The following is a 138146-nucleotide window of genomic DNA, read 5'->3' on the forward strand; positions in this document are numbered from 1 at the left end:
AAGGAGCGCAGTGAAGGCGGACAGTGAAGGAGCTCTTTGAAGGAGCACAGTGAAGGAGCGCAGTGAAGGTGCGTAGAGTAGGAGCACAGTGAAGGAGCACAATGAAGGAGCTCAGTGAAGGAGCACAGTGAAGGTCCTTGTGTAGGAGCACTGTGTAGGAGCATTGTAAAGGAGCAGAGAGAAGGAGTGCAGTGAATGAGTGCTGTGAAGAAGCACAGTGAAGTAGCGCAGTGAAGGAGTGCAATGAAGGAGAGCAGTGAATGAGTGCTGTGAAGAAGCACAGTGAAGTAGCGCAGTGAAGGAGTGCAATGAAGGAGCACAGTGATGGAGCACAGAGAAGGTGCGTTGTATCGGATCGCTGTGTAGGAGCACTGTGTAGGAGAGCTGTATAGGAGTGCAGTGTAGGAGCGCTGTGAAGGAACACAGTGAAGGAGTGCAGTGAAGGAGCGCAGTGAAGGAGCACAGTGAAGAATCACAGTGAAGGAGCACTGTGAAGGAGCACTGTGAAGGAGCACAGTGAAGGAGTGCAATGAAGAAACAGAGTGACGGACCACAGTGAAGGAGCACTGTGAAGAAGCACAGTGAAGGAAAACTGTGAAAGAGTGCAGTGAAGGAGCACTGTGAAGGAGCACTGTGAAGGAGAGCAGTGTAGGAGCACTGTGAAGGAGCACAGTGAAGGAGAGCAGTGAATGAGTGCTGTGAGGAAGCACAGTGAAGTAGCGCAGTGAAGGAGTGCAATGAAGAAGCACAGTGATGGACCACAGTGAAAGAGCGTTGTATAGGAGCGCTGTGTAGGAGCACTGTGTAGGAGCGCTGTATAGGAGTGCAGTGTAGGAGCGCTGTGAAGGAACACAGTGATGGAGTGCAGTGAAGGAGTGCAGTGTAGGAGCAACGTGAAGGAGCACTGTGAAGGAGTGCAGTGAAGGAGCGCAGTGAAGGAGCACAGTGAAGGAGCACTATGAAGAAGCGCAGTGAAGGAGCGCTGTGAAGGAGCGCAGTGAAGGAGCACTGTGAAGAATCACAGTGAAGGAGCACTGTGAAGGAGCACTGTGAAGGAGGACAGTGAAGGAGTGCAATGAAGAAGCAGAGTGACGGATCACAGTGAAGGAGTACTGTGAAGGGGCACAGTGAAGGAACACTGTCAATGAGTGCAGTGAAGGAGCACTGTGAAGGAGCACTGTGAAGGAGCAATGTGAAGGAGTGCAGTGTAGGAGCACTGTGAAGGAGCACTGTGAAGGAGCGAAGTGAAGGAACACTGTGAAGGAGCGCAGGGAAGGAGTGCATTGAAGGAGCAGAATGAAGGAGCACAGTGAAGGAGTTCTTTGGAGGAATGCTGTGAAGGAGGGCATTGTAGGAGCACTGTGAAGGAGCACTGTGAAGGAGCGCAGGGAAGTTGCGCAGTGAAGGAGCACAGTTAAGGAGCACAGTGAAGGAGCAATGTGAAGGAGTGCAGTGAAGGAGCACAGTAAAGGAGCATTGTGAAGGAGCACAGTGAAGGAGCGCAGTGAAGGAGCACAGTGAAGGAACACTGTGAATGAGTGCAGTGAAGGAGCACTGTGAAGGAGCACTGTGAAGGAGCACAGTGTAGGAGCACTGTGAAGGAGCACAGTGAAGGAACACTGTTAATGAGTGCAGTGAAGGAGCACTGTGAAGGAGCACTGTGAAGGAGCACTGTGAAGGAGGACAGTGAAGGAGTGCAATGAAGAAGCAGAGTGACAGACCACAGTGAAGGAGCACTGTGAAGGGGCACAGTGAAGGAACACTTTGAATGAGTGCAGTGAAGGAGCACTGTGAAGGAGCACTGTGAAGCAGCGCAGTGAAGGAGCACTGTGAAGGAGAGCAGTGATTGAGTGCTGTGAAGAAGCACAGTGAAGGAGCACTGTGAAGGAGTGCAGTGAAGGAGCACTGTGAAGAATCACAGTGAAGGAGCACTGTGAAGGAGCACTGTGAAGGAGGACAGTGAAGGAGTGCAATGAAGGAGCAGAGTGAAGGACCACAGTGAAGGAGCACTGTGAAGGGGCACAGTGAAGGAACACTGTGAATGAGTGCAGTGAAGGAGCACTGTGAAAGAGCACTGTGAAGGAGCGCAGTGTAGGAGCACTGTGAAGGAGCACTGTGAAGGAGCGAAGTGAAGGAACACTGTGAAGGAGCGCAGGGAAGGAGTGCATTGAAGGAGCAGAGTGAAGGAGCACAGTGAAGGTGTTCTTTGGAGGAATGCTGTGAAGGAGGGCATTGTAGGAGCACTGTGAAGGAGCACTGTGAAGGAGCGCAGTGAAGGAGCGCAGTGAAGGAGCGCAGTGAAGGAGCGCAGTGAAGGAGCGCAGTGAAGGAGCGCAGTGAAGGAGCACAGTGAAGGAGCATTGTGAAGGAGCACAGTGAAGGAGCGCAGTGAAGGAGCGCAGTGAAGGAGCGCAGTGAAGGAGCACAGTAAAGTAGCGCAGTGAATGAGTGCAGTGAAGAAGCACGGAGAAGTAGTGCAGTGAAGGATTGCAGTGAGGGAGCACTGTGATGGAGCACAGAGAAGGAGCGTTGTCTAGGAGCGCTGTGTAGCAGCACTGTGTAGGAGCGCTGCATAGGAGTGCAGTGTAGGAGCACTGTGAAGGAGCACTGTGAAGGAGTGAAGTGAAGGAGTGCAGTGAAGGAGCACAGTGAAGGAGCACTGTGAAGGAGCCCTTTGAAGGAGCGCAGTGAAGGAGTGCAGTGAAGGAGCACAGTGAAGGAGCACAATGAAGGAGCACTGTGATGGAGCACAGTGAAGGAGTGAAGTGAAGGAGTGCATTGAAGGAGCACAGTGAAGGAGCACTGTGAAGGAGCCCTTTGAAGGAGCGCAGTGAATGAGTGCAGTGAAGGTGCGCTGTGAAGGAGAGCATTGTAGGAGCATTGTGAAGGAGCACAGTGAAGGAGCGCAGTGAAGGAGAGCAGTGTAGGAGCTCTGTTAAGGAGCGCAGTGAAGGAGCACTGTGTAGGAGCGCAGTGAAGGAGATCAGTGAAGGAGTGCAGTGAAGTTGCACAGTGAAGGATCACAGTGAAGGATCACAGTGAAGGACCGCTGTGTAGGAGCACTGTGTAGGAGCAATGTAAAGGAGCACTGTGAATGAGTGCAGTGAAGGAGCACAGTGAAGGTCCATTGTGTAGGAGCACTGTGTAGGAGAATTGTAAAGGAGCAGAGAGAAGGAGTGCAGTGAAGTAGCGCAGTGAAGGAGTTCAGTGAAGGAGCACAGTGATGGAGCACAGAGAAGGAGCGTTGTGTAGGAGCGCTGTGTAGGAGCACTGTGTAGGAGCGCTGTATAGGAGTGCAGTGTAGGAGCGCTGTGACGGAACACAGTGAAGGAGTGCAGTGAAGGAGTGCAGTGTAGGAGCACCATGAAGGAGCACTGTGAACGATTGCAGTGAAGGAGCACAGTGAAGGAGTGCAGTGATGTAGCACAGTGAAGGAGTGCAGTGAAGGAGTGCAGTGAAGGAGCACAGTGAAGGACCGCTGTGTAGGAGCACTGTGTAGGAGCACTGTAAAGGATTATAGTGAAGGAGAGCAGTGAAGGAGCGCAGTGAAGGAGCGCAGTGTAGGAGCACCATGAAGGAACACAGTGAAGGAACGCAGTGAAGGAGAGCAGTGTTGGAGCACAGTGAAGGAGCACTGTGAAGGAGTGCAGGGAAGGACTGCAGTGAAGGAGCACATGAAGGAGCACAGTGAAGGAGCACAGTGAAGGAGCGCAGTGAAGGAGCACTGTGAAGAACACTGTGAAGGATCGCAGTGAAGGAGCACTGTGAAGGAGCACTTTGCAGGAGCACAGTGAAGGAATGCAATGAAGGAGAAGAGTGAAGGACCACAGTGAAGAAGCACTGTGAAGGAGCGCAGTGAAGGAGTGCAGTGAAGGAGCACAGTGAAGGAGCACAGTGAAGGAGCACTGTGATGGAGCGCAGTGAAGGAACACTGTGAAGGAGTGCTGTGAAGGAGGGCATTGTAGGCGCACTGTGAAGGAGCACTGTGAAGGAGCGCTGTGAAGGAGTCCAGAGAAGGAGCACAATGAAGGAGCACAGTGAAAGAGTGCAGTGAAGGAGCACTGTGTAGGAGCATTGTGAATTAGCACTGTGCAAGAGCACTGAGAAGGAGCATTGTGAAGGAGTCCTGTGTTGGAGTGATGTGAAGAATTAATGTGCAGAAGTACTGAGAAGGAGCACTGAGAAGTAGCACTGTGTAGGAGCGCAGTTTTGGAGCACTGAGAAGGAGTACTGTGAAGGATAACTGAGAAGAAGTGCTGAGAAGGATAACTAAGAAGGTGCACTGAGAATGAGCTCTGTGTAGGAGCGCAGTGAAGGAACACTTGAAGGAGCACAGTGAAGGAGTACAGTGAAGGAGCACTGTGAAGGAGCGCAGTGAAGGAGCAAAGTGAAGGAGCGCAGTGAAGGAGCGCAGTGAAGGAGCACAGTGAAGGAGCACAGTGAAAGAACACAGTGAAGGAACGCAGTGAAGGAGCACTGTGAAGAACACTTGAAGGATCGCAGTGAAGGAGCACTGTGAAGGAGCACTTTGAAGGAGCACAGTGAAGGAATGCAATGAAGGAGCAGAGTGAAGGACCACAGTGAAGGAGCACAGTGAAGGAGCACAATGAAGGAGCACAGTGAAAGAGTGCAGTGAAGGAGCACTGTGTAGGAGCATTGTGAATGAGCACTGTGTAAGAGCACTGAGAAGGAGGATTGTGAAGGAGTCCTGTGTAGGTTTGATTTGAAGAATTAATGTGCAGAAGTACTGAGAAGGAGCACTGAGAAGGAGCACTGAGAAGGAGCACCTTGTAGGAGCACAGTTTAGGAGCACTGAGAAGGAACACTGTGAAGGATAACTGAGAAGGAGTGCTGAGAAGGATAACTAAGAAGGAGCACTGAGAATGAGCGCTGTGCAGGAGCGCAGTGAAGGAACACTTGAAGGAGCACAGTGAAGGAGTCCTGTGTAGGAGTGATGTTAAGAATTAATGTGCAGAAGTACTGAAAAGGAGCACTGAGAAGGAGCACTGTGTAGGAGCGCAGTTTAGGAGCACTGAGAAGGAGCACTGTGAAGGATAACTGAGAAGGAGTGCTGAGAAGGATAAATAAGAAGGAGCAGTGAGAATGAGCTCTGTGTAGGAGCGCAGTGAAGGAACACTTGAAGGAGCACAGTGAAGGAGTACAGTGAAGGAGCACTGTGAAGGAGCACAGTGAAGGAGCAAAAAGAAGGAGCGCAGTGAAGGAGCACAGTGAAGGAGCACAGTGAAGTAGTGCAGTTTTATAGCAGGGTGAAGGAGCACAAGAATGCGGTAATGAGGGAGTGCAGTGAAGGAGCACTGTGTCGGATAGCTGTGAAGGAGCACACTGAAGGAGTGCAGTGAAGGAGAGCAGTGAACGAGTGCAGTGTAGGAGCATTGTGAAGGGGAACAGTGAAGGAGCGCAGTGAAGGAGGACAGTGAAGGAGCGCATTGAAGGAGCACAGGGAAGGAGCGCAGTGAAGGGGCGTAGAGTAGGAGCACAGTGAAGGAGCACAATGAAGGAGCAAAGTGAAGGAGCACAGTGAAGGTCCTTGTGTAGGAGCACTGTGTAGGAGCATTTTAAAGGAGCAGAGAGAAGGAGTGCAGTGAAGTAGCGCAGTGAAGGAGCACAGTGAAGGAGAGCAGTGAATGAGTGCTGTGAAGAAGCACAGTGAAGTAGTGCAGTGAAGGAGTGCAATGAAGGAGCACAGTGATGGAGCACAGAGAAGGAGAGTTGTATAGGAGCGCTGTGTAGGAGCGCTGTATAGGAGTGCAGTGTAGGAGCAGTGAAGGAGCGCTGTGAAGGAACACAGTGAAGGAGTGCAGTGAAGGAGTGCAGTGTAGGAGCACCATGAAGGAGCACTGTGAACGAGTGCAGTGAAGGAGCGCAGTGAAGGAGCACAGTGAAGGAGCACTGTGAAGAAGCGCAGTGAAGGAGCACAGTGAAGGAGCACTGAGAAGAATCACAGTGAAGGAGCACTGTGAAGGAGGACAGTGAAGGAGTGCAATGAAGAAGCAGAGTGACGGACCACAGTGAAGGAGCACTTGAAGGAGCACAGTGAAGGAACACTGTGAATGAGTGCAGTGAAGGAGCACTGTGAAGGAGCACTGTGAAGGAGCATTTTGAAGGAGCGCATTGAAGGATTGCAGTGAAGGAGCACAGTGAAGGAGCACAGTGAATGATCACTGTGAAGGAGCGAAGTGAAGGAACACTGTGAAGGAGCGCAGGGAAGGAGTGCATTGATCGAGCAGAGTGAAGGAGCACAGTGAAGGAGTTCTTTGAAGGAATGCTGTGAAGGAGGGCAATGTAGGAGCACTGTGAAGGAGCACTGTGAAGGAGCGCAGTGAAGGAGAGCAGTGAAGGAGCACAGTGAAGGAGCACAGTGAAGGAGCACTGTGAAGGAGTGCAGTGAAGGAGCACAGTGAAGGAGCATTGTGACGGAGCACAGAGAAGGAGCGCAGTGAAGGAGCGCAGTGAATGAGTGCAGTGAAGAAGCATGGAGAAGTAGCGCAGTGAAGGAGCGCAGGGAGGGAGCACAGTGATGGAGCACAGAGAAGGAGCGTTGTGTAGGAGCGCTGTGTAGCAGCACTGTGTAGGAACGCTGTATAAGAGTGCTGCGTAGGAGCACTGTGAAGGATCGCAGTGAAGGAGTGCAGTGTAGGAGCACTGTGAAGGAGCGCTGTGAAGGAGTGAAGGGAAGGAGTGCAGTGAAGGAGCACAGTGAAGGAGCACTGTGAAGGAGCGCAGTGAAGGAGCGCTGTGAAGAACACTGTGAAGGATCGCAGTGAAGGAGCACTGTGAAGGAGCACATTGAAGGAGCGCAGTGAAGGAGTGCAGTGAAGGAGCTCAGTCAAGGAGGCCAATGAAGGAGCACTCTGATGGAGCGCAGTGAAGGAACACAGTGAAGGAGCGCTGTGAAGGAGGGCATTGTAGGAGCACTGTGAAGGAGCACAGTGAAGGAGCGCAGTGAAGTAGCACGGTGAAGGAGCACAGTGAAGGATCACAGTGAAGGTCCGCTGTGTAGGAGCACTGTGTAGGAGCAATGTAAAGGAGCACTGCGAATGAGTGCAGTGAAGGAGCACAGTGAAGGTCCATTGTGTAGGAGCACTGTGTAGGAGCATTGTAAAGGTTCAGAGAGAAGGAGTGCATTGAAGTAGTGCAGTGAAGGAGCACAGTAAATGAGAGCAGTGAATGAGTATGTGAAGAAGCAAAGTGAAGTAGCGCAGTGAAGAAGTTCAGTGAAGGAGCACAGTGATGGAGCACAGAGAAGGAGCGTTGTGTAGTAGCGCTGTGTGGGAACACTGTGTAGGAGCGCTGTATAGGAGTGCAGTGTAGGAGCGCTGTGACGGAACACAGTGAAGGAGTGCAGTGAAGGAGTGCAGTGTAGGAGCACTGTGAAGGAGCACAGTGAAGGAGTGCAGTGAAGGAGCGTAGTGAAGGAGCGCAGTGATGTAGCACAGTGAAGGAGTGCAGTGAAGGAGCACAGTGAAGGAGCACAGTGAAGGACCGCTGTGTAAGAGCACTGTGCAGGAGCACTGTAAAGGATTACAGTGAAGGAGTGCAGTGAAGGAGCGCAGTGAAGGAGCGTAGTGAAGGAGCGTAGTGTAGGAGCGCAGTGAAGGAGCACAGTGAAGGAGCGCAGTGAATGAGCCCTGTGAAGGAACACAGTGAAGGAACGCAGTGAAGGAGTGCAGGGTAGGAGCACTGTGAAGGAGCACTGTGAAGGAGTGCAGTGAAGGACTGCAGTGAAGGAGCACAGTGAAGGAGCACAGTGAAGGAGCGCAGTGAAGGAGCACTGTGAAGAACACTGTGAAGGATCGCAGTGAAGGATCACTGTGAAGGAGCACTTTGCAGGAGCACAGTGAAGGAATGCAATGAAGGAGAAGAGTGAAGGACCACAGTGAAGGAGCACTGTGAAGGAGCTCTGTGAAGGAGCGCAGTGAAGGAACACTGTGAAGGAGCGCTGTGAAGGAGGGCATTGTAGGAGCACTGTGAAGGAGGACTGTGAAGGAGCGCAGTGAAGGAGTGCAGTGAAGGAGCACAGTGAAGGAGCACAGTGAAGGAGCACAATGAAGGAGCACAGTGAAAGAGTGCAGTGTAGGAGCACTTTGTAGGAGCATTGTGAATGAGCACTGTGTAAGAGCACTGAGAAGGAGCATTGTGAAGGAGTCCTGTGTAGGAGTGATGTGAAGAATTAATGTGCAGAAGTACTGAGAAGGAGCACTGAGAAGGAAGCACTGTGTAGGAGCGCAGTTTAGGAGCACTGAGAAGGAGCACTGTGAAGGATAACTGAGAAGGAGTGCTGAGAAGGATAACTAAGAAGGAGCAGTGAGAATGAGCTCTGTGTAGGAGCGCAGTGAAGGAACACTTGAAGGAGCACAGTGAAGGAGTACAGTGAAGGAGCACTGTGAAGGAGCGCCGTTAAGGAGCGCAGTGAAGGAGCGCAGTGAAGGAGCGCAGTGAAGGAGCGCAGTGAAGTAGTGCAGTTTTATAGCAGGGTGAAGGAGCACAAGAAAGCGGGCAATGAGGGAGCGCAGTGAAGGAGCACTGTGTCGGATAGCTGTGATGGAGCACAGTGAAGGAGTGCAGTGAAGGAGAGCAGTGAACAAGTGCAGTGTAGGAGCATTGTGAAGGAGCACAGTGAAGGAGCGCAGTGAAGGAGCACCGTGAAGGAGCACATTGAAGGAGCACAGGGAAGGAGCGCAGTGAAGGGGCGCAGAGTAGGAGCGCAGTGAAGGAGCACTGTGTAGCAGCATTGTGAAGGAGCACAGTGAAGGAGCACAGTGAAGCAGCGCAGTGAAGTAACACAGTGAAGGAGTACAGTGAAGGATCAAAGTGAAGGACCGCTGTGTAGCAGCACTGTGTAGGAGCAATGTAAAGGAGCAGAGAAGAGGAGTGCAGTGAAGTAGCGCAGTGAAGCAGCACAGTGAAGGAGAGCAGTGAATGAGTGCAGTGAAGGAGCACAGTGATGGAGCACAGTGAAGGACCGCTGTGTAGCAGCACTGTGTAGGAGCAATGTAAAGGAGCAGAGAAGAGGAGTGCAGTGAAGTAGCGCAGTGAAGTAGCGCAGTGAAGGAGTGCAGTGAAGTAGCACAGTGATGGAGCACAGAGAAGGAGCGTTGTGTAGGAGCACTGTGCAGGAGCACTGTGTAGGAGTTCTGTATAGGAGTGCAGTGTAGGAGCGCTGTGAAGTAACACAGTGAAGGAGTACAGTGAAGGATCAAAGTGAAGGACCGCTGTGTAGGAGCACTGTGTAGGAGCAATGTAAAGGAGCAGAGAAGAGGAGTGCAGTGAAGTAGCGCAGTGAAGCAGCACAGTGAAGTAGCGCAGTGAAGGAGTGCAGAGAAAGAGCACAGTGATGGAGCACAGAGAAGGAGCGTTGTGTAGGAGCGCTGTGCAGGAGCACTGTGTAGGAGTTCTGTATAGGAGTGCAGTGTAGGAGCGCTGTGAAGGAACACAGTGAAGGAGTGCAGTGAAGGAGTGCAGTGTAGGAGCACTGTGAAGGAGCACTGTGAAGGAGTGCAGTGAAGGAGCGCAGTGAAGGAGCACAGTGAAGGAGCACTAGGAAGAAGCGCAGTGAAGGAGCTCTGTGAAGGAGCACAGTGAAGGAGCGCAGTGAAGTAACACAGTGAAGGAGTACAGTGAAGGATCACAGAGAAGGACCGCTGTGTAGAAGCACTGTGTAGGAGCAATGTAAAGGAGCAGAGAAGAGGAGTGCAGTGAGGTAGCGCAGTGAAGGAGCACATGAAGGAGCACAGTGAAGGAGCACTGTGAAGGAGCGCAGTGAAGGAGCACTGTGAAGAACACTGTGAAGGATCGCAGTGAAGGAGCACTGTGCAGGAGCACTTTGCAGGAGCACAGTGAAGGAATGAAATGAAGGAGAAGAGTGAAGGACCACAGTGAAGGAGCACTGTGAAGGAGCGCAGTGAAGGAGTGCAGTGAAGGAGCACAGTGAAGGAAAACAGTGAAGTAGCACTGTGTTGGAGCGCAGTGAAGGAGCACAGTGAAGGAGCACCATGAAGGAGCACAGTGAAAGAGTGCAGTGAAGGAGCACTTTGTAGGAGCATTGTGAATGAGCACTGTGTAAGAGCACTGAGAAGGAGCTTTGTGAAGGAGTCCTGTGTAGGAGTGATGTGAAGAATTAATGTGCAGAAGTACTGAGAAGGAGCACTGAGAAGGAGCACTGCGTAGGAGCGCAGTTTAGGAGCACTGAGAAGGAGCACTGTGAAGGATAACTGAGAAGGAGTGCTGAGAAGGATAACTAAGAAGGAGAACTGAGAATGAGCTCTGTGTAGGAGCGCAGTGAAGGAACACTTGAAGGAGCACAGTGAAGGAGTACAGTGAAGGAGCAAAGTGAAGGAGCGCAGTGAAGGAGCAAAGTGAAGGAGCGCAGTGATGGAGCGCAGTGAAGGAGCACAGTGAAGTAGTGCAGTGTAAGAGCACTGTGAACGACCACCAGAAGGCGGGCAATGAGGGAGCGCAGTGAAGGAGCACTGTGTCGGATAGCTGTGAAGGAGCACAGTGAAGGAGTGCAGTGAAGGAGAGCAGTGAACAAGTGCAGTGTAGGAGCATTGTGAAGGAGCACAGTGAAGGAGCACAGTGAAGGAACACAGTGAAGGAGCACATTGAAGGAGCACAGGGAAGTAACACAGTGAAGGAGTACAGTGAAGGATCACAGTGAAGGACCGCTGTGTAGAGGCACTGTGCAGGAGCAATGTAAAGGAGCAGAGAAGAAGAGTGCAGTGAAGAAGCGCAGTGAAGGAGCACAGTGAAGGAGTGCAGTGAAGGGGCACAGTGATGGAGCACAGAGAAGGAGCGTTGTGTAGGAGCGCTGTGCAGGAGCACTGTGTAGGAGTTCTGTATAGGAGTGCAGTCTAGGAGCGCTGCGAAGGAACACAGTGAAGGACCGCTGTGTAGCAGCACTGTGTAGGAGCAATGTAAAGGAGCAGAGAAGAGGAGTGCAGTGAAGTAGCGCAGTGAGGTAGCGCAGTGAAGGAGTGCAGTGAAGTAGCCAGTGATGGAGCACAGAGAAGGAGCGTTGTGTAGGAGCGCTGTGCAGGAGCACTGTGTAGGAGTTCTGTATAGGAGTGCAGTGTAGGAGCGCTGTGAAGGAACACAGTGAAGGAGTGCAGTGAAGGAGTGCAGTGTAGGAGCACTGTGAAGGAGCACTGTGAAGGAGTGCAGTGAAGGAGCTCAGTGAAGGAGCACAGTGAAGGAGCACGAGGAAGAAGCGCAGTGAAGGAGCTCTGTGAAGGAGCACAGTGAGGGAGCGCAGTGAAGTAACACAGTGAAGGAGTACAGTGAAGGATCACAGTGAAGGACCGCAGTGTAGCAGCACTCTGTAGGAGCAATGTAAAGGAGCAGAGAAGAGGAGTCCAGTGTAGTAGCGCAGTGAAGGAGCACAGTGAAGGAGAGCAGTGAATGAGTGCTGTGAAGAAGCACAGTGAAGTAGCGCAGTGAAGGAGTGCAGTGAAGGAGCACAGTGATGGAGCACAGAGAAGGAGTCTTGTGTAGGAGCGCTGTGCAAGAGCACTGTGTAGGAGTACTGTATAGGAGTGCAGTGTAGGAGCACTGTGAAGGAACACAGTGAAGGAGTGCAGTGAAGGAGTGCAGTGTAGGAGTAATGTGAAGGAGCACTGTGAAGGAGTGCAGTGAAGGAGCGCAGTGAAGGAGCACAGTGAAGGAGTGCAGTGAAGGAGCAGAGTGAAGGAGCGCAGTGAAGTAACACAGTGAAGGATCTCAGTGAAGGACCGCTGTGTAGCAGCACTCTGTAGGAGCAATGTAAAGGAGCAGAGAAGAGGAGTGCAGCGAATTAGCGCAGTGAAGGAGCACATGAAGCAGAGCAGTGAATGAGTGCTGTGAAGAAGCACAGTGAAGTAGCGCAGTGAAGGAGTGCAGTGAAGGAGCACAGTGATGGAGCACAGAGAAGGAGCGTTGTGTAGGAGCGCTGTGCAGGAGCACTGTGTAGGAGTTCTGTATAGGAGTGAAGTGTAGGAGCGCTGTGAAGGAACACAGTGAAGGACCGCTGTGTAGCAGCACTGTGTAGGAGCAATGTAAAGGAGCAGAGAAGAGGAGTGCAGTGAAGTAGCGCAGTGAAGTAGCGCAGTGAAGGAGTGCAGTGAAGGAGCACAGTGATGGAGCACAGAGAAGGAGCATTGTGTAGGAGCGCTGTGCAGGAGCACTGTGTAGGAGTTCTGTATAGGAGTGCAGTGTAGGAGCGCTGTGAAGGAACACAGTGAAGGAGTGCAGTGAAGGAGTGCAGTGTAGGAGCACTGTGAAGGAGCACTGTGAAGGAGTGCAGTGAAGTAACACAGTGAAGGAGTACAGTGAAGGATCTCAGTGAAGGACCGCTGTGTAGCAGCACTCTGTAGGAGCAATGTAAAGGAGCAGAGAAGAGGAGTGCAGTGAAGTCGCGCAGTGAAGGAGCACAGTGAAGGAGAGCATTGAATGAGTGCTGTGAAGAAGCACAGTGAAGTAGCGCAGTGAAGGAGTGCAGTGAAGGAGCACAGTGATGGAGCACAGAGAAGGAGCGTTGTGTAGGAGTGCAGTGTAGGAGTAATGTGAAGGAGCACTGTGAAGGAGTGCAGTGAAGGAGCGCAGTGAAGGAGCACAGTGAAGGAGTGCAGTGAAGGAGCAGAGTGAAGGAGTGCAGTGAAGTAACACAGTGAAGGATCTCAGTGAAGGACCGCTGTGTAGCAGCACTCTGTAGGAGCAATGTAAAGGAGCAGAGAAGAGGAGTGCAGCGAATTAGCGCAGTGAAGGAGCACATGAAGCAGAGCAGTGAATGAGTGCTGTGAAGAAGCACAGTGAAGTAGCGCAGTGAAGGAGTGCAGTGAAGGAGCACAGTGATGGAGCACAGAGAAGGAGCGTTGTGCAGGAGCACTGTGTAGGAGTTCTGTATAGGAGTGAAGTGTAGGAGCGCTGTGAAGGAACACAGTGAAGGACCGCTGTGTAGCAGCACTGTGTAGGAGCAATGTAAAGGAGCAGAGAAGAGGAGTGCAGTGAAGTAGCGCAGTGAAGTAGCGCAGTGAAGGAGTGCAGTGAAGGAGCACAGTGATGGAGCACAGAGAAGGAGCGTTGTTTAGGAGCGCTGTGCAGGAGCACTGTGTAGGAGTTCTGTATAGGAGTGCAGTGTAGGAGCACTGTGAAGGAACACAGTTAAGGAGTGCAGTGAAGGAGTGCAGTGTAGGAGCACTGTGAAGGAGCACTAGGAAGAAGCGCAGTGAAGGAGCTCTGTGAAGGAGCACAGTGAAGGAGCGCAGTGAAGTAACACAGTGAAGGAGTACAGTGAAGGATCACAGTGAAGGACCGCTGTGTAGAAGCGCTCTGTAGGAGCAATGTAAAGGAGCAGAGAAGAGGAGTGCAGTGAAGTAGCGCAGTGAAGGAGCACAGTGAAGGAGAGCAGTGAATGAGTGCTGTGAAGAAGCACAGTGAAGTAGCGCAGTGAAGGAGTGCAGTGAAGGAGCACAGTGATGGAGCACAGAGAAGGAGCGTTGTGTAGGAGCGCTGTGCAGGAGCACTGTGTAGGAGTTCTGTATAGGAGTGCAGTGTAGGAGCACTGTGAAGGAACACAGTGAAGGAGTGCAGTGAAGGAGTGCAGTGTAGGAGCACTGTGAAGGAGCACTGTGAAGGAGTGCAGTGAAGGAGCGCAGTGAAGGAGCACAGTGAAGGAGCACTGTGAAGAAGCGCAGTGAAGGAGCTCTGTGAAGGAGCACAGTGAAGAAGCACTGTGAAGGATCACAGTGAAAGGGCATTGTGAAGTAGCACTGTGAAGGAGAACAGTGAAGGAGTGCAATGAAGGAGCAGAGTGACGGACCATAATGAAGGAGCACTGTGAAGGAGCACAGTGAAGGAACACTGTGAATGAGTGCAGTGAAGGAGCACTGTGAAGGAGCACTCTGAAGGAGCGCAGTGAAGGAGCACAGTGAAAGAGCACAGTGAAGGAGCACAGCGAATGAGCACTGTGAAGGAGCGATGTGAAGCAACACTGTGAAGGAGCGCAGTGAAGGAGTGCATTGAAGGAGCAGAGTGAAGGAGCACAGTGAAGGAGCGCTGTGAAGGAGCACAGTGAAGGAGCACATTGAAGGAGCACAGGGAAGGAGCACAGTGAAGGGGCGCAGAGTAGGAGCACTGTGAAGGAGCACTGTGTAGGAGCATTGTGAAGGAGCTCAGTGAAGGTGCGCTGTGAAGGAGCACAGTGAAGGAGCACAGTGAAGGAGTGCAGTGAAGTAACACAGTGAAGGAGTACAGTGAAGGATCACAGTGAAGGACCGCTGTGTAGCAGCACTCTGTAGGAGCAATGTAAAGGAGCAGAGAAGAGGAGTGCAGTGAAGTAGCGCAGTGAAGGAGCACAGTGAAGGAGAGCAGTGAATGAGTGCTGTGAAGAAGCACAGTGAAGTAGCGCAGTGAAGGAGTGCAGTGAAGGAGCACAGTGATGGAGCACAGAGAAGGAGAGTTGTGTAGGAGCGCTGTGCAGGAGCACTGTGTAGGAGTTCTGTATAGGAGTGCAGTGTAGGAGCGCTGTGAAGGAACACAGTGAAGGAGTGCAGTGAAGGAGTGCAGTGTAGGAGCACTGTGAAGGAGCACTGTGAAGGAGTGCAGTGAAGGAGCGCAGTGAAGGAGCACAGTGAAGGAGCACTAGGAAGAAGCGCAGTGAAGGAGCTCTGTGAAGGAGCACAGTGAAGGAGCGCAGTGAAGTAACACAGTGAAGGAGTACAGTGAAGGATCACAGTGAAGGACCGCTGTGTAGCAGCACTCTGTAGGAGCAATGTAAAGGAGCAGAGAAGAGTAGTGCGGTGAAGTAGCGCAGTGAAGGAGCACAGTGAAGGAGTGCAGTGAAGGAGCACAGTGATGGAGCACAGAGAAGGAGCGTTGTGTAGGAGCGCTGTGCAGGAGCACTGTGTAGGAGTTCTGTATAGGAGTGCAGTGTAGGAGCACTGTGAAGGAACACAGTTAAGGAGTGCAGTGAAGGAGTGCAGTGTAGGAGCACTGTGAAGGAGCACTGTGAAGGAGTGCAGTGAAGGAGCGCAGTGAAGGAGCACAGTGAAGGAGTGCAGTGAAGGAGCACAGTGAAGGAGCGCAGTGAAGTAACACAGTGAAGGAGTACAGTGAAGGATCTCAGTGAAGGACCGCTGTGTAGCAGCACTCTGTAGGAGCAATGTAAAGGAGCAGAGAAGAGGAGTGCAGTGAAGTAGCGCAGTGAAGGAGCACAGTGAAGGAGAGCATTGAATGAGTGCTGTGAAGAAGCACAGTGAAGTAGCGCAGTGAAGGAGTGCAGTGAAGGAGCACAGTGATGGAGCACAGAGAAGGAGCGCTGTGTAGGAGCGCTGTGCAGGAGCACTGTGTAGGAGTTCTGTATAGGAGTGCAGTGTAGGAGCGCTGTGAAGGAACACAGTGAAGGAGTGCAGTGAAGGAGTGCAGTGTAGGAGCACTGTGAAGGAGCACTCTGAAGGAGCGCAGTGAAGGAGCACAGTGAAGGAGCACAGTGAAGGAGCACATTGAATGAGCTCTGTGAAGGAGCGATGTGAAGCAACACTGTGAAGGAGCGCAGTGAAGGAGTTCATTGAAGGAGCAGAGTGAAGGAGCACAGTGAAGGAGCGCTGTGAAGAGCGCAGTGTAGGAGCACTGTGAAGGAGAGCAGTGAAGGAGTTCTTTGAAGGATTGCTGTGAAGGAGGGCATTGTAGGAGCACTGTGAAGGAGCACTTTGAAGGAGCGCAGTGAAGTAGCGCAGTTAAGGAGCACAATGAAGGAGCACAGTGAAGGAGGACTGTGAAGGAGCGCAGTGAAGGAGCACAGTGAAAGAGCATTGTGAAGGAGCACAGTGAAGGAGCGCCGTGAGGGAGAGTAGTGAAGGAGCACAGTGAAGTAGTGCAGTGTAAGAGCACTGTGAAGGAGCACTGAGATGGAGCGCAGTGAAGGAGCGCAGTGAAGGAGCGCAATAAAAGAGCACACTGAAGGAGCGCAGTAAAGGAGCACAGAGTAGGAGCGCAGTGAAAGAGCACAATGAAGGAGCACAGTGAAGGAGCAATTTGAAGCAACGCAGTGATGTAGCACAGTGAAGGAGTGCAGTGAAGGAGGACCGTGAAGGAGCACAATGAAGGACCGCTGTGTAGGAGCACTGTGTAGGAGCACTGTAAATGATTATAGTGAAGGAGTGCAGTGAAGGAGCGCAGTCAAGGAGCGTAGTGTAGGAGTGCAGCGAAGGAGCACAATGAAGGAGCGCAGTGAATGAGTGCTTTGAAGAAGCACAGTGAAGTAGTGCAGTGAAGGAGCGCAGTGAGGGAGCACAGTGATGGAGCACAGAGAAGGCGCGTTGTGTAGCAGCGCTGTGTAGCAGCACTGTGTAGGAGCGCAGTATTGGAGTGCAGTGTAGGAACGCTGTGAAGGATCGCAGTGAAGGAGTGCAGTGTAGGAGCACTGTGAAGGAGCACTGTGAAGGAGTGAAGTGAAGGAGTGCAGTGAAGGAGCACAGTGAAGGAGCACAGTGAAGGAGCACTGTGAAGGAGCACTGTGAAGGAGCGCAGTGAAGGAGCGCTGTGAAGAACACTGTGAAGGATCGCAGTGTAGGAGCACTGTGAAGGAGCACAATGAAGGAGCACTGTGATGGAGCACAGTGAAGGAACTCTGTGAAGGAGCGCTGTGAATGAGGGCATTGTAGGAGCACTGTGAAGGAGCACTCTGAAGGAGCGCAGTGAAGGAGTGCAGTGAAGGAGCACAGTGAAGGAGCACAGTGAAGGAGCACATTGAAGGAGCAGAGTGAAGGAGCACAGTGAAGGATCGCTGTGAAGAGTGCAGTGTAGGAGCACTGTGAAGGAGAGCAGTGAAGGAGTTCTTTGAAGGAATGCTGTGAAGGAGGGCATTGTAGGAGCACTGTGAAGGAGCACTGTGAAGGAGCGCAGTGAAGGAGGGCAGTGAAGGAGCACAGTGAAAGAGTATTGTGAAGGAGCACCGTGAAGGAGCAAAGTGAAGGAGCGCAGTGATGGAGAGTAGTGAAGGAGCACAGTGAAGTAGTGCAGTTTAAGTGCACTGTGAAGGAGCACTGAGATGGAGCGCAGTGAAGGAGCGCAGCAAAAGAGCACAGTGAAGGAGCACTAGGAAGAAGCGCAGTGAAGGAGCTCTGTGAAGGAGCACAGTGAAGGAGCGCAGTGAAGTAACACAGTGAAGGAGAACAGTGAAGGATCACAGTGAAGGACCGCTGTGTAGAAGCACTGTGTAGGAGCAATGTAAAGGACCAGAGAAGAGGAGTGCAGTGAAGGAGCACTGTGCAGGAGCACAGTGATGGAACACTGTGAATGAGTGCAGTGAAGGAGCACTGTGAAGGAGCACTCTGAAGGAGCGCAGTGAAGGAGCACAGTGAAAGAGCATAGTGAAGGAGCACATTGAATGAGCTTTGTGAAGGAGCGATGTGAAGCAACACTGTGAAGGAGCGCAGTGAAGGAGTGCATTGAAGGAGCAGAGTGAAGGAGCACAGTGAAGGAGCGCTGTGAAGAGGGCAGTGTAGGAGCACTGTGAAGGAGAGCAGTGAAGGAGTTCTTTGAAGGATTGCTGTGAAGGAGGGCATTGTAGGAGCACTGTGAACGAGCACTTTGAAGGAGCGCAGTGAAGGAGTGCAGTTAAGGAGCACAATGAAGGAGCACAGTGAAGGAGCACTGTGAAGGAGCGCAGTGAATGAGCACAGTGAAAGAGCATTGTGAAGGAGCACAGTGAAGGAGCGCAGTGAGGGAGAGTAGTGAAGGAGCACAGTGAAGTAGTGCAGTGTAAGAGCACTGTGAAGGAGCACTGAGATGGAGCGCAGTGAAGGAGCGCAGTGAAGGAGCGCAGTAAAGGAGCACACAGTAGGAGCGCAGTGAAAGAGCACAATGAAGGAGCACAGTGAAGGAGCAATTTGAAGGAGCGCAGTGATGTAGCACAGTGAAGGAGTGCAGTGAAGGAGGACCGTGAAGGAGCACAATGAAGGACCGCTGTGTAGGAGCACTGTGTAGGAGCACTGTAAAGGATTATAGTGAAGGAGTGCAGTGAAGGAGCGCAGTGAAGGAGTGTAGTGTAGGAGCACTGTGAAGGAGCGCAGTGAAGGAGTGCAGTGAAGGAGCACAGTGAAGGAGTGCAGTGAAGGAGCACAGTGAAGGAGCGCAGTGAAGTAACACAGTGAAGGATCTCAGTGAAGGACCGCTGTGTAGCAGCACTGTGTAGGAGCAATGTAAAGGAGCAGAGAAGAGGAGTGCAGCGAAGTAGCGCTGTGAAGGAACACAGTGAAGGACCGCTGTGTAGCAGCACTGTGTAGGAGCAATGTAAAGGAGCAGAGAAGAGGAGTGCAGTGAAGTAGCGCAGTGAAGTAGCGCAGTGAAGGAGTGCAGTGAAGGAGCACAGTGATGGAGCACAGAGAAGGAGCATTGTGTAGGAGCGCTGTGCAGGAGCACTGTGTAGGAGTTCTGTATAGGAGTGCAGTGTAGGAGCGCTGTGAAGGAACACAGTGAAGGAGTGCAGTGAAGGAGTGCAGTGTAGGAGCACTGTGAAGGAGCACTGTGAAGGAGTGCAGTGAAGTAACACAGTGAAGGAGTACAGTGAAGGATCTCAGTGAAGGACCGCTGTGTAGCAGCACTCTGTAGGAGCAATGTAAAGGAGCAGAGAAGAGGAGTGCAGTGAAGTCGCGCAGTGAAGGGGCACAGTGAAGGAGAGCATTGAATGAGTGCTGTGAAGAAGCACAGTGAAGTAGCGCAGTGAAGGAGTGCAGTGAAGGAGCACAGTGATGGAGCACAGAGAAGGAGCGTTGTGTAGGAGCGCTGTGCAGGAGCACTGTGTAGGAGTTCTGTATAGGAGTGCAGTGTAGGAGCGCTGTGAAGGAACACAGTGAAGGACCGCTGTGTAGCAGCACTGTGTAGGAGCAATGTAAAGGAGCAAAGAAGAGGAGTGCAGTGAAGTAGCGCAGTGAAGTAGCGCAGTGAAGGAGTGCAGTGAAGGAGCACAGTGATGGAGCACAGAGAAGGAGCGTTGTGTAGGAGCGCTGTGCAGGAGCACTGTGTAGGAGTTCTGTATAGGAGTGCAGTGTAGGAGCACTGTGAAGGAACACAGTTAAGGTGTGCAGTGAAGGAGTGCAGTGTAGGAGCACTGTGAAGGAGCACTGTGAAGGAGTGCAGTGAAGGAGCGCAGTGAGGAGCACAGTGAAGGAGCACTAGGAAGAAGCGCAGTGAAGGAGCTCTGTGAAGGAGCACAGTGAGGGAGCGCAGTGAAGTAACACAGTGAAGGAGTACAGTGAAGGATCACAGTGAAGGACCGCTGTGTAGAAGCACTGTGTAGGAGCAATGTAAAGGAGCAGAGAAGAGGAGTGCAGTGAAGTAGCGCAGTGAAGGAGCACAGTGAAGGAGAGCAGTGAATGAGTGCTGTGAAGAAGCACAGTGAAGTAGCGCAGTGAAGGAGTGCAGTGAAGGAGCACAGTGATGCAGAACAGAGAAGGAGCGTTGTGTAGGAGCGCTGTGCAGGAGCACTGTGTAGGAGTTCTGTATAGGAGTGCAGTGTAGGAGCACTGTGAAGGAACACAGTGAAGGAGTGCAGTGAAGGAGTGCAGTGTAAAAGCACTGTGAAGGAGCACTGTGAAGGAGCACAGTGAAGGAGCACTGTGAAGAAGCGCAGTGAAGGAGCTCTGTGAAGGAGCACAGTGAAGAAGCACTGTGAAGGATCACAGTGAAAGGGCATTGTGAAGTAGCATTTTGAAGGAGAACAGTGAAGGAGTGCAATGAAGGAGCAGAGTGACGGACCATAATGAAGGAGCACTGTGAAGGAGCACAGTGAAGGAACACTGTGAATGAGTGCAGTGAAGGAGCACTGTGAAAGAGCACTCTGAAGGAGCGCAGTGAAGGAGCACAGTGAAAGAGCACAGTGAAGGAGCACAGCGAATGAGCACTGTGAAGGAGCGATGTGAAGCAACACTGTGAAGGAGCACAGTGAAGGAGTGCTGTGAAGAGCGCAGTGTAGGAGCACATTGAAGAGCACATTGAAGGAGCACAGGGAAGGAGCGCAGTGAAGGACCGCAGTGATGGAGCGCAGTGAAGGAGCACAGTGAAGTAGTGCAGTGTAAGAGCACTGTGAACGACCACCAGAAGGCGGGCAATGAGGGATCGCAGTGAAGGAGCTCTGTGTCGGATAGCTGTGAAGGAGCACAGTGAAGGAGTGCAGTGAAGGAGAGCAGTGAACAAGTGCAGTGTAGGAGCATTGTGAAGGCGCACAGTGAAGGAGCGCAGTGAAGGAGCACAGTGAAGGAGCACATTGAAGGAGCACAGGGAAGGAGCACAGTGAAGGGGCACAGAGTAGGAGCACTGTGAAGGAGCACTGTGTAGGAGCATTGTGAAGGAGCTCAGTGAAGGTGCGCTGTGAAGGAGCACAGTGAAGGAGCACAGTGAAGGAGTGCAGTGAAGTAACACAGTGAAGGAGTACAGTGAAGGATCACAGTGAAGGACCGCTGTGTAGCAGCACTCTGTAGGAGCAATGTAAAGGAGCAGAGAAGAGGAGTGCAGTGAAGTAGCGCAGTGAAGGAGCACAGTGAAGGAGAGCAGTGAATGAGTGCTGTGAAGAAGCACAGTGAAGTAGCGCAGTGAAGGAGTGCAGTGAAGTAGCACAGTGATGGAGCACAGAGAAGGAGCGTTGTGTAGGAGCGCTGTGCAGGAGCACTGTGTAGGAATTCTGTATAGGAGTGCAGTGTAGGAGCACTGTGAAGGAGCACTGTGAAGGAGTGCAGTGAAGGAGCGCAGTGAAGGAGCACAGTGAAGGAGCACTAGGAAGAAGCGCAGTGAAGGAGCTCTGTGAAGGAGCACAGTGAAGGAGCGCAGTGAAGTAACACAGTGAAGGAGTACAGTGAAGGATCACAGTGAAGGACCGCTGTGTAGAAGCACTGTGTAGGAGCAATGTAAAGGAGCAGAGAAGAGGAGTGCAGTGAAGTAGCGCAGTGAAGGAGCACAGTGAAGGAGAGCAGTGAATGAGTGCTGTGAAGAAGCACAGTGAAGTAGCGCAGTGAAGGAGTGCAGTGAAGGAGCACAGTGATGGAGAACAGAGAAGGAGCGTTGTGTAGGAGCGCTGTGCAGGAGCACTGTGTAGGAGTTCTGTATAGGAGTGCAGTTTAGGAGCACTGTGAAGGAACACAGTGAAGGAGTGCAGTGAAGGAGTGCAGTGTAAAAGCACTGTGAAGGAGCACTGTGAAGGAGTGCAGTGAAGGAGCGCAGTGAAGGAGCACAGTGAAGGAGCACTGTGAAGAAGCGCAGTGAAGGAGCTCTGTGAAGGAGCACAGTGAAGAAGCACTGTGCAGGATCACAGTGAAAGGGCATTGTGAAGTAGCACTGTGAAGGAGAACAGTGAAGGAGTGCAATGAAGGAGCAGAGTGACGGACCATAATGAAGGAGCACTGTGAAGGAGCACAGTGAAGGAACACTGTGAATGAGTGCAGTGAAGGAGCACTGTGAAGGAGCACTCTGAAGGAGCGCAGTGAAGGAGCACAGTGAAAGAGCACAGTGAAGGAGCACAGCGAATGAGCACTGTGAAGGAGCGATGTGAAGCAACACTGTGAAGGAGCGCAGTGAAGGAGTGCATTGAAGGAGCAGAGTGAAGGAGCACAGTGAAGGAGCGCTGTGAAGAGCGCAGTGTAGGAGCACATTGAAGGAGCACATTGAAGGAGCACAGGGAAGGAGCGCAGTGAAGGACCGCAGTGATGGAGCACAGTGAAGGAGCACAGTGAAGTAGTGCAGTGTAAGAGCACTGTGAACGACCACCAGAAGGCGGGCAATGAGGGAGCGCAGTGAAGGAGCACTGTGTCGGATAGCTGTGAAGGAGCACAGTGAAGGAGTGCAGTGAAGGAGAGCAGTGAACAAGTGCAGTGTGGAGCATTGTGAAGGAGCACAGTGAAGGAGCGCAGTGAAGGAGCACAGTGAAGGAGCACATTGAAGGAGCACAGGGAAGGAGCACAGTGAAGGGGCGCAGAGTAGGAGCACTGTGAAGGAGCACTGTGTAGGAGCATTGTGAAGGAGCTCAGTGAAGGTGCGCTGTGAAGGAGCACAGTGAAGGAGCACAGTGAAGGAGTGCAGTGAAGTAACACAGTGAAGGAGTACAGTGAAGGATCACAGTGAAGGACCGCTGTGTAGCAGCACTCTGTAGGAGCAATGTAAAGGAGCAGAGAAGAGGAGTGCAGTGAAGTAGCGCAGTGAAGGAGCACAGTGAAGGAGAGCAGTGAATGAGTGCTGTGAAGAAGCACAGTGAAGTAGCGCAGTGAAGGAGTGCAGTGAAGTAGCACAGTGATGGAGCACAGAGAAGGAGCGTTGTGTAGGAGCGCTGTGCAGGAGCACTGTGTAGGAGTTCTGTATAGGAGTGCAGTGTAGGAGCGCTGTGAAGGAACACAGTGAAGGAGTGCAGTGAAGGAGTGCAGTGTAGGAGCACTGTGAAGGAGCACTGTGAAGGAGTGCAGTGAAGGAGCGCAGTGAAGGAGCACAGTGAAGGAGCACTAGGAAGAAGCGCAGGGAAGGAGCTCTGTGAAGGAGCACAGTGAAGGAGCGCAGTGAAGTAACACAGTGAAGGAGTACAGTGAAGGATCACAGTGAAGGACCGCTGTGTAGCAGCACTCTGTAGGAGCAATGTAAAGGAGCAGAGAAGAGGAGTGCGGTGAAGTAGCGCAGTGAAGGAGCACAGTGAAGGAGAGCAGTGAATGAGTGCTGTGAAGAAGCACAGTGAAGTAGCGCAGTGAAGGAGTGCAGTGAAGGAGCACAGTGATGGAGCACAGAGAAGGAGCGTTGTGTAGGAGCGCTGTGCAGGAGCACTGTGTAGGAGTTCTGTATAGGAGTGCAGTGTAGGAGCACTGTGAAGGAACACAGTTAAGGAGTGCAGTGAAGGAGTGCAGTGTAGGAGCACTGTGAAGGAGCACTGTGAAGGAGTGCAGTGAAGGAGCGCAGTGAGGAGCACAGTGAAGGAGTGCAGTGAAGGAGCACAGTGAAGGAGCGCAGTGAAGTAACACAGTGAAGTAGTACAGTGAAGGATCTCAGTGAAGGTCCGCTGTGTAGCAGCACTCTGTAGGAGCAATGTAAAGGAGCAGAGAAGAGGAGTGCAGTGAAGTAGCACAGTGAAGGAGCACAGTGAAGGAGAGCATTGAATGAGTGCTGTGAAGAAGCACAGTGAAGTAGCGCAGTGAAGGAGTGCAGTGAAGGAGCACAGTGATGGAGCACAGAGAAGGAGCGTTGTGTAGGAGCGCTGTGCAGGAGCACTGTGTAGGAGTTCTGTATAGGAGTGCAGTGTAGGAGCGCTGTGAAGGAACACAGTGAAGGAGTGCAGTGAAGGAGTGCAGTGTAGGAGCACTGTGAAGGAGCACAGTGAAGGAACACTGTGAATGAGTGCAGTGAAGGATCACTGTGAAGGAGCACTCTGAAGGAGCGCAGTGAAGGAGCACAGTGAAAGAGCACAGTGAAGGAGCACATTGAATGAGCTCTGTGAAGGAGCGATGTGAAGCAACACTGTGAAGGAGCGCAGTGAAGGAGTGCATTGAAGGAGCAGAGTGAAGGAGCACAGTGAAGGAGCGCTGTGAAGAGCGCAGTGTAGGAGCACTGTGAAGGAGAGCAGTGAAGGAGTTCTTTGAAGGATTGCTGTGAAGGAGGGCATTGTAGGAGCACTGTGAAGGAGCACTTTGAAGGAGCGCAGTGAAGGAGCGCAGTTAAGGAGCACAATGAAGGAGCACAGTGAAGGAGCACTGTGAAGGAGCGCAGTGAAGGAGCACAGTGAAAGAGCATTGTGAAGGAGCACAGTGAAGGAGCGCAGTGAGGGAGAGTAGTGAAGGAGCACAGTGAAGTAGTGCAGTGTAAGAGCACTGTAAAGGAGCACTGAGATGGAGCGCAGTGAAGGAGCGCAGTGAAGGAGCGCAGTAAAAGAGCACACTGAAGGAGCGTAGTAAAGGAGCACAGAGTAGGAGCGCAGTGAAAGAGCACAATGAAGGAGCACAGAGAAGGAGCAATTTGAAGGAGCGCAGTGATGTAGCACAGTGAAGGAGTGCAGTGAAGGAGGACCGTGAAGGAGCACAATGAAGGACCACTGTGTAGGAGCACTGTGTAGGAGCACTGTAAAGGATTATAGTGAAGGAGTGCAGTGAAGTAGCGCAGTCAAGGAGCGTAGTGTAGGAGTGCAGCGAAGGAGCACAATGAAGGAGCGCAGTGAATGAGTGCTGTGAAGAAGCACAGTGAAGTAGTGCAGTGAAGGAGCGCAGTGAAGGAGCACAGTGATGGAGCACAGAGAAGGCGCGTTGTGTAGCAGCGCTGTGTAGCAGCACTGTGTAGGAGCGCTGTATTGGAGTGCAGTGTAGGAACGCTGTGAAGGATCGCAGTGAAGGAGTGCAGTGTAGGAGCACTGTGAAGGAGCACTGTGAAGGAGTGAAGTGAAGGAGTGCAGTGAAGGAGCACAGTGAAGGAGCACAGTGAAGGAGCACTGTGAAGGAGCACTGTGAAGGAGCGCAGTGAAGGAGCGCTGTGAAGAACACTGTGAAGGATCGCAGTGAAGGAGCACTGTGAAGGAGCACTTTGAAGGAGCACAGTGAAGGAATGCAGTGAAGGGGCAGAGTGAAGGACCACAGTGAAGGAGCACTGTGAAGGAGCGCAGTGAAGGAGTGCAGTGAAGGAGCACAGTGAAGGAGCACAATTAAGGAGCGCTGTGATGGAGCACAGTGAAGGAACACTGTGAAGGAGCGCTGTGAATGAGGGCATTGTAGGAGCACTGTGAAGGAGCACTCTGAAGGAGCGCAGTGAAGGAGTGCAGTGAAGGAGCACAGTGAAGGAGCACAGTGAAGGAGCACATTGAAGGAGCACTGTGAAGGAGCACTGTGAAGGAGCACAGTGAAGGAGCGCTGTGAAGAGTGCAGTGTCGGAGCACTGTGAAGGAGAGCAGTGAAGGAGTTCTTTGAAGGAATGCTGTGAAGGAGGGCATTGTAGGAGCACTGTGAAGGAGCACTGTGAAGGAGCGCAGTGAAGGAGGGCAGTGAAGGAGCACAGTGAAAGAGTATTGTGAAGGAGCACAGTGAAGGAGCAAAGTGAAGGAGCGCAGTGATGGAGAGTAGTGAAGGAGCACAGTGAAGTAGTGCAGTGTAAGTGCACTGTGAAGGAGCACTGAGATGGAGCGCAGTGAAGGAGCGCAGCAAAAGAGCACAGTGAAGGAGCACTAGGAAGAAGCGCAGTGAAGGAGCTCTGTGAAGGAGCACAGTGAAGGAGCGCAGTGAAGTAACACAGTGACGGAGAACAGTGAAGGATCACAGTGAAGGACCGCTGTGTAGAAGCACTGTGTAGGAGCAATGTAAAGGAGCAGAGAAGAGGAGTGCATTGAAGGAGCACTGTGAAGGAGCACAGTGATGGAACACTGTGAATGAGTGCAGTGAAGGAGCACTGTGAAGGAGCACTCTGAAGGAGCGCAGTGAAGGAGCACAGTGAAAGAGCATAGTGAAGGAGCACAGTGAATGAGCTTTGTGAAGGAGCGATGTGAAGCAACACTGTGAAGGAGCGCAGTGAAGGAGTGCATTGAAGGAGCAGAGTGAAGGAGCACAGTGAAGGAGCGCTGTGAAGAGGGCAGTGTAGGAGCACTGTGAAGGAGAGCAGTGAAGGAGTTCTTTGAAGGATTGCTGTGAAGGAGGGCATTGTAGGAGCACTGTGAAGGAGCACTTTGAAGGAGCGTAGTGAAGGAGCGCAGTTAAGGAGCACAATGAAGGAGCACAGTGAAGGAGCATTGTGAAGGAGCGCAGTGAAGGAGCACAGTGAAAGAGCATTGTGAAGGAGCACAGTGAAGGAGCGCAGTGAGGGAGAGTAATGAAGGAGCACAGTGAAGTAGTGCAGTGTAAGAGCACTGTGAAGGAGCACTGAGATGGAGCGCAGTGAAGGAGCGCAGTGAAGGAGCGCAGTAAAAGAGCACACTGAAGGAACGCAGTAAAGGAGCACAGAGTAGGAGCGCAGTGAAAGAGCACAATGAAGGAGCACAGTGAAGGAGCAATTTGAAGGAGCGCAGTGATGTAGCATAGTGAAGGAGTGCAGTGAAGGAGGACCGTGAAGGAGCACAATGAAAGACCGCTGTGTAGGAGCACTGTGTAGGAGCACTGTAAAGGATTATAGTGAAGGAGTGCAGTGAAGAAGCGCAGTCAAGGAGCGTAGTGTAGGAGTGCAGCGAAGGAGCACAGTGAAGGAGCGCAGTGAATGAGTGCTTTGAAGAAGCACAGTGAAGTAGTGCAGTGAAGGAGCGCAGTGAAGGAGCACAGTGATTGAGCACAGAGAAGGCGCGTTGTATAGCAGCGCTGTGTAGCAGCACTGTGTAGGAGCGCTGTATTGGAGTGCAGTGTAGGAACGCTGTGAAGGACCGCAGTGAAGGAGTGCAGTGTAGGAGCACTGTGAAGGAGCACTGTGAAGGAGTGAAGTGAAGGAGTGCAGTGAAGGAGCACAGTGAAGGAGCACTGTGAAGGAGCACTGTGAAGGAGAACAGTGAAGGAGCGCTGTGAAGAACACTGTGAAGGATCGCAGTGAAGGAGCACTGTGAAGGAGCACTTTGAATGAGCACAGTGAAGGAGTGCAGTGAAGGAGCACAGTGAAGGAGCACAATGAAGGAGCACTGTGAAGGAGCGCTGTGAAGGAGTGCAGTGAAGGAGCACAGTGAAGGAGCACAGTGAAGGAGCACATTGAAGGAGCACTGTGAAGGAGTGCAGTGAAGGAGTGCAATGAAGGAGCAGAGTGAAGGAGCACAGTGAAGGAGCGCTGTGAAGGAGAGCAGTGAAGGAGTTCTTTGAAGGAATCCTGTGAAGGAGGGCATTGTAGGAGCACTGTGAAGGAGCACTGTGAAGGAGCGCAGTGAAGGAGGGCAGTGAAGGAGCACAGTGAAGGAGCACAGTGAAGGAGCACAGTGAAGGAGCACAGTGAAGGAGCACTGTGAAGGAGCGGAGTGAAGGAGCACAGTGAAAGAGCATTGTGAAGGAGCACAGTGCAGCAGCAAAGTGAAGGAGCGCAGTGAAGGAGAGTAGTGAAGGAGCACAGTGAAGTAGTGCAGTGTAAGAGCACTGTGAAGGAGCACTGAGATGGAGCGCAGTGAAGGAGCGCAGTAAAAGAGCACACTGAAGGAGCGCAGTAAAGGAACGCAGAGTAAGAGCGCAGTGAAAGAGCACAATGATGGAGCACAGTGAAGGAGCACTGTGAAGGAACGCAGTGATGTAGCACAGGGAAGGAGTGCAGTGAAGGAGCGCCGTGAAGGATCACAATGAAGGACCGCTGTGTAGGAGCACTGTGTAGGAGCACTGTAAAGGATTATATTGAAGGAGCGCAGAGAAGGAGCGTAGTGTAGGAGTGCAGTGAAGGAGCACAGTGAAGGAGCGCTGTGATGGAGCGCAGTGAAGGAACACTGTGTAGGAGCGCTGTGCAGAAGGGCATTGTAAGAGCACTGTGTAGGAGCACTGTGAATGAGCACTGTGTAAGAGCACTGAGAAGGAGGATTGTGAAGGAGTTCTGTGTAGGAGTGATGTGAAGCATTAATGTGCAGAAGTAGTGAGAAGGAGCACTGAGAAGGAGCACTGTGTAGGAGCGCAGTTTAGGAGCACTGAGAAGGAGCACTGTGAAGGATAACTGAGAAGGAGTGCTGAGAAGGATAACTAAGAAGGAGCACTGAGAAAGAGCGCTGTGCAGGAGCGCAGTGAAGGAACACTGTGAAGGAGCACAGTGAATGAGTACAGTGAAGGAGCACTGTGAAGGAGCGCAGTGAAAGAGCAAAGTGAAAGTGCGCAGTGAAGGAGCGCAGTGAAGGATCACAGTGAAGTAGTGCAGTGTAAGAGCACTGTGAAGTAGCACTGAGAAGGAGCGCAATGAAGGAGCGCAGTGAAGGAGCACTGTGTCGGATCGCTTTGAAGGAGCGCAGTGAAGGAATGCAGTGAAAGAGAGCAGTGAACGAAGGCAGTGTAGGAGCATTGTGAAGGAGCGCAGTGAAGGAGCACAGTGAAGGAGCACAGTGAAGGAGGGCAGTGAAGGAGCGCAGAGTAGGAGCAAAGTGAATGAGCACAATGAAGGAGCGCAGTGAAGGAGCACTGTGCAGGAGCGCAGTGAAGGTGCCTATTGAAGGATCGCAGTGAAGTAGCACAGTGAAGGAGAGCAGTGAGGGAGCGCAGTGAAAGATCACAGTGAAGGACCGCTGTGTAGGAGCACTGTGTAGGAGCAATGTAAGGGAGCACTGTGAATGAGTGCAGTGAAGGAGCACAGTGAAGGTCCATTGTGTAGTAGCACTGTGTAGGAGCACTGTGTAGGAGCATTGTAAAGGAGCATAGTGAATGAGTGCAGTGAAGTAGCGCAGTGAAGGAGCACAGTGAAGGAGCGAAGTGATGTAGCACAGTGAAGGAGTGCAGTGAAGGAGCACTGTGAAGGAGCACAGTTCTGGACCGCTGTGTAGGAGCACTGTGTAGGAGCACTGTAAAGGATTATAGTGAAGGAGTGCAGTGAATGAGCGCTGTGAAGAAGCACAGTGAAGTAGCGCAGTGAAGGATCGCAGTGAGGGAGCACAGTGATGGAGCACAGAGAACGAGCGTTGTGTAGGAGCGCTGTGTAGCAGCACTGTGTAGGAGTGCTGTATAGGAGTGCAGCGTAGGTGCGCTGTGAAGGATCGCAGTGAAGGAATGCAGTTTAGGAGCACTGTGAAGGAGCACTGTGAAGGAGTGAAGTTAAGGAGTGCAGTGAAGGTGCACAGTGTAGGAGCACTGTGAAGGAGCACTGTGAAGGAGCGCAGTGAAGGAGCAAAGTGAAGGAGCGCAGTGAAGGATCGCAGTGAAGGAGCACAGTGAAGTAGTGCAGTGAAGGAGAGCAGTGAACGAGTGCAGTGTAGGAGCATTGTGAAGGAGCACAGTGAAGGCGCACAGAGAAGGAGCATTGTGTAGGAGCGCTGTGTAGCAGCACTGTTTAGGAGCACTGTATAGGAGTGCAGTGAAGTAGCGCAGTGAAGGAGCACATTGATGGAGCGCAGTGATGTAACACACTGAAGGAGTGCAGTGAATGAGCACTGTGAAGGAGCACAGTCAAGGACCACTGTGTAGGAGCATTGTGTAGGAGCACTGTTAAGGATTATAGTGAAGGGGTGCAGTGAAGGAGCGCTGTGCAGGAGCATAGTGTAGGAGCACAGTGAAGGAGCCTTGTGTAAGAGCGCTGTGTTTCAGCACTGTGTAGGAGCGCTGTATAGGAGTGCAGTGTAGGTGCGCTGTGAAGGATCGCAGTGAAGGAGTGCAGTGTAGGAGCACAGTGAAGGAGCACTGTGAAGGAGTGAAGTGAAGGAGTGCAGTGAAGGAGCACAGTGTAGGAGCACTGTGAAGGAGCACTGTGTAAGAGCACTGAGAAGGAGGATTGTGAAGTAGTTCTGTGTAGGAGTGATGTGAAGAATTAATGTGCAGAAGTAGTGAGAAGGAGCACTGAGAAGGAGCACTGTGTAGGAGCGCAGTTTAGGAGCACTGAGAAGGAGCACTGTGAAGGATAACTGAGAAGGAGTGCTGAGAAGGATAACTAAGAAGGAGCACTGAGAATGAGCGCTGTGCAGGAGCGCAGTGAAGGAACACTGTGAAGGAGCACAGTGAATGAGTACAGTGAAGGAGCACTGTGAAGGAGCGCAGTGAAGGAGCAAAGTGAAAGTGCGCAGTGAAGGAGCGCAGTGAAGGATCACAGTGAAGTAGTGCAGTGGAAGAGAACTGTGAAGTAGCTCTGAGAAGGAGCGCAATGAGGGAGCGCAGTGAAGGAGCACTGTGTCAGATCGCTTTGAAGGAGCGCAGTGAAGGAATGCAGTGAAAGAGAGCAGTGAACGATAGCAGTGTAGGAGCATTGTGAAGGAGCACAGTGAAGGAGCGCAGTGAAGGAGCACAGTGAAGGAGCACAGTGAAGGAGGGCAGTGAAGGAGCACAGAGTAGGAGCACAGAGAGCACAATGAAGGAGCGCAGTGAAGGAGCACTGTGTAGGAGCGCAGTGAAGGTGCCTAGTGAAGGAGCGCAGTGAAGTAGCACAGTGAAGGAGAGCAGTGAAGGAGCACAGTGAAAGATCACAGTGAAGGACCGCTGTGTAGGAGCACTGTGTAGGAGCAATATAAAGGAGCACTGTGAATGAGTGCAGTGAAGGAGCACCGTGAAGGTCCATTGTGTAGTAGCACTGTGTAGGAGCACTGTGTAGGAGCATTGTAAAGGAGCATAGTGAAGGAGTGCAGTGAAGTAGTGCAGTGAAGGAGCACAGTGAAGGAGCGCAGTGATGTAGCACAGTGAAGGAGTGCAGTGAAGGATCACTGTGAAGGAGCACAGTTCTGGACCGCTGTGTTAGGAGCACTGTGTAGGAGCACTGTAAAGGATTATAGTGAAGGAGTGCAGTGAATGAGCGCTGTGAAGAAGCACAGTGAAGTAGCGCAGTGAAGGATCGCAGTGAGGGAGCACAGTGATGGAGCACAGAGAACGAGCGTTGTGTAGGAGCGCTGTGTAGCAGCACTGTGTAGGAAAGCTGTATATGAATGCAGCGTAGGAGCGCTGTGAAGGATCGCAGTGAAGGAATGCAGTGTAGGAGCACTGTGAAGGAGCACTGTGAAGGTGAGAAGTGAAGGAGTGCAGTGAAGGTGCACAGTGTAGGAGCACTGTGAAGGAGCACTGTGAAGGAGCGCAGTGAAGGAGCAAAGTGAAGGAGCGCAGTGAAGGAGCGCAGTGAAGGAGCACAGTGAAGTAGTGCAGTGTAAGAGCACTGTTAAGGAGCACAAGAAGGCGGGCAATGAGGGAGCGCAGTGAAGCAGCACTGTGTCGGATATCTGTGAAGGAGTGCAGTGAAGGAGTGCAGTGAAGGAGAGCAGTGAACGAGTGCAGTGTAGGAGCATTGTGAAGGAGCACAGTGAAGGAGCACAGAGAAGGAGCATTGTGTAGGAGTGCTGTTTAGCAGCACTGTTTAGGAGCGCTGTATAGGAGTGCAGTGAAGTAGCGCAGTGAAGGAGCACATTGTAGGAGCGCAGTGATGTAGCACACTGAAGGAGTGCAGTGAAGGAACACTGTGAAAGAGCACAGTCAAGGACCGCTGTGTAGGAGCACTGTGTAGGAGCACTGTTAAGCATTATAGTGAAGGAGTGCAGTGAAGGAGCACAGTGAAGGAGCACAGTGTAGGAGCACAGTGAAGGAGCGCAGTGAATGAGCGCTGTGAAGAAGCACAGTGAAGAAGCACAGTGAAGAAGCACAGTGAAGTAGCGCAGTGAAGGATTGCAGTGAGGGAGCACAGTGATGGAGCACAGAGAACGAGCTGTGAAGGAGCGCAGTGAAGGAGTGCAGTGAAGGAGAGCAGTGAATGAGTGCAGTGTAGGAGCATTGTGAACGAGCACAGTGAAGGAGCACAGAGAAGGAGCGTTGTGTAGGAGCGCTGTGCAGCAGCACTGTTTAGGAGCGCTGTATAGGAGTGCAGTGTAGGAGAGCTGTGAAGGAACACAGTGAAGGAGCGCAGTGAAGAACTGCAGTGTAGGAGCACTGTGAAGGAGCACTCTGAAGGAGTGCAGTGAAGACTGCAGTGAAGACTGCAGTGAAGGAGCACAGTGAAGGAGCACAGTGAAGGAGCACTGTGAAGGAGCGCCGTGAAGGAGCGCAGTGAAGGAACACTGTGAAGGAGCACTTTGAAGGAGCACAGTGAAAGAGTGCAGTGAAGGAGCACTGTGTAGGAGCATTGTGAATGAGCACTGTGTAAGAGCAAAAAGAAGGAGCATTGTGAAGGAGTCCTGTGTAGGAGTGATGTGAAGAATTAATGTGCAGAAGTACTGAGAAGGAGCACTGAGAAGGAGCACTGTGTAGGAGCGCAGTTTAGGAGCACTGAGAAGGAGCACTGTGAAGGAGCACTGTGAAAGAGAACAATGAAGGAGCAGTGAAGGAGCAATTTGAAGGAGCGCAGTGATGGAGCACATTGAAGGAGTGCATTGAAGGAGCGCCGTGAAGGAGCACAATGAAGGACCGCTGTGTAGGAGCACTGTGTAGGTGCACAGTAAGGGAGCGCAGTGAAGTAGCACAGTGAAGGAGAGCAGTGAAGGAGCACAGTGAAAGATCAGAGTGAAGGACCGCTGTGTAGGAGCACTGTGTAGGAGCAATGTAAAGGAGCACTGTGAATGAGTGCAGTGAAGGAGCACAGTGAAGGTCCATTGTGTAGTAGCACTGTGTAGGAGCACTGTGTAGGAGCATTGTAAAGAAGCATAGTGAAGGAGTGCAGTGAAGTAGCACAGTGAAGGAGCGCAGTGATGTAGCACAGTGAAGGAGCACTGTGTAGGAGCACTGTAAAGGATTATAGTGAAGGAGTGCAGTGAAGGAGCGCAGTGAAGGAGCTGAGTGTAGGAGCACAGAGAAGGAGCACAGTGAAGGAGCGCAGTGAATGAGCGCTGTGAAGATGCACAGTGAAGTAGCGCAGTGAAGGATCGCAGTGAGGGAGCACAGTGATGGAGCAAAGAGAACGAGCGTTGTGTAGGAGCGCTGTGTAGCAGCACTTTGTAGGAGCGCTGTATAGGAGTGCAGTGTAGGACCACCGTGAAGGATCGCAGTGAAGGAGTGCAGTGTAGGAGCACTGTGAAGGACCATTGTGAAGGAGTGAAGTGAAGGAGTGCAGTGAAGGAGCACAGTGTAGGAGCACCGTGAAGGAGCACTGTGAAGGAGTGCAGTGAAGGAGCAAAGTGAAGGAGCGCAGTGAAGGAGCGCAGTGAAGGAGCACAGTGAAGTAGTGCAGTGTAAGAGCACTGTGAAGGAGCACAAGAAGGCGGGTAATGAGGGAGTGCAGTGAAGGAGCACTGTGTCGGATAGCTGTGAAGGAGCACAGTGAAGGAGTGCAGTGAAGGAGAGCAGTGAATGAGTGCAGTGTAGGAGCATTGTGAAGGAGGACAGTGAAGGAGCACAGTGAAGGAGCACAGTGAAGGAGCACATTGAAGGAGCACAGGGAAGGAGCACAGTGACGGGGCGCAGAGTAGGAGCACAGTGAAGGAGCACTGCGTAGGAGCATTGTGAAGGAGCACAGTGAAGGTGCGCTGTGAAGGAGCACAGTGAAGGAGCACAGTGAAGGTGCGCAGTGAAGGAGCACAGTGAAGGAGCACAGTGAAGGATCACAGTGAAGGACCGCTGTGTAGGAGCACTGTGTAGGAGCACTGTAAAGGAGCACGGTGAATGAGTGCAGTGAAGGAGCACAGTGAAGGTCCATTGTGTAGGAGCACTGTGTAGGAGCATTGTAAAGGAGCAGAGAGAAGGAGTGCAGTGAAGGAGCACAGTAAAGGACCACAGTGAAGGAGCACAGTGAAGAAGCGCAGTGAAGGAACGCTGTGAAGTAGCGCAGTGAAGGAGCACTGTGAAGGATCACAGTGAAGGAAACCTGTGAAGGAGCACTGTGAAGGAGCACAGTGAAGGAGTGCAATGAAGGAGCAGAGTGATGGACCATAATGAAGGAGCTCTGTGAAGGAGCACAGTGAAGGAACACTGTGAATGAGTGCAGTGAAGGAGCACTGTGAAGGAGCGCAGTGAAGGGGCACAGTGTAGGAGCACTGTGAAGGAGCACTGTGAAGGAGCGCAGTGAAGGAGTGCAGTGAAGGAGCACAGTGAAGGAGCAAAGTGAAGGAACACTGTGAAGGAGCGCAGTGAAGGAGTGCATTGAAGGAGCAGAGTGAAGGAGCACAGTGAAGGAGCGCTGTGAAGGAGCGCAGTGAAGGAGTCCTTTGAAGGAATGCTGTGAAGGAGGGCATTGTAGGAGCACTGTGAAGGAGCACTGTGAAGGAGCGCAGTGAAGGAGCACAGTGAAGGAGCACAGTGAAGGAGCACAGTGAAGGAGCACTGTGAAAGATGATTGTGAAGGAGCACAGTGAAGGAGCAAAGTGAAGGAGCGCAGTGAAGGAATGCAGTGAAGTAGCACAGTGAAGTAGTGCAGTGTAAGAGCACTGTGAAGGAGCACTAAGATGGATCGCAGTGAATGAGCGCAGTGAAGGAGGGCAGTAAAAGAGCACACTGAATGAGCGCAGTAAAGGAGCGCAGAGCAGGAGCGCAGTGAAAGAGCACAATGAAGGGGCACAGTGAAGGAGCAATTTAAAGGAGCGCAGTGATGTAGCACAGGGAAGGAGTGCAGTGAAGGAGCGCCGTGAAGGAGCACAATGAAGGACCGCTGTGTAGGAGCACTGTGTAGGAGCACTATAAAGGATTATAGTGAAGGAGTGCAGTGAAGGAGCGCAGTGAAGGAGCGTAGTGTAGGAGTGCAGTGAAGGAGCACAGTGAAGGAGCGCAGTGAATGAGTGCTGTGGAGAAGCATAGTGAAGTAGCGCAGTGAAGGAGCGCAGTGAGGGAGCACAGTGACGGAGCACAGAGAAGGCACGTTGTGTAGGAGCGCTGTGTAGCAGCACTGTGTAGGAGCGCTGCATAGGAATGCAGTTTAGGAGCGCTGTGAAGGATCGCAGTGAAGGAGTGCAGTGTAGGAGCACTGTGAAGGAGCACTGTGAAGGAGTGAAGTGAAGGAGTGCAGTGAAAGAGCACAGTGAAGGAGCACTGTGAAGGAGCACTGTGAAGGAGCGCAGTGAAGGAGCGCTGTGAAGAACACTGTGAAGGATCACAGTGAAGGAGCAATGTGAAGGCGCACCTTGAAGGAGCACAGTGAAGGAATGCAGTGAAGGGGCAGAGTGAAGGACCACAGTGAAGGAGCACTGTGAAGGAGCGCAGTGAAGGAGTGCAGTGAAGGAGCACAGTGAAGGAGCACAATGAAGGAGCACTGTGATGGAGCGCAGTGAAGGAACACTGTGAAGGAGCGCTGTGAAGGAGGGCATTGTAGGAGCACTGTGAAGGAGCACTGTGAAGGAGCGCAGTGAAGGAGTGCAGTGAAGGAGCACAGTGAAGGAGCACAATGAAGGAGCACTGTGATGGAGCGCAGTGAAGGAACACTGTGAAGGAGCAGTGTGAAGAAGGGCATTGTAGGAGCACTGTGAAGGAGCACTGTGAAGGAGTGCAGTGAAGGAGTGCAGTGAAGGAGCACGGTGAAGGAGCACAGTGAAGGAGCACATTGAAGGAGCACAGTGAAGGAGCACAGTGAAGGAGTGCAGTGAAGGAGCACTGTGTAGGAGCATTGTGAATGAGCACTGTGTAAGAGCACTGAGAAGGAGGATTGTGAAGGAGTTCTGTGTAGGAGTGATTTGAAGAATTAACGTGCAGATGTACTGAGAAGGAGCACTGAGAAGGAGCACTGTGTAGGAGCCCAGTTTAGGAGCACTGAGAAGGAGCATTGTGAAGGATAACTGAGAAGGAGTGCTGAGAAGTATAACTAAGAAGGAGAACTGAGAATGAGCGCTGTGCAGGAGCGCAGTGAAGGAACACTGTGAAGGAGCACAGTGAAGGAGTACAGTGAAGGAGCACTGTGAAGGAGCACAGTGAAGGAGCAAATTGAAGGAGTGCAGTGAAGGAGCGCAGTGAAGGATCACAGTGAAGTAGTGCAGTGGAAGAGCACTGTGAAGTAGCACTGAGAAGGAGCGCAATGAGGGAGCGCAGTGTAGGAGCACTGTGTCGGATCGCTGTGAAGGAGCGCAGTGATGGAATGCAGTGAAGGAGAGCAGTGAACGAAAGCAGTGTAGGAGCATTGTGAAGGAGCACAGTGAAGGAGCGCAGTGAAGGAGCACAGTGAAGGAGCACAGTGAAGGAGCGCAGTGAAGGAGTGCAGAGTAGGAGCACAGTGAAGGAGCACAATGAAGGAGCGCAGTGAAGGAGCACTGTTTATTAGCACAGTGAAGGTGCACAGTGAAGTAGCACAGTGAAGTAGCACAGTGAAGGAGCGCAGTGAAGGAGCGCAGATTAGGAGCGCAGTGAAGGAGCAATTTGTAGGAGTGCAGTGAAGGTGCACAGTGAAGGAGCGCAGTGAAGGAGCACTGTGAAGGAGCGCTGTGAAGAACACTGTGAAGGTTCACAGTGAAGGAGCAATGTGAAGGCGCACCTTGAAGGAGCACAGTGAAGGAATGCAGTGAAGGGGCAGAGTGAAGGACCACAGTGAAGGAGCACTGTGAAGGAGCGCAGTGAAGGAGTGCAGTGAAGGAGCACAGTGAAGGTGCACTGTGAAGGAGCACTGTGAAGGAGCGCAGTGAAGGAGCGCTGTGAAGAACACTGTGAAGGATCACAGTGAAGGAGCAATGTGAAGGTGCACCTTGAAGGAGCACAGTGAAGGAATGCAGTGAAGGGGCAGAGAGAAGGAAAACAGTGAAGGAGCACTGGGAATGAGCGCAGTGAAAGAGTGCAGTGAAGGAGCACAGTGAAGGAGCACAATGAAGGAGCACTGCGATGGAGCGCAGTGAAGGAACACTGTGAAGGAGCGCTGTGAAGCAGGGCATTGTAGGAGCACTGTGAAGGAGCACTGTGAAGGAGCGCAGTGAAGGAGTGCAGTGAAGGAGCACAGTGAAGGAGCACAGTGAAGGAGCACATTGAAGGAGCACATTGAAGGAGCACAGTGAAGGAGCACAGTGAAGGAGTGCAGTGAAGGAGCACTGTGTAGGAGCATTGTGAATGAGCACTGTGTAAGAGCACTGAGAAGGAGGATTGTGAAGGAGTTCTGTGTAGGAGTGATGTGAAGAATTAACGTGCAGATGTACTGAGAAGGAGCACTGAGAAGGAGCACTGTGTAGGAGCCCAGTTTAGGAGCACTGAGAAGGAGCACTGTGAAGGATAACTGAGAAGGAGTGCTGAGAAGGATAACTAAGAAGGAGAACTGAGAATGAGCGCTGTGCAGGAGCGCAGTGAAGGAACACTGTGAAGGAGCACAGTGAAGGAGTACAGTGAAGGAGCACTGTGAAGGAGCGCAGTGAAGGAGCAAATTGAAGGAGTGCAGTGAACGAGCGCAGTGAAGGATCACAGTGAAGTAGTGCAGTGGAAGAGCACTGTGAAGTAGCACTGAGAAGGAGCGCAATGAGGGAGCGCAGTGTAGGAGCACTGTGTCGGATCGCTGTGAAGGAGCGCAGCGACGGAATGCAGTGAAGGAGAGCAGTGAACGAAAGCAGTGTAGGAGCATTGTGAAGGAGCACAGTGAAGCAGCGCAGTGAAGGAGCACAGTGAAGGAGCACAGTGAAGGAGCGCAGTGAAGGAGTGCAGAGTAGGAGCACCGTGAAGGAGCACAATGAAGGAGCGCAATGAAGGAGCACTGTTTATTAGCACAGTGAAGGTGCACAGTGAAGGAGCACAGTGAAGTAGCACAGTGAAGGAGCGCAGTGAAGGAGCGCAGATTAGGAGCACAGTGAAGGAGCACAATGAAGGAGCGCAGTGAAGGAGCAATTTGTAGGAGTGCAGTGAAGGTGTACAGTGAAGGAGCGCAGTGAAGTAGCACAGTGAAGGAGAGCAGTGAAGGAGCACCGTGAAAGATCACAGTGAAGGACCGCTGTGTAGGAGCACTGTGTAGGAGCAATGTAAAGGAGCACTGTGAATGAGTGCAGTGAAGGAGCACAGTGAAGGATCACAGTGAAGGAGCACTGTGAAGTAGCACTGTGAAGGAGCACAGTGAATGAGTGCAATGAAGGAGCAGAGTGACGGACCATAATGAAGGAGCACTGTGAAGGAGCACAGTGAAGGAACACTGTGAATGAGTGCAGTGAAGGAGCACTGTGAATGAGCGCAGTGAAGGAGCGCAGTGTAGGAGCACTGTGAAGGTGCACTGTGAAGGAGCGCAGTGAAGGAGTGCAGTGAATGAGCACAGTGAAGGAGCACAGTGAATGAGCACTGTGCAGGAGCGAAGTGAAGGAACAGTGTGAAGGAGCGCAGTGAAGGAGTGCAATGAAGGAGCAGAGTGAAGGAGCACAGAGAAGGAGCGCTGTGAAGGAGCGCATTGTGGGAGCACTGTGAAGGAGAGCAGTCAAGGAGTTCTTTGAAGGAATGCTGTGAAGGAGGGCATTGTAGGAGCACTGTGAAGGAGCACTGTGAAGGAGCGCAGTGAAGGAGCGCAGTGAAGGAGCACAGTGAAGGAGCACAGTGAAGGAGCACAGTGAAAGAGCATTGTGAAGGAGCACAGTGAAGGAGCAAAGTGAAGGAGTGCCGTGAAGGAGCTCAGTGAAGGAGCACAGTGAAGTACTGCAGTGTAAGAGCACTGTGAAGGAGCACTGAGATGTTGCACAGTGAAGGAGCGCAGTGAAGGAGTGCAGGAAAAGAGCACACTGAAGGTGCGCAGTAAAGGAGCGCAGAGTAGGAGCACAGTGAAAGAGCAGAATGAAGGAGCACAGTGAAGGAGCAATTTGAAGGATCGCAGTGATGTGGCACAGTGAAGGAGTGCAGTGAAGGAGCGCCGTGAAGGAGCACAATGAAGGACCGCTGTGTAGGAGCACTGTGTAGGAGCACTGTAAAGGATTATATTGAAGGAGTGCAGTGAAGGAGCGCAGTGAAGGAGCGTAGTGTAGGAGTGCAGTGAAGGAGCACAGTGAAGGAGCGCAGTGAATGAATGCTGTGAAGAAGCATAGTGAAGTAGCGCAGTGAAGGAGCGCAGTGAGGGAGCACAGTGATGGAGCACAGAGAAGTCACGTTGTGTAGGAGCGCTGTGTAGCAGCAGGGTGTAGGAGCACTGTATAGGAGTGCAGTTTAGGAGCGCTGTGAAGGATCACAGTGAAGGAGTGCAGTGTAGGAGCACTGTGAAGGAGCACTGTGAAGGAGTGAAGTTAAGGAGTGCAGTGAAGGAGCACAGTGAAGGAGCACTGTGAAGGAGCACTGTGAAGGAGCGCAGTGAAGGAGTGCAGTGAAGGAGCACAGTGATGGAGCACAATGAAGGAGCACTGTGAAGGAGCGCTGTAAAGGAGGGCATTGTAGGAGCACAGTGAAGGAGCACAGTGAAGGAGCACAATGAAGGATTGCAGTGAAGGAGCACTGTGTAGGAGCATTGTGAATGAGCACTGTGTAAGAGCACTGAGAAGGAGGATTGTGAAGGAGTTCTGTGCAGGAGTGATGTGAAGAATTAATGTGGAGAAGTACTGAGAAGGAGCACTGAGAAGGAGCACTGTGTAGGAGCGCAGTTTAGGAGCACTGAGAAGGAGCACTGTGAAGGATAACTGAGAAGGAGTGCTGAGAAGGCTAACTAAGAAGGTGAACTGAGAATTAGCGCTGTGCAGGAGCGCAGTGAAGGAACACTGTGAAGGAGCACAGTGAAGGAGTACAGTGAAGGAGCACTGTGAACGAGCGCAGTGAAGGATCACAGTGAAGTAGTGCAGTGGAAGAGCACTGTGAAGTAGCACTGAGAAGGAGCGCAATGAGGGAGCGCAGTGAAGGAGCACTGTGTCGGATCGCTGTGAAGGAGCGCAGTGAAGGAATGCAGTGAAGGAGAGTAGTGAACGAAAGCGGTGTAGGAGCATTGTGAAGGAGCACAGTGAAGGAGCGCAGTGAAGGAGCACAGTGAAGGAGCACAATGAAGGAGCGCAGTGAAGGAGCACTGTGTACGAGCGCAGTGAAGATGCACAGTGAAGGAGCGCAGTGAAGTAGCACAGTGAAGGAGCGCAGTGAAGGAGCACAGTGAAAGATCACAGTTAAGGACCGCTGTGTAGGAGCACTGTGTAGGAGAAATGTAAAGGAGCACTGTGAATGAGTGCAGTGAAGGAGCACAGTGAAGGTCCATTGTGTAGTAGCACTGTGTAGGAGCACTGTGTAGGAGCATTGTAAAGGACATAGTGAAGGAGTGCAGTGAAGTAGCGCAGTGAAGGACCACACTGAAGGAGCGCAGTGATGTAGCACAGTGAAGGAGTGCAGTGAAGCAGCACTGTGAAGGAGCACAGTCAAGGACCGCTGTGTAGGAGCACTGTGTAGGAGCACTGTAATGGATTAAAGTGAAGGAGTGCAGTGATGGAGCACAGTGAAGGAGCATAGTGTAGGAGCACAGTGAAGGAGCACACTGAAGGAGCACAGTGAATGAGCGCTGTGAAGAAGCTCAGTGAAGTAGCGCAGTGAAGGATCACAGTGAGGGAGCACAGTGATGGAGCACAGAGAAGGAGCGTTGTGTAGGAGCGCTGTGTAGCAGCACTGTGTAGGAGCGCTGTATAGCAGTGCAGTGTAGGAGCGCCTGAAGGATCGCAGTGAACGAGTGCAGTGTAGGAGCATTGTTTAGGAGCACAGTGAAGGAGCACAGAGAAGGAGCATTGTGCTGGAGCGCTGTATAGCAGCACTGTTTAGGAGCGCTGTATAGGAGTGCAGTGTTGGAGCGCTGTGCAGGAACACAGTGAAGGAGCGCAGTGAAGAACTGCAGTGTAGGAGCACTGTGAAGGAGCACTGTGAAGGAGTGCAGTGAAGACTGCAGTGAAGGAGCACAGTGAAGGAGCAGAGTGAAGTACCACAGTGAAGGAGCACTGTGAAGGTGCACTTTGAAGGAACACAGTGAAGGAATGCAATGAAGGAGCAGAGTGAAGTACCACAGTCAAGGAGCACTGTGAAGGAGCGCCGTGAAGGAGCGCAGTGAAGGAACACTGTGAAGGAGCACTTTGAAGGAGCACAGTGAAGGGATGCAATGAAGGAGCAGAGTGTAGGACCACAGTGAAGGTGCACTGTGAAGGAGCGCCATGAAGGAGCGCAGTGAAGGAACACTGTGAAGGAGCGCTGTGAAAGAGGGCATTGTAGTAGCACTGTGAAGGAACACTGTGAAGGAGCGCAGTGAAGGAGTGCAGTGAAGGAGCACAGTGAAGGAGCACAATGAAGGCGCACAGTGAAAGAGTGCAGTGAAGGAGCACTGTGTAGGAGAATTGTGAATGAGCACTGTGTAAGAGCACTGAGAAGGAGGATTGTGAAGGAGTCCTGTGTAGGTTTGATTTGAAGAATTAATGTGCAGAAGTACTGAGAAGGAGCACTGAGAAGGAGCACCTTGTAGGAGCACAGTTTAGGAGCACTGAGAAGGAACACTGTGAAGGATAACTGAGAAGGAGTGCTGAGAAGGATAACTAAGAAGGAGCACTGAGAATGAGCACTGTGCAGGAGCGCAGTGAAGGAACAAAGTGAAGGAGCGCAGTGATGGAGCGCAGTGGAGGAGCACAGTGAAGTAGTGCATTGTAAGAGCACTGTGAAGGAGCACTGAGAAGGAGCGCAATGATGGAGTGCAGTGAAGGAGCACTGTGTCGGATCGCTGTGAAGGAGCGCAGTGAAGGAGTGCAGTGAAGGAGAGCAGTGAACGAATGCAGTGTAGGAGCATTGTGAAGGAGCACAGTGAAGGAGCGCAGTGAAGGAGCACACTGAAGGAGCGCAGTAAAGGAGCGCAGTGATGGAGCGCAGTGATGTAGCACAGTGAAGGAGCGCAGTGAAGGAGCACAGTGAAGGAGCACAATGAAGGAGCACAGTGAAGGACTGCAGTGAAGGAGCACTGTGTAGGAGCATTGTGAATGAGCACTGTGTAAGAGCACTGAGAAGGAGCATTGTGAAGGAGTGCTGTGTAGGAGTGATGTGAAGATTTAATGTGCAGAAGTACTGAGAAGGAGCAGTGAGAAGGAGCAACTTGTAGGAGCGCTGTTTAGGAGCACTGAGAAGGAGCACTGTGAAGGATAACTAAGAAGGAGCACTGAGAATGAGCACTGTGCAGGAGCGCAGTGAAGGAACACTGTGAAGGAGCACAGTGAATGTGAACAGTGAAAGAGCACTGTGAAGGAGCGCAGTGAAGGAGCAAAGTGAAGGAGCGCAGTGATGGAGCGCAGTGAAGGAGAACAGTGAAGTAGTGCAGTGCAAGAGCAATGTGAAGGAGCACTGAGAAGGAGCGCAATGAGGGAGCGCAGTGAAGGAGCACTGTGTCGGATGGCTGTGAAGGACCGCAGTGAAGGACTGCAGTGAAGGAGAGCAGTGAACAAATGCAGTGCAGGAGCTTTGTGAAGGAGCACAGTGAATCAGCGCAGTGAAGGAGCACAGTGAAGGAGCACAATGAAGGAGCGCAGTGAAGGAACACTGTGAAGGAGCACAGTGAAGGAGTACAGTGTAGGAGCACTGTGAAGGAGCGCAGTGAAGGAGCACAGTGAAGTACTGCAGTGTAAGAGCACTGTGAAGGAGCACTGAGATGTTGCGCAGTGAAGGAGCGCAGTGAAGGAGCGCAGGAAAAGAGCACACTGTAGGTGCGCAGTAAAGGAGCGCAGAGTAGGAGCACAGTGAAAGAGCAGAATGAAGAAGCACAGTGAAGGAGCAATTTGAAGGAGTGCAGTGATGTAGCACAGTGAAGGAGTGCAGTGAAGGAGCGCCGTGAAGGAGCACAATGAAGGACCGCTGTGTAGGAGCACTGTGTAGGAGCACTGTAAAGGATTATATTGAAGGAGTGCAGTGAAGGAGCGCAGTGAAGGAGCGTAGTGTAGGAGTGCAGTGAAGGAGCACAGTGAAGGAGCGCAGTGAATAAATGCTGTGAAGAAGCATAGTGAAGTAGCGCAGTGAAGGAGCGCAGTGAGGGAGCACAGTGATGGAGCACAGAGAAGTCACATTGTGTAGGAGCGCTGTGTAGCAGCACTGTGTAGGAGCACTGTATAGGAGTGCAGTTTAGGAGTGCTGTGAAGGATCGCAGTGAAGGAGTGCAGTGAAGGAGCACGTTGAAGGAGCACTGTGAAGGAGCACTGTAAAGGAGCGCAGTGAAGGAGTGCAGTGAAGGAGCACAGTGATGGAGCACAATGAAGGAGCACTGTGAAGGAGCGCTGTGAAGGAGGGCATTGTAGGAGCACTGTGAAGGAGCACTGTGAAGGAGCGCAGTGAAGGAGTGCAGTGAAGGAGCACAGAGAAGGAGCACTGTGAAGGAGCACAGTGAATGAGCACATTGAAGGAGCACAGTGAAGGAGCACAGTGAAGGATTGCAGTGAAGGAGCACTGTGTAGGAGCATTGTGAATGCGCACTGTGTAAGAGCACTGAGAAGGAGGATTGTGAAGGATTTCTGTGTAGGAGTGATGTGAAGAATTAATGTGCAGAAGTACTGAGAAGGAGCACTGAGAAGGAGCACTGTGTAGGAGCGCAGTTTAGGAGCACTGAGAAGGAGCACTGTGAAGGATAACTGAGAAGGAGTGCTGAGAAGGCTAACTAAGAAGGAGAACTGAGAATTAGCGCTGTGCAGGAGCGCAGTGAAGGAACACTGTGAAGGAGCACAGTGAAGGAGTACAGTGAAGGAGCACTGTGAACGAGCGCATTGAAGGATCACAGTGAAATAGTGCAGTGGAAGAGCACTGTGAAGTAGCTCTGAGAAGGAGCGCAATGAGGGAGCGCAGTGAAGGAGCACTGTGTCGGATCGCTGTGAAGGAGCGCAGTGAAGGAATGCAGTGAAGGAGAGCAGTGAACGAAAGCGGTGTAGGAGCATTGTGAAGGAGCACAGTGAAGGAGCGCAGTGAAGGAGCACAGTGAAGGAGCACAATGAAGGAGCGCAGTGAAGGAGCACTGTGTACGAGCGCAGTGAAGATGCACAGTGAAGGAGCGCAGTGAAGTAGCACAGTGAAGGAGAGCAGTGAAGGAGCACAGTGAAAGATCACAGTTAATGACCGCTGTGTAGGAGCACTGTGTAGGAGCAATGTAAAGGAGCACTGTGAATGAGTGCAGTGAAGAAGCACAGTGAAGGAGCGCAGTGATGTAGCACAGTGAAGGAGTGCAGTGAAGGAGCACTGTGAAGGAGCACAGTCAAGGACCGCTGTGTAGGAGCACTCTGTGGGAGCACTGTAAAGGATTAAAGTGAAGGAGTGCAGTGATGGAGCACAGTGAAGGAGCATAGTGTAGGAGCACAGTGAAGGAGCACACTGAAGGAGCGCAATGAATGAGCGCTGTGAAGAAGCTCAGTGAAGTAGCGCAGTGAAGGATCGCAGTGAGGGAGCACAGTGATGGAGCACAGAGAAGGAGCGTTGTTTAGGAGCGCTGTGTAGCAGAACTGTGTAGGAGCGCAGTATAGCAGTGCAGTGTAGGAGTGCCTGAAGGATCGCAGTGAACGAGTGCAGTGTAGGAGCATTGTGAAGGAGCACAGTGAAGGAGCACAGAGAAGGAGCATTGTGTTGGAGCGCTGTATAGCAGCACTGTTTAGGAGCGCTGTATAGAAGTGCAGTGTTGGAGCGCTGTGCAGGAACACAGTGAAGGAGTGCAGTGAAGAACTGCAGTGTAGGAGCACTGTGAAGGAGCACTGTGAAGGAGTGCAGTGAAGACTGCAGTGAAGGAGCACAGTGAAGGAGCAGAGTGAAGTACCACAGTGAAGGAGCACTGTGAAGGGGCACTTTGAAGGAACACAGTGAAGGAATGCAATGAAGGAGCAGAGTGAAGTACCACAGTCAAGGAGCACTGTGAAGGAGCGCCGTGAAGGAGCGCAGTGAAGGAACACTGTGAAGGAGCACTTTGAAGGAGCACAGTGAAGGAATGCAATGAAGGAGCAGAGTGTAGGACCACAGTGAAGGTGCACTGTGAAGGAGCGCCATGAAGGAGCGCAGTGAAGGAACACTGTGAAGGAGCGCTGTGAAAGAGGGCATTGTAGTAGCACTGTGAAGGAGCACTGTGAAGGAGCGCAGTGAAGGAGTGCAGTGAAGGAGCACAGTGAAGGAGCACAGTGAAGGAGCACAGTGAAGGAGCACAGTGAAGGAGCACAATGAAGGCGCACAGTGAAAGAGTGCAGTAAAGGAGCACTGTGTAGGAGAATTGTGAATGAGCACTGTGTATGAGCACTGAGAAGGAGGATTGTGAAGGAGTCCTGTGTAGGTTTGATTTGAAGAATTAATGTGCAGAAGTACTGAGAAGGAGCACTGAGAAGGAGCACCTTGTAGGAGCACAGTTTAGGAGCACTGAGAAGGAACACTGTGAAGGATAACTGAGAAGGAGTGCTGAGAAGGATAACTAAGAAGGAGCACTGAGAATGAGCGCTGTGCAGGAGCGCAGTGAAGGAACACGGTGAAGGAGCACAGTGAAGGAGTACAGTGAAGGAGCGCAGTGAAGGAGCAAAGTGAAGGAGCGCAGTGAAGGAGCGCAGTGGAGGAGCACAGTGAAGTAGTGCAGTGTAAGAGCACTGTGAAGGAGCACTGTGAAGGAGCGCAGTGAAGGAGCAAAGTGAAGGAGCACAGTGAAGTAGTGCAGTGCAAGAGCAATGTGAAGGAGCACAGTGAAGGAGCGCAATGAGGGAGCGCAGTGAAGGAGCACTGTGTCGGATGGCTGTGAAGGACCGCAGTGAAGGAGTGCAGTGAAGGAGAGCAGTGAACAAATGCAGTGTAGGAGCTTTGTGAAGGAGCACAGTGAATGAGCGCAGTGAAGGAGCACAGTGAAGGAGCACAGTAAAGGAGCGCAGTGAAGGAGCGCAGAGTAGGAGCACAGTGAAGGAGTACAATGAAGGAGCACTGGGAAGGAGCGCAGTGAAGGAGCACAGTGAAGGACTGCAGTGTAAGAGCACTGTGAAGGAGCACTGAGATGTTGCGCAGTGAAGGAGCGCAGTGAAGGAGCGCAGGAAAAGAGCACACTGAAGGTGTGCAGTGAAGGAGCGCAGAGTAGGAGCACAGTGAAAGAGCAGAATGAAGGAGCACAGTGAAGGAGCAATTTGAAGGAGCGCAGTGATGTAGCACAGTGAAGGAGTGCAGTGAAGGAGCGCCATGAAGGAGCACAATGAAGGACCGCTGTGTAGGAGCACTGTGTAGGAGCACTGTAAAGGATTATATTGAAGGAGTGCAGTGAAGGAGCGCAGTGAAGGAGCGTAGTGTAGGAGTGCAGTGAAGGAGCACAGTGAAGGAGCGCAGTGAATGAATGCTGTGAAGAAGCATAGTGAAGTAGCGCAGTGAAGGAGCACAGTGAGGGAGCACAGTGATGGAGCACAGAGAAGTCACATTGTGTAGGAGCGCTGTGTAGCAGCACTGTGTAGGAGCACTGTATAGGAGTGCAGTTTAGGAGCGCTGTGAAGGATCGCAGTGAAGGAGTGCAGTGTCGGAGCACTGTGAAGGAGCACTGTGAAGGAGTGAAGTTAAGGAGTGCAGTGAAGGAGCACAGTGAAGGAGCACTGTGAAGGAGCACTGTGAAGGAGCGCAGTGAAGGAGTGCAGTGAAGGAGCACAGTGATGGAGCACAATGAAGGAGCACTGTGAAGGAGCACTGTGAAGGAGCACTGTGAAGGAGCGCAGTGAAGGAGTGCAGTGAAGGAGCACAGAGAAGGAGCGCAGTGAAGGAGCACAGTGAATGAGCACATTGAAGGAGCACAGTGAAGGAGCACAGTGAAGGATTGCAGTGAAGGAGCACTGTTTAGGAGCATTGTGAATGAGCACTGTGTAAGAGCACTGAGAAGGAGGATTGTGAAGGAGTTCTGTGTAGGAGTGATGTGTAGAATTAATGTGCAGAAGTACTGAGAAGGAGCACTGAGAAGGAGCACTGTGTATGAGCGCAGTTTAGGAGCACTGAGAAGGAGCACTGTGAAGGATAACTGAGAAGGAGTGCTGAGAAGGCTAACTAAGAGGGTGAACTGAGAATTAGCGCTGTGCAGGAGCGCAGTGAAGGAACACTGTGAAGGAGCACAGTGAAGGAGTACAGTGAAGGAGCACTGTGAACGAGCGCAGTGAAGGATCACAGTGAAGTAGTGCAGTGGAAGAGCTCTGTGAAGTAGCACTGAGAAGGAGCGCAATGAGGGAGCGCAGTGAAGGAGCACTGTGTCGGATCGCTGTGAAGGAGCGCAGTGAAGGAATGCAGTGAAGGAGAGCAGTGAACGAAAGCGGTGTAGGAGCATTGTGAAGGAGCACAGTGAAGGAGCGCAGTGAAGGAGCACAGTGAAGGAGCACAATGAAGGAGCGCAGTGAAGGAGCACAGTGAAAGATTACAGTTAAGGACCGCTGTGTAGGAGCACTGTGTAGGAGTAATGTAAAGGAGCACTGTGAATGAGTGCAGTGAAGGAGCACAGTGAATGTCCATTGTGTAGTAGCACTGTGTAGGAGCACTGTGTAGGAGCATTGTAAAGGAGCATAGTGAAGGAGTGCAGTGAAGTAGCGCAGTGAAGGAGCACAGTGAAGGAGCGCAGTGATGTAGCACAGTGAAGGAGCACTGTGAAGGAGCACAGTCAAGGACCGCTGTGTAGGAGCACTGTGTAGGAGCACTGTAAAGGATTAAAGTGAAGGAGTGCAGTGATGGAGCACAGTGAAGGAGCATAGTGTAGGAGCACAGTGAAGGAGTACACTGAAGGAGCGCAGTGAATGAGCGCTGTGAAGAAGCTCAGTGAAGTAGCGCAGTGAAGGATCGCAGTGAGGGAGCACAGTGATGGAGCACAGAGAAGGAGCATTGTGTAGGAGCGCTGTGTAGCAGCACTGTGTAGGAGCGCTGTATAGCAGTGCAGTGTAGGAGCGCCTGAAGGATCGCAGTGAACGAGTGCAGTGTAGGAGCATTGTGAAGGAGCACAGTGAAGGAGCACAGAGAAGCAGCATTGTGTTGGAGCGCTGTATAGCAGCACTGTTTAGGAGCGCTGTATAGGAGTGCAGTGTTGGAGCGCTGTGCAGGAACACAGTGAAGGAGCGCAGTGAAGAACTGCAGTGTAGGAGCACTGTGAAGGAGCACTGTGAAGGAGTGCAGTGAAGACTGCAGTGAAGGAGCACAGTGAAGGAGCAGAGTGAAGTACCACAGTGAAGGAGCACTGTGAAGGGGCACTTTGAAGGAACACAGTGAAGGAATGCAATGAAGGAGCAGAGTGAAGTACCACAGTCAAGGAGCACTGTGAAGGAGCGCCGTGAAGGAGCGCAGTGAAGGAACACTGTGAAGGAGCACTTTGAAGGAGCACAGTGAAGGAATGCAATGAAGGAGCAGAGTGTAGGACCACAGTGAAGGTGCACTGTGAAGGAGCGCCATGAAGGAGCGCAGTGAAGGAACACTGTGAAGGAGCGCTGTGAAAGAGGGCATTGTAGTAGCACTGTGAAGGAGCACTGTGAAGGAGCGCAGTGAAGGAGTGCAGTGAAGGAGCACAGTGAAGGAGCACAGTGAAGGAGCACAATGAAAGAGCACAGTGAAAGAGTTCAGTGAAGGAGCACTGTATAGGAGAATTGTGAATGAGCACTGTGTAAGAGCACTGAGAAGGAGGATTGTGAAGGAGTCCTGTGTAGGTTTGATTTGAAGAATTAATGTGCAGAAGTACTGAGAAGGAGCACTGAGAAGGAGCACCATGTAGGAGCACAGTTTAGGAGCACTGAGAAGGAACACTGTGAAGGATAACTGAGAAGGAGTGCTGAGAAGGATAACTAAGAAGGAGCACTGAGAATGAGCACTGTGCAGGAGCGCAGTGAAGGAACACGGTGAAGGAGCACAGTGAAGGAGTACAGTGAAGGAGCGCAGTGAAGGAACAAAGTGAAGGAGCGCAGTGAAGGAGCGCAGTGGAGGAGCACCGTGAAGTAGTGCAGTGTAAGAGCACTGTGAAGTAGCACTGAGAAGGAGCGCAATGATGGAGCGCATTGAAGGAGCACTGTGTCGGATCGCTGTGAAGGAGCGCAGTGAAGGAGTGCAGTGAAGGAGAGCAGTGAACGAATGCAGTGTAGGAGCACTGTGAAGGAGCGCAGTGAAGGAGTGCAGTGAAGGAGCACAGAGAAGGAGCACAGTGAAGGAGCACAGTGAATGAGCACATTGAAGGAGCACAGTGAAGGAGCACAGTGAAGGATTGCAGTGAAGGAGCACTGTGTAAGAGCATTGTGAATGAGCACTGTGTAAGAGCACTCAGAAGGAGGATTGTGAAGGATTTCTGTGTAGGAGTGATGTGAAGAATTAATGTGCAGAAGTACTGAGAAGGAGCACTGAGAAGGAGCACTGTGTAGGAGCGCAGTTTAGGAGCACTGAGAAGGAGCACTGTGAAGGATAACTGAGAAGGAGTGCTGAGAAGGCTAACTAAGAAGGAGAACTGAGAATTAGCGCTGTGAAGGAGCACAGTGAAGGAGTACAGTGAAGGAGCACTGTGAACGAGTGCAGTGAAGGATCACAGTGAAATAGTGCAGTGGAAGAACACTGTGAAGTAGCACTGAGAAGGAGCGCAATGAGGGAGCGCAGTGAAGGAGCACTGTGTCGGATCGCTGTGAAGGAGCGCAGTGAAGGAATGCAGTGAAGGAGAGCAGTGAACGAAAGCGGTGTAGGAGCATTGTGAAGGAGCACAGTGAAGGAGCGCAGTGAAGGAGCACAGTGAAGGAGCACAATGAAGGAGCGCAGTGAAGGAGCACTGTGTACGAGCGCAGTGAAGATGCACAGTGAAGGAGCGCAGTGAAGTAGCACAGTGAAGGAGAACAGTGAAGGAGCACAGTGAAAGATCACAGTTAATGACCGCTGTGTAGGAGCACTGTGTAGGAGCATTGTAAAGGAGCACTGTGAATGAGTGCAGTGAAGAAGCACAGTGAAGGAGCGCAGTGATGTAGCACAGTGAAGGAGTGCAGTGAAGGAGCACTGTGAAGGAGCACAGTCAAGGACCGCTGTGTAGGAGCACTGTGTAGGAGCACTGTAAAGGATTAAAGTGAAGGAGTGCAGTGATGGAGCACAGTGAAGGAGCATAGTGTAGGAGCACATTGAAGGAGCACACTGAAGGAGCGCAATGAATGAGCGCTGTGAAGAAGCTCAGTGAAGAAGCGCAGTGAAGGATCGCAGTGAGGGAGCACAGTGATGGAGCACAGAGAAGGAGCGTTGTGTAGGAGCGCTGTGTAGCAGAACTGCGTAGGAGCGCTGTATAGCAGTGCAGTGTAGGAGTGCCTGAAGGATCGCAGTGAACGTGAGCAGTGTAGGAGCATTGTGAAGGAGCACAGTGAAGGAGCACAGAGAAGGAGCATTGTGTTGGAGCGCTGTATAGCAGCACTGTTTAGGAGCGCTGTATAGAAGTGCAGTGTTGGAGCGCTGTGCAGGAACACAGTGAAGGAGCGCAGTGAAGAACTGCAGTGTAGGAGCACTGTGAAGGAGCACTGTGAAGGAGTGCAGTGAAGACTGCAGTGAAGGAGCACAGTGAAGGAGCAGTGAAGTACCACAGTGAAGGAGCACTGTGAAGGGGCACTTTGAAGGAACACAGTGAAGGAATGCAATGAAGAAGCAGAGTGAAGTACCACAGTCAAGGAGCACTGTGAAGGAGCGCCGTGAAGGAGCGCAGTGAAGGAACACTGTGAAGGAGCACTTTGAAGGAGCACAGTGAAGGAATGCAATGAAGGAGCAGAGTGTAGGACCACAGTGAAGGTGCACTGTGAAGGAGCGCCATGAAGGAGCGCAGTGAAGGAACACTGTGAAGGAGCGCTGTGAAAGAGGGCATTGTAGTAGCACTGTGAAGGAGCACTGTGAAGGAGCGCAGTGAAGGAGTGCAGTGAAGGAGCTCAGTGAAGGAGCACAGTGAAGGAGCACAGTGAAGGAGCACAATGAAGGAGCACAGTGAAAGAGTACAGCGAAGGAGCACTGTGTAGGAGAATTGTGAATGAGCACTGTGTAAGAGCACTGAGAAGGCGGATTGTGAAGGAGTCCTCTGTAGGTTTGATTTGAAGAATTAATGTGCAGAAGTACTGAGAAGGAGCACTGAGAAGGAGCACCTTGTAGGAGCACAGTTTAGGAGCACTGAGAAGGAACACTGTGAAGGATAACTGAGAAGGAGTGCTGAGAAGGATAACTAAGAAGGAGCACTGAGAATGAGCGCTGTGCAGGAGCGCAGTGAAGGAACACGGTGAAGGAGCACAGTGAAGGAGTACAGTGAAGGAGCGCAGTGAAGGAGCAAAGTGAAGGAGCGCAGTGAAGGAGCGGAGTGGAGGAGCACAGTGAAGTAGTGCAGTGTAAGAGCACTGTGAAGGAGCACTGTGAAGGAGCGCAGTGAAGGAGCAAAGTGAAGGAGCACAGTGAAGTAGTGCAGTGCAAGAGCAATGTGAAGGAGCACTGAGAAGGAGCGCAATGAGGGAGCGCAGTGAAGGAGCACTGTGTCGGATGGCTGTGAAGGACCGCAGTGAAGGAGTGCAGTGAAGGAGAGCAGTGAACAAATGCAGTGTAGGAGCTTTGTGAAGGAGCACAGTGAATGAGCGCAGTGAAGGAGCACAGTGAAGGAGCACAGTAAAGGAGCACAGTGAAGGAGCGCAGAGTAGGAGCGCAGTGAAGGAGCGCAGTGAAGGAACACTGTGAAGGAGCACAGTGAAGGCGTACAGTGAAGGAGCACTGTGAAGGAGCGCAGTGAAGGAGCACAGTGAAGTACTGCAGTGTAAGAGCACTGTGAAGGAGCACTGAGATGTTGCGCAGTGAAGGAGCGCAGTGAAGGAGCGCAGGAAAAGAGCACACTGAAGGTGTGCAGTAAGGGAGCGCAGAGTAGGAGCACAGTGAAAGAGCAGAATGAAGGAGCACAGTGAAGGAGCAATTTGAAGGAGCGCAGTGATGTAGCACAGTGAAGGAGTGCTGTGAAGGAGCGCCATGAAGGAGCACAATGAAGGACCGCTGTGTAGGAGCACTGTGTAGGAGCACTGTAAAGGATTATATTGAAGGAGTGCAGTGAAGGAGCGCAGTGAAGGAGCGTAGTGTAGGAGTGCAGTGAAGGAGCACAGTGAAGGAGCGCAGTGAATGAATGCTGTGAAGAAGCATAGTGAAGTAGCGCAGTGAAGGAGCACAGTGAGGGAGCACAGTGATGGAGCACAGAGAAGTCACGTTGTGTAGGAGCGCTGTGTAGCAGCAGTGTGTAGGAGCACTGTATAGGAGTGCAGTTTAGGAGCGCTGTGAAGGATCGCAGTGAAGGAGTGCAGAGTAGGAGCACTTTGAAGGAGCACTGTGAAGGAGTTAAGTTAAGGAGTGCAGTGAAGGAGCACAGTGAAGGAGCACTGTGAAGGAGCACTGTGAAGGAGCGCAGTGAAGGAGCGCAGTGAAGGAGTGCAGTGAAGGAGCACAGAGAAGGAGCGCAGTGAAGGAGCACAGTGAATGAGCACATTGAAGGAGCACAGTGAAGGAGCACAGTGAAGGATTGCAGTGAAGGAGCACTGTTTAGGAGCATTGTGAATGAGCACTGTGTAAGAGCACTGAGAAGGAGGATTGTGAAGGAGTTCTGTGTAGGAGTGATGTGTAGAATTAATGTGCAGAAGTACTGAGAAGGTGCACTGAGAAGGAGCACTGTGTATGAGCGCAGTTTAGGAGCACTGAGAAGGAGCACTGTGAAGGATAACTGAGAAGGAGTGCTGAGAAGGCTAACTAAGAAGGAGAACTGAGAATAAGCGCTGTGCAGGAGCGCAGTGAAGGAACACGGTGAAGGAGCACAGTGAAGGAGTACAGTGAAGGAGCACTGTGAACGAGCACAGTGAAGGATCACAGTGAAGTAGTGCAGTGGAAGAGCACTGTGAAGTAGCACTGAGAAGGAGCGCAATGAGGGAGCGCAGTGAAGGAGCACTGTGTCGGATCGCTGTGAAGGAGCGCAGTGAAGGAATGCAGTGAAGGAGAGCAGTGAACGAAAGCGGTGTAGGAGCATTGTGAAGGAGCACAGTGAAGGAGCGCAGTGAAGGAGCACAGTGAAGGAGCACAATGAAGGAGCGCAGTGAAGGAGCACAGTGAAAGATCACAGTTAAGGACCGCTGTGTAGGAGCACTCTGTAGGAGCAATGTAAAGGAGCACTGTGAATGAGTGCAGTGAAGGAGCACAGTGAAGGTCCATTGTGTAGTAGCACTGTGTAGGAGCACTGTGTAGGAGCATTGTAAAGGAGCATAGTGAAGGAGTGCAGTGAAGTAGCGCAGTGAAGGAGCACAGTCAAGGAGCGCAGTGATGTAGCACAGTGAAGGAGCACTGTGAAGGAGCACAGTCAAGGACCACTGTGTAGGAGCACTGTGTAGGAGCACTGTAAAGGATTAAAGTGAAGGAGTGCAGTGATGGAGCACAGTGAAGGAGCATAGTGTAGGAGCACAGTGAAGGAGCACACTGAAGGAGCGCTGTGAATGAGCGCTGTGAAGAAGCTCAGTGAAGTAGCGCAGTGAAGGATCGCAGTGAGGGAGCACAGTGATGGAGCACAGAGAAGGAGCGTTGTGTAGGAGCGCTGTGTAGCAGCACTGTGTAGGAGTGCTGTATAGCAGTGCAGTGTAGGAGCGCCTGAAGGATTGCAGTGAACGAGTGCAGTGTAAGAGCATTGTGAAGGAGCACAGTGAAGGAGCACAGAGAAGGAGCATTGTGTTGGAGCGCTGTATAGCAGCACTGTTTAGGAGCGCTGTATAGGAGTGCAGTGTTGGAGCGCTGTACAGGAACACAGTGAAGGAGCGCAGTGAAGAACTACAGTGTAGGAGCACTGTGAAGGAGTGCAGTGAAGACTGCAGTGAAGGAGCACAGTGACGGAACAGAGTGAAGTACCATAGTGAAGGAGCACTGTGAAGGGGCACTTTGAAGGAACACAGTGAAGGAATGCAATGAAGGAGCAGAGTGAAGTACCACAGTCAAGGAGCACTGTGAAGGAGCGCCGTGAAGGAGCGCAGTGAAGGAACACTGTGAAGGAGCACTTTGAAGGAGCACAGTGAAGGAATGCAATGAAGGAGCAGAGAGTAGGACCACAGTGAAGGTGCACTGTGAAGGAGCGCCATGAAGGAGCGCAGTGAAGGAACACTGTGAAGGAGCGCTGTGAAAGAGGGCATTGTAGTAGCACTGTGAAGGAGCACTGTGAAGGAGCACTGTGAAGGAGCGCAGTGAAGGAGTGCAGTGAAGGAGCACAGTGAAGGAGCACAGTGAAGGAGCACAATGAAGGAGCACAGTGAAAGAGTGCAGTGAAGGAGCACTGTGTAGGAGAATTGTGAATGAGCACTGTGTAAGAGCACTGAGAAGGAGGATTGTGAAGGAGTCCTGTGTAGGTTTGATTTGAAGAATTAATGTGCAGAAGTACTGAGAAGGAGCACTGAGAAGGAGCACCATGTAGGAGCACAGTTTAGGAGCACTGAGAAGGAACACTGTGAAGGATAACTGAGAAGGAGTGCTGAGAAGGATAACTAAGAAGGAGCACTGAGAATGAGCACTGTGCAGGAGTGCAGTGAAGGAACACGATGAAGGAGCACAGTGAAGGAGTACAGTGAAGGAGCGCAGTGAAGGAGCAAAGTGGAGGAGCACAGTGAAGTAGTGCATTGTAAGAGCACTGTGAAGGAGCACTGAGAAGGAGCGCAATGATGGAGCGCAGTGAAGGAGCACTGTGTCGGATCGCTGTGAAGGAGCGCAGTGAAGGAGTGCAGTGAAGGAGAGCAGTGAACGAATGCAGTGTAGGAGCATTGTGAAGGAGCACAGTGAAGGAGCGCAGTGAAGGAGCACAGTGAAGGAGCACAATGAAGGAGCGCAGTGAAGGAGCACTGTGTACGAGCGCAGTGAAGATGCACAGTGAAGGAGCGCAGTGAAGCAGCACAGTGAAGGAGAGCAGTGCAGGAGCACAGTGAAAGATCGCAGTTAAGGACCGCTGTGTAGGAGCACTGTGTTGGAGCAATGTAATGGAGCACTGTGAATGAGTGCAGTGAAGGAGCACAGTGAAGGTCCATTGTGTAGTAGCACTGTGTAGGAGCACTGTGTAGGAGCATTGTAAAGGAGCATAGTGAAGGAGTGCAGTGAAGTAGCGCAGTGAAGGAGCACAGTGAAGGAGCGCAGTGATGTAGCACAGTGAAGGAGTGCAGTGAGGGAGCACTGTGAAGGAGCACAGTCAAGGACCGCTGTGTAGGAGCACTGTGTAGGGGCACTGTAAAGGATTAAAGTGAAGGAGTGCAGTGATGGAGCACAGTGAAGGAGCATAGTGTAGGAGCACAGTGAAGTAGCACACTGAAGGAGCGCAGTGAATGAGCGCTGTGAAGAAGCTCAGTGAAGTAGCGCAGTGAAGGATCGCAGTGAGGGAGCACAGTGATGGAGCACAGAGAAGGAGCGTTGTGTAGGAGCGCTGTGTAGCAGCACTGTGTAGGAGCGCTGTATAGCAGTGCAGTGTAGGAGCGCCTGAAGGATCGCAGTGAACGAGTGCAGTGTTGGAGCGCTGTGCAGGAACACATTGAAGGAGCGCAGTGAAGAACTGCAGTGTAGGAGCACTGTGAAGGAGCACTGTGAAGGAGTGCAGTGAAGACTGCAGTGAAGGAGCACAGTGAAGGAGCAGAGTGAAGTACCACAGTGAAGGAGCACTGTGAAGGGGCACTTTGAAGGAACACAGTGAAGGAATGCAATGAAGGAGCAGAGTGAAGTACCACAGTCAAGGAGCACTGTGAAGGAGCGCCGTGAAGGAGCGCAGTGAAGGAACACTGTGAAGGAGCACTTTGAAGGAGCACAGTGAAGGAATGCAATGAAGGAGCAGAGTGTAGGACCACATTGAAGGTGCACTGTGAAGGAGCGCCATGAAGGAGCGCAGTGAAGGAACACTGTGAAGGAGCGCTGTGAAAGAGGGCATTGTAGTAGCACTGTGAAGGAGCACTGTGAAGGACCGCAGTGAAGGAGTGCAGTGAAGGAGCACAGTGAAGGAGCACAGTGAAGGAGCACAGTGAAGGAGCACAATGAAGGAGCACAGTGAAAGAGTGCAGTGAAGGAGCACTGTGTAGGAGAATTGTGAATGAGCACTGTGTAAGAGCACTGAGAAGGAGGATTGTGAAGGAGTCCTGTGTAGGTTTGATTTGAAGAATTCATGTGCAGAAGTACTGAGAAGGAGCACTGAGAAGGAGCACCATGTAGGAGCACAGCTTAGGAGCACTGAGAAGGAACACTGTGAAGGATAACTGAGAAGGAGTGCTGAGAAGGATAACTAAGAAGGAGCACTGAGAATGAGCACTGTGCAGGAGCGCAGTGAAGGAACACGGTGAAGGAGCACAGTGAAGGAGTACAGTGAAGGAGCGCAGTGAAGGAGCAAAGTGAAGGAGCGCAGTGAAGGAGCGCAGTGGAGGAGCACAGTGAAGTAGTGCAGTGTAAGAGCACTGTGAAGGAGCACTGAGAAGGAGCGCAATGATGGAGCGCAGTGAAGGAGCACTGTGTCGGATCGCTGTGAAGGAGCGCAGTGAAGGAGTGCAGTGAAGGAGAGCAGTGAACGAATGCAGTGTAGGAGCATTGTGAAGGAGCACAGTGAAGGAGCGTAGAGAAGGAGCACAGTGAAGGAGCACAGTGAAGGAGCGCAGTGAAGGAGCGCTGAGTAGGAGCACAGTGAAGGAACACAATGAAGGAGCGCAGTGAAGGAACACTGTGAAGGAGCACAGTGAAGGAGTACAGTGAAGGAGCACTGTGAAGGAGCACAGTGAAGGAGCAAAGTGAAGGAGCACAGTGAATGAGTGCAGTGAAGGAGCACAGTGAAGTCGTGCAGTGTAAGAGCACTGTGAAGGAGCACTGAGAAGGAGCGCAGTGAAGGAGCGCAATGAAGGAGCACAGTAAAGGTGCACACTGAAGGAGCACAGTAAAGGAGCGCAGAGTAGGAGCGCAGTGAAGGAGCACAATGATGGAGCGCAGTGAAGGTGCATTGTGTAGGACCGCAGTGATGTAGCACACTGAAGGAGTGCAGTGAAGGAGCACAGTGAAGGAGCACAGTGAAGGACCGCTGTGTAGGAGCCCTGTGTAGGAGCACTGTAAGGATTATAGTGAAGGAGTGCAGTGAAGGAGTGCCGTGAAGGAGCAAAGTGAATTAGCGCAGTGAAGGAGCGCAGTGAGGGAGCACATGAATGGAGCACAGAGAAGGAGCGTTGTGTAGGTCGCTGTGTAGCAGCACCGTGTAAGAGCGCTGTATTGGAGTGCAGTGTTGAAGCGCTCTGAAGGATCGCAGTGAAGGAGTGCAGTGCAGGAGCACTGTGAAGGAAACTGTCAAGGAGTGAAGTGAAGGAGTGCAGTGAAGACGCACTGTGAAGGAGCACTGTGAAGGAGCTCTGTGAAGGAGCGCAGTGAAGGAGCACAGTGAAGGAGCACTGTGAAGGAGCACAGTGAATAAGCAAAGTGACGGAGCGCAGTGAAGGAGCACAGTGAAGGAGCACAGTGAAGTAGTGCAGTGTAAGAGCACTTTGAAGGAGCACTGAGAAGGAACTCAGTGAAGGAGCGCAGTGAAGGAGCGCAGTGAAGGAGCACACTGAAGGAGCGCAGTAAAGGAGCGCAGAGTAGGAGTGCAGTGACGTAGCAAAATGAAGGAGCGCAGTGAAGGAGCACTGTGTAGGAGCGCAGTGAAGGAGCACAGTGATGGAGCGCAGTGATGTAGCACAGTGAAGGAGTGCAGTGAAGGAGCACAGTGAAGGAGCACAATGAAGGAGCACAGTGAAGGAGTGCAGTGAAGGAGCACTGTGTAGGAGCATTGTGAATGAGCACTGTGTAAGAGCACTGAGAAGGAGCATTGTGAAGGAGTGCTGTGTAGGAGTGATGTGAAAAATTAATGTGCAGAAGTACTGAGAAGGAGCACTGAGAAGGAGGACTGTGTAGGAGCGCTGCTTAGGAGCACTGAGAAGGAGCACTGTGAAGGATAACTGAGAAGGAGTGCTGAGAAGGATAACTAAGAAGGAGCACTGAGAATGAGCGCTGTGCAGGAGCGCAGTGAAGGAACACTGTGAAGGAGCACAGTGAATGAGTACAGTGAAGGTGCACTGTGAAGGAGCACAGTGAAGGAGCAAAGTGAAGGAGCGCGGTGAAGGAGCGCAGAGAAGGAGCACAGTGAAGTAGTCCAGTGCAAGAGCAATGTGAAGGAGCACTGAGAAGGAGCACAATGAAGGAGCGCAGTGAAGGAGCACTGTGTCGGATGGCTGTGAAGGACCGCAGTGAAGGAGTGCAGTGAAGGAGAGCAGTGAACAAATGCAGTGTAGGAGCTTTGTGAAGGAGCACAGTGAATGAGCGCAGTGAAGGAGCACAGTGAAGGAGCACAGTAAAGGAGCGCAGTGATGGAGCGCAGAGTAGGAGCACAGTGAAGGAGCACAATGAAGGAGCGCAGTGAAGGAACACTGTGAAGGAGCACAGTGAAGGAGTACAGTGAAGGAGCACTGTGAAGGAGCGTATTGAAGGAGCAAAGTGAAGGAGCGCAGTTAAGGAGTGCAGTGAAGGAGGACAGTGATGGAGCACAGAGAAGGAGGGTTGTGTAGGAGCGCTGTGTAGGAGGGCTGTATAGGAGTGCAATGCAGGAGCGCTGTGAAGGAACACAGTGAAGGAGTGCAGTGAAGGAGTGCAGTGGAGGAGCACTGTGAAGGAGCACTGTGAAGGAGTGCAGTGATGGAGCGCTGTGAAGGAGCGCAGTGAAGGAGCACTGTGAAGGATCACAGTGAAGGAACACTGTGAAGGAGCACTGTGAAGGAGCACAGTGAAGGAGTGCAATGAAGGAGCAGAGTGACCGAAACACAGTGAAGGAGCACTCTGAAGGAGCACAGTGAAGGAACACTGTGAATGAGCGCAGTGAAGGAGCACTGTGAAGGAGCGCAGTGAAGGAATGCAGTGAAGGAGCACAGTGAAAGAGCACAGTGAATGAGCACTGTGAAGGAGCGAAGTGAAGGAACACTGTGAAGGAGCGCAGGGAAGGAGTGCAATGAAGGATCAGAGTGAAGGAGCACACTGAAGGAGCACTGTGAAGGAGCGCAGTGTAGGAGCACTGTGAAGGAGCGCAGTGAAGGAGTTCTTTGAAGGAATGCTGTGAAGGTGGGCATTGTAGGAGCACTGTGAAGGAGCACTGTGAAGGTGCGCAGTGAAGGAGCGCAGTGAAGGAGCACAGTGAATTAGTGCAGTGTAAGGGCACTGTGAAGGAGCACTGAGAAGGAGAGCAGTGAAGGAGCACAGTGAAGGAGCGCAGTAAAGGAGCACACTGAAGGAGCACAGTAAAGGAACACACAGTAGGAGCGCAGTGAAGGAGCACAATGAAGGACCACAGTGAAGGAGCAATGTGAAGGAGCACAGTGATGTAGCACAGTGAAGGAGTGCAGTGAAGGGGCACAGTGAAGGAGCACAGTGAAGGACCGCTGTGTAGTAGCACTGTGTAGGAGCACTGTAAAGGATTATAGTGAAGGAGTGCAGTGAAGGAGCGCAGTGAATGAGTGCTGTGAAGATGCACAGTGAAGTAGCGCAGTGAAGGAGCGCAGTGAAGGAGCACAGTGATGGAGCACATAGAAGGAGCATTGTGTAGTAGCGTTGTGTAGCAGCACTGTGTAGGAGCGCTGTATAGGAGTGCAGTGTAGAAGCGCTTTGAAGGATCACAGTGAAGGAGTGCAGTGTAGGAGCAGAGTGAAGGAGCACTGTGAAGGAGAGAAGTGAAGGAGTGCAGTGAAGGAGCACAGTGAAGGAGCACAGTGAAGGAGCACAGAGAAGGAGCGTTGTGTAGGACGCTGTGTAGCAGCACCGTGTAGGAGCGCTGCATAGGAAGGCAGTGTAGAAGCGCTGTGAAGGATCGCAGCGAAGGAGTGCAGTGCAGGAGCACTTGAAGGAAACTGTGAAGGAGTGAAATGAAGGAGTGCAGTGAAGACGCACAGTGAAAGAGCACTGTGAAGGAGCTCTGTGAAGGAGCGCAGTGAAGGAGCACAGTGAAGGAGCACTGTGAAGGAGCACAGTGAAGGAGCAAAGTGAAGGAGCGCAGTGAAGGAGCGCAGTGAAGGAGCGCAGTAAAGGAGCGCAGAGTAGGAGTGCAGTGAAGGAGCAAAATGAAGGAGCGCAGTGAAGGAGCACTGTGTAGGAGCGCAGTGAAGAAGCACAGTGAAGGAGCGCAGTGATGTAGCACAGTGAAGGAGTGCAGTGAAGGAGCACTGTGTAGGAGCATTGTGAATGAGCACTGTGTAAGAGCACTGAGAAGGAGCATTGTGAAGGAGTGCTGTGTAGGAGTGATGTGAAGAATTAACGTGCAGAAGTACTGAGAAGGAGCACTGTGTAGGAGCGCAGTCTAGGAGCACTGAGAAGGAGCACTGTGAAGGATAACTGAGAAGGAGTGCTGAGAAGGATAACTAAGAAGGAGCACTGAGAATGAGCGCTGTGCAGGAGCGCAGTGAAGGAACACTGTGAAGGAGCACAGTGAATGTGAACAGTGAAGGAGCACTGTGAAGGAGCGCAGTGAAGGAGCAAAGTGAAGGAGCGCAGTGAAGGAGCGCAGTGAAGTTGCACAGTGAAGTAGTGCAGTGGAAGAACAATGTGAAGGAGCACTGAGAAGGAGCGCAATGAGGGAGCGCAGTGAAGGAGCACTGTGTCGGATGGCTGTGAAGGACCGCAGTGAAGGAGTGCAGTGAAGGAGAGCAGTGATCGAATGCAGTGTAGGAGCTTTGTGAAGGAGCACAGTGAAGGAGCGCAGTGAAGGAGCACAGTGAAGGAACACAGTGATGGAGCACAGAGAAGGAACATTGTGTAGGAGCGCTGTGTAGCAGAACTGTGTAGGAGCGCTTTATAGGAGTGCAGTGCAGGAGTGCTGTGAAGGATCGCAGTGAAGGAGTGCAGTGTAGGAGCACTGTGAAGGAGCACTGTGAAGGAGAGAAGTGAAGGAGTGCAGTGAAGGATCACAGTGAAGGAGCACTGTGAAGGAGCACTGTGAAGGAGCGCAGTGAAGGAGCTCTGTGAAGAACACTGTGAAGGATCGCAATGAAAGAGCACTGCGAAGGAGCACTTTGAAGGAGCACAGTGAAGGAATGCAATGAAGGAGCAGAGTGAAGGACCACAGTGAAGGAGCACTGTGAAGGAGCGCAGTGAAGGAGTGCAGTGAAGTAGCTCAGTGAAGGAGTGCAGTGAAGGAGCACAGTGAAGGAGCACAATGAAGGAGCACAGTGAAGGAGTGCAGTGAAGGAGCACTGTGTAGGAGCATTGTGAATGAGCACTGTGTAAGAGCACTGAGAAGGAGCTTTGTGAAGGAATGCTGTGTAGGAGTGATGTGAAGAATTAATGTGCAGAAGTACTGAGAAGGAGCACTGAGAAGGAGCACTGTGTAGCAGCGCAGTTTAGGAGCACTGAGAAGGAGCACTGTGAAGGATAACTGAGGAGTGCTGAGAAGGATAACTAAGAAGGAGCACTGAGAATGAGCGATGTGCAGGAGCGCAGTGAAGGAACACTGTGAAGGAGCACAGTGAATGAGTACAGTGAAGGAGCACTGTGAAGGAGCACAGTGAAGGAGCAAAGTGAAGGAGCGCAGTGAAGGAGCACTGTGTAGGAGCATTGTGAATGACCTCTGTGTAAGAGCACTGAGAAGGAGCATTGTGAAGGAGTGCTGTGTAGGAGTGATTGTGAAGAATTAATGTGCAGAAGTACTGAGAAGGAGCACTGAGAAGGAGCACTGTGTAGCAGCGCAGTTTAGGAGCACTGAGAAGGAGCACTGTGAAGGATACCTGTGAAGGAGTGCTGAGAAGGATAACTAAGAAGGAGAACTGAGAATGAGCGCTGTGCAGGAGCGCAGTGAAGGAACACTGTGAAGGAGCACAGTGAATGAGTACAGTGAAGGAGCACTGTGAAGGAGCGCAGTGAAGGAGCAAAGTGAAGGAGCGCAGTGAAGGAGCGCAATGAAGTTGCACATTGAAGTAGTGCAATGGAAGAGCAATGTGAAGGAGCACTGAGAAGGAGTGCAATGAGGGAGCGCAGTGAAGGAGCACTGTGTCGGATCGCTGTGAAGTAGCACAGTGAAGGAGTGCAGTGAAGGAGAGCAGTGAACGAATGCAGTGTAGGAGTTTTGTGAAGGAGCACAGAGAAGGAGCGCAGTGAAGGAGAACAGGAAAGGAGCGCAGTGAAGGAGCTCAGTGAAGTAGTGCAGTGTAAGAGCACTTTGAAGGAACACTGAGAAGGAACTCAGTGAAGGAGCGCAGTGAAGGAGCGCAGTGAAGGAGCGCAGTGAAGGAGCACACTGAAGGAGCGCAGTAAAGGAGCGCAGAATAGGAGTGCAGTGAAGGAGCAAAATGAAGGAGCGCAGTGAAGGAGCAATGTGTAGGACCGCAGTGAAGGAGCACAGTGAAGGAGCGCAGTGATGTAGCACAGTGAAGGAGTGCAGTGAAGGAGCACAGTGAAGGAGCACAATGAAGGAGCACAGTGAAGGAGTGCAGTGAAGGAGCACTGTATAGGAGCATGGTGAATGAGCACTGTGTAAGAGCACTGAGAAGGAGCATTGTGAAGGAGTGCTGTGTAGGAGTGATGTGAAGAATTAATGTGCAGAAGTACTGAGAAGGAGCACTGAGAAGGAGCACTGTTTAGGAGTGCAGTTTAGGAGCACTGAGAAGGAGCACTGTGAAGGATAACTGAGAAGGAGTGCTGAGAAGGATAACTAAGAAGGAGCACTGAGAATGAGCGCTGTGCAGGAGCGCAGTGAAGGAACACTGTGAAGGAGCACAGTGAAGGAGTACAGTGAAGGAGCACAGTGAAGGAGTACAGTGAAGGAGCACTGTGAAGGAGCGCAGTGAAGGAGCAAAGTGATGGAGCACAGAGAAGGAGCGTTGTGTAGGAGCGCTGTGTTGGAGCGCTGCATAGGAGTGCAGTGTAGGAGCACTGTGAAGGAACACAGTGAAGGAGTGCAGTGAAGGAGTGCAGTGGAGGAGCACTGTGAAGGAGCACTGTGAAGGAGCACAGTGAAGGAGTGCAATGAAGGAGCAGAGTGACCGAAACACAGTGAAGGAGCACTGTGAAGGAGCGCAGTGAAGCAGCGCAGTTTAGGAGCATTGTGAAGGAGCACTGTAAAGGAGCACAGTGAAGGAGTGCAATGAAGGAGCAGACTGACCGAAACACATTGAAGGAGCACTGTGAAGGAGCACAGTGAAGGAACACTGTGAATGAGTGCAGTGAAAGAGCATTGTAAAGGAGCGCAGTGAAGGAGTGCAGTGTAGGAGCATTGTGAAGGAGCACTGTGAAGGAGCGCAGTGAAGGAATGCAGTGAAGGATCACAGTGAAAGAGCACAGTGAATGAGCACTGTGAAGGAGCGAAGTGAAGGAACACTGTGAAGGAGCGCAGGGAAGGAGTGCATTGAAGGATCAGAGTGAAGGAGCACACTGAAGGAGCACTGTGAAGGAGCGCAGTGTAGGAGCACTGTGAAGGAGCGCAATGAAGGAGTTCTTTGAAGGAATGCTGTGAAGGAGGGCATTGTAGGAGCACTGTGAAGGAGCACTGTGAAGGAGCACAGTGAAGGAGCGCAGTGAAGGAGCACAGAGAATTAGTGCAGTGTAAGAGCACTGTGAAGGAGCACTGAGAAGGAGAGCAGTGAAGGAGCACAGTGAAGGAGCGCAGTAAAGGAGCACTCTGAAGGAGCACAGTAAAGGAACACAGAGTAGGAGCGCAGTGAAGGAGCACAATGAAGGACCACAGTGAAGGAGCAATGTGAAGGAGCGCAGTGATGTAGCACAGTGAAGGAGTGCAGTGAAGGGGCACAGTGAAGGAGCACAATGAAGGACCGCTGTGTAGGAGCACTGTGTAGGAGCACTGTAAAGGATTGTAGTGAAGGAGTGCAGTGAAGGAGCGCAGTGAATGAGTGCTGTGAAGAAGCACAGTGAAGTAGCGCAGTGAAGGAGCGCAGTGAAGGAGCACAGTGATGGAACACGTAGAAGGAGCGTTGTGTAGTAGCGTTGTGTAGCAGCACTGTATAGGAGTGCAGTATAGTAGCGCTGTGAAGGATCGCAGTGAAGGATCGCAGTGAAGGAGTGCAGTGTAGGAGCACTGTGAAGGAGCACTGTGAAGGAGAGAAGTGAAGGAGTGCAGTGAAGATGCACAGTGAAGGAGCACTGTGAAGGAGCACTGTGAAGGAGCGCAGTGAAGGAGCTCTGTGAAGAACACTGTGAAAGATCGCAATGAAGGAGCACTGCGAAGGAGCACTTTGAAGGAGCACAGTGAAGGAATGCAATGAAGGAGCAGAGTGAAGGACCACAGTGAAGGAGCACTGTGAAGGAGCGCAGTGAAGGAGTGCAGTGAAGTAGCTCAGTGAAGGAGCACAACGAAGGAGCACTGTGATGGAGCACCGAAAAGGAACACTGTGAAGGGGCGCTGTGAAGGAGCACTGTGAAGGAGTGCAGTGAAGGAGCGCTGTGAAGGACCGCAGTGAAGGAGCACTGTGAAGGGTCACAGTGAAGGAGCACTGTGAAGGAGCACTGTGAAGGAGCACAGTGAAGGAGTGCAATGAAGGAGCAGAGTGACCGAAACACAGTGAAGGAGCACTGTGAAGGAGCACAGTGAAGGAACACTGTGAATGAGTGCAGTGAAGGAGCACTGTGAAGGAGCGCAGTGAAGGAGCGCAGTGTAGGAGCATTGTGAAGGAGCACTGTGAAGGTGCACAGTGAAGGAATGCAATGAAGGAGCAGAGTGACCGAAACACAGTGAAGGAGCACTGTGAAGGAGCACAGTGAAGGAACACTGTGAATGAGCGCAGTGAAAGAGCACTGTGAAGGAGCGCAGTGAAGGAGCGCAGTGTAGGAGCATTGTGAAGGAGCACTGTGAAGGAGCGCAGTGAAGGAATGCAGTGAAGGATCACAGTGAAAGAGCACAGTGAATGAGCACTGTGAAGGTGCGAAGTGAAGGAACACTGTGAAGGAGCGCAGGGAAGGAGTGCATTGAAGGATCAGAGTGAAGGAGCACACTGAAGGAGCACTGTGAAGGAGCGCAGTGTAGGAGCACTGTGAAGGAGCGCAATGAAGGAGTTCTTTGAAGGAATGCTGTGAAGGAGGGCATTGTAGGAGCACTGTGAAGGAGCACTGTGAAGGAGCGCAGTGAAGGAGCGCAGTGAAGGAGCACAGTGAATTAGTGCAGTGTAAGAGCACTGTGAAGGAGCACTGAGAAGGAGAGCAGTGAAGGAGCACAATGAAGGAGCACAGTAAAGGAGCACACTGAAGGAGCACAGTAAAGGAACACAGAGTAGGAGCGCAGTGATGGAGCACAATGAAGGACCACAGTGAAGGAGCAATGTGAAGGAGCGCAGTGATGTTGCACAGTGAAGGAGTGCAGTGAAGCGGCACAGTGAAGGAGCACAATGAAGGACCGCTGTGTAGGAGCACTGTGTAGGAGCACTGTAAAGGTTTGTAGTGAAGGAGTGCAGTGAAGGAGCGCAGTGAATGAGTGCTGTGAAGAAGCACAGTGAAGTAGCGCAGTGAAGGAGCGCAGTGAAGGAGCACAGTGATGGAACACGTAGAAGGAGCGTTGTTTAGTAGCGCTGTGTAGCAGCACTGTGTAGGAGCGCTGTATAGGAGTGCAGTATAAAGGCGCTGTGAAGGATCGCAGTGAAGGATCGCAGTGAAGGAGTGCAGTGTAGGAGCACTGTGAAGGAGCACTGTGAAGGAGAGAAGTGAAGGAGTGCAGTGAAGGAGCACAGTGAAGGAGCACTGTGAAGGAGCACTGTGAAGGAGCGCAGTGAAGGAGCTCTGTGAAGAACACTGTGAAGGGTCGCAATGAAGGAGCACTGCGAAGGAGCACTTTGAAGGAGCACAGTGAAGGAATGCAATGAAGGAGCAGAGTGAAGGACCACAGTGAAGGAGCACTGTGAAGGAGCGGAGTGAAGGAGTGCAGTGAAGTAGCTCAGTGAAGGAGAACAACGAAGGAGCACTGTGATGGAGCACCGAAAAGGAACACTGTGAAGGAACGCTGTGAAGGAGGGCATTGTAGGAGCACTGTGAAGGAGCACTGTGAAGGAGCGCAGTGAAGGAGTGCAGTGAAGGAGCACAGTGAAGGAGCACAGTGAAGGAGCACAGAGAAGGAGCACAATGAAGGAGCACATTGAAGGAGTGCTATGAAGGATCACTGTGAAGGAGCATTGTGACTGAGCACTGTGTAAGAGCACTGAGAAGGAGTATTGTGAAGGAGTCCTGTGTAGGAGTGATGTGAAGAATTAATGTGATGAAGTACTGAGAAGGAGCACTGAGAAGGAACACTGTGTAGGAGCGCAGTTTAGGAGCACTGAGGAGGAGCACTGTGAAGGATAACTGAGAAGGAGTGCTGAGAAGGATAACTAAGAAGGAGCACTGAGAATGAGCGCTGTGCAGGAGCGCAGTGAAGGAACACTGTGAAGGAGCACAGTGAAGGAGTACAGTGAAGGAGCACTGTGAAGGAGCACAGTGAAGGAGTAAATTGAAGGTGCTCAGTGATGGAGCGCAGTGAAGGAGCACAGTGAAGTAGTGCATTGGAAGAGCACTGTGAAGGAGCACTGAGAAGGAGTGCAATGAGGGAGCACAGTGAAGGAGCACTGTGTCGGATCGCTGTGAAGGAGCGCAGTGAAGGAATGCAGTGAAGGAGAGCAGTGAATGAAAGCAGTGTAGGAGCATTGTGAAGGAGCACAGTGGAGGAGCGCAGTGAAGGAGCACAGTGAAGGAGCACAGTGAAGGAGCGCAGTGAAGGAGAGCAGAGTAGGAGCACAGTGAAGGAGCGCTGTAAAGGAGCACTGTGTAGGAGCGCAGTGAAGGTGCACAGTGAAGGAGCGCAATGAAAGATTACAGTGAAGGACCGCTTTGTAGGAGCACTGTGTAGGAGCAATGTAAAGGAGCACTGTGAATGAGTGCAGTGAAGGAGCACAGTGAAGGTCCATTGTGTAGTAGCACTGTGTAGGAGCACTGTGTAGGAGCAATGTAAAGGAGCACTGTGAATGAGTGCAGTGAAGGAGCACAGTGAACGAGCGCAGTGAAGGAGCACAGTGAAGGAGTGCAGTGAATGAGCGCTGTGAAGAAGCATAGTGAAGTAGCGCAGTGAAGGATCGCAGTGAGGGAGCACAGTGATGGAGCACAGGAAGGAGCGTTGTGTAGGAGCGCTGTGTAGCAGCACTGTGTAGGTGCGCTGTATAGGAGTGCAGTGTAGGAGCACTGTGAAGGAACACAGTGAAGGAGCGCAGGGAAGGACTGCAGTGTAGGAGCATTGTGAAGGAGCACAGTGAAGGAGCACAGTGAAGGAGCACAGTGGAGGAGCACAGTGAAGGATCGCAGTGAAGGAGCACCGTGAAGGAATGCAATGAAGGTGCAGAGTGAAGGACCACAGTGAAGGAGCACTGTGAAGGAGCGCAGTGAAGGAGTTAGTGAAGGAGCACCGTGAATGAGCACAGTGAATGAGCACAGTGAAGGAGCTCTGTGATGGAGCGCAGTGAAGGAGCACTGTGAAGGAGCGCTGTGAAGGAGGGCATTGTAGGAGCACTGTGAAGGAGCACTGTGAAGGAGCACAGCGAAGGAGTGCAGTGAAGGAGCTCAGTGAAGGAGCACAGTGAAGGAGCACAGTGAAAGAGCACAATGAAGGAGCACAGTGAAGTAGTGCAGCCAAGGAGCACTGTGTAGGAGCATTGTGAATGAGCACTGTGTAAGAGCACTGAGAAGGAGCATTGTGAAGGAGTCCTGTGTAGGAGTGTGTGAAGAATTAATGTGCAGAAGTACTGAGAAGGAGCACTATGTAGGAGCGCAGTTTAGGAGCACTGAGAAGGAGCACTGTGAAGGATAACTGAGAAGGAGTGCTGAGAAGGATAACTAAGAAGGAGCACTGAGAATGAGCGCTGTGCAGGAGCGCAGTGAAGGAACACTGTGAAGGAGCACAGTGAAGGAGTACAGTGAAGGCGAACTGTGAAGGAGCGCAGGGAAGGAGCCCAGTGAAGTTGTACAGTGGAAGAGCACTGTGAAGGAGCACTGAGAAGCAGCGCAATGAGGGAGCGCAGTGAAGGAGCACTGTGTCGGATCGCCGTGAAGGAGCGCAGTAAAGGAGTGCAGTGAAGGAGCGCAGTGAACGAATGCAGTGTAGGAGCATTGTGAAGGAGCACAGTGAAGGAGCACAGTGAAGGAGAGCAGTGAAGGAGCGCAGAGTAGGAGCACAGTGAAGGAGCACAATGAAGGAGCGCAGTGAAGGAAGACTGTGAAGGATCACAGTGAAGGAGTACAGTGAAGGAGCACTGTGAAGGAGCGCAGTGAAGGAGTGCAGTGAAGGAGCACAGTGAAGTAGTGCAGTGTAAGAGCACTGTGAAAAAGCACTGAGAAGGAGCGCAGTGAAGAAGCACAGTGAAGGAGCGCAGTAAAGGAGCACACTGAAGGAGTGCAGTAAAGGAGCACAGAGAAGGAGCGCAGTGAAGGAGCACAATGAAGGAGCACAGTGAAGGTTCGCTGTGTAGGAGCGCAGTGAAGGAGCACAGTGAAGGAGTGCAGTGAAGGAGCACAGTGAAGGAGCACTAAGAAGGACCGCTGTGTAGGAGCACTACATAGGAGCACTGTAAAGGATTATAGTGAAGGAGCGCAGTGAAGGAGTGCCGTGAAGGGGCATAGTGAAGGAGTGCAGTCAAGGAGCAAAGTGAAGGAGCGCAGTGAATGAGTGCTGTGAAGAAGCACAGAGAAGTAGCGCAGTGAAGGAGCGCAGTGAGGGAGCACAGTGATGGAGCACAGAGAAGGAGCGTTGTGTAGGACGCTGTGTAGCAGCACTGTGTAGGAGCGCTGTATAGGAGTGCAGTGTAGGAGCGCCGTGAAGGATCGCAGTGAAGGATTGCAGTGCAGGAGCACTGTGAAGGAGCACTGTGAAGGACTGAAGTGAAGGAGCGCAGTGAAGGAGCACTGTGAAGGAGCACTGTGAAGGAGAACTGTGAAGGAGCACTGTGAAGGAGCACAGTGAAGGAGCAAAGTGAAGGAGCGCAGTGAAGTTGTGCAGTGTAAGGGCACTGTGAAGGAGCACTGAGAAGGAACGCAGTGAAGGAGGGCAGTAATGGAGCACACTGAAGGAGCGCAGTAAAGGAGCGCAGAGTAGGACTGTAGTGAAGGAGCAAAATGAAGGAGCAGAGTGAAGGAGCCCTGTGTAGGAGCGCAGTGAAGGAGCACAGTGAAGGAGCGCAGTGATGTAGCACAGTGAAGGAGTGCAGTGAAGGTGCACTGTGAAGGAGCACAATGAAGGAGCACAGTGAAGGAGTGCAGTGAAGGAGCACTCTGTAGGAGCATTGTGAATGAGCACTGTGTAAGAGCACTGAGAAGGAGCATTGTGAAGGAGTGCTGTGTAGAAGTGATGTGAAGAATTAATGTGCAGAAGTACTGAGAAGTAGCACTGAGAAGGAGCACTGTGTAGGAGCGCAGTTTAGGAGCACTGAGAAGGAGCACTGTGAAGGATAACTGAGAAGGAGTGCTGAGAAGGATAACAAAGAAGGAGCACTGAGAATGAGCGCTGTGCAGGAGCGCAGTGAAGGAGCAAAGTGAAGGAGCACAGTGAAGGAGCACAGTGAAGGAGCGCAGTGATGTAGCACAGTGAAGGAGTTCAGTGAAGGTGCACTGTGAAGGAGCACAATGAAGGAGCACAATGAATGAGTACAGTGAAGGAACACAGTGAAGGAGCGCAGTGATGTAGCACATTGAAGGAGTTCAGTGAAGGTGCACTGTGAAGGAGCACAATGAAGGAGCACAGTGAAGGAGTGCAGTGAAGGAGCACTGTGTAGGAGCATTGTGAATGAGCACTGCGTAAGAGCAGTGAGAAGGAGCATTGTGAAGGAGTGCTGTGTAGGAGTGATGTGAAGAATTAATGTGCAGAAGTACTGAGAAGGAGCACTGAGAAGGAGCACTGTGTAGGAGCGCAGTTTAGGAGCACTGAGAAGGAGCACTGTGAAGGATAACTGAGAAGGAGTGCTGAGAAGGATAACAAAGAAGGAGCACTGAGAATGAGCGCTGTGCAGGAGCGCAGTGAAGGAGCAAAGTGAAGGAGCGCAGTGAAGGAGCACAGTGAAGGAGCGCAGTGATGTAGCACAGTGAAGGAGTTCAGTGAAGGTGCACTGTGAAGGAGCACAATGAAGGAGCACAGTGAAGGAGTGCAGTGAAGGAGCACTGTGTAGGAGCATTGTCAATGAGCACTGCGTAAGAGCACTGAGAAGGAGCATTGTGAAGGAGTGCTGTGTAGGAGTGATGTGAAGAATTAATGTGCAGAAGTACTGAGAAGGAGCACTGAGAAGGAGCACTGTGTAGGAGCGCAGTTTAGGAGCACTGAGAAGGAGCACTGTGAAGGATAACTGAGAAGGAGTGCTGAGAAGGATAACAAAGAAGGAGCACTGAGAATGAGCGCTGTGCAGGAGCGCAGTGAAGGAGCAAAGTGAAGGAGCGCAGTGAAGGAGCACAGTGAAGGAGCGCAGTGATGTAGCACAGTGAAGGAGTTCAGTGAAGGTGCACTGTGAAGGAGCACAATGAAGGAGCACAGTGAAGGAGTGCAGTGAAGGAGCACTGTGTAGGAGCATTGTCAATGAGCACTGCGTAAGAGCACTGAGAAGGAGCATTGTGAAGGAGTGCTGTGTAGGAGTGATGTGAAGAATTAATGTGCAGAAGTACTGAGAAGGAGCACTGAGAAGGAGCACTGTGTAGGAGCGCTGTTTAGGAGCACTGAGAAGGAGCACTGTGAAGGATAACTGAGAAGGAGTGCTGAGAAGGATAACGAAGAAGGAGCACTGAGAATGAGCGCTGTGCAGGAGCGCAGTGAAGGAACACTGTGAAGGAGCACAGTGAAGGAGTACAGTGAAGGCGAACTGTGAAGGAGCGCAGGGAAGGAGCACAGTGAAGTTGTGCAGTGGAAGAGCACTGTGAAGGAGCACTGAGAAGGAGCGCAATGAGGGAGTGCAGTGAAGGAGCACTGTGTCGGATCGCCGTGAAGGAGCGCAGTAAAGGAGTGCAGTGAAGGAGCGCAGTGAACGAATGCAGTGTAGGAGCATTGTGAAGGAGCACAGTGAAGGAGCGCAGTGAAGGAGCAGAGTGAATGAGCACAGTGAAGGAGCACAGTGAAGGAGCGCCGTTAAGGGACGCAGAGTAGGAGCTCAGTGAAGGAGCACAATGAAGGAGCGCAGTGAAGGACAACTGTGAAGGATCACAGTGATGGAGTACAATGAAGGAGCACTGTGAAGGAGCGCAGTGAAGGAGTGCAGTGAAGGAGCACAGTGAAGTAGTGCAGTGTAAGTGCACTGTGAAGCAGCACTGAGAAGGAGCGCAGTGAAGAAGCACAGTGAAGGAGCGCAGTATAGGAGCACACTGAAGGAGTGCAGTAAAGGAGCACCGAGTAGGAGCACAGTGAAGGAGAACAATGAAGGAGCGCAGTGAAAGAGCACTGTGTAGGAGCGCAGTGAAGGAGCACAATGAAGGAGCGCAGTGAAGGTTCACTGTGTAGGAGCGCAGTGAAGGAGCACAGTGAAGGAGTGCAGTGAAGGAGCACAGTGAAGGAGCACAGTGAAGGAGCACTGTGAAGGAGCGCAGTGAAGGAGCACAGTGAAGGAGCATTGTGAAGGAGCACAGTGAAGGAGCACAGTGAAGGAGCAAAGTGAAGGAGCGCAGTGAAGGAGCAGAGTGAAGTAATGCTTTGTAAGAGCACTGTGAAGGAGCACTGAGAAGGAACAGAGTGAAGGAGCGCACTGAAGGAGCGCAGTAAAGGAGCGCAGAGTAGGAGTGCAGTGAAGGAGCAAAATGAAGGAGCGCAGTAAAGGAGCACTGTGTAGGAGCGCAGTGAAGGAGCACAGTGAAGGAGCGCAGTGATGTAGCACAGTGAAGGAGTGCAGTGTAGGAGCACTGTGAAGGATTGAAGTGAAGGAGTGCAGTGAAGGAGCACAGTGAAGGAGCACTGTGAAGGAGCACTGTGAAGGAGCGCAGTGAAGGAGTGCAGTGAAGGAGCACAGTGAAGGAGCACAGTGAAGGAGCACAATGAAGGAGCACAGTGATGGAGTGCAGTGAAGGAGCACTGTGTAGGAGCATTGTGAATGAGCACTGTGTAAGAGCACTGAGAAGGAGCATTGTGAAGGACTTCTGTGCAGGAGTGATGTGAAATATTAAAATGCAGAAGTACTGAGAAGGAGCACTGAGAAGGAGCACTGTGTAGGAGCACAGTTTAGGAGCACTGAGAAGGAGCACTGTGAAGGATAACTGAGAAGGAGTGCTGAGAAGGATAACTAAGAAGGAGCACTGAGAATGAGCGCTGTGCTGGAGCGCAGTGAAGGAACACTGTGAAGGAGCACAGTGAAGGAGTACAGTGAAGGAGCACTGTGAAGGAGCACACTGATGGAGCAAAGTGAAGGAGCACTGTGAAGGACTGCAGTGGAGGAGCAAAGTGAAGGAGTGCAATGAAGGAGCACCGTGAAGGAGCACAGTGAAGTAGTGCAGTGTAAGAAAACTGTGAAGGAGCACTGTGAAGGAGCGCAGTGAAGGATCGCAGTGAAGGAGCACAGTGAAGGATCACTGTGATGGAGCAATGTGAAGGAGCGCAGTGAAGGAACACAGTGAAGGAGCACTGTGAAGGAGCACAGTGAAGGAGTAGAGTGAAGGAGCACTGTGAAGGAGTGCAGTAGAGGAGCAAAGTGAAGGAGTGTAATGAAGGAGCACCGTGAAGGAGCACAGTGAAGTAGTGCAGTGTAAGAGCACTGTGAAGGAGCACAGTGAAGGAGCACAGTGAAGGATCGCAGTGAAGGAGCACAGTGAAGGATCACTGTGATGGAGCAATGTTAAGGAGCGCAGTGAAGGAACACAGTGAAGGAGCACTGTGAAGGAGCACAATGAAGGAGCACAATGAATGAGTACAGTGAAGGGGCACTGTGAAGGAGCGCAGTGAAGGAGCAAAGTGAAGGAACAGAGTGAAGGAGCACAGTGAAGGAGCGCAGTGATGTAGCACAGTGAAGGAGTTCAGTGAAGGTGCAATGTGAAGGAGCACAATGAAGGAGCACAGTGAAGGAGTGCAGTGAAGGAGCACTGTGTAGGAGCATTGTGAATGAGCACTGCGTAAGAGCACTGAGAAGGAGCATTGTGAAGGAGTGCTGTGTAGGAGTGATGTGAAGAATTAATGTGCAGAAGTACTGAGAAGGAGCACTGAGAAGGAGCACTGTGTAGGAGCGCAGTTTAGGAGCACTGAGAAGGAGCACTGTGAAGGATAACTGAGAAGGAGTGCTGAGAAGGATAACTAAGAAGGAGCACTGAGAATGAGCGCTGTGCAGGAGCGCAGTGAAGGAACACTGTGAAGGAACACAGTGAAGGAGTAGAGTGAAGGAGCACTGTGAAGGAGAGCAGTGGAGGAGCAAAGTGAAGGAGTGCATTTGAAGGAGCACCGTGAAGGAGCACAGTGAAGTAGTGCAGTGTAAGAGCACTGTGAAGGAGCACTGTGAAGGAGCGCAGTGAAGGATCGCAGTGAAGGAGCACAGTGAAGGATCACTGTGAAGGAGCAATGTGAAGGAGCGCAGTGAAGGAACACAGTGAAGGAGCACTGTGAAGGAGCACAATGAAGGAGCACAATGAATGAGTACAGTGAAGGGGCACTGTGAAGGAGCGCAGTGAAGGAGCACAGTGAAGTAGTGCAGTGTAAGAGCACTGTGAAGGAGCACAGTGAAGGAGCACAGTGAAGGATCGCAGTGAAGGAGCACAGTGAAGGATCACTGTGATGGAGCAATGTTAAGGAGCGCAGTGAAGGAACACAGTGAAGGAGCACTGTGAAGGAGCACAATGAAGGAGCACAATGAATAAGTACAGTGAAGGGGCACTGTGAAGGAGCGCAGTGAAGGAGCAAAGTGAAGGAACAGAGTGAAGGAGCACAGTGAAGGAGCGCAGTGATGTAGCACAGTGAAGGAGCTCAGTGAAGGTGCAATGTGAAGGAGCACAATGAAGGAGCACAGTGAAGGAGTGCAGTGAAGGAGCACTGTGTAGGAGCATTGTGAATGAGCACTGCATAAGAGCACTGAGAAGGAGCATTGTGAAGGAGTGCTGTGTAGGAGTGATGTGAAGAATTAATGTGCAGAAGTACTGAGAAGGAGCACTGAGAAGGAGCACTGTGTAGGAGCGCAGTTTAGGAGCACTGAGAAGGAGCACTGTGAAGGATAACTGAGAAGGAGTGCTGAGAAGGATAACTAAGAAGGAGCACTGAGAATGAGCGCTGTGCAGGAGCGCAGTGAAGGAACACTGTGAAGGAGCTCAGTGAAGGAGTAGAGTGAAGGCGAATTGTGAAGGAGCGCAGTGAAGGAGCACAGGGAAGGAGCACAGTGAAGTTGTGCAGTGGAAGAGCACTGTGAAGGAGCACTGAGAAGGAGCGCAATGAGGGAGCACAGTGAAGGAGCACTGTGTCGGATCGCCGTGAAGGAGCGCAGTAAAGGAGTGCAGTGAAGGAGCGCAGTGAACGAATGCAGTGTAGGAGCATTGTGAAGGAGCACAGTGAAGGAGCGCAGTGAAGGAGCAGAGTGAAGGAGCACAGTGAAGGAGCACAGTGAAGGAGCGCAGTGAAGGAGCGCAGAGTAGGAGCACAGTGAAGGAGCACAATGAAGGAGCGCAGTGAAGGACAACTGTGAAGGATCACAGTGAAGGAGTACAGTGAAGGAGCACTGTGAAGGAGCGCAGTGAAGGAGTGCAGTGAAGGAGCACAGTGAAGTAGTGCAGTGTAAGAGCACTGTGAAGAAGCACTGAGAAGGAGCGCAGTGAAGAAGCACAGTGAAGGAGCGCAGTAAAGGAGCACACAGAAGGAGTGCAGTAAAGGAGCACAGAGTAGGAGCGCAGTGAAGGAGCACAATGAAGGAGCGCAGTGAAGGTTCACTGTGTAGGAGCGCAGTGAAGGAGCACAGTGAAGGAGTGCAGTGAAGGAGCACAGTGAAGGAGCACAGTGAAGGAGCACTGTGAAGGAGCGCAGTGAAGGAGCACAGTGAAGGAGCACTGTGAAGGAGCGCAGTGAAGGAACACAGTGAAGGAGCATTGTGAAAGAGTGCAGTGAAGGAGCACAGTGAAGGAGCAAAGTGAAGGAGCGCAGTGAAGTAGCGCAGTGAAGGAGCAGAGTGAAGTGATGCTTTGTAAGAGCACTGTGAAGGAGCACTGAGAAGGAACAGAGTGAAGGAGCGCACTGAAGGAGCGCAGTAAAGGAGCGCACTGAAGGAGCGCAGTAAAGGAGCGCAGAGTAGGAGTGCAATGAAGGAGCACTGTGTAGGAGCGCAGTGAAGGAGCACAGTGAAGGAGAGCATTGAAGGAGCACAGTGAAGGAGCACAGTGAAGGAGCAATGTTTAGGAGCGCAGTGAAGGAGCACAGTGAAGGAGTGCAGTGAAGGAGCACCGTGAAGGAGCACAGTGAAGGAGCAAAGTGAAGGAGCGCAGTGAAGGAGCGCAGTGAAGGAGCAGAGTGAAGTGATGCTTTGTAAGAGCACTGTGAAGGAGCACTGAGAAGGAACGGAGTGAAGGAGCGCACTGAAGGAGCGCAGTAAAGGAGCGCACTGAAGGAGCGCAGTAAAGGAGCGCAGAGTAGGAGTGCAGTGAAGGAGCAAAATGAAGGAGCGCAGTAAAGGAGCACTGTGTAGGAGCGCAGTGAAGGCGCACAGTGAAGGAGCGCAGTGATGTAGCACAGTGAAGGAGTGCAGTGTAGGAGCACTGTGAAGGAGCACTGTGAAGGAGTGAAGTGAAGGAGTGCAGTGAAGGAGCACAGTGAAGGAGCACTGTGAAGGAGCACAGTGAAGGAGCGCAGCGAAGGAGTGCAGTGAAGGAGCACAGTGAAGGAGCACAGTGAAGGAGCACAATGAAGGAGCACAGTGATGGAGTGCAGTGAAGGAGCACTGTGTAGGAGCATTGTGAATGAGCACTGTGTAACAGCACTGAGAAGGAGCATTGTGAAGGCTTTCTGTGCAGGAGTGATGTGAAATATTAAAATGCAGAAGTACTGAGAAGGAGCACTGAGAAGGAGCACTGTGTAGGAGCGCAGTTTAGGAGCACTGAGAAGGAGCACTGTGAAGGATAACTGAGAAGGAGTGCTGAGAAGGATAACTAAGAAGGAGCACTGAGAATGAGTGCTGTGCAGGAGCGCAGTGATGGAACACTGTGAAGGAACACAGTGAAGGAGTAGAGCGAAGGAGCACTGTGAAGGAGTGCAGTGGAGGAGCAAAGTGAAGGAGTGCATTTGAAGGAGCACCGTGAAGGAGCACAGTGAAGTAGTGCAGTGTAAGAGCACTGTGAAGGAGCACTGTGAAGGAGCGCAGTGAAGGATCGCAGTGAAGGAGCACAGTGAAGGATCACTGTGAAGGAGCAATGTGAAGGAGCGCAGTGAAGGAACACAGTGAAGGAGCACTGTGAAGGAGCACCGTGAAGGAGCAAAGTGAAGGAACGCAGTGAAGGAGCGCAGTGAAGGAGGATAGTGAAGTAGTGCAGTTTAAGAGCACTGTGAAGGAGCACTGAGAAGGAACGGAGTGAAGGAGGGCACTGAAGGAGCACAGTAAAGGAGCACAGTGAAGGAGCGCAGTGAAGGAGGCCAGTGAAGTAGTGCAGTGTAAGAGCACTGTGAAGGAGCACTGAGAAGGAGTGCCGTGAATGAGCGCAGTGAAAGAGCGCAGTAAAGGAGCACACTGAAGGAGCGCAGTAAAGGAGCGCCGAGTAGGAGTGCAGTGAAGAAACACAATGAAGGAGCGCAGTGAAGGAGCACTGTGATGGAGCGCAGTGAAGGAACACTGTGAAGGAGCGCTGTGAAGGAGGGCATTGTAGGAGCACTGTGAAGGAGCACTGTGAAGGCGCGCAGTGTAGGAGTGCAGTGAAGGAGCACCGTGAAGGAGCACAGTGAAGGAGCACAGTGAAGGAGCTCAATGGAGGAACACAGTGAATGAGTGCAGTGAAGGAGCACTGTGTAGGAGCATTGTGAATGAGCACTGTGTAAGAGCACTGAGAAGGAGCTTTGTGAAGGAGTCCTGTGTAGGAGTGATGTGAAGAATTAATGTGCAGAAGTACTGAGAAGGAGCACTGAGAAGGAGAACTGTGTAGGAGCGCAGTTTAGGAGCACTGAGAAGGAGCACTGTGAAGGATAACTGAGAAGGAGTTTTGAGAAGGATAACTAAGAAGGAGCACTGAGAATGAGCGCTGTGCAAGAGCGCAGTGAAGGAACACTGTGAAGGAGCACGGTGAAGGAGCACTGTGTAGGAGCGCAGTGAAGGAGCACTGTGTAGGAGCGCAGTGAAGGTCACAGTGAAGGAGCGCAGTGATGTAGCACAGTGAAGGAGTGCAGTGAAGGATCACAGTGAAGAAGCACAGTGAATGACCACTGTGTAGGAGCACTGTGTAGGAGCACTGTAAAGGATTATAGTGAAGGAGTGCAGTGAAGGAGCGCAGTGAAGGAGCATAGTGCAGGTGCGCAGTGAAGGAGCACAGTTAAGGAGCGCAGTGAATGAGTGCTGTGAAGAAGCACAGTGAAGTAGCGCAGTGAAGGAGTGCAGTGAGGGAGCACAGTGATGGAGCACAGTGAAGGAGCCTTGTGTATTAGCGCTGTGTAGCAGCACTGTGTACGAGCGCTGTATAGGAGTGCAGTGTAGGAGCGTTGTGAAGGATCGCTGTGAAGCAGTGCAGTGTAGGAGCACTGAGAAGGAGCACTGTGAAGGATAACTAAGAAGGAGCACTGAGAATGAGCGCTGTGCAGGAGCGCAGTGAAGGAACACTGTGAAGGAGCACAGTGAAGGAGTACATTGAAGAAGCACTGTGAAGGAGCGCAGTGAAGGAGCAAAGTGAAGGAGCGCAGTGAAGTAGTGCAGAGGAAGAGCACTGTGAAGGAGCACTGAGAAGGAGCGCAATGAGGGAGCGCAGTGAAGGAGCACTGTGTCGGATTGCTGTGAAGGAGCGTAGTGAAGGAGCACAGGGAAGGAGAGCAGTGAACGAATGCAGTGTAGGAGCATTGTGAAGGAGCACAGTGAAGGAGCGCAGTGAAGGAGCACTGTGAAGGAGCACAGTGAAGGAGCGCAGTGAAGGAGCGCAGAGTAGTATTACAGTGAAGGAGCACAATGAAGGAGCACTGTGAAGGAGCACTGTGTAGGAGCGCAGTGAAGGAGCACATTGAAGGAGCGCAGTGAAGGATCACAGTGAAAGATCACAGTGAAGGACCGCTGTGTAGGAACACTGTGTAGGAGCACTGTGAATGATTGCAGTGAAGGAGCACTGTGAAGGTCCATTGTGTAGGAGCACTGTGTAGGAGCACTGTGTAGGAGCATTGTAAAGTAGCATAGTGAAGGAGTGCAGTGAAGTAGTGCAGTGAAGTAGCGCAGTGAAGGAGCACAGTGAAGGAGCGCAGTGATGTAGCACAGTGAAGGAGTTCAGTGAAGGAGCACAGTGAAGGAGCAGAGTGAAGGACCGCTGTGTAGGAGCACTGTGTAGCATCACTGTGTACGAGCGCTGTATAGGAGTGCAGTGTAGGAGCGTTGTGAAGGATCGCAGTGAAGCAGTGCAGTGTAGGAGCACTGTGAAGGAGTACTGTGAAGGAGTGAAGTGAAGGAGTGCAGGGAAGGAGCACAGCGAAGGAGCACTGTGAAGGAGCACTTCGAAGGAGCACAGTGAAGGAATGCAATAAAGGAGCAGAGTGAAGGACCACAGTGAAGGAGCACTGTGAAGGAGCGCATTGAATGAGTGCAGTGAAGGAGCACAATGAAGGAGCACAGTGAAGGAGCACTGTGATGGAGCGTAGTGAAGGAACACTGTCAAGGAGCGCTGTGAAGGCGGGCATTGTAGGAGCACTGTGAAGGAGCACTGTGAAGGAGCGCAGTGAAGGAGTGCAGTGAAGGAGCACAGTGAAGGAGGACAATGAAGGAGCACAGTGAATGAGCACAATGAAGGAGCACAGTGAAGGAGTGCAGTCACGCAGCACGGTGCAGGAGCATTGTGAATGAGCATTGTGTAAGAGCAATGAGAAGGAGCATTGTGAAGGAGTTCTGTGTAGGAGTGATGTGAAGAATTAATGTGCAGAAGTACTGGGAAGTAGCACTGTGAAGGAAAACTGAGAAGGAGAGCTGAGAAGGATAACTAAGAAGGAGCACAGAGAATGAGCGCTGTGCAGGAGCGCAGTGAAGGAACACTGTGAAGGAGCACAGTGAAGGAGTACAGTGAAGGAGCACTGTGAAGGAGCACAGTGAAGGAGCAAAGTGAAGGAGTGCAATGAAGTAGTGCAGTGGAAGAGCACTGTGAAGGAGCACTGAGAAGGAGCGCAATGAGGGAGTGCAGTGAAGGAGCACTGTGTCGGATTGCTGTGAAGGAGCGTAGTGAAGGAGCACAGGGAAGGAGAGCAGTGAACGAATGCAGTGTAGGAGCATTGTGAAGGAGCACAGTGAAGGAGCGCAGTGAAGGAGCACTGTGAAGGAGCACAGTGAAGGAGCGCAGTGAAGGAGCGCAGAGTAGTATTACAGTGAAGGAGCACAATGAAGGAGCACTGTGAAGGAGCACAGTGTAGGAGCGCAGTGAAGGAGCACATTGAAGGAGCGCAGTGAAGGATCACAGTGAAGGACCGCTGTGTAGGAATACTGTGTAAGAGCACTGTGAATGATTGCAGTGAAGGAGCACTGTGAAGGTCCATTGTGTAGGAGCACTGTGTAGGAGCACTGTGTAGGAGCATTGTAAAGCAGCATAGTGAAGGAGTGCAGTGAAGTAGTGCAGTGAAGTAGCGCAGTGAAGGAGCACAGTGAAGGAGCGCAGTGATTTAGCACAGTGAAGGAGTTCAGTGAAGGAGCACAGTGAAGGAGCAGAGTGAAGGACCGCTGTGTAGGGGCACTGTGTAGGAGCACGGTAAAGGATTATAGTGAAGGAGTGCAGTGAAGGAGCGCAATGAAGTAGCGTAGTGTCGGAGTGCAGTGAAGAAGCACAGTGAAGTAGCAAAGTGAAGGATCGCAGTGATGTAGGACAGTGATGTAGCACAGAGAAGGAGCGTTGTGTAGGAGCGCTGTGTAGCAGCACTGTGTAGGAACGCTGTATAGGAGTGCAGTGTAAAGAGTGCTGTGAAGCAACACAGTGAAGGAGCGCAGTGAAGGACTGCAGTGTAGGAGCACTGTGAAGGAGCACTGTGAAGGAGTGCAGTGAAGGACTGCAGTGAAGGAGCACAGTGAAGGAGCACAGTGAAGGAGCGCAGTGAAGGAGTGCTGAGAAGAACACTGTGAAGGAGCGCAGTGAAGGAGCACAGTGAAGGAGCAATTTGAAGGAGCACACTGAAAGAATGCAATGAAGGAGCAGAGAGAAGGACCACATTGAAGGAGCACTGTGTTGGGGCGCAGTGTAGGAGTGCAGATAAGGAGCACAGTGAAGGAGCACAGTGAAGGAGCACAGTGTAAGAGCGCAGTGAAGGAACACTGTGAAGGAGCGCTATGAAGGAGGGCATTGTAGGAGCACTGTGAAGGAGCACTGTATAGGAGCGCAGTGAAGGATTGCAGTGAAGGAAAACAGTGAAGGAGCACAGTGAAGGAGCACAATGAAGGAGCACAGTGAAAGAGTGCAGTGAAGGAGCACTGTGTAGGAGCATTGTGAATGAGCACTGTGTAAGAGCACTGCGAAGGAGCATTGTGAAGGAGTACTGTGTAGGAGTGATGTGAAGAATTAACGTGCAGAAGTACTGAGAAGGAGCACTGAGAAGGAGCACTGTGTAGGAGCGCAGTTTAGGAGCACTGAGAAGGAGCACTGTGAAGGATAACTGAGAAGGAGTGCTGAGAAGGATAACTATGAAGGAGCACTGAGAATGAGCTCTGTGTAGGAGCGCTGTGAAGGAACAATGTGACGGAGCTCAGTGAAGGAGTACAGTGAAGGAGCACTGTGAAGGAGAGCAGTGAACTAGCAAAGTGAAGGAGCGCAGTGAAGGAGCGCAGTGAAGGTGCACAGTGAAGTAGTGCAGTGTAAGAGCACTGTGAAGGAGCACTGGAAAGGCACGCAATGAGGGAGTGCAGTGAAGGAGCACTGTGTCGGATAACTGTGAAGGAGCACAGTGAAGGAGTGCAGTGAAGGAGAGCAGTGAACGAGTGCAGTGTAGGAGTATTGTGAAGGAGCACAGTGAAGGAGCACAGTGAAGGAGCACAGTGAAGGAGCGCATCGAAGGAGTACAGGGAAGAAGCGCAGTGAAGGGGCGCAGAGTAGGAGCACAGTGAAGGAGCACAATGAAGGAGCGCAGTGAAGGAGCACTGTGTAGGAGCATTGTGAAGGAGCACAGTGAAGGTTTCGCTGTGAAGGAGCACAGTGAAGGAGCACAGTGAAGGAGGACAGTGAAGGAGCGCAGAGTAGGAGCACAGTGAAGGAGCACAAGGAAGGAGCGCAGTGAAGTAGCAATGTGCAGGAGCACAGTGATGGAGCACAGTGAAGCAGCGCAGTGAAGTAGCACAATGAAGGAGCACAACGAAGGAGCACTGTGATGGAGCACCGAAAAGGAACACTGTGAAGGAGCGCTGTGAAGGAGGGCATTGTAGGAGCACTGTGAAGGAGCACTGTGAAGGAGCGCAGTGAAGGAGTGCAGTGAAGGAGCACCGTGAAGGAGCACAGTGAAGGAGCAAAGTGAAGGAGCGCAGTGAAGGAGCGCAGTGAAGGAGCAGAGTGAAGTGATGCTTTGTAAGAGCACTGTGAAGGAGCACTGAGAAGGAACAGAGTGAAGGAGTGCAATGAAGGAGCACTGTGTAGGAGCGCAGTGAAGGAGCACAGTGAAGGAGAGCAGTGAAGGAGCACAGTGAAGGAGCACAGTGAAGGAGCAATGTTTAGGAGCGCAGTGAAGGAGCACAGTGAAGGAGTGCAGTGAAGGAGCACCGTGAAGGAGCACAGTGAAGGAGCAAAGTGAAGGAGCGCAGTGAAGGAGCGCAGTGAAGGAGCAGAGTGAAGTGATGCTTTGTAAGAGCACTGTGAAGGAGCACTGAGAAGGAACGGAGTGAAGGAGCGCACTGAAGGAGCGCAGTAAAGGAGCGCACTGAAGGAGCGCAGTAAAGGAGCGCAGAGTAGGAGTGCAGTGAAGGAGCAAAATGAAGGAGCGCAGTAAAGGAGCACTGTGTAGGAGCGCAGTGAAGGCGCACAGTGAAGGAGCGCAGTGATGTAGCACAGTGAAGGAGTGCAGTGTAGGAGCACTGTGAAGGAGCACTGTGAAGGAGTGAAGTGAAGGAGTGCAGTGAAGGAGCACAGGGAAGGAGAGCAGTGAACGAATGCAGTGTAGGAGCATTGTGAAGGAGCACAGTGAAGGAGCGCAGTGAAGGAGCACTGTGAAGGAGCACAGTGAAGGAGCGCAGTGAAGGAGCGCAGAGTAGTATTACAGTGAAGGAGCACAATGAAGGAGCACTGTGAAGGAGCACAGTGTAGGAGCGCAGTGAAGGAGCACATTGAAGGAGCGCAGTGAAGGATCACAGTGAAGGACCGCTGTGTAGGAATACTGTGTAAGAGCACTGTGAATGATTGCAGTGAAGGAGCACTGTGAAGGTCCATTGTGTAGGAGCACTGTGTAGGAGCACTGTGTAGGAGCATTGTAAAGCAGCATAGTGAAGGAGTGCAGTGAAGTAGTGCAGTGAAGTAGCGCAGTGAAGGAGCACAGTGAAGGAGCGCAGTGATTTAGCACAGTGAAGGAGTTCAGTGAAGGAGCACAGTGAAGGAGCAGAGTGAAGGACCGCTGTGTAGGAGCACTGTGTAGGAGCACGGTAAAGGATTATAGTGAAGGAGTGCAGTGAAGGAGCGCAATGAAGTAGCGTAGTGTCGGAGTGCAGTGAAGAAGCACAGTGAAGTAGCAAAGTGAAGGATCGCAGTGATGTAGGACAGTGATGTAGCACAGAGAAGGAGCGTTGTGTAGGAGCGCTGTGTAGCAGCACTGTGTAGGAACGCTGTATAGGAGTGCAGTGTAAAGAGCGCTGTGAAGCAACACAGTGAAGGAGCGCAGTGAAGGACTGCAGTGTAGGAGCACTGTGAAGGAGCACTGTGAAGGAGTGCAGTGAAGGACTGCAGTGAAGGAGCACAGTGAAGGAGCACAGTGAAGGAGCGCAGTGAAGGAGTGCTGAGAAGAACACTGTGAAGGAGCGCAGTGAAGGAGCACAGTGAAGGAGCAATTTGAAGGAGCACACTGAAAGAATGCAATGAAGGAGCAGAGAGAAGGACCACATTGAAGGAGCACTGTGTTGGGGCGCAGTGTAGGAGTGCAGATAAGGAGCACAGTGAAGGAGCACAGTGAAGGAGCACAGTGTAAGAGCGCAGTGAAGGAACACTGTGAAGGAGCGCTGTGAAGGAGGGCATTGTAGGAGCACTGTGAAGGAGCACTGTATAGGAGCGCAGTGAAGGATTGCAGTGAAGGAAAACAGTGAAGGAGCACAGTGAAGGAGCACAATGAAGGAGCACAGTGAAAGAGTGCAGTGAAGGAGCACTGTGTAGGAGCATTGTGAATGAGCACTGTGTAAGAGCACTGCGAAGGAGCATTGTGAAGGAGTACTGTGTAGGAGTGATGTGAAGAATTAACGTGCAGAAGTACTGAGAAGGAGCACTGAGAAGGAGCACTGTGTAGGAGCGCAGTTTAGGAGCACTGAGAAGGAGCACTGTGAAGGATAACTGAGAAGGAGTGCTGAGAAGGATAACTATGAAGGAGCACTGAGAATGAGCTCTGTGTAGGAGCGCTGTGAAGGAACAATGTGACGGAGCTCAGTGAAGGAGTACAGTGAAGGAGCACTGTGAAGGAGAGCAGTGAACTAGCAAAGTGAAGGAGCGCAGTGAAGGAGCGCAGTGAAGGTGCACAGTGAAGTAGTGCAGTGTAAGAGCACTGTGAAGGAGCACTGGAAAGGCACGCAATGAGGGAGTGCAGTGAAGGAGCACTGTGTCGGATAACTGTGAAGGAGCACAGTGAAGGAGTGCAGTGAAGGAGAGCAGTGAACGAGTGCAGTGTAGGAGTATTGTGAAGGAGCACAGTGAAGGAGCACAGTGAAGGAGCACAGTGAAGGAGCGCATCGAAGGAGTACAGGGAAGAAACGCAGTGAAGGGGCGCAGAGTAGGAGCACAGTGAAGGAGCACAATGAAGGAGCGCAGTGAAGGAGCACTGTGTAGGAGCATTGTGAAGGAGCACAGTGAAGGTTTCGCTGTGAAGGAGCACAGTGAAGGAGCACAGTGAAGGAGGACAGTGAAGGAGCGCAGAGTAGGAGCACAGTGAAGGAGCACAAGGAAGGAGCGCAGTGAAGTAGCAATGTGCGAGAGCACAGTGATGGAGCACAGTGAAGCAGCGCAGTGAAGTAGCACAATGAAGGAGCACAACGAAGGAGCACTGTGATGGAGCACCGAAAAGGAACACTGTGAAGGAGCGCTGTGAAGGAGGGCATTGTAGGAGCACTGTGAAGGAGCACTGTGAAGGAGCGCAGTGAAGGAGTGCAGTGAAGGAGCACCGTGAAGGAGCACAGTGAAGGAGCAAAGTGAAGGAGCGCAGTGAAGGAGCGCAGTGAAGGAGCAGAGTGAAGTGATGCTTTGTAAGAGCACTGTGAAGGAGCACTGAGAAGGAACAGAGTGAAGGAGCGCACTGAAGGAGCGCAGTAAAGGAGCGCACTGAAGGAGCGCAGTAAAGGAGCGCAGAGTAGGAGTGCAATGAAGGAGCACTGTGTAGGAGCGCAGTGAAGGAGCACAGTGAAGGAGAGCAGTGAAGGAGCACAGTGAAGGAGCACAGTGAAGGAGCAATGTTTAGGAGCGCAGTGAAGGAGCACAGTGAAGGAGTGCAGTGAAGGAGCACCGTGAAGGAGCACAGTGAAGGAGCAAAGTGAAGGAGCGCAGTGAAGGAGCGCAGTGAAGGAGCAGAGTGAAGTGATGCTTTGTAAGAGCACTGTGAAGGAGCACTGAGAAGGAACGGAGTGAAGGAGCGCACTGAAGGAGCGCAGTAAAGGAGCACACTGAAGGAGCGCAGTAAAGGAGCGCAGAGTAGGAGTGCAGTGAAGGAGCAAAATGAAGGAGCGCAGTAAAGGAGCACTGTGTAGGAGCGCAGTGAAGGCGCACAGTGAAGGAGCGCAGTGATGTAGCACAGTGAAGGAGTGCAGTGTAGGAGCACTGTGAAGGAGCACTGTGAAGGAGTGAAGTGAAGGAGTGCAGTGAAGGAGCACAGTGAAGGAGCACTGTGAAGGAGCACAGTGAAGGAGCGCAGCGAAGGAGTGCAGTGAAGGAGCACAGTGAAGGAGCACAGTGAAGGAGCACAATGAAGGAGCACAGTGATGGAGTGCAGTGAAGGAGCACTGTGTAGGAGCATTGTGAATGAGCACTGTGTAACAGCACTGAGAAGGAGCATTGTGAAGGCTTTCTGTGCAGGAGTGATGTGAAATATTAAAATGCAGAAGTACTGAGAAGGAGCACTGAGAAGGAGCACTGTGTAGGAGCGCAGTTTAGGCGCACTGAGAAGGAGCACTGTGAAGGATAACTGAGAAGGAGTGCTGAGAAGGATAACTAAGAAGGAGCACTGAGAATGAGTGCTGTGCAGGAGCGCAGTGATGGAACACTGTGAAGGAACACAGTGAAGGAGTAGAGCGAAGGAGCACTGTGAAGGAGTGCAGTGGAGGAGCAAAGTGAAGGAGTGCATTTGAAGGAGCACCGTGAAGGAGCACAGTGAAGTAGTGCAGTGTAAGAGCACTGTGAAGGAGCGCAGTGAAGGATCGCAGTGAAGGATCGCAGTGAAGGAGCACAGTGAAGGATCACTGTGAAGGAGCAATGTGAAGGAGCGCAGTGAAGGAACACAGTGAAGGAGCACTGTGAAGGAGCACCGTGAAGGAGCAAAGTGAAGGAACGCAGTGAAGGAGCGCAGTGAAGGAGGATAGTGAAGTAGTGCAGTTTAAGAGCACTGTGAAGGAGCACTGAGAAGGAACGGAGTGAAGGAGGGCACTGAAGGAGCACAGTAAAGGAGCACAGTGAAGGAGCGCAGTGAAGGAGGCCAGTGAAGTAGTGCAGTGTAAGAGCACTGTGAAGGAGCACTGAGAAGGAGTGCCGTGAATGAGCGCAGTGAAAGAGCGCAGTAAAGGAGCACACTGAAGGAGCGCAGTAAAGGAGCGCCGAGTAGGAGTGCAGTGAAGAAACACAATGAAGGAGCGCAGTGAAGGAGCACTGTGATGGAGCGCAGTGAAGGAACACTGTGAAGGAGCGCTGTGAAGGAGGGCATTGTAGGAGCACTGTGAAGGAACACTGTGAAGGAGCACAGTGAAGGAGTACAGTGAAGGCAAACTATGAAGGAGCACAGGGAAGGAGCACAGTGAAGTTGTACAGTGTAAAAGCACTGTGAAGGAACACTGAGAAGGACCGCAATGACGGAGCTCATTGAGGGAGCACTGTGTCGGATCGCCGTGAAGGAGCGCAGTAAAGGAGTGCAGTGAGGGAGCGCAGTGAACGAATGCAGTGTAGGAGCATTGTGATGGAGCACAGTGAAGGAGCGCAGTGAAGGAGCAGAGTGAAGGAGCACAGTGAAGGAGCGCAGTGAAGGAGTGCAGCGTAGGAGCACAGTGAAGGAGCACAATGAAGGAGCGCAGCGAAGGAGTGCAGTGAAGGAATGCAATGAAGGTGCAGAGTGAAGGACCACAGTGACGGAGCACTGTGAAGGAGCGTTGTGAAGGAGTGCAGTGAAGGAGCACAGTGAATGAGCACTGTGAATGAGCACAGTGAAGGAGCTCTGTGATGGAGCGCAGTAAAGGAGCACTGTGAAGGAGCGCTGTGAAGGAGGGCATTGTAGGAGCACTGTGAAGGAGCACTGTGAAGGAGCACTGTGAAGGAGCGCAGTGAAGGAGTGCAGTGAAGGAGCTCAGTGAAGGAGCACAGTGAAGGAGCACAGTGAAAGAGCACAATGAAGGAGCACAGTGAAATAGTGCAGCCAAGGAGCACTGTGTAGGAGCATTGTGAATGAGCACTGTGTAAGAGCACTGAGAAGGAGCATTGTGAAGGAGTCCTGTGTAGGAGTGGTGTGAAGAATTAATGTGCAGAAGTACTGAGAAGGAGCAGTATGTAGGAGCGCAGTTTAGGAGCACTGAGAAGGAGCACTGTGAAGGATAACTGAGAAGGAGTGCTGAGAAGGATAACTAAGATGGAGCACTGAGAATGAGCGCTGTGCAGGAGCGCATTGAAGGAACACTGTGAAGGAGCACAGTGAAGGAGTACAGTGAAGGCGAACTATGAAGGAGCACAGGGAAGGAGCACAGTGAAGTTTTACAGTGTAAAAGCACTGTGAAGGAACACTGAGAAGGACCGCAATGACGGAGCTCATTGAGGGAGCACTGTGTCGGATCGCCGTGAAGGAGCGCAGTAAAGGAGTGCAGTGAGGGAGCGCAGTGAACGAATGCAGTGTAGGAGCATTGTGATAGAGCACAGTGAAGGAGCGCAGTGAAGGAGCAGAGTGAAGAGGCACAGTGAAGGAGCGCAGTGAAGGAGTGCAGCGTAGGAGCACAGTGAAGGAGCACAATGAAGGAGCGCAGTGAAGGAGTGCAGTGAAGGAGCACAGTGAAGTAGTGCAGTGTAAGAGCACTGTGAAGAAGCACTGAGAAGGAGCGCAGTGAAGAAGCACAGTGAAGGAGCGCAGTAAGGGAGCACACTGAAGGAGTGCAGTAAAGGAGCACAGAGTAGGAGCGCAGTGAAGGAGCACAATGAAGGAGCGCAGTGAAGGTTCACTGTGTAGGAGCGCAGTGAAGGAGCACAGTGAAGGAGTGCAGTGAAGGAGCACAGTGAAGGAGCACAATGAAGGACCGCTGTGTAGGAGCACTTTGTAGGAGCACTGCAAAGGATTATAGTGCAGGAGTGCAGTGAAGGAGCGCCGTGAAGGGGCGTAGTGTAGGAGCGCAGTCAAGGAGCAAAGTGAAGGAGCGAAGTGAATGATTGTTGTGAAGAAGCACAGTGAAATAGCGCAGTGAAGGAGCGCAGTGAGGGAGCACAGTGATGGAGCACAGAGAAGGAGCGTTGTGTAGGACGCTGTGTAGCAGAATCGTGTAGGAGCGCTGTATAGGAGTGCAGTGTAGGAGCGCTGTGAAGGATCGCAGTGAAGGATTGCAGTGCAGGAGCAATGTGAAGGAGCACTGTGAAGGAGTGAAGTGAAGGAGCGCAGTGAAGGAGCACTGTGAAGGAGCACTGTGAAGGAGAACTGTGAAGGAGCACAGTGAAGGAGCACAGTGAAGGAGCACTGTGAAGGAGCACAGTGAAGGAGCAAAGTGAAGGAGCGCAGTGAAGGAGTGCAGTGAAGGAGATCAGTGAAGTTGTGCAGTGTAAGGGCACTGTGAAGGAGCACTGAGAAGGAACGCAGTGAAGGAGTGCAGTGAAGGAGCGCAGTAATGGAGCACACTGAAGGAGTGCAGTAAAGGACCGCAGAGTAGGAGTGTAGTGAAGGAGCAAAATGAAGGAGCAGAGAGAAGGAGCACTGTGTAGGAGCGCAGTGAAGGAGCACAGTGAAGGAGCGCAGTGATGTAGCACAGTGTAGGAGTTCAGTGAAGGTGCACTGTGAAGGAGCACAATGAAGGAGCACAGTGAAGGAGTGCAGTGAAGGAGCACTGTGTAGGAGCATTGTGAATGAGCACTGTGTAAGAGCACTGAGAAGGAGCATTGTGAAGGAGTGCTGTGTAGAAGTGATGTGAAGAATTAATGTGCAGAAGTACTGAGAAGGAGCACTGAGAAGGAGCACTGTGTAGGAGCGCAGTTTAGGAGCACTGAGAAGGAGCACTGTGAAGGATAACTGAGAAGGAGTGCTGAGAAGGATAACTAAGAAGGAGCACTGAGAATGAGCGCTGTGCAGGAGCGCAGAGAAGGAACACTGTGAAGGAGCACAATGAATGAGTACAGTGAAGGAGCACTGTGAAGGAGCGCAGTGAAGGAGCACAGTGAAGGAGCGCAGTGAAGGAGCACAGTGAAGGAGCGCAGTGATGTAGCACAGTGAAGGTGTTCAGTGAAGGTGCACTGTGAAGGAGCACAATGAAGGAGCACAGTGAAGGAGTGCAGTGAAGGAGCACTGTGTAGGAGCATTGTGAATGAGCACTGCGTAAGAGCAGTGAGAAGGAGCATTGTGAAGGAGTGCTGTGTAGGAGTGATGTGAAGAATTAATGTGCAGAAGTACTGAGAAGGAGCACTGAGAAGGAGCACATTGTAGGAGCGCAGTTTAGGAGCACTGAGAAGGAGCACTGTGAAGGATAACTGAGAAGGAGTGCTGAGAAGGATAACTAAGAAGGAGCACTGAGAATGAGCGCTGTGCAGGAGCGCAGTGAAGGAACACTGTGAAGGAGCTCAGTGAAGGAGTAGAGTGAAGGCGAATTTTGAAGGAGCGCAGTGAAGGAGCACAGGGAAGGAGCACAGTGAAGTTGTGCAGTGGAAGAGCACTGTGAAGGAGCACTGAGAAGGAGCGCAATGAGGGAGCACAGTGAAGGAGCACTGTGTCGGATCGCCGTGAAGGAGCGCAGTAAAGGAGTGCAGTGAAGGAGCGCAGTGAACGAATGCAGTGTAGGAGCATTGTGAAGGAGCACAGTGAAGGAGCGCAGTGAAGGAGCAGAGTGAAGGAGCACAGTGAAGGAGCACAGTGAAGGAGCGCAGTGAAGGAGCGCAGAGAAGGAGCACAGTGAAGGAGCGCAATGAGGGAGCGCAGTGAAGGAGCACTGTGTCGGATCGCCGTGAAGGAGCGCAGTAAAGGAGTGCAGTGAAGGAGCGCAGTGAACGAATGCAGTGTAGGAGCATTGTGAAGGAGCAGAGTGAAGGAGCACAGTAAAGGAGCACAGTGAAGGAGCGCAGTGAAGGTGCGCAGGGTAGGAGCACAGTGAAGGAGCACAATGAAGGAGCGCAGTGAAGGAACACTGTGAAGGATCACAGTGAAGGAGTACAGTGAAGGAGCACTGTGAAGAAGCACTGAGAATGAGCGCAGTAAAGGAGCACACTGAAGGAGTGCAGTAAAGGAGCACAGAGTTGGAGCGTAGTGAAGGAGCACAATGAAGGAGCGCAGTGAAGGTTCACTGTGTAGGAGCGCAGTGAAGGAGCACAGTGAAGGAGTGCAGTGAAGGAGCACAGTGAAGGAGCACAATGAAGGACCGCTGTGTAGGAGCACTGTGTAGGAGCACTGTAAAGGATTATAGTGAAGGAGTGCAGTGAAGGAGCGCCGTGAAGGGGCGTAGTGTAGGAGCGCAGTCAAGGAACAAAGTGAAGGTGCGCAGTGAATGAGTGCTGTGAAGAAGCACAGTGAAGTAGCGCAGTGAAGGAGCGCAGTGAGGGAGCACAGTGATGGAGCACAGAGAAGGAGCGTTGTGTAGGACGCTGTGTAGCAGCACTGTGTCGGAGCGCTGTATAGGAGTGCAGTGTAGGAGCACTGTGAAGGATCGCAGTGAAGGATTGTAGTGCAGGAGCACTGTGAAGGAGCGCTGTGAAGGAGCGCTGTGAAGCAGTGAAGTGAAGGAGCGCAGTGAAGGCGCACTGTGAAGGAGCACTGTGAAGGAGAACTGTGAAGGAGCACAGTGAAGGAGCACAGTGAAGGAGCACTGTGAAGGAGCACAGTGAAGGAGCAAAGTGAAGGAGCGCAGTGAAGGAGTGCAGTGAAGGAGCACAGTGAAGATGTGCAGTGTAAGGGCACTGTGAAGGAGCACTGAGAAGGAACGCAGTGAAGGAGCGCAGTGAAGGAGCGCAGAAATGGAGCACACTGATGGAGCGCAGTAAAGGAGCGCAGAGTAGGAGTGTAGTGAAGGAGCAAAATGAAGGAGCAGAGTGAAGGAGCACTCTGTAGCAGCGCAGTGAAGGAGCACAGTGAAGGAGCGCAGTGATGTAGCACAGTGAAGGAGTTCAGTGAAGGTGCACTGTGAAGGAGCACAATGAAGGAGCACAGTGAAGGAGTGCAGTGAAGGAGCACTGTGTAGGAGCATTGTGAATGAGCACTGTGTAAGAGCACTGAGAAGGTGCATTGTGAAGGAGTGCTGTGTAGAAGTGATGTGAAGAATTAATGTGCAGAAGTACTGAGAAGGAGCACTGAGAAGGAGCACTGTGTAGGAGCGCAGTTTAGGAGCACTGAGAAGGAGCACTGTGAAGGATAACTGAGAAGGTGTGCTGGGAAGGATAACAAAGAAGGAGCACTGAGAATGAGCGCTGTGCAGGAGCGCAGAGAAGGAACACTGTGAAGGAGCACAATGAATGAGTACAGTGAAGGAGCACTGTGAAGGAGCGCAGTGAAGGAGCAAAGTGAAGGAGCGCAGTGAAGGAGCACAGTGAAGGAGCGCAGTGATGTAGCACAGTGAAGGATTTCAGTGAAGGTGCACTGTGAAGGAGTGCAGTGAAGGAGCACTGTGTAGGGGCATTGTGAATGAGCACTGCGTAAGAGCACTGGGAAGGAGCATTGTGAAGGAGTGCTGTGGAGGAGTGATGTGAAGAATAAATGTGCAGAAGTACTGAGAAGGAGCACTGAGAAGGAGCACTGTAGGAGTGCAGTTTAGGAGCACTGAGAAGCAGAACTGTGAAGGATAACTGAGAAGGAGTGCTGAGAAGGATAACAAAGAAGGAGCACTGAGAATGAGCGCTGTGCAGGAGCGCAGAGAAGGAACACTGTGAAGGAGCACAATGAATGAGTACAGTGAAGGAGCACTGTGAAGGAGCGCAGTGAAGGAGCGCAGTGAAGAAGCACAGTGATGTAGTGCAGTAAAGGAGCGCAGTGAGGGAGCACACTGATGGAGCACTGAGAAGGAGCGTTGTGTAGGACGCTGTGCAGCAGCACCGTGTAGGAGCGCTTTATAGGAGTGCAATGTATAAGCGCTGTGCAGGATCTCAGTGAAGGAGTGCAGTGCAGGAGCACTGTGAAGGCGCACTGTGCAGGAGTGAACTGAAGGAGTGCAGTGAAGGAGCAAAGTGAAGGAGCACTGTGAAGGAGCACTGTGAAGGAGGACAGTGAAGGAGCACAGTGAAGGAGCACTGTGAAGGAGCACAGTGAAGGAGCAAAGTGAAGGAGCGCAGTGAAGGAGCGCAGTGAAGGAGCAGAGTGAAGTAATGCAGTGTAAGAGCACTGTGAAGGAGCACTGAGAAGGAACGGAGTGAAGGAGCGCACTGAAGGAGCGCAGTAAAGGAGCACACTGAAGGAGCGCAGTAAAGGAGCGCAGAGTAGGAGTGCAGTGAAGGAGCAAAATGAAGGAGCGCAGTAAAGGAGCACTGTGTAGGAGCGCAGTGAAGGAGCACAGTGAAGGAGCGCAGTGTAGGAGCACTGTGAAGGAGCACTGTGAAGGAGCACAATGAAGGAGCGCAGTGATGGAGTGCAGTGAAGGAGCACTGTGTAGGAGCATTGTGAATGAGCACTGTGTAAGAGCACTGAGAAGGAGCATTGTGAAGGAAATCTGTGCAGGAGTGATGTGAAATATTAAAACGCAGGAGTACTGAGAAGGAGCACTGAGAAGGAGCACTGTGTAGGAGCGCAGTTTAGGAGCACTGAGAAGGAGCACTGTGAAGGATAACTGAGAAGGAGTGCTGAGAAGGATAACTAAGAAGGAGCACTGAGAATGAGCGCTGTGCAGGAGCGCAGTGATGGAACACTGTGAAGGAACACAGTGAAGGAGTTGAGTGAAGGAGCACTGTGAAGGATTGCAGTGGAGGAGCAAAGTGAAGGAGTGCAATGAAGGAGCACCGTGAAGGAGCACAGTGAAGTAGTGCAGTGTAAGAGCACTGTGAAGGAGCAATGTGAAGGAGCGCAGTGAAGGATCGCAGTGAAGGAGCACTGTGAAGGAGGACAGTTAAGTAGTGCAGTGTAAGAGCACTGTGAAGGAGCACTGAGAAGGAACGGAGAGACGGAGGGCACTGAAGGAGCACAGTAAAGGAGCACAGTGAAGGAGCGCAGTGAAGGAGGCCAGTGAAGTAGTGCAGTGTAAGAGCACTGTGAAGGAGCACTGAGAAGGAGTGCCGTGAAGGAGCGCAGTGAAAGAGCGCAGTAAAGGAGCACACTGAAGGAGCGCAGTAAAGGAGCGCCGAGTAGGAGTGCAGTGAAGAAACACAATGAAGGAGCGCAGTGAAGAAGCACTGTGATGGAGCGCAGTGAAGGAACACTGTGAAGGAGCGCTGTGAAGGAGGGCATTGTAGGAGCACTGTGAAGGAGCACTGTGAAGGAGCGCAGTGTAGGAGTGCAGTGAAGGAGCACAGTGAAGGAGCACAGTGAAGGAGCACAGTGAAGGAGCACAATGAAGGAACACAGTGAATGAGTGCAGTGAAGGAGCACTGTGTAGGAGCATTGTGAATGAGCACTGTGTAAGAGCACTGAGAAGGAGCTTTGTGAAGGAGTCCTGTGTAGGAGTGATGTGAAGAATTAATGTGCAGAAGTACTGAGAAGGAGCACTGAGAAGGAGCACTGTGTAGGAGCGCAGTTTAGGAGCACTGAGAAGGAGCACTGTGAAGGATAACTGAGAAGGAGTTTTGAGAAGGATAACTAAGAAGGAGCACAGAGAATGAGCGCTGTGCAGGAGCGCAGTGAAGGAACACTGTGAAGGAGCACAGTGAAGGAGCACTGTGTAGGAGCGCAGTGAAGGAGCACTGTGTAGGAGCGCAGTGAAGCTCACAGTGAAGGAGCGCAGTGATGTAGCACAGTGAAGGAGTGCAGTGAAGGATCACAGTGAAGGAGCACAGTGAATGACCACTGTGTAGGAGCACAGTAAAGGATTATAGTGAAGGAGTGCAGTGATGGAGCGCAGTGAAGGAGCATAGTGCAGGTGCGCAGTGAAGGAGCACAGTGAAGGAGCGCAGTGAATGAGTGCTGTGAAGAAGCACAGTGAAGTAGCGCAGTGAAGGAGTGCAGTGAGGGAGCACAGTGATGGAGCACAGTGAAGGAGCCTTGTGTAGGAGCGCTGTGTAGCAGCACTGTGTACGAGCGCTGTATAGGAGTGCAGTGTAGGAGCGCTGTGAAGGATCGCAGTGAAGCAGTGCAGTGTAGGAGCACTGTGAAGGAGCACTGAGAAGGAGTGCCGTGAAGGAGCGCAGTGAAAGAGCGCAGTAAAGGAGCACACTGAAGGAGCGCAGTAAAGGAACGCCGAGTAGGAGTGCAGTGAAGAAACACAATGAAGGAGCGCAGTGAAGGAGCACTGTGAAAGAGCGCAGTAAAGGAGCACACTGAAGGAGCGCAGTAAAGGAACGCCGAGTAGGAGTGCAGTGAAGAAACACAATGAAGTAGCGCAGTGAAGGAGTGCAGTGAAGGAGAGCAGTGAACGAATGCAGTGTAGGAGCATTGTGAAGGAGCACAGTGAAGGAGCGTAGTGAAGGAGCACAGTGAAGGAGCACAGTGATGGAGCACAATGAAGGAGCACTGTGAAGGAGCGCTGTAAAGGAGGGCATTGTAGGAGCACTGTGAAGGAGCACTGTGAAGGAGCGCAGTGAAGGAGCACTGTGTAGGAGCATTGTGAATGAGCACTGTGTAAGAGCACTCAGAAGGAGGATTGTGAAGGATTTCTGTGTAGGAGTGATGTGAAGAATTAATGTGCAGAAGTACTGAGAAGGAGCACTGAGAAGGAGCACTGTGTAGGAGCGCAGTTTAGGAGCACTGAGAAGGAGCACTGTGAAGGATAACTGAGAAGGAGTGCTGAGAAGGATAACTAAGAAGGAGCACTGAGAATGAGCGCTGTGCAGGAGCGCAGTGATGGAACACTGTGAAGGAACACAGTGAAGGAGTTGAGTGAAGGAGCACTGTGAAGGATTGCAGTGGAGGAGCAAAGTGAAGGAGTGCAATGAAGGAGCACCGTGAAGGAGCACAGTGAAGTAGTGCAGTGTAAGAGCACTGTGAAGGAGCAATGTGAAGGAGCGCAGTGAAGGATCGCAGTGAAGGAGCACTGTGAAGGAGGACAGTTAAGTAGTGCAGTGTAAGAGCACTGTGAAGGAGCACTGAGAAGGAACGGAGTGACGGAGGGCACTGAAGGAGCACAGTAAAGGAGCACAGTGAAGGAGCGCAGTGAAGGAGGCCAGTGAAGTAGTGCAGTGTAAGAGCACTGTGAAGGAGCACTGAGAAGGAGTGCCGTGAAGGAGCGCAGTGAAAGAGCGCAGTAAAGGAGCACACTGAAGGAGCGCAGTAAAGGAGCGCCGAGTAGGAGTGCAGTGAAGAAACACAATGAAGGAGCGCAGTGAAGAAGCACTGTGATGGAGCGCAGTGAAGGAACACTGTGAAGGAGCGCTGTGAAGGAGGGCATTGTAGGAGCACTGTGAAGGAGCACTGTGAAGGAGCGCAGTGTAGGAGTGCAGTGAAGGAGCACAGTGAAGGAGCACAGTGAAGGAGCACAGTGAAGGAGCACAATGAAGGAACACAGTGAATGAGTGCAGTGAAGGAGCACTGTGTAGGAGCATTGTGAATGAGCACTGTGTAAGAGCACTGAGAAGGAGCTTTGTGAAGGAGTCCTGTGTAGGAGTGATGTGAAGAATTAATGTGCAGAAGTACTGAGAAGGAGCACTGAGAAGGAGCACTGTGTAGGAGCGCAGTTTAGGAGCACTGAGAAGGAGCACTGTGAAGGATAACTGAGAAGGAGTGCTGAGAAGGATAACTAAGAAGGAGCACTGAGAATGAGCGCTGTGCAGGAGCGCAGTGATGGAACACTGTGAAGGAACACAGTGAAGGAGTTGAGTGAAGGAGCACTGTGAAGGATTGCAGTGGAGGAGCAAAGTGAAGGAGTGCAATGAAGGAGCACCGTGAAGGAGCACAGTGAAGTAGTGCAGTGTAAGAGCACTGTGAAGGAGCAATGTGAAGGAGCGCAGTGAAGGATCGCAGTGAAGGAGCACTGTGAAGGAGGACAGTTAAGTAGTGCAGTGTAAGAGCACTGTGAAGGAGCACTGAGAAGGAACGGAGAGACGGAGGGCACTGAAGGAGCACAGTAAAGGAGCACAGTGAAGGAGCGCAGTGAAGGAGGCCAGTGAAGTAATGCAGTGTAAGAGCACTGTGAAGGAGCACTGAGAAGGAGTGCCGTGAAGGAGCGCAGTGAAAGAGCGCAGTAAAGGAGCACACTGAAGGAGCGCAGTAAAGGAGCGCCGAGTAGGAGTGCAGTGAAGAAACACAATGAAGGAGCGCAGTGAAGAAGCACTGTGATGGAGCGCAGTGAAGGAACACTGTGAAGGAGCGCTGTGAAGGAGGGCATTGTAGGAGCACTGTGAAGGAGCACTGTGAAGGAGCGCAGCGTAGGAGTGCAGTGAAGGAGCACAGTGAAGGAGCACAGTGAAGGAGCACAGTGAAGGAGCACAATGAAGGAACACAGTGAATGAGTGCAGTGAAGGAGCACTGTGTAGGAGCATTGTGAATGAGCACTGTGTAAGAGCACTGAGAAGGAGCTTTGTGAAGGAGTCCTGTGTAGGAGTGATGTGAAGAATTAATGTGCAGAAGTACTGAGAAGGAGCACTGAGAAGGAGCACTGTGTAGGAGCGCAGTTTAGGAGCACTGAGAAGGAGCACTGTGAAGGATAACTGAGAAGGAGTTTTGAGAAGAATAACTAAGAAGGAGCACAGAGAATGAGCGCTGTGCAGGAGCGCAGTGAAGGAACACTGTGAAGGAGCACAGTGAAGGAGCACTGTGTAGGAGCGCAGTGAAGGAGCACTGTGTAGGAGCGCAGTGAAGCTCACAGTGAAGGAGCGCAGTGATGTAGCACAGTGAAGGAGTGCAGTGAAGGATCACAGTGAAGGAGCACAGTGAATGACCACTGTGTAGGAGCACAGTAAAGGATTATAGTGAAGGAGTGCAGTGATGGAGCGCAGTGAAGGCGCATAGTGCAGGTGCGCAGTGAAGGAGCAGAGTGAAGGAGCACAGTGAATGAGTGCTGTGAAGAAGCACAGTGAAGTAGCGCAGTGAAGGAGTGCAGTGAGGGAGCACAGTGATGGAGCACAGTGAAGGAGCCTTGTGTAGGAGCGCTGTGTAGCAGCACTGTGTACGAGCGCTGTATAGGAGTGCAGTGTAGGAGCGCTGTGAAGGATCGCAGTGAAGCAGTGCAGTGTAGGAGCACTGTGAAGGAGCACTGAGAAGGAGTGAAGTGAAGGAGCGCAGTGAAAGAGCGCAGTAAAGGAGCACACTGAAGGAGCGCAGTAAAGGAGCACAGTGAAGGAGCACAATGAAGGAACACAGTGAATGAGTGCAGTGAAGGAGCACTGTGTAGGAGCATTGTGAATGAGCACTGTGTAAGAGCACTGAGAAGGAGCTTTGTGAAGGAGTCCTGTGTAGGAGTGATGTGAAGAATTAATGTGCAGAAGTACTGAGAAGGAGCACTGAGAAGGAGCACTGTGTAGGAGCGCAGTTTAGGAGCACTGAGAAGGAGCACTGTGAAGGATAACTGAGAAGGAGTTTTGAGAAGGATAACTAAGAAGGAGCACTGAGAATGAGCGCTGTGCAGGAGCGCAGTGAAGGAACACTGTGAAGGAGCACAGTGAAGGAGCACTGTGTAGGAGCGCAGTGAAGGAGCACTGTGTAGGAGCGCAGTGAAGGTCACAGTGAAGGTGCGCAGTGATGTAGCACATTGAAGGAGTGCAGTGAAGGATCACAGTGAAGGAGCACAGTGAATGACCACTGTGTAGGAGCACAGTAAAGGATTATAGTGAAGGAGTGCAGTGATGGAGCGCAGTGAAGGAGCATAGTGCAGGTGCGCAGTGAAGGAGCACAGTGAAGGAGCGCAGTGAATGAGTGCTGTGAAGAAGCACAGTGAAGTAGCGCAGTGAAGGAGTGCAGTGAGGGAGCACAGTGATGGAGCACAGTGAAGGAGCCTTGTGTAGGAGCGCTGTGTAGCAGCACTGTGTACGAGCGCTGTATAGGAGTGCAGTGTAGGAGCGCTGTGAAGGATCGCAGTGAAGCAGTGCAGTGTAGGAGCACTGTGAAGGAGCACTGAGAAGGAGTGCCGTGAAGGAGCGCAGTGAAAGAGCGCAGTAAAGGAGCACACTGAAGGAGCGCAGTAAAGGAACGCCGAGTAGGAGTGCAGTGAAGAAACACAATGAAGGAGCGCAGTGAAGGAGTGCAGTGAAGGAGCACAGTGAAGGAGCACAGTGAAGGAGCCCAGTGAAGGAGCACAGTGAAGGAGCACTGTGAAGGAGTGCATTGGAGGAGCACTGTGAAGGAGCACTGTGAAGGAGCACTGTGAAGGAGCACTGTGAAGGAGCGCAGTGAAGGAGTGCAGTGAAGGAGCACAGTGAAGGAGCACAGTGAAGGAGCACAGTGAAGGAGCACAATGAAGGAACACAGTGAATGAGTGCAGTGAAGGAGCACTGTGTAGGAGCATTGTGAATGAGCACTGTGTAAGAGCACTGAGAAGGAGCTTTGTGAAGGAGTCCTGTGTAGGAGTGATGTGAAGAATTAACGTGCAGAAGTACTGAGAAGGAGCACTGAGAAGGAGCACTGTGTAGGAGCGCAGTTTAGGAGCACTGAGAAGGAGCACTGTGAAGGATAACTGAGAAGGAGTTTTGAGAAGGATAACTAAGAAGGAGCACTGAGAATGAGCGCTGTGCAGGAGCGCAGTGAAGGAACACTGTGAAGGAGCACAGTGAAGGAGCACTGTGTAGGAGCGCAGTGAAGGAGCACTGTGTAGGAGCACAGTGAAGGTCACAGTGAAGGAGCGCAGTGATGTAGCACAGTGAAGGAGTGCAGTGAAGGATCACAGTGAAGGAGCACAGTGAATGACCACTGTGTAGGAGCACTGTGTAGGAGCACAGTAAAGGATTATAGTGAAGGAGTGCAGTGATGGAGCGCAGTGAAGGAGCATAGTGCAGGTGCGCAGTGAAGGAGCACAGTGAAGGAGCGCAGTGAATGAGTGCTGTGAAGAAGCACAGTGAAGTAGCGCAGTGAAGGAGTGCAGTGAGGGAGCACAGTGATGGAGCACAGTGAAGGAGCCTTGTGTAGGAGCGCTGTGTAGCAGCACTGTGTACGAGCGCTGTATAGGAGTGCAGTGTAGGAGTGCTGTGAAGGATCGCAGTGAAGCAGTGCAGTGTAGGAGCACTGTGAAGGAGTACTGTGAAGGAGTGAAGTGAAGGAGTGCAGGGAAGGAGCACAGCGAAGGAGCACTGTGTAGGAGCACTTCGAAGGAGCACAATGAAGGAATGCAATGAAGGAGCAGAGTGTGGACCACAGTGAAGGAGCACTGTGAAGGAGCGCATTGAAGGAGTGCAGTGAAGGAGCACAGTGAAGGAGCACAGTGAAGGAGCACTGTGATGGAGCGTAAGAAGGAGCACTGTGAAGGAGCGCTGTGAAGGAGTGCATTGTAGGAGCACTGTGAAGGAGCACTGTGAAGGAGCGCAGTGAAGGAGTGCAGTGAAGGAGCACAGTGAAGGAGCAGAGTGAAGGAGCACAGTGAATGAGCACAATGAAGGAGCACAGTGAAGGAGTGCAGTCACGCAGCATGGTGCAGGCGCATTGTGAATGAGCATTGTGTAAGAGCACTGAGAAGGAGCATTGTGAAGGAGTTCTGTGTAGGAGTTATTTGAAGAATTAATGTGCAGAAGTACTGGGAAGGAGCACTGTGAAGGAAAACTGAGAAGGAGTTCTGAGAAGGATAACTAAGAAGGAGCACTGAGAATGAGCGCTGTGCAGGAGCGCAGTGAAGGAACACTGTGAAGGAGCACAGTGAAGGAGAACAGTGAAGAAGCACTGTGAAGGAGCGCAGTGAAGGAGCAAAGTGAAGGAGCGCAGTGAAGTAGTGCAGTGGGAGAGCACTGTGAAGGAGCACTGAGAAGGAGCGCAATGAGGGAGCGCAGTGAAGGAGCACTGTGTCGGATCGCTGTGAAGGAGCGCAGTGAAGGAGCACAGGGAAGGAGAGCAGTGAACGAATGCAGTGTAGGAGCATTGTGAAGGAGCACAGTGAAGGAGCGCAGTGAAGGAGCGCAGTGAAGGAGCGCAGAGTAGTATTACAGTGAAGGAGCACAATGAAGGAGCACTGTGAAGGAGCACTGTGTAGGAGCGCAGTGAAGGAGCACATTGAAGGAGCGCAGTGAAGGAGCACAGTGAAAGATCACAGTGAAGGACCGCTGTGTAGGAACACTGTGTAGGAGCACTGTGAATGATTGCAGTGAAGGAGCACAGTGAAGGTCCATTGTGTAGAAGCGCTGCGTAGGAGCACTGTGTAGGAGCATTGTAAAGGAGCATAGTGAAGGAGTGCAGTGAAGTAGCGCAGTGAAGGAGCACTGTGAAGGAGCGCAGTGATGTAGCACAGTGAAGGAATTCAGTGAAGGAGCACAGTGAAGGAGCAGAGTGAAGGACCGCTGTGTAGGAGCACTGTGTAGGAGCACGGTAAAGGATTATAGTGAAGGAGTGCAGTGAAGGAGCGCAATGAAGTAGCGTAGTGTAGGAGTGCAGTGAAGAAGCACAGTGAAGTAGCACAGTGAAGGATCGCAGTGATGTAGGACAGTGATGTAGCACAGAGAAGGAGCGTTGTGTAGGAGCGCTGTGTAGCAGCACTGTGTAGGAACTCTGTATAGGAGTGCAGTGTACGAGCGCTGTGAAGCAACACAGTGAAGGAGCGCAGTGAAGGACTGCAGTGAAGGAGCGCAGTGAAGGTGCACAGTGAAGTAGTGCAGTGTAAGAGCACTGTGAAGGAGCACTAGAAAGGCACGCAATGAGGGAGTGCAGTGAAGGAGTACTGTGTCGGATAGCTGTGAAGGAGCACAGTGAAGGAGTGCAGTGAAGGAGAGCAGTGAATGAGTGCAGTGTAGGAGTATTGTGAAGGAGCACAGTGAAGGAGCACAGTGAAGGAGCGCATTGAAGGAGTACAGGGAAGAAGCGCAGTGAAGGGGCGCAGAGTAGGAGCACAGTGAAGGAGCACAATGAAGGAGCGCAGTGAAGGAGCACTGTGTGGGAGCATTGTGAAGGAGCACAGTGAAGGTTTCGCTGTGAAGGAGCACAGTGAAGGAGCACAGTGAAGGAGCACAGTGAAGGAGCACAGTGAAGGAGCGCAGAGTAGGAGCACAGTGAAGGAGCACAAGGAAGGAGCGCAGTGAAGGAGCAATGTGCAGGAAACAGTGATGGAGCACAGTGAAGCAGCGCAGTGAAGTAGCACAATGAAGGAGCACAACGAAGGAGCACTGTGATGGAGCACCGAAAAGGAACACTGTGAAGGAGCGCTGTGAATGAGGGCATTGTAGGAGCACTGTGAAGGAGCACTGTGAAGGAGCGCAGTGAAGGAGTGCAGTGAAGGAGCACAGTGAAGGAGCACAGTGAAGGAGCACAATGAAGGAGCACTTTGAAGGAGTGCTATGAAGGATCACTGTGAAGGAGCATTGTGAATGAGCACTGTGTAAGAGCACTGAGAAGGAGTATTGTGAAGGAGTCCTGTGTAGGAGTGATGTGAAGAATTAATGTGCAGAAGTACTGAGAAGGAGCCCTGAGAAGGAACACTGTGTAGGAGCGCAGTTTAGGAGCACTGAGAAGGAGCACTGTGAAGGATAACTGAGAAGGAATGCTGAGAAGGATAACTAAGAAGGAGCACTGAGAATGAGCGCTGTGCAGGAGCGCAGTGAAGGAACACTGTGAAGGAGCACAGTGAAGGAGTACAGTGAAGGAGCACTGTGAAGGAGCACAGTGAAGGAGCAAATTGAAGGTGCTCAGTGAAGGAGTGCAGTGAAGGAGCACAGTGAAGTAGTGCATTGGAAGAGCACTGTGAAGGAGCACTGAGAAGGAGTGCAATGAGGGAGCACAGTGAAGGAGCACTGTGTCGGATCGCTGTGAAGGAGCGCAGTGAAGGAATGCAGTGAAGGAGAGCAGTGAATGAAAGCAGTGTAGGAGCATTGTGAAGGAGCACAGTGAAGGAGCGCAGTGAAGGAGCACAGTGAAGGAGCACAGTGAAGGAGCGCAGTGAAGGAGAGCAGAGTAGGAGCACAGTGAAGGAGCACAATGAAGGAGCGCAGTAAAGGAGCACTGTGTAGGAGCGCAGTGAAGGTGCACAGTGAAGGAGCGCAGTTAAAGATTACAGTGAAGGACCGCTTTGTAGGAGCACTGTGTAGGAGCAATGTAAAGGAGCACTGTGAATGAGTGCAGTGAAGGAGCACAGTGAAGGTCCATTGTGTAGTAGCACTGTGTAGGAGCACTGTGTAGGAGCAATGTAAAGGAGCACTGTGAATGAGTGCAGTGAGGGAGCACAGTGAAAAAGCGCAGTGAAGCAGCCCAGTGAAGGAGTGCAGTGAATGAGCGCTGTGAAGAAGCACAGTGAAGTAGCGCAGTGAAGGATCACAGTGAGGGAGCACAGTGATGGATCACAGAGAAGGAGCGTTGTGTAGGAGCGCTGTGTAGCAGCACTGTGTAGGTGCGCTGTATAGGAGTGCAGTGTAGGAGCGCTGTGAAGGAACACAGTGAAGGAGCGCAGGGAAGGACTGCAGTGTAGGAGCATTGTGAAGGAGCACAGTGAAGGAGCACAGTGAAGGAGCACAGTGGAGGAGCATAGTGAAGGATCGCAGTGAAGGAGCACCGTGAAGGAATGCAATGAAGGTGCAGAGTGAAGGACCACAGTGAAGGAGCGCTGTGAAGGAGTGCAGTGAAGGAGTGCAGTGAAGGAGCACAGTGAATGAGCACTGTGAATGAGCACAGTGAAGGAGCTCTGTGATGGAGCGCAGTGAAGGAGCACTGTGAAGGAGCGCTGTGAAGGAGGGCATTGTAGGAGCACTGTGAAGGAGCACTGTGAAGGAGCGCAGTGAAGGAGTGCAGTGAAGGAGCTCAGTGAAGGAGCACAGTGAAGGAGCACAGTGAAGGAGCACAATTAAGGAGCACAGTGAAATAGTGCAGCCAAGGAGCACTGTGTAGGAGCATTGTGAATGAGCACTGTGTAAGAGCACTGAGAAGGAGCATTGTGAAGGAGTCCTGTGTAGGAGTGGTGTGAAGAATTAATGTGCAGAAGTACTGAGAAGGAGCACTATGTAGGAGCGCAGTTTAGGAGCACTGAGAAGGAGCACTGTGAAGGATAACTGAGAAGGAGTGCTGAGAAGGATAACTAAGAAGGAGCACTGAGAATGAGCGCTGTGCAGGAGCGCAGTGAAGGAACACTGTGAAGGAGCGCAGTAAAGGAGCACACTGAAGGAGTGCAGTAAAGGAGCACAGAGTAGGAGCGCAGTGAAGGAGCACAATGAAGGAGCGCAGTGAAGGTTCACTGTGTAGGAGCGCAGTGAAGGAGCACAGTGAAGGAGTGCAGTGAAGGAGCACAGTGAAGGAGCACAATGAAGGACCGCTGTGTAGGAGCACTGTGTAGGAGCACTGTAAAAGATTATAGTGCAGGAGTGCAGTGAAGGAGCGCCGTGAAGGGGCGTAGTGTAGGAGCGCAGTCAAGGAGCAAAGTGAAGGAGCGAAGTGAATGATTGCTGTGAAGAAGCACAGTGAAGTAGCGCAGTGAAGGAGCGCAGTGAGGGAGCACAGTGATGGAGCACAGAGAAGGAGCGTTGTGTAGGACGCTGTGTAGCAGCATCGTGTAGGAGCGCTGTATAGGAGTGCAGTGTAGGAGCGCTGTGAAGGATAGCAGTGAAGGATTGCAGTGCAGGAGCAATGTGAAGGAGCACTGTGAAGGAGTGAAGTGAAGGAGCGCAGTGAAGGAGCACTGTGAAGGAGCACTGTGAAGGAGAACTGTGAAGGAGCGCAGTGAAGGAGCACAGTGAAGGAGCACTGTGAAGGAGCACAGTGAAAGAGCAAAGTGAAGGAGCGCAGTGAAGGAGTGCAGTGAAGGAGATCAGTGAAGTTGTGCAGTGTAAGGGCACTGTGAAGGAGCACTGAGAAGGAACGCAGTGAAGGAGTGCAGTGAAGGAGCGCAGTAATGGAGCACACTGAAGGAGTGCAGTAAAGGACCGCAGAGTAGGAGTGTAGTGAAGGAGCAAAATGAAGGAGCAGAGTGAAGGAGCACTGTGTAGGAGCGCAGTGAAGGAGCACAGTGAAGGAACGCAGTGATGTAGCACAGTGTAGGAGTTCAGTGAAGGTGCACTGTGAAGGAGCACAATGAAGGAGCACAGTGAAGGAGTGCAGTGAAGGAGCACTGTGTAGGAGCATTGTGAATGAGCACTGTGTAAGAGCACTGAGAAGGAGCATTGTGAAGGAGTGCTGTGTAGAAGTGATGTGAAGAATTAATGTGCAGAAGTACTGAGAAGGAGCACTGAGAAGGAGCACTGTGTAGGAGCGCAGTTTAGGAGCACTGAGAAGGAGCACTGTGAAGGATAACTGAGAAGGAGTGCTGAGAAGGATAACTAAGAAGGAGCACTGAGAATGAGCGCTGTGCAGGAGCGCAGTGAAGGAACACTGTGAAGGAGCACAGTGAAGGAGTATAGTGAAGGCGAACTATGAAGGAGCACAGGGAAGGAGCACAGTGAAGTTGTACAGTGTAAGAGCACTGTGAAGGAGCACTGAGAAGGACCGCAATGACGGAGCTCATTGAGGGAGCACTGTGTCGGATCGCCGTGAAGGAGCGCAGTAAAGGAGTGCAGTGAAGGAGCGCAGTGAACGAATGCAGTGTAGGAGCATTGTGAAGGAGCACAGTGAAGGAGCGCAGTGAAGGAGCAGAGTGAAGGAGCACAGTGAAGGAGCACAGTGAAGGAGCGCAGTGAAGGAGCGCAGAGTAGGAGCACAGTGAAGGAGCACAATGAAGGAGCGCAGTGAAGGAGTGCAGTGAAGGAGCACAGTGAAGTAGTGCAGTGTAAGAGCACTGTGAAGAATCACTGAGAAGGAGTGCAGTGAAGAAGCACCGTGAAGGAGCGCAGTAAAGGAGCACACTGAAGGAGTGCAGTAAAGGAGCACAGAGTAGGAGCGCAGTGAAGGAGCACAATGAAGGTGCGCAGTGAAGGTTCACTGTGTAGGAGCGCAGTGAAGGAGCACAGTGAAGGAGTGCAGTGAAGGAGCACAGTGAAGGAGCACAATGAAGGACCGCTGTGTAGGAGCACTGTGTAGGAGCACTGTAAAAGATTATAGTGCAGGAGTGCAGTGAAGGAGCGCCGTGAAGGGGCGTAGTGTAGGAGCGCAGTCAAGGAGCAAAGTGAAGGAGCGAAGTGAATGATTGCTGTGAAGAAGCACAGTGAAGTAGCGCAGTGAAGGAGCGCAGTGAGGGAGCACAGTGATGGAGCACAGAGAAGGAGCGTTGTGTAGGACGCTGTGTAGCAGCATCGTGTAGGAGCGCTGTATAGGAGTGCAGTGTAGGAGCGCTGTGAAGGATCGCAGTGAAGGATTGCAGTGCAGGAGCAATGTGAAGGAGCACTGTGAAGGAGTGAAGTGAAGGAGCGCAGTGAAGGAGCACTGTGAAGGAGCACTGTGAAGGAGAACTGTGAAGGAGCGCAGTGAAGGAGCACAGTGAAGGAGCACTGTGAAGGAGCACAGTGAAGGAGCAAAGTGAAGGAGCGCAGTGAAGGAGTGCAGTGAAGGAGATCAGTGAAGTTGTGCAGTGTAAGGGCACTGTGAAGGAGCACTGAGAAGGAACGCAGTGAAGGAGTGCAGTGAAGGAGCGCAGTAATGGAGCACACTGAAGGAGTGCAGTAAAGGAGCGCAGAGTAGGAGTGTAGTGAAGGAGCAAAATGAAGGAGCAGAGTGAAGAAGCACTGTGTAGGAGCGCAGTGAACGAGCACAGTGAAGGAGCGCAGTGATGTAGCACAGTGTAGGAGTTCAGTGAAGGTGCACTGTGAAGGAGCACAATGAAGGAGCACAGTGAAGGAGTGCAGTGAAGGAGCACTGTGTAGGAGCATTGTGAATGAGCACTGTGTAAGAGCACTGAGAAGGAGCATTGTGAAGGAGTGCTGTGCAGAAGTGATGTGAAGAATTAATGTGCAGAAGTACTGAGAAGGAGCACTGAGAAGGAGCACTGTGTAGGAGCGCAGTTTAGGAGCACTGAGAAGGAGCACTGTGAAGGATAACTGAGAAGGAGTGCTGAGAAGGATAACAAAGAAGGAGCACTGAGAATGAGCGCTGTGCAGGAGCGCAGAGAAGGAACACTGTGAAGGAGCACAATGAATGAGTACAGTGAAGGAGCACTGTGAAGGAGCGCAGTGAAGGAGCAAAGTGAAGTAGCGCAGTGAAGGAGCACAGTGAAGGAGCGCAGTGATGTAGCACAGAGATGGAGTTCAGTGAAGGTGCACTGTGAAGGAGCACAATGAAGGAGCACAGTGAAGGAGTGCAGTGAAGGAGCACTGTGTAGGAGCATTGTGAATGAGCACTGCGTAAGAGCAGTGAGAAGGAGCATTGTGAAGGAGTGCTGTGTAGGAGTGATGTGAAGAATTAATGTGCAGAAGTACTGAGAAGGAGCACTGAGAAGGAGCACTGTGTAGGAGCGCAGTTTAGGAGGACTGAGAAGGAGCACTGTGAAGGATAACTGAGAAGGAGTGCTGAGAAGGATAACTAAGAAGGAGCACTGAGAATGAGCGCTGTGCAGGAGCGCAGTGAAGGAACACTGTGAAGGAGCTCAGTGAAGGAGTACAGTGAAGGCGAACTGTGAAGGAGCGCAGTGAAGGAGCGCAGGGAAGGAGCACAGTGAAGTTGTGCAGTGGAAGAGCACTGTGAAGGAGCACTGAGAAGGACCGCAATGAGGGAGTGCTGTGAAGGAGCACTGTGTCGGATCGCCGTGAAGGAGCGCAGTAAAGGAGTGCAGTGAAGGAGCGCAGTGAACGAATGCAGTGTAGGAGCATTGTGAATGAGCACAGTGAAGGAGCGCAGTGAAGGAGCAGAGTGAAGGAGCACAGTGAAGGAGCGCAGTGAAGGAGCGCAGAGTAGGAGCACAATGAAGGAGCGCAATGAGGGAGCGCAGTGAAGGAGCACTGTGTCGGATAGCCGTGAAGGACCGCAGTAAAGGAGTGCAGTGAAGGAGTGCAGTAAAGGAGCACAGAGTAGGAGCGTAGTGAAGGAGCACAATGAAGGAGCGCAGTGAAGGTTCACTGTGTAGGAGCGCAGTGTAGGAGCACTGTAAAGGATTATAGTGAAGGAGTGCAGTGAAGGAGCACCGTGAAGGGGCGTAGTGCAGGAGCGCAGTCAAGGAGCAAAGTGAAGGAGCGCAGTGAATGAGTGCAGTGAAGGAGCACAGTGAAGGAGCGCAGTGAAGCAGCACAGTGAAGGAGTGCAGTGAATGAGCGCTTTGAAGAAGCACAGTGAAGTAGCGCAGTGAAGGATCGCAGTGAGGGAGCACAGTGATGGATCACAGAGAAGGAGCATTGTGTAGGAGCGCTGTGTAGCAGCACTGTGTAGGTGCGCTGTATAGGAGTGCAGTGTAGGAGCGCTGTGAAGGAACACAGTGAAGGAGCGCAGGGAAGGACTGCAGTGTAGGAGCATTGTGAAGTAGCACAGTGAAGGAGCACAGTGAAGGAGCACAGTGGAGGAGCACAGTGAAGGATCGCAGTGAAGGAGCACTGAGAAGGAATGCAATGAAGGTGCAGAGTGAAGGACCACAGTGAAGGAGCACTGTGAAGGAGCGCAGTGAAGGAGTGCAGTGAAGGAGCACAGTGAAAGAGCACTGTGAATGAGCACAGTGAAGGAGCTCTGTGATGGAGCGCAGTGAAGGAGCACTGTGAAGGAGCGCTGTGAAGGAGGGCATTGTAGGAGCACTGTGAAGGAGCACTGTGAAGGAGCGCAGTGAAGGTGCGCAGTGAAGGAGCTCAGTGAAGGAGCACAATGAAGGAGCACAGTGAAATAGAGCAGCCAAGGAGCACTGTGTAGGAGCATTGTGAATGAGCACTGTGTAAGAGCACTGAGAAGGAGCATTGTGAAGGAGTCCTGTGTAGGAGTGGTGTGAAGAATTAATGTGCAGAAGTACTGAGAAGGAGCACTATGTAGGAGCGCAGTTTAGGAGCACTGAGAAGGAGCACTGTGAAGGAGCACAGTGAAGGAGCACAGTGAAGGAGCACAATGAAGGAGCACAGTGAAAGAGTGCAGTGAAGGAGTACTGTGTAGGAGCATTGTGAATGAGCACTGTGTAAGAGCACTGAGAAGGAGCATTGTGAAGGAGTGCTGTGTAGAAGTGATGTGAAGAATTAATGTGCAGAAGTACTGAGAAGGAGCACTGTGAAGGATAACTGAGAAGGAGTGCTGAGAAGGATAACAAAGAAGGAGCACTGAGAATGAGCGCTGTGCAGGAGCGCAGAGAATTAACACTGTGAAGGTGCACAATGAATGAGTACAGTGAAGGAGCACTGTGAAGGAGCGCAGTGAAGGAGCAAAGTGAAGGAGCGCAGTGAAGGAGCACAGTGAAGGAGCGCAGTGATGTAGCACATGATGGAGTTCAGTGAAGGTGCACTGTGAAGGAGCACAATGAAGGAGCACAGTGAAGGAGTGCAGTGAAGGGGCATTGTGTAGGAGCATTGTGAATGAGCACTGCGTAAGAACAGTGAGAAGGAGCATTGTGAAGGAGTGCTGTGTAGGAGTGATGTGAAGAATTAATGTGCAGAAGTACTGAGAAGGAGCACTGAGAAGGAGCACTGTGTAGGAGCGCAGTTTAGGAGCACTGAGAAGGAGCACTGTGAAGGATAACTGAGAAGGAGTGCTGAGAAGGATAACTAAGAAGGAGCACTGAGAATGAGCGCTGTGCAGGAGCGCAGTGAAGGAACACTGTGAAGGAGCACAGTGAAGGAGTACAGTGAAGGCGAACTGTGAAGGAGCGCAGTGAAGGAGCGCAGGAAAGGAGCACAGTGAAGTTGTGCAGTGGAAGAGCACTGTGAAGGAGCACTGAGAAGGAGCGCAATGAGGGAGCGCAGTGAAGGAGCACTGTGTCGGATCGCCGTGAAGGAGCGCAGTAAAGTAGTGCAGTGAAGGAGCGCAGTGAACGAATGCAGTGTAGGAGCATTGTGAAGGAGCACAGTGAAGGAGCGCAGTGAAGGAGCGCAGAGTAGGAGCACAATGAAGGAGCGCAATGAGGGAGCGTAGTGAAGGAGCACTGTGTCGGATCGCCGTGAAGGAGCGCAGTAAAGGAGTGCAGTGAAGGAGTGCAGTAAAGGAGCACAGAGTAGGAGCGTAGTGAGGGAGCACAATGAAGGAGCGCAGTGAAGGTTCACTGTGTAGGAGCGCAGTGAAGGAGCACAGTGAAGGAGTGCAGTGAAGGAGCACAGTGAAGGAGCACAATGAAGGACCGCTGTGTAGGAGCACTGTAAAGGATTATAGTGAAGGAGTGCAGTGAAGGAGCGCCGTGAAGGGTTCGTAGTGTAGGAGCGCAGTCAAGGAGCAAAGTGAAGGAGCGCAGTGAATGAGTGCAGTGAAGGAGCACAGTGAAGGAGCGCAGTGAAGCAGCCCAGTGAAGGAGTGCAGTGAATGAGTGCTGTGAAGAAGCACAGTGAAGTAGCGCAGTGAAGGATCGCAGTGAGGGAGCACAGTGATGGATCATAGAGAAGGAGCGTTGTGTAGGAGCGCTGTGTAGCAGCACTGTGTAGGTGCGCTGTATAGGAGTGCAGTGTAGGAGCGCTGTGAAGGAACACAGTGAAGGAGCGCAGTGAAGGACTGCAGTGTAGGAGCATTGTGAAGTAGCACAGTGAAGGAGCACAGTGAAGGAGCACAGTGGAGGAGCACAGTGAAGGATCGCAGTGAAGGAGCACCGTGAAGGAATGCAATGAAGGTGCAGAGTGAAAGACCACAGTGAAGGAGCACTGTGAAGGAGCGCAGTGAAGGAGTGCAGTGAAGGAGCACTGTGAATGAGCACTGTGAATGAGCACAGTGAAGGAGCTCTGTGATGGAGTGCAGTGAAGGAGCACTGTGAAGGAGCGCTGTGAAGGAGGGCATTGTAGGAGCACTGTGAAGGAGCACGGTGAAGGAGCGCAGTGAAGGAGTGCAGTGAAGGAGCTCAGTGAAGGAGCACAGTGAAGGAGCACTGTGAAAGAGCACAATGAAGGAGCACAGTGAAATAGTGCAGCCAAGGAGCACTGTGTAGGAGCATTGTGAAGGAGTCCTGTGTAGGAGTGGTGTGAAGAATTAATGTGCAGAAGTACTGAGAAGGAGCACTATGTAGGAGCGCAGTTTAGGAGCACTGAGAAGGAGCACTGTGAAGGATAACTGAGAAGGAGTGCTGAGAAGGATAACTAAGAAGGAGCACTGAGAATGAGCGCTGTGCAGGAGCGCAGTGAAGGAACACTGTGAAGGAGCACAGTGAAGGAGTATATTGAAGGCGAACTATGAAGGAGCACAGGGAAGGAGCACAGTGAAGTTGTACAGTGTAAGAGCACTGTGAAGGAGCACTGAGAAGGACCGCAATGATGGAGCTCATTGAGGGAGCACTGTGTCGGATCGCCGTGAAGGAGCGCAGTAAAGGAGTGCAGTGAAGGAGCGCAGTGAACGAATGCTGTGTAGGAGCATTGTGAAGGAGCACAGTGAAGGAGCGCAGTGAAGGAGCAGAGTGAAGGAGCACAGTGAAGGAGCACAGTGAAGGAGCGCAGTGAAAGAGCGCAGAGTAGGAGCACAGTGAAGGAGCACAATGAAGGAGCGCAGTGAAGGAGTGCAGTGAAGGAGCACAGTGAAGTAGTGCAGTGTAAGAGCACTGTGAAGAAGCACTGAGAAGGAGTGCAGTGAAGAAGCACCGTGAAGGAGCGCAGTAAAGGAGCACACTGAAGGAGTGCAGTAAAGGAGCACAGAGTAGGAGCGCAGTGAAGGAGCACAATGAAGAAGCGCAGTGAAGGTTCACTGTGTAGGATCGCAGTGAAGGAGCACAGTGAAGGAGTGCAGTGAAGGAGCACAGTGAAGGAGCAAAATGAAGGACCGCTGTGTAGGAGCACTTTGTAGGAGCACTGTAAAGGATTATAGTGCAGGAGTGCAGTGAAGGAGCGCCGTGAAGGGGCGTAGTGTAGGAGCGCAGTCAAGGAGCAAAGTGAAGGAGCGCAGTGAATGAGTGCAGTGAAGGAGCACAGTGAAGGAGCGCAGTGAAGCAGCACAGTGAAGGAGTGCAGTGAATGAGCGCTGTGAAGAAGCACAGTGAAGTAGCGCAGTGAAGGATCGCAGTGAGGGAGCACAGTGATGGATCACAGAGAAGGAGCGCTGTGTAGGAGCGCTGTGTAGCAGCACTGCGTAGGTGCGCTGTATAGGAGTGCAGTGTAGGAGCGCTGTGAAGGAACACAGTGAAGGAGCGCAGGGAAGGACTGCAGTGTAGGAGCAATGTGAAGTAGCACAGTGAAGGAGCACAGTGAAGGAGCACAGTGGAGGAGCACAGTGAAGGATCGCAGTGCAGGAGCACCGTGAAGGAATGCAATGAAGGTGCAGAGTGAAGGACCACAGTGAAGGAGAACTGTGAAGGAGCGCAGTGAAGGAGTGCAGTGAAGGAGCACAGTGAATGAGCACTGTGAATGAGCACAGTGAAGGAGCTCTGTGATGGAGCGCAGTGAAGGAGCACTGTGAAGGAGCACTGTGAAGGAGCACTGTGAAGGAGCGCAGTGAAGGAGTGCAGTGAAGGAGCTCAGTGAAGGAGCACAGTGAAGGAGCACTGTGAAAGAGCACAATGAAGGAGCACAGTGAAATAGTGCAGCCAAGGAGCACTGTGTAGGAGCATTGTGAATGAGCACTGTGTAAGAGCACTGAGAAGGAGCATTGTGAAGGAGTCCTGTGTAGGAGTGGTGTGAAGAATTAATGGGCAGAAGTACTGAGAAGGAGCACTATGTAGGAGCGCAGTTTAGGAGCACTGAGAAGGAGCACTGTGAAGGATAACTGAGAAGGAGTGCTGAGAAGGATAACTAAGAAGGAACACTGTGAATGAGCGCTGTGCAGGAGCGCAGTGAAGGAACACTGTGAAGGAGCTCAGTGAAGGAGTACAGTGAAGGCGAACTGTGAAGGAGCGCAGTGAAGGAGCGCAGGGAAGGAGCACAGTGAAGTTGTGCAGTGGAAGAGCACTGTGAAGGAGCACTGAGAAGGAGCGCAATGAGGGAGCGCAGTGAAGGAGCACTGTGTCGGATCGCCGTGAAGGAGCGCAGTAAAGGAGTGCAGTGAAGCAGCTCAGTGAACGAATGCAGTGTAGGAGCATTGTGAAGGAGCACAGTGAAGGAGCGCAGTGAAGGAGCAGAGTGAAGGAGCAGAGTGAAGGAGCACAGTGAAGGAGCGCAGTGAATGAGCGCAGAGTAGGAGCACAATGAAGGAGCGCAATGAGGGAGCGCAGTGAAGGAGCCCTGCGTCGGATAGCCGTGAAGGAGCGCAGTAAAGGAGTGCAGTGAAGGAGTGCAGTAAAGGAGCACAGAGTAGGAGCGTAGTGAAGGAGCACAATGAAGGAGCGCAGTGAAGGTTCACTGTGTAGGAGCGCAGTGAAGGAGCACAGTGAAGGAGTGCAGTGAAGGAGCACAATGAAGGACCGCTGTGTAGGAGCACTGTGTAGGAGCACTGTAAAGGATTATAGCACTGTAAAGGAGTGCAGTGAAGGAGCGCCGTGAAAGGGCGTAGTGCAGGAGCGCAGTCAAGGAGCAAAGTGAAGGAGCGCAGTGAATGAGTGCAGTGAAGGAGCACAGTGAAGGAGCGCAGTGAAGCAGCACAGTGAAGGAGTGCAGTGAATGAGCGCTGTGAAGAAGCACAGTGAAGTAGCGCAGTGAAGGATCGCAGTGAGGGAGCACAGTGATGGATCACAGAGAAGGAGCGTTGTGTAGGAGCGCTGTGTAGCAGCACTGTGTAGGTGCGCTGTATAGGAGTGCAGTGTAGGAGCGCTGTGAAGGAACACAGTGAAGGAGCGCAGGGAAGGACTGCAGTGTAGGAGCATTGTGAAGTAGCTCAGTGAAGGAGCACAGTGAAGGAGCACAGTGGAGGAGCACAGTGAAGGATCGCAGTGAAGGAGCACCGTGAAGGAATGCAATGAAGGTGCAGAGTGAAGGACCACAGTGAAGGAGCACTGTGAAGGAGCGCAGTGAAGGAGTGCAGTGAAGGAGCACAGTGAATGAGCACTGTGAATGAGCACAGTGAAGGAGCTCTGTGATGGAGCGCAGTGAAGGAGCACTGTGAAGGAGCGCTGTGAAGGAGGGCATTGTAGGAGCACTGTGAAGGAGCACTGTGAAGGAGTGCAGTGAAGGAGTGCAGTGAAGGAGCTCAGTGAAGGAGCACAGTGAAGGAGCACTGTGAAAGAGCACAATGAAGGAGCACAGTGAAATAGTGCAGCCAACGAGCACTGTGTAGGAGCATTGTGAATGAGCACTGTGTAAGAGCACTGAGAAGGAGCATTGTGAAGGAGTCCTGTGTAGGAGTGGTGTGAAGAATTAATGTGCAGAAGTACTGAGGAGGAGCACTATGTAGGAGCGCAGTTTAGGAGCACTGAGAAGGAGCACTGTGAAGGATAACTGAGAAGGAGTGCTGAGAAGGATAACTAAGAAGGAGCACTGAGAATGAGCGCTGTGCAGGAGCGCAGTGAAGGAACACTGTGAAGGAGCACAGTGAAGGAGTACAGTGAAGGCGAACTATGAAGGAGCACAGGGAAGGAGCACAGTGAAGTTGTACAGTGTAAGAGCACTGTGAAGGAGCACTGAGAAGGACCGCAATGACGGAGCTCATTGAGGGAGCACTGTGTCGGATCGCCGTGAAGGAGCGCAGTAAAGGAGTGCAATGAAGGAGCGCAGTGAACGAATGCAGTGTAGGAGCATTGTGAAGGAGCACAGTGAAGGAGCGCAGTGAAGGAGCAGAGTTAAGGAGCACAGTGAAGGAGCACAGTGAAGGAGCGCAGTGAAGGAGCGCAGAGTAGGAGCACAGTGAAGGAGCACAATGAAGGAGCGCAGTGAAGGAGCACAGTGAAGGAGCGCAGTGATGTAGCACAGTGAAGGAGTGCAGTGTAGGAGCACTGTGAAGGAGCACTGTGAAGGAGTGAAGTGAAGGAGTGCAGTGAAGGAGCACAGTGAAGGAGCACTGTGAAGGAGCACTGTGAAGGAGTGCAGTGAAGGAGTGCAGTGAAGGAGCACAGTGAAGGAGCACAGTGAAGGAGCACAATGAAGGAGCGCAGTGATGGAGTGCAGTGAAGGAGCACTGTGTAGGAGCATTGTGAATGAGCACTGTGTAAGAGCACTGAGAAGGAGCATTGTGAAGGAAATCTGTGCAGGACTGATGTGAAATATTAAAATGCAGGAGTACTTAGAAGTAGCACTGAGAAGGAGCACTGTGTAGGAACGCAGTTTAGGAGCACTGAGAAGGAGCACTGTGAAGGATAACTGAGAAGGAGTGCTGAGAAGGATAACTAAGAAGGAGCACTGAGAATGAGCGCTGTGCAGGAGCGCAGTGATGGAACACTGTGAAGGAACACAGTGAAGGAGTTGAGTGAAGGAGCACTGTGAAGGATTGCAGTGGAGGAGCAAAGTGAAGGAGTGCAATGAAGGAGCACCGTGAAGGAGCACAGTGAAGTAGTGCAGTGTAAGAGCACTGTGAAGGAGCAATGTGAAGGAGCGCAGTGAAGGATCGCAGTGAAGGAGCACTGTGAAGGAGGACAGTTAAGTAGTGCAGTGTAAGAGCACTGTGAAGGAGCACTGAGAAGGAACGGAGTGACGGAGGGCACTGAAGGAGCACAGTAAAGGAGCACAGTGAAGGAGCGCAGTGAAGGAGGCCAGTGAAGTAGTGCAGTGTAAGAGCACTGTGAAGGAGCACTGAGAAGGAGTGCCGTGAAGGAGCGCACTGAAAGAGCGCAGTAAAGGAGCACACTGAAGGAGCGCAGTAAAGGAGCGCCGAGTAGGAGTGCAGTGAAGAAACACAATGAAGGAGCGCAGTGAAGGAGCACTGTGATGGAGCGCAGTGAAGGAACACTGTGAAGGAGCGCTGTGAAGGAGGGCATTGTAGGAGCACTGTGAAGGAGCACTGTGAAGGAGCGCAGTGTAGGAGTGCAGTGAAGGAGCACAGTGAAGGAGCACAGTGAAGGAGCACAGTGAAGGAGCACAATGAAGGAACACAGTGAATGAGTGCAGTGAAGGAGCACTGTGTAGGAGCATTGTGAATGAGCACTGTGTAAGAGCACTGAGAAGGAGCTTTGTGAAGGAGTCCTGTGTAGGAGTGATGTGAAGAATTAATGTGCAGAAGTACTGAGAAGGAGCACTGAGAAGGAGCACTGTGTAGGAGCGCAGTTTAGGAGCACTGAGAAGGAGCACTGTGAAGGATAACTGAGAAGGAGTTTTGAGAAGGATAACTAAGAAGGAGCACTGAGAATGAGCGCTGTGCAGGAGCGCAGTGAAGGAACACTGTGAAGGAGCACAGTGAAGGAGCACTGTGTAGGAGCGCAGTGAAGGAGCACTGTGTAGGAGCGCAGTGAAGGTCACAGTGAAGGAGCGCAGTGATGTAGCACAGTGAAGGAGTGCAGTGAAGGATCACAGTGAAGGAGCACAGTGAATAACCACTGTGTAGGAGCACTGTGTAGGAGCACAGTAAAGGATTATAGTGAAGGAGTGCAGTGATGGAGCGCAGTGAAGGAGCATAGTGCAGGTGCGCAGTGAAGGAGCAGAGTGAAGGAGCGCAGTGAATGAGTGCTGTGAAGAAGCACAGTGAAGTAGCGCAGTGAAGGAGTGCAGTGAGGGAGCACAGTGATGGAGCACAGTGAAGGAGCCTTGTGTAGGAGCGCTGTGTAGCAGCACTGTGTACGAGCGCTGTATAGGAGTGCAGTGTAGGAGCACTGTGAAGGATCGCAGTGAAGCAGTGCAGTGTAGGAGCACTGTGAAGGAGTACTGTGAAGGAGTGAAGTGAAGGAGTGCAGGGAAGGAGCACAGCGAAGGAGCACTTTGAAGGAGCACTTCGAAGGAGCACAGTGAAGGAATGCAATGAAGGAGCAGAGTGAAGGACCACAGTGAAGGAGCACTGTGAAGGAGCGCATTGAAGGAGTGCAGTGAAGGAGCCCAGTGAAGGAGCACAGTGAAGGAGCACTGTGATGGAGCGTAGTGAAGGAGCACTGTGAAGGAGCGCTGTGAAGGAGTGCATTGGAGGAGCACTGTGAAGGAGCACTGAGAAGGAGCACAGTGAAGGAGTGCAGTGAAGGAGCACAGTGAAGGAGCACAGTGAAGGAGCACAGTGAATGAGCACAATGAAGGAGCACAGTGAAGGAGTGCAGTCACGCAGCATGGTGCAGGAGCATTGTGAATGAGCATTGTGTAAGAGCACTGAGAAGGAGCATTGTGAAGGAGTTCTGTGTAGGAGTGATGTGAAGAATTAATGTGCAGATGTACTGGGAAGGAGCACTGTGAAGGAAAACTGAGAAGGAGTTCTGAGAAGGATAACTAAGAAGGAGCACTGAGAATGAGCGCTGTGCAGGAGCGCAGTGAAGGAACACTGTGAAGGAGCACAGTGAAGGAGTACAGTGAAGAAGCACTGTGAAGGAGCGCAGTGAAGGAGCAAAGTGAAGGAGCGCAGTGAAGTAGTGCAGTGGAAGAGCACTGTGAAGGAGCACTGAGAAGGAGTGCAATGAGGGAGCGCTAGTGAAGGAGCACTGTGTCGGATCGCTGTGAAGGAGCGCAGTGAAGGAGCACAGGGAAGGAGAGCAGTGAACGAATGCAGTGTAGGAGCATTGTGAAGGAGCACAGTGAAGGAGCGCAGTGAAGGAGCGCAGTGTAGGAGCGCAGAGTAGTATTACAGTGAAGCAGCACAATGAAGGAGCACTGTGAAGGAGCACTGTGTAGGAGCGCAGTGAAGGAGCACATTGAAGGAGCGCAGTGAATGAGCACAGTGAAAGATCACAGTGAAGGACTGCTGTGTAGGAACACTGTGTAGGAGCACTGTGAATGATTGCAGTGAAGGAGCACAGTGAAGGTCCATTGTGTAGAAGCACTGCGTAGGAGCACTGTGTAGGAGCATTGTAAAGGAGCATAGTGAAGGAGCGCAGTGATGTAGCACAGTGAAGGCGTTCAGTGAAGGAGCACAGTGAAGGAGCAGAGTGAAGGACTGCTGTGTAGGAGCACTGTGTAGGAGCACGGTAAAGGATTATAGTGAAGGAGTGCAGTGAAGGAGCGCAATGAAGGAGCGTAGTGTAGGAGTGCAGTGAAGAAGCACAGTGAAGTAGCACAGTGAAGGATCGCAGTGATGTAGGACAGTGATGTAGCACAGAGAAGGAGCTTTGTGTAGGAGCGCTGTGTAGCAGCACTGTGTAGGAACGCTGTATAGGAGTGCAGTGTAGGAGCGCTGTGAAGCAACACAGTGAAGGAGCGCAGTGAAGGACTGCAGTGTAGGAGCACTGTGAAGGAGCACTGTGAAGGAGTGCAGTGAAGGACTGCAGTGAAGGAGCACAGTGAAGGAGCACAGTGAAGGAGCGCAGTGAAGGAGCTCTGTGAAGAACACTGTGAAGGAGCGCAGTGAAGGAGCACAGTGAAGGAGCACTTTGAAGGAGCACACTGAAGGAATGCAATGAAGCAGCAGAGTGAAGGACCACAGTGAAGGAGCACTGTGTTGGAGCGCAGTGTAGGAGTGCAGATAAGGAGCACAGTGAAGGAGCACAGTGAAGGAGCACAGTGTAAGTGCGCAGTGAAGGAACACTGTGAAGGAGCGCTGTGAAGGAGGGCATTGTAGGAGCACTGTGAAGGAGCACTGTATAGGAGCGCAGTGAAGCAGTGCGGTGAAGGAAAACAGTGAAGGAGCAAGTGAAGGAGCACAATGAAGGAGCACAGTGAAAGAGTGCAGTGAAGGAGCACTATGTCGGAGCATTGTGAATGAGCACTGTGTAAGAGCACTGAGAAGGAGCATTGTGAAGGAGTCCTGTGTAGGAGTGATGTGAAGAATTAATGTGCAGAAGTACTGAGAAGGAGCACTGAGAAGGAGCACTGTGTAGGAGCGCAGTTTAGGAGCACTGAGATGGAGCACTGTGAAGGATAACTGAGAAGGAGTGCTGAGAAGGATAACTAAGAAGGAGCACTGAGAATGAGCTCTGTGTAGGAGCGCAGTGAAGGAACAATGTGAAGGAGCACAGTGAAGGAGTACAGTGAAGGAGCACTTGTGAAGGAGCACAGTGAAGGAGCAAAGTGAAGGAGCGCAGTGAAGGAGCGCAGTGAAGGTGCACAGTGAAGTAGTGCTGTGTAAGAGCACTGTGAAGGAGCACTGGAAAGGCACGCAATGAGGGAGTGCAGTGAAGGAGCACTGTGTCGGATAGCTGTGAAGGAGCACAGTGAAGGAGTGCAGTGAAGGAGAGCAGTGAACGAGTGCAGTGTAGGAGTATTGTGAAGGAGCACAGTGAAGGAGCACAGTGAAGGAGCACAGTGAAGGAGCGCAGTGAAGGAGCGCAGTGAAGGTGCACAGTGAAGTAGTGCAGTGTAGGAGCACAGTGAAGGAGCACAGTTAAGGAGCGCATTGAAGGAGTACAGGGAAGAAGCGCAGTGAAGCGGCGCAGAGTAGGAGCACAGTGAAGGATCACAATGAAGGAGCGCAGTGAAGGAGCACTGTGTAGGAGCATTGTGAAGGAGCACAGTGAAGGTTTCGCTGTGAAGGAGCACAGTGAAGGAGCACAGTGAAGGAGCATAGTGAAGGAACGCAGAGTAGGAGCACAGTGAAGGAGCACAAGGAAGGAGCGCAGTGAAAGAGCACTGTGCAGGAGCACAGTGATGGAGCACAGTGAAGGAGCGCAGTTAAGGACCGCTGTGTAGGAGCACTGTGTAGGAGCACTGTAAAGGAGCACTGTGAATGAGTGCACTGAAGGAGCACAGTGAAGGTCCATTTTTTAGGAGCACTGTGTAGGAGCGTTGTAAACGAGCAGCGAGAAGGAGTGCAGTGACGTAGCGCAGTGTAGGAGCACAGTGAAGGAGCGCAGTGAATGAGTGCTGTGAAGAAGCACAGTGAAGTAGCGCAGTGAAGGAGCGCAGTGAAGGAGCTCAGTGATGGAGCACAGAGAAGGAGCATTGTGTCGGAGCACTGTGTAGGAGCGCTGTGAAGGAACACAGTGAAGGAGCGCAGTGCAGGACTGCAGTGTAGGAGCACTGTGAAGGAGCATTGTGAAGGAGTGCAGTGTAGGAGCGCTGTGAAGGAACACAGTGAAGGAGCGCAGTGAAGGACTGCAGTGTAGGAGCACTGTCAAGGAAACCTGTGAAGGAGCGCAGTGAAGCAGCGCAGTGAAGGAGCACAGTGAAGGTGCACTGTGAAGGAGCACTGTGAAGGAGCGCAGTGAAGGAGTACTGTGAAGGAGCACAGTAAAGGAGCGCAGTGAAAGAGCGCAGTGAAGGAGTGCAGTGAAAGAGCACAGTGAAGTAGTGCAGTGTAAGAGCACTGTGAAGGAGCACTGAGAAGGAACGCAGTGAAGGAGCGCAGTGAAGGAGCGCAGTAAAGGAGCACACTGAAGGATCGCAGTAAAGGGGTAGCAGAGTAGGCGTGCTGTGAAGTAGCAAAATGAAGGAGCGCAGTTAAGGAGCACTGTGAAGGAGCACTGTGAAGGAGCGCAGTGAAGGAGCACTGTGAAGGAGCACTTTGAAGGAACACAGTGAAGGAATCCAATGAAGGATCAGAGTGAAGGACCACAGTGAAGGAGCACTGTGAAGGAGTGCAGTGAAGGAGCTCAGAGTATTAGTACAGTGAAGGAGCACATTGAAGGAGCGCAGTGAAGGAGCATTGTGAAGGAGTTCTGTGTAGGAATGATGTGAAGAATTAATGTGCAGAAGTACTGAGAAGGAGCACTGTGTAGGAGCGCAGTTTAGTAGCACTGAGAAGGAGCACTGTGAAGGATAACTGAGAAGGATAACTAAGAAGGAGCACTGAGAATGAGCGCTGTGCAGGAGCGCAGTGAAGGAACACTGTGAAGGAGCAAAGTGTAGGAGTACAGTGAAGGAGCACTGTGAAGGAGCGCAGTGAAGGATCAAAGTGAAGGAGCGCAGTGAAGGAGCGCAGTAAAGGATCACAGTGAAGTAGTGCAGTGGAAGAGCACTGTGAAGGAGCACTGAGAAGGAGCGCAATGAGGGAGCGCAGTGAAGGAGCACTGTGAAGGAGCACAGTGAAGGAGCGCAGTGAAGGAGCGCAGAGTAGTATTACAGTGAAGGAGCACAATGAAGGAGCACTGTGAAGGAGCACTGTGTAGGAGCGCAGTGAAGGAGCACATTGAAGGAGCGCAGTGAAGGAGCACAGTGAAAGATCACAGTGAAGGACCGCTGTGTAGGAACACTGTGTAGGAGCATTGTAAAGGAGCATAGTGAAGGAGTGCAGTGAAGTAGCGCAATGAAGGAGCACAGTGAAGGAGCGCAGTGATGTAGCACAGTGAAGGAGTTCAGTGAAGGAGCACAGTGAAGGAGCAGAGTGAAGGACCTCTGTGTAGGAGCACTGTGTAGGAGCACGGTAAAGGATTATAGTGAAGGAGTGCAGTGAAGGAGCGCAATGAAGGAGCGTAGTGTAGGAGTGCAGTGAAGAAGCACAGTGAAGTAGCACAGTGAAGGATCGCAGTGATGTAGGACAGTGATGTAGCACAGAGAAGGAGCGTTGTGTAGGAGCGCTGTGTAGCAGCACTGTGTAGGAACGCTGTATAGGAGTTCAGTGTAGGAGCGCTGTGAAGCAACACAGTGAAGGAGCGCAGTGAAGGACTGCAGTGTAGGAGCACTGAAAAGGAGCACTGTGAAGGAGTGCAGTGAAGGACTGCAGTGAAGGAGCACAGTGAAGGAGCACAGTGAAGGAGCGCAGTGAAGGAGCGCTGTGAAGAACACTGTGAAGGAGCGCAGTGAAGGAGCACAGTGAAGGAGCACTTTGAAGGAGCACACTGAAGGAATGCAATGAAGGAGCAGAGTGAAGGACCACAGTGAAGGAGCACTGTGTTGGAGCGCAGTGTAGGAGTGCAGATAAAGAGCACAGTGAAGGAGCACAGTGAAGGAGCACAGTGAAGGAGCACAGTGTAAGAGCGCAGTGAAGGAACACTGTGAAGGAGCGCTGTGAAGGAGGGCATTGTAGGAGCACTGTGAAGGAGCACTGTATAGGAGCGCAGTGAAGGAGTGCAGTGAAGGAAAACAGTGAAGGAGCACAGTGAAGGAGCACAATGAAGGAGCACAGTGAAAGAGTGCAGTGAAGGAGCACTGTGTAGGAGCACTGCGAAGGAGCACTTTGAAGGAGTGCAGTGTAGGAGCGCTGTGAAGGAACACAGTGAAGGAGCGCAGTGAAGGACTGCAGTGTAGGAGCACTGTCAAGGAGCCCTGTGAAGGAGCGCAGTGAAGGAGCGCAGTGAAGGAGCACAGTGAAGGTGCACTGTGAAGGAGCACTGTGAAGGAGCGCAGTGAAGGAGCACAGTGAAGGAGCACAGTGAAGGAGCACAGTAAAGGAGCGCAGTGAAGGAGCGCAGTGAAGGAGTGCAGTGAAGGAGCACAGTGAAGTAGTGCAGTGTAAGAGCACTGTGAAGTAGTGCAGTGTAAGAGCACAGTGAAGGAGCACTGAGAAGGAACGCAGTGAAGGAGCTCAGTGAAGGAGCGCAGTAAAGGAGCACACTGAAGGAGCGCAGTAAAGGGGTAGCAGAGTAGGCGTGCTGTGAAGTAGCAAAATGAAGGAGTGCAGTTAAGGAGCACTGTGAAGGAGTTCTGTGAAGGAGCGCAGTGAAGGAGCACTGTGAAGGAGCACTTTGAAGGAACACAGTGAAGGAATCCAATGAAGGATCAGAGTGAAGGACCACAGTGAAGGAGCACTGTGAAGGAGTGCAGTGAAGGAGTGCAGAGTAGTAGTACAGTGAAGGAGCACAATGAAGGAGCACTGTGAAGGAGCACTGTGTAGGAGCGCAGTGAAGGAACACATTGAAGGAGCGCAGTGAAGGAGCATTGTGAAGGAGTTCTGTGTAGGAATGATGTGAAGAATTAATGTGCAGAAGTACTGAGAAGGAGCACTGTGTAGGAGCGCAGTTTAGGAGCACTGAGAAGGAGCACTGTGAAGGATAACTGAGAAGGATAACTAAGAAGGAGCACTGAGAATGAGCGCTGTGCAGGAGCGCAGTGAAGGAACACTGTAAAGGAGCAAAGTGTAGGATTACAGTGAAGGAGCACTGTGAAGGAGCGCAGTGAAGGAGCAAAGTGAAGGAGCGCAGTGAAGGAGCGCAGTAAAGGATCACAGTGAAGTAGTGCAGTGGAAGAGCACTGTGAAGGAGCACTGAGAAGGAGCGCAATGAGGGAGCGCAGTGAAGGAGCACTGTGAAGGAGCACAGTGAAGGAGCGCAGTGAAGGAGCGCAAAGTAATATTACAGTGAAGGAGCACTTTGAAGGAGCACTGTGAAGGAGCACTGTGTAGGAGCGCAGTGAAGGAGCACATTGAAGGAGCGCAGTGAAGGAGCACAGTGAAAGATCACAGTGAAGGACCGCTGTGTAGGAACACTGTGTGGGAGCATTGTAAAGGAGCATAGTGAAGGAGTGCAGTGAAGTAGCGCAGTGAAGGAGCACAGTGAAGGAGCGCAGAGATGTAGCACAGTGAAGGAGTTCAGTGAAGGAGCACAGTGAAGGAGCAGAGTGAAGGACCGCTGTGTAGGAGCACTGTGTAGGAGCACGGTAAAGGATTATAGTGAAGGAGTGCAGTGAAGGAGCGCAATGAAGGAGCGTAGTGTAGGAGTGCAGTGAAGAAGCACAGTGAAGTAGCACAGTGAAGGATCGCAGTGATGTAGGACAGTGATGTAGCACAGAGAAGGAGCGTTGTGTAGGAGCGCTGTGTAGCAGCTCTGTGTAGGAACTCTGTATAGGAGTGCAGTGTAGGAGCGCTGTGAAGCAACACAGTGAAGGAGCGCAGTGAAGGACTGCAGTGTAGGAGCACTGTGAAGGAGCACAGTGAAGGAGCGCAGTGAAGGAGCGCTGTGAAGAACACTGTGAAGGAGCGCAGTGAAGGAGCACAGTGAAGGAGCACTTTGAAGGAGCACACTGAAGGAATGCAATGAAGGGGCAGAGTGAAGGACCACAGTGAAGGAGCACTGTGTTGGAGCGCAGTGTAGGAGTGCAGATAAGGAGCACAGTGAAGGAGCACAGTGAAGGAGCACAGTGTAAGAGCGCAGTGAAGGAACACTGTGAAGGAGCGCTGTGAAGGAGGGCATTGTAGGAGCACAGTGAAGGAGCACTGTATAGGAGAGCAAGTGAAGGAGTGCAGTGAAGGAAAACAGTGAAGGAGCACAGTGAAGGAGGACAATGAAGGAGCACAGTGAAAGAGTGCAGTGAAGGAGCACTTGTAGGAGCATTGTGAATGAGCACTGTGTAAGAGCACTGAGAAGGAGCATTGTGAAGGAGTCCTGTGTAGGAGTGATGTGAAGAATTAATGTGCAGAAGTACTGAGAAGGAGCACTGAGAAGGAGCACTGTGTAGCAGCGCAGTTTAGGAGAACTGAGAAGGAGCACTGTGAAGGATAACTGAGAAGGAGTGCTGAGAAGGATAACTAAGAAGGAGCACTGAGAATGACCGCTGTGTAGGAGTGCAGTGAAGGAACAATGTGAAGGAGCACAGTGAAGGAGTACAGTGAAGGAGCACTGTGAAGGAGCGCAGTGAAGGAGCACTGTGAAGGAGCGCAGTGAAGGAGCGCAGTGAAGGTGCACAGTGAAGTAGTGCAGTGTAAGAGCACTGTGAAGGAGCACTGGAAAGGCACGCAATGAGGGAGTGCAGTGAAGGAGCACTGTATCGGATAGCTGTGAAAGAGCACAGTGAAGGAGTGCAGTGAAGGAGAGCAGTGAACGAGCACAGTGTAGGAGTATTGTGAAGGAGCGCAGTGAAGGAGCACAGTGAAGGAGCGCAGTGAAGGAGCGCAGTGAAGGTGCGCAGTGAAGTAGTGCAGTGTAAGAGAACTGTGAAGGAGCACTGGAAAGTTACGCAATGCGGGAGTGCAGTGAAGGAGCACTGTGTCGGATAGCTGTGAAGGAGCACAGTGAAGGAGTGCAGTGAAGGAGAGCAGTGAACGAGTGCAGTGTAGGAGTATTGTGAAGGAGCAAAGTGAAGGAGCACAGTGAAGGAGCACAGTGAAGGAGCGCATTGAAGGAGCACAGGGAAGAAGCGCAGTGAAGCGGCGCAGAGTAGGAGCACAGTGAAGGAGCACAATGAAGGAGTGCAGTGAAGGAGCACTTTGTAGGAGCATTGTGAAGGAGCACAGTGAAGGTTTCGCTGTGAAGGAGCACATTGAAGGAGCACAGTGAGGGAGCGCAGAGTAGGAGCACAGTGAAGGAGCACAAGGAAGGAGCGCAGTGAAGGAGCACTGTGCAGGAGCACAGTGATGGAGCACAGTGAAGGAGCGCAGTGAAGTAGCACAGTGAAGGAGCACAGTGAAGGATCACAGTGAAGGACCGCTGTGTAGGAGCACTGTGTAGGAGCACTGTAAAGGAGCACTGTGAATGAGTGCACTGAAGGAGCACAGTGAAGTTTCATTTTTTAGGAGCACTGTGTAGGAGCATTGTAAACGAGCAGCGAGAAGGAGTGCAGTGACGTAGCGCAGTGTAGGAGCACAGTGAAGGAGCGCAGTGAAAGAGTGCTATGAAGAAGCACAGTGGAGTAGTGCAGTGAAGGAGTGCAGTGAAGGAGCACAGTGATGGAGCACAGAGAAGGAGCATTGTGTCGGAGCACTGTGTAGGAGCGCCGTGAAGGAACACAGTGAAGGAGCGCAGTGCAGGACTGCAGTGTAGGAGCACAGTGAAGGAGCACAGTTAAGGAGCGCATTGAAGGAGCACAGGGAAGAAGCGCAGTGAAGGAGCGCAGTGAAGGACTGCAGTGTAGGAGCACTGTCAAGGAAACCTGTGAAGGAGCGCAGTGAAGCAGCGCAGTGAAGGAGCACAGTGAAGGAACAATGTGAATGAGCCCAGTGAAGGAGTACAGTGAAGGAGCACTGTGAAGGAGCGCAGTGAAGGAGCAAAGTGAAGGAGCGCAGTGAAGGAGCGCAGTGAAGGTGCACAGTGAAGTAGTGCAGTGTAAGAGCACTGTGAAAGAGCACTGGAAAGGCACGCAATGAGGGAGTGCAGTGAAGGAGCACTGTGTCGGATAGCTGTGAAGGAGCACAGTGAAGGAGTGCAGTGAAGGAGAGCAGTGAACGAGTGCAGTGTAGGAGTATTGTGAAGGAGCGCAGTGAAGGAGCACAGTGAAGGAGCGCATTGAAGGAGCGCAGTGAAGGTGCACAGTGAAGTAGTGCAGTGTAAGAGCACTGTGAAGGAGCACTGGAAAGGCACGCAATGCGGGAGTGCAGTGAAGGAGCACTGTGTCGGATAGCTGTGAAGGAGCACAGTGAAGGAGTGCAGTGAAGGAGAGCAGTGAACGAGTGCAGTGTAGGAGTATTGTGAAGGAGCACAGTGAAGGAGCACAGTGAAGGAGCGCATTGAAGGAGCACAGGGAAGAAGCGCAGTGAAGCGGCGCAGAGTAGGAGCACAGTGAAGGAGCACAATGAAGGAGTGCAGTGAAGGAGCACTGTGTAGGAGCATTGTGAAGGAGCACAGTGAAGGTTTCGCTGTGAAGGAGCACAGTGAAGGAGCACAGTGAAGGAGCACAGTGAAGGAGCGCAGAGTAGGAGCACAGTGAAGGAGCAAAAGGAAGGAGCGCAGTGAAGGAGCACTGTGCAGGAGCACAGTGATGGAGCACAGTGAAGGAGCGCAGTGAAGTAGCACAGTGAAGGAGCACAGTGAAGGATCACAGTGAAGGACCGCTGTGTAGGAGCACTGTGTAGGAGCACTGTAAAGGAGCACTGTGAATGAGCGCACTGAAGGAGCACAGTGAAGGTCCATTTTTTAGGAGCACTGTGTAGGAGCAAAGTAAACGAGCAGCGAGAAGGAGTGCAGTGACGTAGCGCAGTGTAGGAGCACATGAAGGAGCGCAGTGAATGAGTGCTCTGAAGAAGCACAGTGAAGTAGCGCAGTGAAGGAGTGCAGTGAAGGAGCACAGTGATGGAGCACAGAGAAGGAGCATTGTGTCGGAGCACTGTGTAGGAGCGCTGTGAAGGAACACAGTGAAGGAGCGCAGTGCAGGACTGCAGTGTAGGAGCACTGTGAAGGAGCACGTGAAGGAGTGCAGTGTAGGAGCGCTGTGAAGGAACACAGTGAAGGAGCGCAGTGAAGGACTGCAGTGTAGGAGCACTGTCAAGGAAACCTGTGAAGGAGTGCTGTGAAGCAGCGCAGTGAAGGAGCACAGTGAAGGTGCACTGTGAAGTAGCACTGTGAAGGAGCGCAGTGAAGGAGCACAATGAAGGAGCACTGTGAAGGAGCACAGTAAAGGAGCACAGTGAAGGAGCGCAGTGAAGGAGTGCAGTGAAAGAGCACAGTGAAGTAGTGCAGTGTAAGAGCACTGTGAAGGAGCACTGAGAAGGAACGCAGTGAAGGAGCGCAGTAAAGGAGCGCAGTAAAGGAGCACAATGAAGGAGCGCAGTAAAGGGGTAGCAGAGTAGGCGTGCTGTGAAGTAGCAAAATGAAGGAGCGCAGTTAAGGAGCACTGTGAAGGAGCACTGTGAAGGAGCGCAGTGAAGGAGCACTGTGAAGGAGCACTTTGAAGGAACACAGTGAAGGAATCCAATGAAGGATCAGAGTGAAGGACCACAGTGAAGGAGCACTGTGAAGGAGTTCTGTGTAGGAATGATGTGAAGAATTAATGTGCAGAAGTACTGAGAAGGAGCACTGTGTAGGAGCGCAGTTTAGGAGCACTGAGAAGGAGCACTGTGAAGGATAACTGAGAAGGATAACTAAGAAGGAGCACTGAGAATGAGCGCTGTGCAGGAGCGCAGTGAAGGAACACTGTGAAGGAGCAAAGTGTAGGAGTACAGTGAAGGAGCACTGTGAAGGAGCGCAGTGAAGGAGCAAAGTGAAGGAGCGCATTGAAGGAGCGCAGTAAAGGATCACAGTGAAGTAGTGCAGTGGAAGAGCACTGTGAAGGAGCACTGAGAAGGAGCGCAATGAGGGAGCGCAGTGAAGGAGCACTGTGAAGGAGCACAGTGAAGGAGCGCAGTGAAGGAGCGCAGAGTAGTATTACAGTGAAGGAGCACAATGAAGGAGCACTGTGAAGGAGCACTGTGTAGGAGCGCAGTGAAGGAGCACATTGAAGGAGCGCAGTGAAGGAGCACAGTGAAAGATCACAGTGAAGGACCGCTGTGTAGGAACACTGTGTAGGAGCATTGTAAAGGAGCATAGTGAAGGAGTGCAGTGAAGTAGCGCAGTGAAGGAGCATAGTGAAGGAGCGCAGTGATGTAGCACAGTGAAGGAGTTCAGTGAAGGAGCACAGTGATGGAGCAGAGTGAAGGACCGCTGTGTAGGAGCACTGTGTAGGAGCACGGTAAAGGATTATAGTGAAGGAGTGCAGTGAAGGAGCGCAATGAAGGAGCGTAATGTAGGAGTGCAGTGAAGAAGCACAGTGAAGTAGCACAGTGAAGGATCGCAGTGATGTAGGACAGTGATGTAGCACAGAGAAGGAGCGTTGTGTAGGAGCGCTGTGTAGCAGCTCTGTGTAGGAACTCTGTATAGGAGTGCAGTGTAGGAGTGCTGTGAAGCAACACAGTGAAGGAGCGCAGTGAAGGACTGCAGTGTAGGAGCACTGTGAAGGAGCACTGTGAAGGAGTGCACTGAAGGACTGCAGTGAAGGAGCACAGTGAAGGAGCACAGTGAAGGAGCGCAGTGAAGGAGCGCTGTGAAGAACACTGTGAAGGAGCGCAGTGAAGGAGCACAGTGAAGGAGCACTTTGAAGGAGCACACTGAAGGAATGCAATGAAGGAGCAGAGTGAAGGACCACAGTGAAGGAGCACTGTGTTGGAGCGCAGTGTAGGAGTGCAGATAAGGAGCACAGTGAAGGAGCGCAGTGCAGGACTGCAGTGTAGGAGCACAGTGAAGGAGCACAGTTAAGGAGCGCATTGAAGGAGCACAGGGAAGAAGCGCAGTGAAGGAGCGCAGTGAAGGACTGCAGTGTAGGAGCACTGTCAAGGAAACCTGTGAAGGAGCGCAGTGAAGCAGCGCAGTGAAGGAGCACAGTGAAGGAACAATGTGAAGGAGCCCAGTGAAGGAGTACAGTGAAGGAGCACTGTGAAGGAGCGCAGTGAAGGAGCAAAGTGAAGGAGCGCAGTGAAGGAGCGCAGTGAAGGTGCACTGTGAAGTAGTGCAGTGTACGAGCACTGTGAAGGAGCACTGGAAAGGCACGCAATGAGGGAGTGCAGTGAAGGAGCACTGTGCCGGATAGCTGTGAAGGAGCACAGTGAAGGAGTGCAGTGAAGGAGAGCAGTGAACGAGTGCAGTGTAGGAGTATTGTGAAGGAGCGCAGTGAAGGAGCACAGTGAAGGAGCAAAGTGAAGGAGCGCATTGAAGGAGCACAGGGAAGAAGCGCAGTGAAGCGGCGCAGAGTAGGAGCACAGTGAAGGAGCACAATGAAGGAGTGCAGTGAAGGAGCACTGTGTAGGAGCATTGTGAAGGAGCACAGTGAAGGTTTCGCTGTGAAGGAGCACAGTGAAGGAGCACAGTGAAGGAGCACAGTGAAGGAGCGCAGAGTAGGAGCACAGTGAAGGAGCACAAGGAAGGAGCGCAGTGAAGGAGCACTGTGCAGGAGCACAGTGATGGAGCACAGTGTAAGAGCACTGTGAAGGAGCACTGGAAAGGCACGTAATGCGGGAGTGCAGTGAAGTAGCACAGTGAAGGAGCACAGTGAAGGATCACAGTGAAGGACCGCTGTGAAGTAGCACAGTGAAGGAGCACAGTGAAGGATAACAGTGAAGGACCGCTGTGTAGGAGCACTGTGTAGGAGCACTGTAAAGGAGCACTGTGAATGAGTGCACTGAAGGAGCACAGTGAAGGTCCATTTTTTAGGAGCACTGTGTAGGAGCATTGTAAACGAGCAGCGAGAAGGAGTGCAGTGACGTAGCGCAGTGTAGGAGCACAGTGAAGGAGCGCAGTGAATGAGTGCTGTGCAGAAGCACAGTGAAGTAGCGCAGTGAAGGAGTGCTGTGAAGGAGCACAGTGATGGAGCACAGAGAAGGAGCATTGTGTCGGAGCACTGTGTAGGAGCGCTGTGAAGGAACACAGTGAAGGAGCGCAGTGCAGGACTGCAGTGTAGGAGCACTGTGAAGGAGCACTGTGAAGGAGTGCAGTGTAGGAGCGCTGTGAAGGAACACAGTGAAGGAGCGCAGTGAAGGACTGCAGTGTAGGAGCACTGTCAAGGAGCCCTGTGAAGGAGCGCAGTGAAGGAGCGCAGTGAAGGAGCACAGTGAAGGTGCACTGTGAAGGAGCACTGTGAAGGAGCGCAGTGAAGGAGCGCAGTGAAGGAGTGCAGTGAAGGAGCACAGTGAAGTAGTGCAGTGTAAGAGCACTGTGAAGGAGCACTGAGAAGGAACGCAGTGAAGGAGCGCAGTGAAGGAGCGCAGTAAAGGAGCACACTGAAGGAGCGCAGTAAAGGGGTAGCAGAGTAGGCGTGCTGTGAAGTAGCAAAATGAAGGAGCGCAGTTAAGGAGCACTGTGAAGGAGCACTTTGAAGGAACACAGTGAAGGAATCCAATGAAGGATCAGAGTGAAGGACCACAGTGAAGGAGCACTGTGAAGGAGTGCAGTGAAGGAGCGCAGAGTATTAGTACAGTGAAGGAGCACAATGAAGGAGCACTGTGAAGGAGCACTGTGTAGGAGCGCAGTGAAGGAGCACATTGAAGGAGCGCAGTGAAGGAGCATTGTGAAGGAGTTCTGTGTAGGAATGATGTGAAGAATTACTGTGCAGAAGTACTGAGAAGGAGCACTGTGTAGGAGCGCAGTTTAGGAGCACTGAGAAGGAGCACTGTGAAGGATAACTGAGAAGGATAACTAAGAAGGAGCACTGAAAATGCGCGCTGTGCAGGAGCGCAGTGAAGGAACACTGTAAAGGAGCAAAGTGTAGGAATACACTGAAGGAGCACTGTGTAGGAGCGCAGTGAAGGAGCAAAGTGAAGGAGCGCAGTGAAGGAGCGCAGTAAAGGATCACAGTGAAGTAGTGCAGTGGAAGAGCACTGTGAAGGAGCACAGTGAAGAAACGCAGTGAAGGAGCGCGGAGTAGTATTACAGTGAAGGGGCACAATGAAGGAGCACTGTGAAGGAGCACTGTGTAGGAGCGCAGTGAAGGAGCACATTGAAGGAGCGCAGTGAAGGAGCACAGTGAAAGATCACAGTGAAGGACCGCTGTGTAGGAACACTGTGTAGGAGCACTGTGAATGATTGCAGTGAAGGAACACAGTGAAGGTCCATTGTGTAGGAGCAGTGTGTAGGAGCACTGTGTAGGAGCATTGTAAAGGAGCATAGCGAAGGAGCGCAGTGAAGTAGCGCAGTGAAGGAGCACAGTGAAGGAGCGCAGTGATGTAGCACAGTGAAGGAGTTCAGTGAAGGAGCACAGTGAAGGAGCAGAGTGAAGGACCGCTGTGTAGGAGCACTGTGTAGGAGCACGGTAAAGGATTATAGTGAAGGAGTTCAGTGAAGGAGCGCAATGAAGTAGCGTAGTGTAGGAGTGCAGTGAAGAAGCACAGTGAAGTAGCACAGTGAAGGATCGCAGTGATGTAGGACAGTGATGTAGCACAGAGAAGGAGCGTTGTGTAGGAGCGCTGTGTAGCAGCACGGTGTAGGAACGCTGTATAGGAGTGCAGTGTAGGAGTGCTGTGAAGCAACACAGTGAAGGAGCGCAGTGAAGGACTGCAGTGTAGGAGCACTGTGAAGGAGCACTGTGAAGGAGTGCAGTGAAGGACTGCAGTGAAGGAGCACAGTGAAGGAGCACAGTGAAGGAGCGCAGTGAAGGAGCGCTGTGAAGAACACTGTGAAGGAGCGCAGTAAAGGAGCACAGTGAAGGAGCACAGTGAAGGAGCACAGTGTAAGAGCGCAGTGAAGGAACACTGTGAAGGAGCGCTGTGAAGGAGGGCATTGTAGGAGCACTGTGAAGGAGCACTGTATAGGAGCGCAGTGAAGGAGTGCAGTGAAGGAAAACAGTGAAGGAGCACTGTGAAGGAGCACAGTGAAGGAGCACAGTGAAGTAGCACAGTGAAGGAGCACAGTGAAGGATCACAGTGAAGGACCGCTGTGTAGGAGCACTGTCTAGGAGCACTGTAAAGGAGCACTGTGAATGAGTGCACTGAAGGAGCACAGTGAAGGTCCATTTTTTAGGAGCACTGTGTAGGAGCATTGTAAACGAGCAGCGAGAAGGAGTGCAGTGACGTAGCGCAGTGTAGGAGCACAGTGAAGGAGCGCTGAGAAGGAAAGCAGTGAAGGAGCGCAGTGAAGGAGCGCAGTAAAGGAGCACACTGAAGGAGCGCAGTAAACGGGTAGCAGAGTAGGCGTGCTGTGAAGTAGCAAAATGAAGGAGCGCAGTTAAGGAGCACTGTGAAGGTGCACTGTGAAGGAGCGCAGTGAAGGAGCACTGTGAAGGAGCACTTTGAAGGAACACAGTGAAGGAATCCAATGAAGGATCAGAGTGAAGGACCACAGTGAAGGAGCACTGTGAAGGAGTGCAGTGAAGGAGCGCAGAGTAGTAGTACAGTGAAGGAGCACAATGAAGGAGCACTGTGAAGGAGCACATTGAAGGAGCGCAGTGAAGGAGCATTGTGAAGGAGTTCTGTGTAGGAATGATGTGAAGAATTAATGTGCAGAAGTACTGAGAAGGAGCACTGAGAAGGAGCACTGTGTAGGAGCGCAGTTTAGGAGCACTGAGAAGGAGCACTATGAAGGATAACTGTGAAGGATAACTAAGAAGGAGCACTGAGAATGAGCGCTGTGCAGGAGCGCAGTGAAGGAACACTGTGAAGGAGCAAAGTGTAGGAGTACAGTGAAGGAGCACTGTGAAGGAGCACAGTGAAGGAGCACAGTGAAGTAGCACAGTGAAGGAGCACAGTGAAGGATCACAGTGAAGGACCGCTGTGTAGGAGCACTGTGTAGGAGCACTGTAAAGGAGCACTGTGAATGAGTGCACTGAAGGAGCACAGTGAAGGTCCATTTTTTAGGAGCACTGTGTAGGAGTATTGTAAACGAGCAGCGAGAAGGAGTGCAGTGACGTAGCGCAGTGTAGGAGCACAGTGAAGGAGCGCAGTGAATGAGTGCTGTGAAGAAGCCCAGTGAAGTAGCGCAGTGAAGGAGTGCAGTGAAGGAGCAAAGTGATGGAGCACAGAGAAGGAGCATTGTGTCGGAGCACAGTGTAGGAGCGCTGTGAAGGAACTCAGTGAAGGAGCGCAGTGCAGGACTGCAGTGTAGGAGCACTGTGAAGGAGCACTTTGAAGGAGTGCAGTGTAGGAGCGATGTGAAGGAACACAGAGAAGGAGCGCAGTGAAGGAGCACAGTGAAGGAGCACAGTAAGGGAGCGCAGTGAAGGAGCGCAGTGAAGGAGTGCAGTGAAGGAGCACAGTGAAGTAGTGCAGTGTAAGAGCACTGTGAAGGAGCACTGAGAAGGAACGCAGTGAAGGAGCGCAGTGAAGGAGCGCAGTAAAGGAGCACACTGAAGGAGCGCAGTAAAGGGGTAGCAGAGTAGGCGTGCTGTGAAGTAGCAAAATGAAGGAGCCCAGTTAAGGAGCACTGTGAAGGTGCACTGTGAAGGAGCGCAGTGAAGGAGCACTGTGAAGGAGCACTTTGAAGGAACACAGTGAAGGAATCCAATGAAGGATCAGAGTGAAGGACCACAGTGAAGGAGCACTGTGAAGGAGTGCAGTGAAGGAGCGCAGAGTAGTAGTACAGTGAAGGAGCACAATGAAGGAGCACTGTGAAGGAGCACTGTGTAGGAGCGCAGTGAAGGAGCGCATTGAAGGAGCGCAGTGAAGGAGCATTGTGAAGGAGTTCTGTGTAGGAATGATGTGAAGTACTAATGTGCAGAAGTACTGAGAAGGAGCATTGAGAAGGAGCACTGTGTAGGAGCGCAGTTTAGGAGCACTGAGAAGGAGCACTGTGAAGGATAACTGTGAAGGATAACTAAGAAGGAGCACTGAGAATGAGCGCTGTGCAGGAGCGCAGTGAAGGAACACTGTGAAGGAGCAAAGTGTAGGAGTACAGTGAAGGAGCACTGTGAAGGAGTGCAGTGAAGGAGCAAAGTGAAGGAGCGCAGTGAAGGAGCGCAGTAAAGGATCACAGTGAAGTAGTGCAGTGGAAGAGCACTGTGAAGGAGCACTGAGAAGGAGCGCAATGAGGGAGCGCAGTGAAGGAGCACTGTGAAGGAGCACAGTGAAGGAGCGCAGTGTAGGAGCGCAGAGTAGTATTACAGTGAAGGAGCACAATGAAGGAGCACTGTGAAGGAGCACTGTGTAGGAGCGCAGTGAAGGAGCACATTGAAGGAGCGCAGTGAAGGAGCACAGTGAAAGATCACAGTGAAGGACCGCTGTGTAGGAACACTGTGTAGGAGCACTGTGAATGATTGCAGTGAAGGAACACAGTGAAGGTCCATTGTGTAGGAGCACTGTGTAGGAGCACTGTGTAGGAGCATTGTAAAGGAGCATAGTGAAGGAGCGCAGTGAAGTAGCGCAGTGAAGGAGCACAGTGAAGGAGCGCAATGATGTAGCACAGTGAAGGAGTTCAGTGAAGGAGCACAGTGAAGGAGCAGAGTGAAGGACCGCTGTGTAGGAGCACTGTGTAGGAGCACGGTAAAGGATTATAGTGAAGGAGTGCAGTGAAGGAGCGCAATGAAGGAGCGTAGTGTAGGAGTGCAATGAAGAAGCACAGTGAAGTAGCACAGTGAAGGATCGCAGTGATGTAGGACAGTGATGTAGCACAGAGAAGGAGCGTTGTGTAGGAGCGCTGTGTAGCAGCACTGTGTAGGAACGCTGCATAGGAGTGCAGTGTAGGAGCGCTGTGAAGCAACACAGTGAAGGAGCGCAGTGAAGGACTGCAGTGTAGGAGCACTGTGAAGGAGCACTGTGAAGGAGCGCAGTGAAGGAGCGCAGTGAAGGAGCTCTGTGAAGAACACTGTGAAGGAGCGCAGTGAAGGAGCACAGTGAAGGAGCACTTTGAAGGAGCACACTGAAGGAATGCAATGAAGGAGCAGAGTGAAGGACCACAGTGAAGGAGCACTGTGTTGGAGCGCAGTGTAGATGTGCAGATAAAGAGCACAGTGAAGGAGCACAGTGAAGGAGCACAGTGAAGGAGCACAATGTAAGAGCGCAGTGAAGGAACACTGTGAAGGAGCGCTGTGAAGGAGGGCATTGTAGGAGCACTGTGAAGGAGCACTGTATAGGAGCGCAGTGAAGGAGTGCAGTGAAGGAAAACAGTGAAGGAGCACAGTGAAGGAGCACAATGAAGGAGCACAGTGAAAGAGTGCAGTGAAGGAGCACTGTGTAGGAGCATTGTGAATGAGCACTGCGTAAGAGCACTGAGAAGGAGCTTTGTGAAGGAGTCCTGTGTAGGAGTGATGTGAAGAATTAATGTGCAGAAGTACTGAGAAGGAGCACTGAGAAGGAGCACTGTGTAGGGGCGCAGTTTAGGAGCACTGAGAAGGAGCATTGTGAAGGATAACTGAGAAGGAGTGCTGAGAAGGATAACTAAGAAGGAGCACTGAGAATGAGCTCTGTGTAGGAGCGCAGTGAAGGAACAATGTGAAGGAGCACAGTGAAGGAGTACAGTGAAGGAGCACTGTGAAGGAGCGCAGTGAAGGAGCAAAGTGAAGGAGCGCAGTGAAGGAGCGCAGTGAAGGTGCACAGTGAAATAGTGCAGTGTAAGAGCACTGTGAAGGAGCACTGGAAAGGCACGCAATGAGGGAGTGCAGTGAAGGAGCACTGTGTCGGATAGCTGTGAAGGAGCACAGTGAAGGAGTGCAGTGAAGGAGAGCAGTGAATGAGTGCAGTGTAGGAGTATTGTGAAGGAGCACAGTGAAGGAGCACTTTGAAGGAACACAGTGAAGGAATCCAATGAAGGATCAGAGTGAAGGACCACAGTGAAGGAGCACTGTGAAGGAGTGCAGTGAAGGAGCGCAGAGTAGTAGTACAGTGAAGGAGCACATTGAAGGAGCGCAGTGAAGGAGCATTGTGAAGGAGTTCTGTGTAGGAATGATGTGAAGAATTAATGTGCAGAAGTACTGAGAAGGAGCACTGTGTAGGAGCGCAGTTTAGGAGCACTGAGAAGGAGCACCGTGAAGGATAACTGAGAAGGATAACTAAGAAGGAGCACTGAGAATGAGCGCTGTGCAGGAGCGCAGTGAAGGAACACTGTGAAGGAGCAAAGTGTAGGAGTACAGTGAAGGAGCACTGCGAAGGAGCGCAGTGAAGGAGCAAAGTGAAGGAGCGCAGTGAAGGAGCGCAGTAAAGGATCACAGTGAAGTAGTGCAGTGGAAGAGCACTGTGAAGGAGCACTGAGAAGGAGCGCAATGAGGGAGCGCAGTGAAGGAGCACTGTGAAGGAGCACAGTGAAGGAGCGTAGTGAAGGAGCGCAGAGTAGTATTACAGTGAAGGAGCACAATGAAGGAGCACTGTGAAGGAGCACTGTGTAGGAGCGCAGTGAAGGAGCACATTGAAGGAGCGCAGTGAAGGAGCACTGTGAAAGATCACAGTGAAGGACCGCTGTGTAGGAACACTGTGTAGGAGCATTGTAAAGGAGCATAGTGAAGTAGTGCAGTGCAGGAGCAAAGTGAAGGAGCGCAGTGAAGGAGCGCAGTAAAGGATCACAGTGAAGTAGTGCAGTGGAAGAGCACTGTGAAGGAGCACTGAGAAGGAGCGCAATGAGGGAGCGCAGTGAAGGAGCACTGTGAAGGCGCACAGTGAAGGAGCGTAGTGAAGGAGCGCAGAGTATTATTACACTGAAGGAGCACAATGAAGGAGCACTGTGAAGGAGCACTGTGTAGGAGCGCAGTGAAGGAGCACATTGAAGGAGCGCAGTGAAGGAGCACAGTGAAAGATCACAGTGAAGGACCGCTGTGTAGGAACACTGTGTAGGAGCATTGTAAAGGAGCATAGTGAAGGAGTGCAGTGAAGTAGCGCAGTGAAGGAGCATAGTGAAGGAGCGCAGTGATGTAGCACAGTGAAGGAGTTCAGTGAAGGAGCACAGTGATGGAGCAGAGTGAAGGACCGCTGTGTAGGAGCACTGTGTAGGAGCACGGTAAAGGATTATAGTGAAGGAGTGCAGTGAAGGAGCGCAATGAAGGAGCGTAGTGTAGGAGTGCAGTGAAGAAGCACAGTGAAGTAGCACAGTGAAGGATCGCAGTGATGTAGGACAGTGATGTAGCACAGAGAAGGAGCGTTGTGTAGGAGCGCTGTGTAGCAGCACTGTGTAGGAACTCTGTATAGGAGTGCAGTGAAGGAGCGCAGTGAAGGACTGCAGTGTAGGAGCACTGTGAAGGAGCACTGTGAAGGAGTGCAGTGAAGGACTGCAGTGAAGGAGCACAGTGAAGGAGCACAGTGAAGGAGCGCAGTCAAGGAGCGCTGTGAAGAACACTGTGAAGGAGCGCAGTGAAGGAGCACAGTGAAGGAAAACTTTGAAGGAGCACACTGAAGGAATGCAATGAAGGAGCAGAGTGAAGGACCACAGTGAAGGAGCACTGTGTTGGAGCGCAGTGTAGGAGTGCAGATAAGGAGCACAGTGAAGGAGCACAGTGAAGGAGCACAGTGTAAGAGCGCAGTGAAGGAACACTGTGAAGGAGCGCTGTGAAGGAGGGCATTGTAGGAGCACTGTGAAGGAGCACTGTATTGGAGCGCAGTGAAGGAGCACAGTGAAGGAGCACAATGAACGAGCACAGTGAAAGAGTGCAGTGAAGGAGCACTTGTAGGAGCATTGTGAATGAGCACTGTGTAAGAGCACTGAGAAGGAGCATTGTGAAGGAGTCCTGTGTAGGAGTGATGTGAAGAATTAATGTGCAGAAGTACTGAGAAGGAGCACTGAGAAGGAGCACTGTGTAGCAGCGCAGTTTAGGAGCACTGAGAAGGTGCACTGTGAAGGATAAATGAGAAGGAGTGCTGAGAAGGATAACTAAGAAGGAGCACTGAGAATGAGCTCTGTGTAGGAGCACAGTGAAGGAACAATGTGAAGGAGCACAGTGAAGGAGTACAGTGAAGGAGCACTGTGAAGGTGCGCAGTGAAGGAGCAAAGTGAAGGAGCGTAGTGAAGGAGCGCAGTGAAGGTGCACAGTGAAGTAGTGCAGTGTAAGAGCACTGTGAAGGAGCACTGGAAAGGCACACAATGAGGGAGTGCAGTGAAGGAGCACTGTGTCAGATAGCTGTGAAGGAGCACAGTGAAGGAGTGCAGTGAAGGAGAGCAGTGAACGAGTGCAGTGTAGGAGTATTGTGAAGGAGCGCAGTGAAGGAGCACAGTGATGGAGCGCAGTGAAGGAGCGCAGTGAAGGTGCACAGTGAAGTAGTGCAGTGTAAGAGCACTGTGAAGGAGCACTGGAAAGGCACGCAATGCGGGAGTGCAGTGAAGGAGCACTGTGTCGGATAGCTGTGAAGGAGCACAGTGAAGGAGTGCAGTGAAGGAGAGCAGTGAACGAGTGCAGTGTAGGAGTATTGTGAAGGAGCACAGTGAAGGAGCACATTGAAGGAGCACAGTGGAGGAGCGCATTGAAGGAGCACAGTGAAGCAGCGCAGTGAAGCGGCGCAGAGTAGGAGCACAGTGAAGGAGCACAATGAAGGAGTGCAGTGAAGGAACACTGTGTAGGAGCATTGTGAAGGAGCACAGTGAAGGTTTCGCTGTGAAGGAGCACAGTGAAGGAGCACAGTGAAGGAGCACAGTGAAGGAGCGCAGAGTAGGAGCACAGTGAAGGAGCACAAGGAAGGAGCGCAGTGAAGGAGCACTGTGCAGGAGCACAGTGATGGAGCACAGTGAAGGAGCGCAGTGAAGTAGCACAGTGAAGGAACACAGTGAAGGATCACAGTGAAGGACCGCTGTGTAGGAGAACTGTGTAGGAGCACTGTAAAGGAGCACTGTGAATGAGTGCACTGAAGGAGCACAGTGAAGGTCCATTTTTTAGGAGCACTGTGTAGGAGCATTGTAAACGAGCAGCGAGAAGGAGTGCAGTGACGTAGCGCAGTGTAGGAGCACAGTGAAGGAGAGCAGTGAATGAGTGCTGTGAAGAAGCACAGTGAAGTAGCACAGTGAAGGAGTGCAGTGAAGGAGCACAGTGATGGAGCACAGAGAAGGAGCATTGTGTCGGAGCACTGTGTAGGAACGCTGTGAAGGAACACAGTGAAGGAGCGCAGTGCAGGACTGCAGTGTAGGAGCACTGTGAAGGAGCACTGTGAAGGAGTGCAGTGTAGGAGCGCTGTGAAGGAACACAGTGAAGGAGCGCAGTGAAGGACTGCAGTGTAGGAGCACTGTCAAGGAGCCCTGTGAAGGAGCGCAGTGAAGGAGCGCAGTGAAGGAGCACAGTGAAGGTGCACTGTGAAGGAGCACTGTGAAGGAGCGCAGTGAAGGAGCACAGTGAAGGAGCACTGTGAAGGAGCACAGTAAAGGAGCGCAGTGAAGGAGCGCAGTGAAGGAGTGCAGTGAAGGAGCACAGTGAAGTAGTACAGTGTAAGAGCACTGTGAAGGAGCACTGAGAAGGAACGCAGTGAAGGAGCGCAGTGAAGGAGCGCAGTAAAGGAGCACAATGAAGGAGCGCAGTAAAGGGGTAGCAGAGTAGGCGTGCTGTGAAGTCGCAAAATGAAGGAGGGCAGTTAAGGAGCACTGTGAAGGAGCACTGTGAAGGAGCGCAGTGAAGGAGCACTGTGAAGGAGCACTTTGAAGGAACACAGTGAAGGAATCCAATGAAGGATCAGAGTGAAGGACCACAGTGAAGGAGCACTGTGAAGGAGTGCAGTGAAGGAGCGCAGAGTAGTAGTACAGTGAAGGAGCACAATGAAGGAGCACTGTGAAGGAGCACTGTGTAGGAGTGCAGTGAAGGAGCACATTGAAGGAGCGCAGTGAAGGAGCATTGTGAAGGAGTTCTGTGTAGGAATGATGTGAAGAATTACTGTGCAGAAGTACTGAGAAGGAGCACTGTGTAGGAGCGCAGTTTAGGGGCACTGAGAAGGAGCACTGTGAAGGATAACTGAGAAGGATAACTAAGAAGGAGCACTGAGAATGAGCGCTGTGCAGGAGCGCAGTGAAGGAACACTGTAAAGGAGCAAAGTGTAGGAGTACAGTGAAAGAGCACTGTGAAGGAGCGCAGTGAAGGAGCAAAGTGAAGGAGCGCAGTGAAGGAGCGCAGTAAAGGATCACAGTGAAGTAGTGCAGTGGAAGAGCACTGTGAAGGAGCACTGAGAAGGAGCGCAATGAGGGAGCGAAGTGAAGGAGCACTGTGAAGGAGCACAGTGAAGGAACGCAGTGAAGGAGCGCCGAGTAGTATTACAGTGAAGGGGCACAATGAAGGAGCACTGTG

The sequence above is a fragment of the Carcharodon carcharias genome, chromosome 14 (assembly GCF_017639515.1).
Source record: "Carcharodon carcharias isolate sCarCar2 chromosome 14, sCarCar2.pri, whole genome shotgun sequence".
NCBI classification, from domain to species: Eukaryota; Metazoa; Chordata; class Chondrichthyes; order Lamniformes; family Lamnidae; genus Carcharodon; species Carcharodon carcharias.